The sequence below is a fragment of the Dromiciops gliroides genome, chromosome 6 (genome assembly GCF_019393635.1).
Source record: "Dromiciops gliroides isolate mDroGli1 chromosome 6, mDroGli1.pri, whole genome shotgun sequence".
Taxonomy (NCBI): Eukaryota; Metazoa; Chordata; class Mammalia; order Microbiotheria; family Microbiotheriidae; genus Dromiciops; species Dromiciops gliroides.
In genome coordinates, this window is record NC_057866.1 from 11,246,450 (window position 1) to 11,387,127 (window position 140,678).

General features: G+C 50.8%; 4 protein-coding genes and 1 pseudogene across 9 annotated transcripts; 3 read left to right on the forward strand and 2 right to left on the reverse strand.

The window, feature by feature from the left end:
* Positions 1-23,969: 23,969 nt before the first annotated feature.
* RCOR2 (REST corepressor 2) lies at positions 23,970-29,274 on the forward strand. Of its 2 annotated transcripts, none has more exons than XM_043970561.1 (12): positions 23,970-24,309; positions 25,185-25,241; positions 25,437-25,517; positions 26,102-26,154; positions 26,272-26,433; positions 26,624-26,748; positions 26,911-26,980; positions 27,101-27,316; positions 27,777-27,854; positions 27,943-28,000; positions 28,147-28,376; positions 28,753-29,274. In XM_043970561.1, the coding sequence occupies exons 1-12, from the start codon at positions 24,183-24,185 to the stop codon at positions 29,053-29,055; spliced, it is 1,560 nt and encodes a 519-aa protein (XP_043826496.1). In that variant the 5' UTR covers positions 23,970-24,182; the 3' UTR covers positions 29,056-29,274. The 2 variants fall into 2 exon arrangements, with proteins under 2 accessions (XP_043826496.1, XP_043826497.1); XM_043970562.1 differs by lacking the exon at positions 23,970-24,309 and adding an exon at positions 24,574-24,704.
* A 589-nt stretch (positions 29,275-29,863) lies between these two features.
* MARK2 (microtubule affinity regulating kinase 2) lies at positions 29,864-88,193 on the reverse strand. 5 transcript variants are annotated; one of them, XM_043970555.1, is made up of 18 exons: positions 88,051-88,193; positions 43,237-43,416; positions 43,024-43,077; positions 40,418-40,466; positions 39,766-39,831; positions 39,607-39,677; positions 39,445-39,501; positions 38,265-38,501; positions 37,857-37,976; positions 37,664-37,763; positions 37,457-37,569; positions 37,025-37,157; positions 36,643-36,919; positions 35,989-36,150; positions 35,511-35,768; positions 34,785-34,811; positions 32,797-32,841; positions 29,864-32,138 (listed from the first exon to the last, which is right to left on the reverse strand). In XM_043970555.1, exons 1-18 carry the CDS (start codon positions 88,105-88,107, stop codon positions 31,778-31,780), a joined length of 2,367 nt encoding a protein of 788 aa, XP_043826490.1. In that variant the 5' UTR covers positions 88,108-88,193; the 3' UTR covers positions 29,864-31,777. The 5 variants fall into 5 exon arrangements, with proteins under 5 accessions (XP_043826490.1, XP_043826492.1, XP_043826494.1 ...); XM_043970557.1 differs by lacking the exon at positions 88,051-88,193 and adding an exon at positions 50,886-51,177; XM_043970559.1 differs by lacking the exon at positions 35,989-36,150.
* Positions 58,582-58,970, forward strand: LOC122730934 (annotated as a pseudogene).
* Positions 88,194-111,216: 23,023 nt separating the features above from the next.
* Positions 111,217-121,557, reverse strand: SPINDOC (spindlin interactor and repressor of chromatin binding; the record flags this gene model as incomplete). The annotated part of the gene is made up of 6 exons (XM_043972069.1): positions 111,217-111,969; positions 113,282-113,485; positions 115,109-115,258; positions 115,477-115,587; positions 115,676-115,999; positions 121,461-121,557. Coding segments are annotated over 6 exons (1,101 nt in total), but the record flags the coding sequence as incomplete, so codon positions are not given.
* Positions 121,558-137,295: 15,738 nt separating this feature from the next.
* Positions 137,296-138,675, forward strand: LOC122731795 (probable E3 ubiquitin-protein ligase TRIML1). The gene has a single exon (XM_043972070.1). The coding sequence runs from the start codon at positions 137,296-137,298 to the stop codon at positions 138,673-138,675; it is 1,380 nt and encodes a 459-aa protein (XP_043828005.1).
* Positions 138,676-140,678: the final 2,003 nt, after the last annotated feature.

The window sequence follows — 140,678 nt, forward strand, 5'->3', positions numbered from 1 at the left end:
ACAAAACAAAACAAAAAAGAATGAATGCTTAATCATTTCACTTTATTCAATAAATCATGTGACTATGCAATATGTTGAGTACCTATGTCATGTGAATTTAGGGGTCTCTATTTCTGTGTATGTGTGTGATTATGTTGGGGGAGGCAGTGTTTGGATGCCTGTTTCCTCATTTGTAAAATGGGAGAGGTAACACATCCCAGGGATGTTGGGAGGAGAAAATGTGACAATATTTGTAAAGTGCTTTGCAAACTTTAAAAAGTGCTATATAGGGCAGCTAGGTAGTGCAGTGGATAAAGTACCGGCCCTGGATTCAGGAGTTCCTGAGTTCAAATCCAGCCTCAGACACTTGACACTTATTAGCTGTGTGACCCTGGGCAAGTCATTTAACCCTCATTGCCCCACAAAAAAAAAAAAAAAAGAAAAGAAAAAAGAAATAAGGAGAAAGGCATGTTGGCACCAGATTGTATGGGCTTCAAATGCCAGGCAGAATCATTCGTATTTTACTCATTTGGTGATACTGCCAATTTCTTTTGCATGACTTGTCCATCAGCATGTAACCCTTGTGTTACAGACACTATTGCCTGATGCCAAGGGACCAAATAGACTTAGGGGAATGTTGTCACGTTGTTGGCTCATAACCCTCACTCAGGAAAAGAAGGGAAATGGTCTGCCTGTGTCTCCCACTTCCCAGCACAGAGGTGGGCAAGCAGAGGGGCAGAATGAGGTAGGCACAGTCAGACAGGGCTGGTGTGTTACTGTGTTTGACTTACCCAGACTTCCTTGTTGCAATGGGAATCCTGATCTTTGTTCTATTGAGGAAAGTAACAACAACCCGGGGTGGTTTGTTTCTCAAAGAAAATCGACCAGGAAATAATTTTTTGGAAAAATGTAAACATGATGCTCCCCACCCCTGTAATACTGCTACAGCTTCCACACTCTTAAGCACCTTAAGCATGAAGTTCACAATATATACGGCATTTTGTTAAAAGGAAGCAAACATAATCATACATGTATAACCCATATCTGATTGCTAACTGCCTCAGAGAGGGAAGGAGGGATAAAAATTGGAACTCAGAGCTATAAATAAAAATGTTTAATACTAAAAAGAATGAACGCTAAAATTGTATTGACATACAATTGGGGAAATTTTAAAATATGTTTTAAAATTTTTTTTCATACTTTAATTTTTTAATTTTTAAAAATGTAATAAACATTTTTATTTATAGTTTTGGGTTCCAATTTTCATCCCTCCTTCCCTCCCTCCCCTCCCCCTTCTCTGAGGCAGCAAGCAATCAGATAGGGGTTATACATGTATAATTATGTAAAACATTACCATATTTGTCATTTTGTACAAGAAAACTTGATTAAAAGAAAACAAATGAAAGAAAGTGAAAAATAGCCTGCTTCAGCCTATTCCATCAATATCAGTTCTTTCTTTGGAGGTGGATAGTATGTTTAATCAATAGTCTTTGGGATTGTCTTGGATCATTGTGTTGTTGAGAATAGTCAAGTCAGAGGGCAGCTAGGTGGTACAGTGGAGGACCTCAGTTCAAATCTGACCTCAGACACTTGACACTTACTAGCTGTGTGACCCTGGGCAAGTCACTTAACCCTCATTGCCCCCCCCCCCAAAAGAAGGGCATGGAGAATAATCAAGTCATTCAGTTTTTCATCAAACAATATTGCTGTCTTTTTGTACAATGTTCTCTTGGTTCTGCTTGCTTCACTATACATCAGTTCAGGCCTTTCTGAAGTCATCTGGCTTGTCATTTCTTATAACACAATAATATGCCATCACCATCATATACCACAGCTTGTTCAGCTATTCCCCAATTGATGGGCAGTCCTTTGATTTCTAATTCTTAGCCACCACAAAAAGAGCTGCGATAAGTATTTTTGTACAAATAGGTCTTTTTCTCTTTTTGGGGATGTCTTTGGGCTGTAAACCTAGCAGTGGTATTGCTGGATCCAAGGGTAGGCACAGTTCTATAGCCCTTTGGGCAGAGTTCCAAATTGCTCTCCAGAATGAGTGGGTCTTTTTTACAACTGCACCAACAGTGAATCAGCATCCCAGTTTTCCCACATCCCCTCCAACATCCAATATTTTCTGTTTTTGTTATATTTGCCACTTGGATAGGTGTGAGGTGATACCTCAGAGTTGTTTTAATTTGCATTTCTCTGATCAATAGTGATCTAGAGTAGAAAATACTATTAAAAAAAAAAGGAGGTAAAGGAAACATAGACCCTTAAGGAAATGACCACAATAGAGAAGTGATCGCTATTATTATTGTTAATAAAGTAATATTGATACTAAATGATAATACAACCTGACTCCACTTTCCCTTTCCAGCCCTTTTACACATTTCTCTCCACAAGTTCTACAGACCAGTTAATCTTATTATTTCTTTCCATGTTTGTCTCTTGGTACTCCATCTCCAGCCTCCATGTCTTTGCACTGTCTGGCCCTCATTCCTGAGATGCACTTCCTCTCTATCTCTACCTTTTAGAATCTCTAGTCTCTGTCTACATTTTCCAGCCATCTCCGCAGCCTTCTTCAGTTCGACTCTTTTACACCTCTTCCAGCTGCTTTTGACCATTTTTAGTGGTGTGACCCTGAGCTGTTTCCATAACTGGAAATTAGGTATAATAAGAGCAGCTACCTCAAATGAGATAGCAATTGTAAAGCTCTAGCACATAGTAGGTGCCTAATAAATGTTCCCTTACATTCCCTTAGAATGATAATTCCTTAAGGTCAGCGATTGTCTTATATGCTAATGTTTTATGTTCACAGTACAGTGCCTGGTATGTAAATGCCGTCTCTGTCCATTATTTATCTATTTGCTGATACATTTATCTACATAAGGCCTTCCCTAATCCTCCCAGATGTTAGTGCCCTTTCCTCCTCCCCCCAGTACTCTTAAAGGTATCTTGTATATCTATTTTTCATGTCAGGCTATGTGATACAGTATATAGATAGTCAACCTTGGGGCCAGGAAGTACCGGGTTCAAGTTTTAGCTCTGACTCATGCTGCCTGTCATGGGGAGAGTCCTTTAACATCTGAATGCTGCAGGTAGCAGAGTCTTAGGACTCTAAGTTGAAGAGGTGGATACCTGCACTGGTAGAGGGAGTGTCTTTACCTGGGACTTCCTTATACCAATGACATCACAAGGACAGTCCCTGTTCTTATATTTTGGATACACTTATCTAGGTCTAAGATGGAATTCAGATTCTCCTTGAGGGCAGGGACTGGTTTGCTTTTTTCCTCTTTGTAGCTGCAGTGCCCGGAATGATGCCTGGTATATAGTAGGCACTTAATGAATGCTTGCTTGATTATTGTAGCCAGCTACCCTTCTCATCTCCCAAATAGAGATTGTAGTGGCTATCCCTTGGTTTCCATGAGACTCTCTCTCTCTGCCTTCTCTGTTTTGTCAATTCCTTTTCTGAGCTCAGGTCAGACACCAGAGTTCAGGAGACTGAATATTCCCCGTTGAGACTTCCTGCAGAAGCACATGGCAGAGAGAGAGAGAGAGAGAGAGAGAGAGAGAGAGAGAGAGAGAGAGAGAGAGAGAGAGGCATGTGCTTGCCGCCTGGGAGGAGAGATGCTGAGAATAGACTTCCCCTTGGCAGTTACCTCTGAGGCAGCCCTGAGTTAGAGCCTTTCAACACTGGACTTTCTAAAGGAGGTTTTTTGGAGATTAGGTCTCCCGATCTTTCCTAGACTAGAAGGGAAGCAGCTACTCACAGGCCAGGCCCCACTGATGACCCCACACAAAAGCTTTGACCTGCTCCATCCACACGCATTTGCCTCTCCTTAGGCAGCCTGGTGCATCCCCTTCTTTCCCCCCAGGGACCTACCATGATGGTGGCAGACTTACTGCAGACACTCTGGGTGAAAACTCCGGACCACAAGAGATCCATTAGCCTCAGCCTCCCAGTAACAGGGATACCAGGTGGGGACCGCCAGACCTGGCTTGAGAGTTTCTTAATCTAGGCTCTATGAATTTGGGATTGGATTTTTTTTTTGAAATTTCCTTTGCAAATATTTTATTTTATGTATAACAAGACATTACTCTGAGAAGTAACTACTCAATGGGTCCACTATACAAAAACGAGTAAGAGTCTTTGATCTAGGGGAACCACCGCCATCTTGTCCTGCCTTAACCTCTCTGTGAAAGATGGCAAGATGTCGACTTCTCTGCCTCTGTCTGCCTGTTTCTGTCTTTTCCTTTCTCCTTCTCTTCCCCTTCTCTCTCTTAGCTTCAGAAGTACTCAAGGGAAAACTCCAGCCTGTCTTCTGGTTCTCCTGCTGGATCTGCCCACTGAGTTATCTCAGTTGCTCTCATGGTGCTGGGGAAGGTGGGTGGAGACCAAACCTTGGAGACCTTGGCTAGACCATCAGCTTGGGGCAGAAGGCAGCTCGCCCACTGATGATGCCTCTTTGCTGCTGTTTTGTCCCTTTGGGTAGCCCGGCTCTTTGGGTGTCATGCATCAGGGCCAAAGCCGCTTTCCTGGGCACTTGGAAGGGCTAGATTAAAGGGTATCCAATGCAACTCACACCTGAGCCCAGCCTGCACCACCCTCCCACCTCAACTCCAGCTCCTGGCCTCCCTGGCTTCTTTCAAGTCCCAGGTAAAAATCCCACCTTTTAGATGAGAAGCCTTTCTAGATTCCCCCTTACCCCTAGCACCTTCCCTCGGGAAATCACCTCTAATTTCGGATCTGATTCTATTCTAAACTCCCTTAGGGCAGGGACTATTTTGACCTTTCTTTGCAGAGTGCCTGACACATAGTAGGCACTTTATAAATGTGTGTTGCCCACCCTCCCCCACCAATGGTCACCCAGCTTCATTTGAACAGCTCCGGTTAGGAGGGGGGTGGGGCACACCATCACCTGAAGCAGCCCCTGTAAGTAGGTAGAGAGCCCTATTTTTGGACAGCTCCAGCTATATTGGGTAGTGTTTCCTCACTTCCAGCCTAACTCTTGTTCTGCCCCCCCCCCTCCACCTCCCTTTCTGGTTTGAAGCTCCTCCTGGTCCAAGCAGAGCAAGGCCAACCCCCATTACCCATGAGAGTCCTTCGAGGACTGTTATTAAGGGTCACAGAATGTCACATCTGCAAAAGACCTTACAGACCAAGAAGTCCCACCTCTCCTTGTGCCGAGGTGAAGGGCCCCCTGCTCCCCAGTCTCCTTCCTCCATCCTTCCTATTCAATCTAGTTGCCAAATAGCTGAGCCTCTGCAGAAGGGAGGTGAGGTGGGAGGATGCTGTCAGGGAACCAGAACAATTGTTCTATATTAATGAGTCACGTTAGCAATCCCATCTGTCCCCATGGCACCCAAGAGCAAATAGATAGAGCACACAGGGAACTAACTACCTGCCTCTGTGTTCTCAGGATGGAAATTCAGGAAGCCTGGGTGCTAATCCCATGGCCCCTGGGAAGCCTTCCTGCCTCATCCCCACCCATAGTGATCTCTCCCTTCTTAGAAACCCAGAGCTGCTGCTTTTAACATTTTGGGGTATCAGTCTGGGGAGGCCTAAGGACCTTTCTCAGGAGAACACTTTTCTTTTCTTTCTTTTCTTTTTTTCCCCCCAGCAACAAACATTTATTTTATTTTCCAGTTACATGAAAGGGTAGTTTTCAACATACATTTTCATAAGATTTAGAGTTCCAAATTTTTCTCCCTCCCACCCTCCCTTTCCTCCCCCCTCCACAAGATCCCAATCAGGTTATATATGTACAATCCACAAGTGTTCTTTTTATCAGTTCTTTCTATGGGGTGCATAGTGAGCTTCCTCATTAGTTCCTTGGGATTGTCTTGGATCATTGCATTGCTGAGAGTAGTTAAGTCATTCACAATTGCTCGTTGAACAATACTGCTGTCACTACGCACAATGTCCTCCCAGCTATGCTCACTTCACTATACATTGATGTTCACTAGTCTTTCCAGGTTTTCCTGGGATCATCCTGTTTGTCATTTCCTGTAGCACAAGACCATTCCACTACAATCACATACCACAGCTTCTTCCATCATTCCTCAATGGATGGACATTCCCTTGATTCTCAATTCTTAGCCTCCACCAAGAGTTGCTATAAATATTTTTTGTACAATTTTCCCCCCTTTTCTCTTTTTCATGATTACTATTGTTAACTGCTTCCCTTCCATCCTATTCCTTTCCCCATGATACTTATTCTATTATCCATCTTCTTTCATCCTATCACTCTTCAAAAGGGATTTGCTTCTGTCTGTCCCCTCCCCTACTCTGCCCTTCCTTCTTTTGCCCCTCTCTCTTTATCCACTTCCCCTCCTATTTTCCTGCAGGGTTAGAGAGATTACTCCACCCAATTGAGTGTATACATTATTCCCTCCTTGAGCCAATTCTAATGAGATTGAGGTCTTTGAGCCAATTCTGATGAGTGTTAGGCTCATTTACTGCCCAGATTAAACAGATTACTACACCCAGTTAAGTGTGTCTGTTAGTCCCTCCTTGAGGCAGCTCTGATGAGTTTAAGGTCTTTGAGCCTTTTCTGATGAGTGTAAAATTCATTTTCTGCCCTGCTCCTCTCCCATCTCTTCCCCAACTACATAAGCCTTTTCCTGTTACTTTCATGTAGGATTTCACTTCTGCCCTTCCCCCTCCCCCAGTGAATTCCCTTCACCCCTCAGTTTAACCCTAAAGATGTCATCACCTAGCTAAGTGACACAGTGGACAAAGCATCACCCCTGCACCAAGGGGGATCCCAGCCAAAACCTGGCCTCAGACACAAGACAGTCACCCACTGTATGATCCCAGGTATGTCCCCCAGCTCCAAATTTTTTTATGGTTCTCTAGGGTCTTGTATTTGAAAGTCAAATTTGCCATTCAGTTTAGGTCTTTTCATCACAAATATCTGAAAGTTTTCTTTTTTCATTAAAGTTCCATTTTTTCTGCTGAAAGATTATGCTGAGTTTTGCTGGGTAGGTGATTCTTGGTTGTAATCCCATTTCCTTTGCCTTTTGGAATATCATATTCCATGCCTTCTGGTCCTTTAATGTAGAAGCTGCTAGATCTTGTGCTATCCTGACTGGGGCTCCACAGTACTTGAATTCTTTCTTTTGGGCAGCTTGCAATATTTTCTCCTTGACCTGAGAGCTCTGGAATTTGGCTATAATATTCCCAGGAGTTTTCTTTTGGGGATCTCTTTCTGGAGGTGATCAGTGGATTCTTTCAATTTCTATTTTAGCTTCTTCTTCTAGAATTTCAGGGCAATTTTCCCTGAGAATATCTTGGAAGATGGTGTCTAAGCTCTTTCCTTGATCATGGTTTTCAGGTAGACCAATAATTTTCAAATTATCTCTCCTGGACCTATTTTCCAGGTCAGCAGTTTTTCCCAGAAGATATTTCACATTGCCCTCTATTTTTTTATTCATTTGGATTTGCTTTATTGTGTCTTGGTTTCTCCTAAAGTCACTGGCTTCCATTTGTTCAATCTTAATTCTTAGGCAATTATTTTCATCAGAGAGCTTTTGTACCTCCTTTTCCATTTGACTTTTCAAGCTGTTGACTTTTTTCTCGTGTCTTTCCTGCATCCCCCTCATTTCTCTTTCCATGTTTTCCTCTACCTCTCTAATTTTATCTTCAAAGTCCTTTTTGAGCACCTCTATGGCCTGAGACCAATTTGTATTTTTCTTGGAAGCTTTAGATATAGGGGCCCTGACGTTGACATCTTCCTCTGAGGGTGTCCCTTGGTCTTCCTTGTTACTGAAGAAACTTTCCATGGTCCTCACCTTTCTCTGTTGGCTCATCTTGCCTTTCTTTTACTAGACTTTTATCTCCTTAAAGTGGGGCACTGTTTCCAGGCTGCAGTATCCCAAGCTTAAGAAGTCCCAGGTGGTATGATTTAAGGAGAATCAGGTTCTTCATTCACCTGGCCTGTTCCCTGGTCCTTAGATGACCCCAGACCAACTTGCTAATCAACCAGCTTTGTGTGTTGTGGTTGTCAGCTCCTCCCCCAGCTGGGCCACTGCTACTCAAGCCTACCTCCGGGTTCTCAGCAGGGGTATAAAGTCCAAGTTCTGCCTTAGCACCATCATAGATCCCTGTTGTCTCCTCCCTGCCCAGGGCTCAGCCCACTCACCAGACTGTGAGCTTAGTTCCAGATGACACTGGTGCTTCAGCTGATTCAGAGGCTCTGGGGGTCTCCTTCTCTGGTGAGGCCTTCCTGGGACTGGATCTGTGTCAGGGTGACTGTGGGGTTGGGTCCGACTCCTGTATCAGCACAGCAGCTCCCTCCTTCTGACTTTCCAAGACGTTCTTGGTTAGAAGATGATTTCAGCACATTCTTCTGTGAGTTTTGCTGCTCTGGGCATTTTCCTATGGCATCATTTGGATGTTTTTTGGAGTGATTGTGTCATGAGTTCCAGAGCTCACTCAGGAGAACACTTTTAAAGGCAGAAAATGAAATGCATAGGTTACAAAGGAAACCAATTCTATTGTCATGTGGTCATCAAAATATTTTTGTTAGGTTGTTTTTTGTTTTTTTTTTTGTGGGGCAATGAGGGTTAAGTGACTTGCCCAGGGTCAATCAGCTAGTAAGTGTCAAGTGTCTGAGGTCAAATTTGAACCCAGGTCCTCCGGAATCCAGGGCCAGTGCTTTATCCCCTGTGCCACCTAACTGCCCCCTCATCAAAATATTTTTAAAGAAATGGGTTCAAGGACTCCAGGTTAAGAATCTCTGCCCTAGGGGGCAGGTAGGTGGCATTTGGGGGGGGGGGCAGGGCAATGAGGGTTAAGTAACTTGCCCAGAGTCACACAGCTAGTGTCAAGTGTCTGAGGTCAGATTTGAACTCAGGTCCTCCTGAATCCAGGGCCGGTGCTTTATCCACTGCACCACCTCACTGCCCCAGCTTTGATCCTCATTAATGTGAGCTCATTGTTTTTTGCATTTTCTTAGTGAGGCAATTGGGGTTAAGTGACTTGCCCAGGGTCACACAGCTAGTAAGTGTTAAGTGTCTGAGGCCGGATTTGAACTCAGGTACTCCTGACTCCAGGGCTGGTGCTCTATCCATTGCCACCTAGCTGCCCCTGTTTTTTGCATTTTCTTTTGCTTAAATAAAGGCTGTCTGTTACTGAAAGAGGGAGAGGGAACCAACTCTGCCCTAGAGCATTTTATGGTGCTTACCTCTCACTCTTCACTTAGGACACTCAGGCTGATCATCACAGAATCACAGCATCACGGGGTATGAGGGGACCTCGAAAACCATTGAGTCCAACCATAGCTCACCAGTTTTCCTTAGAAGATCCTCTGGTCTCCTCTTGGGTCCTCCTAGAAGGGAGAGCTGCTGGCTCTCCAGCCCATCCCCCAACCAGGCAGCCTCCTTCCCCCATCCCCCAACCAGGCAGCCTCCCCCCCCCCCCATCCCCCAACCAGGCAGCCTCCCTCCCCCATCTCCCATGGCTCTCCAGGTTAGGAATCTTTGTCCAGCCGTCCAACCTAACTGTGCCTCTCTGTACCCGTCATCCATTGCCCCTAATTCTGACCTTTGGGGCCAAGCAGAGCACAATCAGATCCCTTTATGGTCCTTCCCATACTGGCAGGAAGCTCTCAGGCCTATCCCCCCCCCCTGCCCCCACCTTACAGCCTCAGTCCCTTCAACCAACCTGGACACCTTTATTCAAGGTCTTTACTCCCCTGGTCAATTCAATTCAAGCAATTATATTTACGATTTAAAACTTTGCATTGAAATACTGTTTTTCTATCATATTCCATTTTCCAATATGGACTTCCCTCTCCCCTTCTACCTAATAAGCTGCACCTGCAAGAAAGAAATTGGAAAAGCAGTTTGACAAAACCAACCAATACACAATTGAAGTCAGAAGGTCTAAACAACATTCCTCACCCATAGTCCCCCACCTCTGCAGAGAGAGGTGGGGCGTTTTCTCAGCCTTTCTCCAGGGAGCATTTTTGAAGTGCATTCTCCTCAACTGGGGCTGGAAACTCCGAGACAGGATAGGACTCTACTGTTAGGGCACAAATGCAGAATGAAAAAGTATATACTCGAATTCCAAATCATTTGGGATGTGGGACGGGGGGTGGGGGGGGTGGAGGGGGAGTAGAAAGTGAGGAAAGGCCTTTCGTGGGGGATGGCCTTCCTATTTGAGTTAGGGATTCCAAGCAGCAGCCCTGAGGACAGAGAGCAATCCCACTGTGAAGGTCTGTGGGGAATAGGAGCTGTATTATTACTAGTTATCATTTCCTATGTCTATGAGCAGCAGGCCAGATGATAGAAAGAGGCTCTGGCCAGTATTGGGAATTCTGCCTCTGCTGCTTGCTAGCTGTGTGGTTCTGGGCAAGCACCTTAACTCCCCTAAACCTGTCTCCTTATTTGTGAAGAGAGGCCATTAAAACTTGCAATCTTTGAATGTCTTTTACTGTTGTTCAGTCATATCTGATTCTTCCTGACCCCACTGGGGGTCCTCGGTAAAGATACTGGGGTGTTTTGCCATTTCCTTCTCCAGTTCATTTTACACATGAGGAAACTGAGGCAAACAGGATGGAGTGACTTGCCCCAGGGCACACAGCTAGGAAGTTTCTGAGAGCAGATTTGAACTCACGTCTTCCTGACCTAAAACAGCTAATCTATTAATCAGCAATTGTCTTGTCTCCTATTTGGCTGTTTGACAGTCAATTCAATTTCTCAAACACTTATTTAGTGCCTTCTGTGTGTCCCGGCTTCTTGGAGCTGATTCAGCTGTGTGTGACTCTGTGTACATCACTTAACCTCGGCCAGCCTCAATGGTCTCATTTGTAAATGGGGATAATCCCTCTGTTTCCTCCTTCCTTTGGGGTGTACTGGGGTTTAAATGAGCTAAAGGTAGGGTTTCAAAACCTTAAAGTGGGACACAAAGGACGGCTATTATTATTTCAAGTGCTGTCAGGTGGGAGAGGGGTTAAATGTCATCCTTTTAACCTCAGGGGGCAGAAGCAGGAACAGGGGAGGGGGAGGGGGAGCTCAGAAGAGCTGGCTGCTTATCAGAGGAGAGATTCCTCATGTATATAGGAAGGGTGGTATGACTGCTGAGGCACCTTCATGTCTGAGATGCTGTGGTTCTGTGGTAGTTACCTTGTATCTATTTGTATCGCTACTACTCGCCACATAGTAAGCACTACTAAATACCTTTTCATTCTTTGTATCCAGTGCCTTGCACGTAGATAGTCTCCTGTCTCCAGAACCTTTTGAATGGCATTGAATCCTACCAAGACCAAGTTCTGTCCTTTCACCCTTGTAATGACTACATAACTTTTTTTTTTTTTTTTTAGTGAGGCAATTGGGGTTAAGTGACTTGCCCAGGGTCACACAGCTAGTAAGTGTTAAGTGTCTGAGGCTGGATTTGAACTCAGGTACTCCTGACTTCAGGGATGGTGCTCTGTCCACTGAGCCACCTAGCTGCCCTTCACCCTTGTAATGAACAGGATGATTTAAGCAGTTGTGGTAAAGAGCTAAGTTGATTTCTGCTGGCAGCAAAGAGCCATTGGGGATGGAACAGGTGGGGAGGTGGGAGCATTAGCTTGACAATGGTGTGTGAAAGAATTGGAAGGGAGAGACCTGGAGGCCAAAGACCAAAGTAACTGAGGCCTGAGCCTGTCCTTGGATGATAGGGTGGGCTGGGAGAAGAAAGGAATCAGAGGGTCCTGGAGAAGGCAGTGACTGATTCCCAGTTGACTGGATGGCTGAGGAGAGGAGGGGAGAGAGGAGAGAAAGATGGCTCCTTCTTTGGTAACTCGGGGTCCTCATCTTTTCCTCACCTCCTCAAGTTGCCATGAGGGTGGAGGTGATGTTAACCAGGATACCCTTCACTCATCTTTGCTGCCCAGGGTCATGAAACAGCGATAATCCGCTTGCCTGAGGTGTGACTTTTACAGATGAGATCACACTACAAGTCAGCTAGGGAGGCAGCCCAGCCGGTAGAGAGAGTGCCAGATCTCAGCTCAGAGGCCAGGGGGCACAACCACTTGTTTTTCTGCCATGAGCCGGTTGGGACGGCTGGCTTCTGAGGTCCTTTCCAGCTTGAAATCTAGGATCCTCGGGAGCAAAGCAGGATTGAAGCCCAGCTGAACTCCTCTGACCACCTCTGGGATGGGAAGGACTGTGGGCTGACAAAGTGATCCCCTGATTGGTCCCATTGTCCCTCCCTCACCCGTGTCTCCATGATGGGGGTTCTCTGTCTGAGAAGCTTGGCCACTGAGGTGGGAAAAGGGACCACCTGGGCCTCTGTCTCTCTTTCTCTTCCCCTCCGACCATCATGTGGGACCTCTGAAACACTCTTAGACTAGAAGAGATTCCTCTTTTCTCTGCTCCCCAGGGATGGAGGTTATTTGCATGTGGCAGCCAGAGCATGCGCTATCCCCAGCTGCCTCTTTAGCTTGGGTTTCTTTCCAAGGGAGCCCTGGGCCAGGCCAATACAGGTCCCAGCCTCAGGCCTCTGGCCTCTGACTCCTCCCCTGCCCCCCCCCAACCCCCAGCTTCTCCTGGTGCTTTTCAGAGCCGGCTCGACCCAGGACTCCCAGACTACTCATTCATCCTACTGCTGGCTCATCTGCTCCCTTCTGGGTCCCACTTATAAAGAGTCTTCCCCCTTGAGAATGTAAGCCTCTTGAGGTCAGAGATCATTCTTTTTGTTTATATTCCCAGGGGCAGCTAGGTGGCACAGTGGATAGAGCACCGGCCCTGGAGTCAGGAGGACCTGAGTTCAAATCTGGCCTCAGACACTTAACACTTATTAGCTGTGTGACCTTGGGCAAGTCACTTAACCCCAATTGCCTCACCAAAACAACAACAACAACAAACACCCAACAAAACAAGATCTAAGCCAGGACTGGGAGTTTCTGAGGACTGCAGGGCTGGGGTGAAGGTGGTACAGTCTGTGAAATATTACACACTGGGATGCTTTCAATCCTTCCCTGCAAAGAGAGGTCAGAATTACCCTTTCAGGGCTTCGGCTTTTGTCAGTCTGCTTATAATATGCTCTGGTAGCTGCCCATGGCTTCCAGGAGCAAATACAAAGTGCTCTGCTTGGCATTCAAAGCCTTTCATCACCTGGCCCCTCCTGCCTCTCCAGTCCTCTTACTTCTCAACACAGTCTCTGATGTAGGGATGCTGGCTTCCTGGCCATCTCTCAGCTCTGGGCATTTTCTCTAACTATCCTCCATACCTCCCTCTTCATCTTTGCCCACTGACCTCCCTGGCTTCCTTTAAGTCCCAACTAAAATCCCACCTTCTACAGGAAGCCTTCCCCAACCCTTCTTAATTCTAGTGCCTTCCCTCTGTTAGTCATTTCCTACTTATCCTGTCTAGAGCTTGCCTGGAAAATGTTTGTTTACATATGGTCTCCCTCCATTAGATTGTAAGCTCCTTGGGCCCAGGGACTGTCTTTTGCCTCTTTTTGTATCCCTAGAGCTTAGCACAGAGCCTGGCACACAGTAGGTGCTTACTGAATGTTTATTGATTGGTTGGTTATGAGTCTTTTGTATCTAAAATATTTTTTTGTATGGAGGAAATAAATAGCTGTCTTATATCTGATCGACAGTGTACACTGAATAGCTTTCTGATCTCTTTGGGAAAGATACTAGATTTGAATCAAACGATATCTTTCTTTAAATGATTTTCCCTGGGTCCCAGATGGGATTATACAGAGCTACAGAAAGAGAGGGAAAAAAAAGCCTGAGCCTTCTCTTGAGAGTCTGGCAGTCCCCGGATTGAATCCAGCTTGCTTTAGCCCAAAGCTGGGCCCCCTGGGTGGGAGAGGACACTCCAGAGCCCTGGACTTAGCAGCAGCTCTGCTTCCCTATTTTTAAGGCCAAGTATAGATCAGAAAGGAAACAAGTTTCATGAAAGGCTCATGACCAGCCTGTCCAACTTTGTAGAACTGGTCAAGTTTGGGCAGAACTTTACCTGCCCAGAGCCCCGCCTCTGCTTAGCACCCCTTACAACTCATTATTCTGGCAGCTTCCATAGAGCTGTCCTCGGTGCTGCATCCCAGCAAAGAGATGATCTTGGGTGCTCGAAGGCCGAGATGACTAGAGCCCCAATCTTGCTGAGGATCCTGCTTTCCAAGGACCTGCCTAGCTAAGAATCTGGGGGCTCATCCCCACCTTGTCTGGTCACTAGGCGGTGGATTCTTTGGCCAGGGCAACCTATGAAACAAAGAAAATGGTGAGGATCAAAGAGCAATTTGATAAATGAATTAAGTAAATTAAATTAAGCCCAGATCAGGAATAAGAGGTAACATCAGCACTTGGCTCTAGGCTTCCTGGCTCCCCACCCCATGCGGCTTTTGAAATTTCTTCCATGGCAATTAAGTTGATCAATTAATCAGTTACCAAGAAGTTATCAAAGATCCATTTTAGAACTAAGCTTGCTGCGTGCAGTGATTCTTTGTTCCTTTATTTTGTCTCTGCATTCTCAGCACCTAGCACGGGGTGCCTGGCTCCTCAATATTGTCTGATAGATTCATTAATTCATCTCTCATCCAACTGCTCTCTCTGAAGGGATTCCTCATCTCTTAATTATGAAACCCACTGGCCGCTCATCTGTCCTCATCCTTCTCTTCCTCTGTGCAGCCTTTGACACTGTCCATCACCCTCTTTTCTCTCTAGACTGTCCTCTACCTTACCTACTACTTCTCTATCTCCGTTGCTGGATTTTCATCTGCATCAGTAGGTCAATCAGCAAATATCATTTCAGCACTTACTATGTACCAGCTAGTGTTCTAAGTGCTGGGAATAAAAATCTGAGCAGTGAGCAAGAGAGCTCGTCCCTTCCCCTAAGGACCTTACATCCTAATGAGGGTGGACAGCATAAAAGGCAGCTGACAGGGGTGGCATGAAGGAACTCAACTCTGTCTTGGGCCCTCTTCTCCCACCTCAATGGCTTTACTTGGTGGTTGCAAGTGAATTCACTTCTCATCTCTGTGCAGACGACTCTCAGATCTGCTGCTCTCTAATCTCTCGGCTGACCTCCATCTGGACCTCCCATCTTTAACTGACCATTAGATGCACTGAACTAAATGTCACGCCGGTATCTTCAACTGAATATCTCCAGATCTAACCTCCTCAGCTTTGCTCAGAGACCTCCCCACTTCCTCCCTTTTCTGTTACAGTCCGGGGCACCAACCTCCTATTGAGCTGATGACTTCCTTGACTCTTCACTCTCACCCCCTCCCCATGGCCAATCAATCATCAATCAATCAATTTATCAGTTCTACTTTTATCCCATCCCTCATGTATTCCCCCTTCTCTTCTTTGACACAGCCGCCACCTTGCTGCAGTTCCTCATTACCTAATGCCTGGAATATATTCCCTTTTGCAAACCTCTTCTGACTCTGATCCATTCTCCATTCCTCTGTCAAACTGATGTTCCTGGGGGCAGCTGGGTGGCACAGTGGATAAAGCACCAGTCTCGGAGTCAGGAGGACCTGAGTTCAAATTTGACCTCAGACACTTGACACTTTTTAGCTGTGTGACCCTGGGCAAGTTACTGAACCCTCATTGCCCTGCAAAAAACCCCCAAAAAACAAAAACAAAAAACAAAACCAACAAACTGATGCTCCTACAATACAGGTCTGACTACATCACCCCCTCTCAGGAAGCTTCAGTGGCTCACTATTACCTCCAGGATCAAATGCAAACCTTTTTGTTTGGCTTTCAAAGACTTTCACAGCCTTCCTCCTTCCTGCCCTTCCAGTCTTCTTCTTTTTTTTTTAATTAATAAAGTATTTTATTTTTTTCCCCATTACATGTAAAGATAGTTCTCCACTTTTGTTTATACAAGCTTTCCAATTTCAGATTTTTCTCCCCTCCTCCCCTCCCTCCCCCCTCCCCTAGACAGCAGGTAATCTGATATAGGTTACATATACATACATATATATATATATATATACACATATATACATAATAACATTAAACATTTCTGCATTAGTCATGTTATAAGAGAAAAATCAGAGCAATGATGAAAAACCTCAAAATAGATAAACATCAGCACCGAAAACAAAAGAAATAGTATGGTTCATTCAGCATCTACTCCACAGTTCTTTTTTTTTCTCCTGGATTTGGAGATCCTCTTCCATCATGAGTCCCCTGGAACTCTTCTGTACCATTGCACTGGTGAGAAGAATATAGTCCATCACAGTAGATCAACACACAATGTTGATGTTACTGTGTACAATGTTCTTCTGGTTCTGCTCATCTCACTCATCATCAGCCCACGTAAGACCCTCTAGGTTTCTCTGAACTCCTCCTTCTCATCATTTCTTACAGCACAATAGTATTCCATTGTATTCATATACCACAATTTGTCCAGCCATTCCCCAATGGATGGGCATCCCCTCAACTTCCAATTCCTTGCTACCAAGTAAAGAGCAGCTATAAATATTTTTGTACATGTGGGTCCCTCTCCCCTTTCCATGATCTCTTTGGGAAAAAGACCCAAAAGTGGTATTGCTGGGCCATAGGGTATGCATAGCTTTATAGCCCTTTGGGCATAATTCCAAATTGCTCTCCAGAATGGTTGGATCAGTTCACAGCTCCACCAACGATGCATTAGTGTTCCAATTTTCCCACAGCTTCTCCAACATTTATTATTTTCCTTTTTTGTCATTTTAGCCAATCTGATAGGTGTCAGGTGGTACCTCAGAATTGTTTTAATTTGCATCTCTCTAATCATTAGAGTTTTAGAGCATTTTTTCATTTGGGAATAGATAGCTTTGGTTTCTTCATCAGAAAACTGCCTGTTCATATCCTTTGACCATTTCTCAATTGGCCTTCCAGTCTTCTTAACACCTCCCTTCCCACCATATACCTTGCAGTCTAGTGCCACTGACCTCACACCAAGTCCTCCACCTTAGGCGCTCTGGGCATTTCCACCAGCTCACCCTCATGCCTGGAATGCTTTCCCCTCTTGTCTCCACCTCCTGACCTTCTCGTTTTCAAATCCTACTCTCTCTCCCTCTCTCCCATATTCACCTTTGCAGCATCATTCCTCCAACACTGCCCCCATGCTGGTTCAGGTTCTGGTCACCTCACACCTGGACTATTGCAATAGCTTCCAGGGGGTGGGGGTGGTGGGGTCTGCCTGCCTCAAATATTCTCTGGCTCCAATCCATTCTCCATTCAGCCACTACAGTGATTTTCCTAAAATGCAGGTCTGGTGGCAGCTAGGTGGTGCAGTGGATAGAGCACTGGCCCTGGAGTCAAGAGGACCTGAGTTCAAATCCGGTCTCAGACACTTGACACTTACTAGCTGTGTGACCCTGGGCAAGTCACTTAACCCCAATTGCCTCACCAAAAAACAAAACAAAACAACACAACAACAACAAACTAAAATGCAGGTCTGATCAGGTCACTCTATCCTCTCTCCCTAAACTCCAGTAGCTCCCTATCACCTCCAGGTACAAATACAAAATGCTCTCTGGGTCATTCAAAGCCCTTCATAACCGAGTGTCCTACCTTTCCAGCCTTCTTACACCTTAGTCCCCTCATGTATTCTATCAGGTGACACTGGCTTCTCCATGGTTCCATAAACAATGTCCTCCATCTCTCAGCTCTGGACATTTTTTCCTGACTGTTCTCCATGTCTGGAATGTTCTCACTCCTCTGCTCCAACTACTGACCTCTGTGCCTTCCTTTAAATCCCAACTGAAGTCCCATACTCAGCAGGAAATCTTCCCTCACCCCTCTCAACCCCAGTACTTTCCCTCTGTTAGTTATCTCCTCCTTGTCCTGTATATAGCTAGCTTGGCACAGATTTGTTTGCGTGCTGTCTCCTCCATTAGATTATAAGCTCCTCGTGGGCAGGGACCCTTTTGCCTCATTTGTATCCCCAGAGCTTGGCACACAGCAAGTGCCAAATAAATGTATATTGTACGGAGTCCTTAAGCTTAGTGCTTTTCCTCTGCGACTCCTTTCAGTTCCTCCTGTACAGCCCTGTACAGGACTTGTCCATAGTTATTGGCATTTTGAGTTCTTACTATATCAATGAAATCACAGATAGAGTAAGAAATATCATTTCTTATCATTGCTATCTCTATCTTCATTCAAAACGCTGCTGATGTGGGCATGTTCCTGGCCACACTGGGTAAAGGCCACCAGAGGGCGCTAGGCCCATGGTCGAAAGAGCCCAGCCCAGCCAAGACAAATCCTGGAAAGGGTGCTCAGGGCTATGGGGCTCTCTTGCCCCTTCCCTAAGAGGCAGGCGGGACTCGGGCTCTGGGTGCAGCTCTGCCCAGCAGGGGCTGGGGGGGCAGTGCCTCCCCCTGGCCCTGGAATCCTGTCATCTCTGGCTTGTTTCCTCCTAGCCCTTTCACCCCTGCTTCCTTCTGACTCAGGGAGTCAAATTTCCTAGACTTGGAAACCTGGTCTCTAATTTCCGACCCCTCGCCCTCCCCCTTCTCCTGCTTGAGGTGCCGGGGCTGGTTCTGCCTGATCCTTGCCCCCAGCCGGACCCCTTGTAGAGAGCTGGAGCCTTTGCCCCATCCCGTGGCCCAGGATGGGGGTGGCAGGATACTCGGGAGCGTGGCTGAGGATGGGCGTAGCACAGGCCGCACTAACCCAAGGTTGGGGGGAGGGCAGCAAAGGGCTCTTTCATCCTAAGGAAAGGCCTGGGAATCCAGGCACCTGGGCCCTGGCTGGAAGGGGATGCCTAGGTCTGGGGGGAGGGGGCGGTGAGCCACTCCCCAGAGGCCTCCCTCCGGAAGGCCCTGGCTGGGGCCCCTTGGCTCCCTGGGAGATGCTTCCAGGGGGCAGGGGTCTGGGCTGACTCTTCCTCCCAAGCCCACCTTTCGCAAAGGTTCCAGGGCCTCCCCACCCCCTGAGGCTCTGCCCTTTGCTCCTGGGCCCCCCCCCTTCCCCTTCTAGCCCCAACATGGCTCCAAGCCTGGCTTCCAAACTCCATCCCTTGTCCCCTAGTTAGGCACCCCTCCCCCTCTCCCTGCCTAGCCACACGACTCCCTGGAGCTCTGGCCTCCCCTGGACCACCTCCCATCCCCCCCTCCTTCAGTTCACACCCCTACCCCCTCCCTGACTCCCCTCTGCATCAATTACCCTAAATGTCCTTCTGTCTGGGCTCACCACCTCCCCTCCCCCAGTCTCCCAGCAGGCAGTCCTGCCTGCCTGCCTCCCTCCCTCCCCCCTCCTCTCAAAGCCCTTAGTCTCCCCAGTGGTCCCACCTCCAGTCCCCTTGGTTATCCATCTCCTCCGTCAGGCCCCCCCCCCCCCCATTCTCTCCACCTAATCACTTCTTATTTCTTCAGTTCCTCTACCCGCTCAGGCTCCTTCCCTCCCTCTCCATTCTTCCAGTCCTCCTGGGGGCCCCTCCTGAGCCCCCCCCCCCAGCCGGCTGACCACACTGCTCCTGAGGCCTGGCTCTCCTTCAGCTCCCAGCCCCCTCCGCCCCCCCCTCCCCCCAGGAGCCCGGCCTCCATGACATTGTCTACCTTTGGAGAGCGGGTGTGGGATGGCGAAAGCCTGACCTCCCAGCCACACTCAGATCTGGTAGCTTTTTGGACCCAGACAGATCCTTCACCCCATGAACCTCAGTTTCCCCCTCTGTAAAACAAGCCTCACATGGCAAACTTGAAGCTTGCAATCCACATTTCAGTTTAGGAAAAGGATCTGGGAGTGTCTCATCAAGCACCACAGTGCCTGGCACACAGTAGGTGCCTACTAAATGCTGGCTGGCTGGGGTCATTGAGAGAAGTCATATTCGACATGGCAGTTCAGAGTGGGAGGGGCATTGGAAATCCCTTTCTGACAGGGGAGGGAGGGGCCAGGGCCAAGCTTCCTTGCCCCTACAGTTCTCTTGATCTTGGGGTTCCCAAAGAGCCTTTCTCTTGGGGAGCCCGGAGGCAGGCAGCCTGATGGCTCTTGCTCACCCCAGCTCTGTCCCTCTTCTCTACTCTTTGCAACGCTGTGCATGGTGGTGGTGGTGGGGGGCTCTCTTTCTGCTCCGAGTGGAGAGGGAGGTGATAGTGAATTAGGGACAGGGTGGGAGGGAAGCGGTGCTTCAGGCAGGGTGGGGGCAAGAGATGGGAGGAAGGGGCTAACTCTCAATCATCTCCTTCCTACCTTCCCCGATCCCCAGTGGGGTGGTTGGTAGGTGAGGAGGGGGTGCTGTCCCTTTAAGAGCCTCAGGGCTGCAGGGAGCAGATGGCCTGTGCCTGGGGCCCCTTGTCCTTTGTGTGGCTCGGCACAAAGGAGGGGGCCAGCTGGGGGGGGCGCTGCAGCAGGTGGGAAGGGGTGGAGTCTGCCTGCTTTCCTCCTCATCCTCCTCTTTCTCCTCCTCCTCATCTTCCTCCAGGCACCCCACCCCCCAGAAACCTAGAGAGTTCTGTCAGGGGACCTCAGGGTGCTGTCAATGCTTTCCCTCCCCGAGCCCAGCCCGTCTTCCTACTAGCCTCATGCTCAGCCTCAGCCCCAATTCTCAGGGGAAGAATTTCCATCATTACTGAGGCCCAGGGGACCAGAAAAAGGCCAAGGTGTCCTCGCTTGCTAGGGAGGACAAAGGGAGCGGGAAGGGGGGGGATGATGGAGGCCAAGAAGGAGGCAGGATCATCCAGTGCCCCTGGGGGAGGGGAGGGTGTTGGGACTCCTGGAGGGGAAAGTGGCCTCTGGCCTGACCTGAGATGGGGGGAGGGGAGGAATTGAGGGGGGCTGTGGCTGCCAGTGGGGAGAACAGAGTCCCAGAAGGCCCTGGAAGGGAGAGAGAGACTGGGTCAGACTTCCAGCTTCTAGCCAGAGGACACATACACACACACACACACACACACACACACACACGCATGCACGCACAAGAGCATCTAAGCCACCCAGACTGGGGAGGGAGGAGGGGGGTGGGGGTGGGGCAGAGCCAGTTGTTCTTTTTCGTGGAGGAAGAAGCAGCTGCACTTTGCTCAGAGCCTTCCATCTGCCCCCTCCCCATTCCCCCTCGTCCATCTTTTTCTCCCCCGACCATAACTCCCCTAATTCTTGCCTCCTCCCTTCTCTCTCTAACTCCTTCTTTGGACCCCTAGGCTTGGAGTATTCTCTGTGCCTTTAAAAGATCCAGAAAAGACCTGGGTATTCTCTGAATCCATCTCTGGGCTGTGTGTGTGTGTGTGTGTGTGTGTGTGTGTGTGTGTGTGTGTGTGTGTGTGTGCCCACGTGGTGGTGCGGATGTGGGATGACTGTGAGTCTGCCTGGTGACCGGACATCAGGCTGGGCTGGGCTCTGCTCTGCGTGCTGGGGAGTGGGAGGAGAGGAGAGGGTCCTCCTACCTTCCTCCACCTCTGACCCATCTCCTCCCCCTCCCCCCATCTCCACTATATGTCTGGGCATCTCTCTGGGCACACGCCCCTGGACCTCACTTACACTGGTCCTGTGTCTGTAGCTCCCCTCCCTTTCTGCACACCCTGCTGGGCAGCTCCAAGAAGCCTGGCTATGGTAAGCAGAGGTCCCCAGGCTCCTGGGGTGGGGCCACCCTGGGAAATCCAGAGACCACAGAACCAGGCCACAGGACCTAGGGTGGGGCGGGGGGGGGGGGGGAGCCAGGGAAGGCCAGGGGCCAGTGCTTCTAAATTTAGGAAGCTGATGATAGTGTGGTCAGGGCCAAGGGAAGGAGCAGAGTGGGCAGCCACCAAGTCTAGTTGCAGGGGGTGTGCCTGGAATTAGGTGTGTGTGTCCATCTGTACTGGGGGGACCAGGGACAGGGAAGAGGGAGGGTTGTGACCCTGAAGCCTGATTGCCCGGCACGTGGGGTCCAGGGCTCCTCTGGGGCCCCATGCATGTCCCCTTGCCTGGGTTTCTTTGTGACCACCTCTTCTGCATCTCTTGGGGAGGGGGGACAGGACAGGGCGGTACTAAGAATGGGGGGTCCTATTGCCCCCTTCCCTGGCTCCAGCTCCAAGGAGAGCAAGGAGAGGAGGAGGTGGTGGCAGACACAAATGCCTCTCCCTCCCAGCTGGCCTCCCCCTCCCCCAGGATCCCAGGATTCTGAGCTGCCAGGAATCTTCCCCAACAGGCAGTGCAGATGGATTGGACAAAAGCTTATGAAGTTCCTACAATGAGTCAGGCTCAGGGTTTTCCTCCAGGGAGACAAGAGATTATATGTTTGGAACTAGATGAGGAAGAGACCTTGGAAGTCATTTAGGCCAGGCCCCTTCCCCCCATTTTGCAGATGAAAAAACTGAGGTCCTGAGAAGGCCCAAGTTCACAAAGGAAGGGAATGGAAGGGTTGGGGCTCCCCAAATGGTGATCCCTTCAAATCAATCCATCGACAGGCATTTATTAATCCCTGACTAGGCATCAGCCACTGTCATTAGGTACCTTGACACAAAGACAAATATGAAATGGTATCTCCCCTTAAAGAGCTTCCATTCTGCAGGGGACAGAACACGGACACTATCGGTGAGGAAATCCAAGCCTGGTCCCATGTCCTCAGGTCACCCCTTTGTTTTTGCTGAAGGGGAAACTGAGGTTCAGAGGGGACAGGACTTTGCCCAGTCAAACAGATTGGTCAGCTGAGATGGGGGGCTGAGCCTTCTGACTTCATTGCCCACTGGGGAGCACCCACCTCAGTTCCTCAGCCCAAGAGGGTGAGGGTAATCCCCATCTCCCCCATGGCTCCCTAGGGCCATCTGCACCCACAAATTTGCCAAAGAGACCATGGCCCCAGGGTGCTGGAAGTCCCACCTGAGTCAAAAAGGTTCCTTTCTCCAAAGTGGAAGGGACGGGGAGATCCTTGGCAGGAAAGGGGCAAGGAAGGCAAGCTCTCACGGCCTCCCCTGTCTCCAGCGTGGGTTCTGGGCTGCAGTGACACATGTGCTCGAAGCTTTGCGGGTGTCTGTGGGTGGGTGCGAGCCTGCCGGGGGTGGGTGGTGGTGTGACCTCTTGGCTACTCCCTGCTCCCTCTTCTGTGCACCCCCCATCTCCCTATCTTACAGAGAAGGGATTGCCTTTTCCTCCCTCCCCCAAGACTTCCAGAGGTGGGGGGCCCTTCCCTCCCTCAAGCAAAGTCAAGGTACCTCAAGAGAGGAAAGGGGAAGAGAGGGAAAAGGGGAAAAGAAATGAATCGAGGCATTCCTCTCCCCTGGTCCTGACCCCACCTCCAGAGGAAGGTTTAGCCCTGGCCCCCAGGCCCCGCCCCCTCCCCCCAAGCCCTGCCTCCCACCCCAGGGCCAGATGTTCAGCTGGCGGAGGCATCGGCTGGGGGAGGGGTGCTGAGGCCACAGCCGGCACTACTTCCCTGCCAGCAGCTTCATTGTGTGAGCGAGGGAGCGAGGGAGCCAGGGAGGGATGGAAGGAGGCGGCGGCGGCGGCGGCGGCAGCGGCGGCAGCGGCAGGAGCAGCGGCCGCGGTAGCAGCAGCAGCAGCGACGGCGGTAGCGGCAGTGGCGGCAGCAGCAGCAGCAGCGACAGCAGCCGCCCCAGCGGCCGCCTTCTTCCCGACTCCCCGCAACTTTGCCCCCAGCTCTGAGCGCCGGCCCCAGGGAGAGTCGCGTCCATCCAGGTTCCCGCCTGCTGCCGCGCTGCCCCTGCCCTGCCCTGCCCGGGGAAAGGGAATAATCTAGGAGGTTGGGGACCTGCTCTATTGAGCGAAGGGAGAGAGGCAGCAGGCAGGCAGGCAGGCGCAAGTCCAGCCCTCGGAGGAAAGGACTGGAGCTAGGAGAGGGACGAAGACGAGGAACTGCCTTTTGCTTCTGTCCCCAATTTACCTGGCTTCCACCCCAAGGTGGCGAGCACTGGGCTCCCCTCAGCCAGAGAGGGCAAAGAGCGGGAGGTTCACTCTTTGACTTTTCAGGGCATCCTGGCCCCTCGCTCCAGGGGGAAAGGGAACCCGAGGAACGCCCGCTTGGGACCCAGGTAGTCTGGTTCCCCGCTCCCTCTGGAGTCCTCCGGAAACTTTTTGCTGCCCTCCCCAGCGGGGGCACAGCGCCTGGAGGGAAGGCTGCCTCGTCTGCTTCCTTCGCTCGCTCGCTCTCTCACTGGCTCGCTTGCTGTGTCCTCAGAACCTCAGTGGCGACCCCAGCAGGCTGGGTCAGGGAGGGCCTGGGGAGCCACTTTGCCCACTACTCCGTGTCCTCTTGGGGGCTTTTTCCTTCCTTCCTTCCTTCCTCCCCTCGCTGCCTCCCCTTCCCCCTAAGCCCGGGCCCAGGGCAGGCGGGAAAAAGCAAGGATGCCATCAGTGATGGAGAAGTCCAGCTCAGGTTCTGGGATCCTGTCTCGGAGCCGGGCCAAGACGGCACCCAACGGAGGCCAACCCCACTCAGAGGAGGACAGTAGCGAGGAGGAGCACTCCCACGGTGAGAGCCTGGGACTACGGGGGGGGGGGAGTAAGGGAGGGGGGTGAGGCTGCTACTGCTGCTGCCGCCGTCCTGAGGGCGGAGAAAGAGGAAAGATCTGGGAACCTTCAGAGCTGGCCTCCTTTGCGGGGGGGAGGGGGAGGGGGAGGGGGAGGAGGGAAGGGGGAGGGGGGTGGTCTCTCAAGAGGGAGCTGAGGAGAGACACGTGGGCATCCGCCATCCCCACCCCCCGACATACAGAGAGCGCTCCCACCTCCAGCCTCCAGTTCCCTCCCAGGACCCAGACATTCTGCCTCCCAGCTTTCCCTCATCCAGAATAGAGGGGACAAAGCTGGAGAGCGCTGGGAAGCTTAGCTTCCCTCCCAGCCCGACCCCGAGTCTCCTGGGAATCTGAGGTATGGCCGGCCTAGATGCCTCTCCCTCCAGGTCACATCGGAAGCCACCCCTTTGGCTCCCAGAGCTAGAACAAAGGACTTGGGGGGGGGACCAGAGAACACCCAACAATACTCTCCCCCTTCCACAATAACAACTTAGATTTCTTTAATTGAATTTCAATTAAATTTCATTTCACTTTAAGCTTTACAAACTGCTTTTCTCACTAGCACCCTGTGGAGGGTGGTGGGAGGATCATTACCCCCATTTTGCAGATGAGAAAACTGAGGCTGAGGGTGACCTAGACAAGCAGCCAGGCAGTGACTGGAGAGGCAAGCCTCACCTCATTAGCCCAGGCTCCCTCTCCTGATCCTCTCTGAGCAGGGCACCCTGCAAGCCCCTGAACAACTGGGGGGGGTGCCCCCCACATGTCCCTCCAGCTCTGCTCTCTTGATTTCCTTTCTACCTGGAGGCTCACTCTACTTCTGTCCTTGGTTCCACAGACAGCATGATTCGAGTGGGGACTAATTATCAAGCCGTGATTCCTGAGTGCAAGCCTGGTAAGGAGGCAGGGGGGCCCCACGTGGCTGTGTTGGGATCAGGGGCCAGGACTTGTGGGAGAGGGAAGCCTTGTGGTTGGTTGAAAGTCTCCGATTTCCTTTCTGGTTCCCTACCCTTCCCATGCTCACCCAGCTCCCTTGCCCTAAACCCCTGCCAGTCTTCATCATGCATGTGTCCCTTCCCTCCTCACACAGAGAGTCCAGCCCGATACAGCAACAAGGAGTTGAAGGGGATGCTGGTGTGGTCCCCTAATCACTGCGTGTCGGACGCCAAGTGTGAGCTGGGGACTGGGGCCCCTGGCTTTGGCCCTGTGGGGGAGAGGGGGATGCTTGCATTGAGCCTGATTTCTGGGAATAGGGTTACAGGCTGGGATGCCTCAGTTCAGACCTATCTCTGGTAGGGGGCTCCATGTTTGGGAGTTGGGGCTGGAGCCCAGGGCTCCTAGGTTCAGTCTCATCCCTGGGAGGGGGGCTGCAGGGTGGGGGTGCCTACATTTGTTCCCTATATCCAATAGGGAGTCTAGGGGTTAGGATACTTTAGTTTTGATCCATCTCTGCAAAGAGGACTAAAGGCTGGAGGGTCTTGCTTTGTTCTCTGTGTGTGTGTGTGTGTGTGGGGGGGGTGTCATTGACTAGATTCAGACACATCTCTGGGAGGAGAGCCTGGGAGGGTTAGGATTTACTTTCTCACATTTGGGAGTTGGGATGCCTGAGTTTGGACCCATGTCTAGGAAAAGGATTTCAGACCGGGATGCCCAGATTGGCCCCCATCTCTGAAAAGGGGCTAGGTTGGGAGCTCTGGTTTCACCTTACTGATGGGTCGCTTCTTCCCCCCCTTCCCCCGCCCCCATCTCCCACAGTGGACAAGTACATTGCAATGGCTAAGGAGAAGCATGGTTATAACATTGAGCAGGTCAGTCTGGCCCCAGCCAGGGATAAAGGTGGGGGAGGCTGTGAAGAGCTCCACTGCAGGGAGGATGCCAATAAGGGGTGAGGTGGCTAAGGCCCACTCTCCCCTGTTTGGGATTAGGCCCTGGGCATGCTGCTGTGGCACAAGCATGACGTGGAGAAGTCTCTGGCAGACCTGGCCAACTTCACCCCTTTTCCGGATGAGTGGACTGTGGAAGACAAGGTGCTGTTTGAACAGGCCTTTGGCTTCCACGGGAAGTGCTTCCAGCGCATCCAGCAGATGGTATGGGTCTCTGCCCTGTCCTAGCCCCCATCTTCTCCCAAAGTGGAAGGCTTTGGACACTCCCCCCTCCCCGCCGTGAAGCAAGACTGCCCCACAAGCCAGGCAAAGACCATTCCTAGACCTCCAGAGCCTTCCTGGGTCCCCTCCCCTCCACCCAGCTTCCGGCCAACCAGTAGCCCTCTCTTCACAGTTGCCAGACAAACTCATCCCCAGCCTGGTTAAATACTACTATTCTTGGAAGAAGACTCGGAGCCGCACAAGCGTCATGGACCGCCAGGCCCGGAGGCTGGGTGGCCGAAAGGACAAGGACGATAGGTGGGGTCGGAAGGACAGGGATGATAGATGGGGGGACTGGGGGTGGTGGTGAGGGCTTCCCCAGGGAGGGGGAGCTGAGGGCTCGGGGCTGGGGGCTGATGCGTGCCTTTGGGGAGGACTTTGACTAGCATCTCATCTGCTCCCTGGACCCTCTGCCAGCAGTGATGAGTTGGAAGAGGGAAGAGGAGCCACTAGTGAGGGAGAGCCAGATGCTGGGGACCCCAAGAGAGAGGTGAGGTCCAGCTGGGCTAGACCCTGTGCCCCTTAGCCCCCCTACTCACAGCTCCATTCCCTGTCCCATATTCCTTGGCTGTGTCTTCCTTCACCAGAGCCACTCTCAATTTCTCCACAGCTGCCCCCAACTCGACCCCTGAACGCCCGGCCCGGTCCAGGGAAGAAGGAGGCCCAGCTGTCTCAGTACCGACACCACCCTCTTCGGACCCGGCGCCGCCCACCCAAGGGCATGTACCTGAGCCCTGAGGGCATCACAGCTGTCTCGGGCAGCCCTGACCTTGCCAGTCTTACCCTTCGGGGCCTGGACTCCCAGCTGGTGTCCCTCAAACGCCAGGTCAGTTGCCAAGAAAGGACCCTATCTGGAGGGTTCAGCGGAGAGGAGAATCAGATGGAGGAAAGAGGGAGGGAGCCCAGAGTGTGGGGGACAGGAAACAGACGGGGTGCTCCCCCCGTCAGGTTCACGTCCTGGAGACGAGCCCTGACTTTGGAATTCATTTCTCAATTTCTGCAGCTGCAAAATTCTCCTAGGATCCCGAGGTTAGGGTTTTCTTCTCTCCCCGCTCCAGCAGCAGGCAGCTAGGTGGCACAGTGGGTGGAGGGCCAGGCCTGGAGTCAGGAAGACCTGAGTTCAAATTCAGCCCCAGACACTTAGTAGCTGTGTGACCCTGGGCAAGTCCCTTAACTACAGTCTGTCTCAACTGTAAAATGGGGGTCACGAGGTCCTGGGTGTAAAGTGCTTGCTGGCATAGGACCAGAAACAGGCACTTACAAAATGCTCCTTCCTTCCCTTCCAGGTACAGAGCATGAAACAGACAAACAGCAGCCTGCGCCAAGCCCTGGAGGGGGGCATCGACCCACTGCGCCCTCCTGAGGTGAGGCTCCTGAGCCCCTGGGGGAGGAGACGGCTTTGCCTGCTCTGGTTTAAAGGTTTCAAAGTGGCTTCTTCCTTCCTCTCTCCAGGGGAATATCAAGTACAACTCCCGATGGACGACAGACGAGCAGCTTCTGGCTGTACAAGGTAGGGGGGGTGGGGTGGGCAAAGATGGGCAAGTCGTTGGCTGGCTTCAGTTTCCTTTTATGTCTCCTGGTTCTGACCCTGCTTCTGGATGAGAGATGAGGGGGCCGCCAGAGGCGCTCCCCTTTGACCGCCCTCTCTCCCCCAAGCCATCCGAAGATATGGGAAGGACTTCGGTGCCATTGCAGAGGTGATTGGGAACAAGACGCTAACCCAGGTGAAGACCTTCTTTGTGAGCTATCGCCGGCGCTTCAACCTGGAGGAGGTGCTGCAGGAGTGGGAAGCTGAGCAGGATGGGGCTGCTGGGGCCCCGGCACCCCCCGAGGAGGCCCGCAAGGGGCTGCCAGCCCCTGCTGCTGCCACTGAAGAAGAGGAGGAGGTAAGGAGGGGGAGCAGCCGGGGTTGGGAGCCCAGCATTGCTTCTCACTAGGTGGGTGCCCTTGGACAAGTGCCCCGATCTAGAATGAGGGGCTGGACTAGCTGGTAGCAAAGCTCATGTTCCTTCTTGTAAACTGTAGAACCATGAGTTCCTGCCCATAAAAGGAAAAAGTTCTTCAGATGAGAAAGCTTCAGTATTAAGGGCAGGCCCTGGGTTCAAATCCTCACCCATGCCCCTTGCTACCTGAGATCTGGGACAAGTCACTTAAGCCCAACTATCTCCTCTGTGAGAGTGCAGGGGGGTCAGGACCTCAGAGTGGGGATGGGCTCTACACCTCCAGCCCTAGGACCCACCCCTTGGTTCTCTCTCCCTGCAGGTCCAGATCACCTCAGTGTCTAGGTCTGTGCCTCCGGTGCAGCCAGCTCCCCCTCCTCCCACCTCGCTGTCTCAGCCCCCACCACTGCTTCGCCCCCCATTGCCTACGGCCCCAACCCTTCTCCGCCAGCCCCCTCCACTACAGCAGGGTCGATTCCTCCAGCCAAGACTGGCTCCCAATCAACCACCCCCCCCTCTCATCCGCCCTGCCCTTGCAGCCTCCCGACACAGTGCTAGGGGTGGACCCCAGCCACCACCTGCTTTACTAGGGGGCCCCTCCGAGCCCCCACCCCCTTCACTATGAGTCCTTGTCCCCTCTCTCCACCCTGGGCACCACCTGCTTCAGTGAGGACAGATGGAGCGGGCACCTCAGCTCCCCGGCCTGCAGCAGATGATCAGGGGGCTGTGATGGGCACAACCTAAGACATGGGGGCTCCTGGCAGACGAGAAGTGAGGCCAGCATCTGAACACTGGCATTTGGGGGCGGGGGGTTGGCCAGCTGCTCCCCCCAGCCCAAGGACCAGGAGCAGGATCTCTGGCCAAGTCTGTGCCCGCTTCCCGGAGCTGCCCAAGCTCCGAACTGGAATGTCCCCTCGGACTGAACTGTTTCTCTGGGATTTTCCTCCCTCCTTCTCCTCCCAGCACCGTCTCTCCCTGGTAGTGGGTGTTAGTGACCGTAGCGTAGAGCTAAATTAGGGCTCAGGAGAGAGGGCTGCTCCCTGCCTTCCACTCTGGAGGCCTGGGAGCCAGTGGCGGGAAGGCGAGGGTGTTCTGGCAATAAGTCTGGGGGTGGGGTGGGGGGGTGGGAAGATCGATGTCAGGAAAGGGGGGAGGGGGGCGGGCACCAATGGGATGGGGTCTGTCCTCCTTGGGGTGTTGAGGGGAGAGGACCCCCTTCCACCTACTGGGAGCAAGTGCAGTGTCCTTAGCTCGGGCCAGGGCAGCCACCAGGATGTCCGCCTGGGGTTCAGGCCTGTTCCTTTCTCTGCCCATTGCTAGTGGGGCTGTGTGCGTGTGCGTGTGTGCGCGTGTGCGTGTGTATGCGTGTGTGTATGTGCGTGTGCACTCGCGCGAGGGGGGGGGGGACACACACAACTTCAGGCTGGGAAAAGGAAAGCCACCTGAATTTATTTTTTGTCAGTTTTTAAAATAAAACTTTTTCCAAGCTCCCTGGGTGCGGCCCTCCCTTCCCCAGCCTCTGCACACCTTTCCGGGGGGGGGGGGGGGGGGGAGGAGCCAGCTGGGACCCCTCCATGGCAACAGTACCTGCCGGCTGCTCCAGGTCTAGCCCAGGCCAGTGAGAAGAAAGGAGAGGCAGCAGCCATGGCCCAAGGCTCAGATTCCAAACATTCTCTTTATTACGTGTGTCTGATCCAGAGGAGAAACTAAGTATGGGAAGTGGGGAGGGGGCTGAGAGGGAACTGTGGGGGGAGGCAGGGGGGGCGTAGACCTGACCTTCTGGTCCTTGGGCCCCCCCACCTTCCCCTCAGAAAGCCGAGCTGTTCCCCTCCTGCGCCCCACTGCTCACCCTGGGTGGGCTACAAGGGGGGAGGGGCGGGGCTGGGGGAGGCCGAGCCCTCTTTTGGGGTGGTCGGGAGTTTATCGAGACTCCCTTCCTGGAACCCACAAGCTCTGCTCATGGCTGAGCCTTGGGCTGGGAGGGGGTAAGGGATGTAGAAAGGGAAGTCATCATGAATCAAAAAAACAAACAAAAAAAAAAACCAAAAAATAAAATAATAATAATAAAAAATAAAACCCATCACAAAAAATGTACAACTCAGATGCGGGTTGGAGCAGCCTCTGTGCAGTCCCCTCCCTCCCCCACCTCATTTCTCAAGAACAGAAACAGCAGAGAAATAAATTAAGGGATGCAATGGCTGCCACCAGCTGACCCCCCCCCCCAGCTGGCCGCCCCGGACCCCTCCAGGCCTCTGGCTGGGGGAGGGCACAGGAGCATGTCAGCTCAGAGTCTCAGGCACCCCACTTCTCCCAAGAAGATGGAGCCCAAGGGGGCAACAGTGGCATGAAGCAAAGAAAAGAGCTGGAGAGAAGCTCAAGGAACCAGGAGATAGAAGAGGCAGGAAGAGAAATCCCACTGCTCCAAACCTAGCTGGTGCCCAAATTAATGCCAATGGAGAGAGTGGGGGGGTGGGAGGATGTGCTTGCAGACGAAGGCCTCTCCCAGAAAGGAGAATACCCTGTCCTTCCCAGCCCTAGGGATGGAGGGGGGGCAGCAGTAGGCCCAAGAGCCCATGGCTCCTCACTGGCATCTCCCTCCCAGCTTGGCAGCCCCCAGACCCACGTTCCCTAGACATTTGGCAGGGGGAAGGGGAAGCCCCAGGAATCGACCCTGTCTTCAGCCTCTCGGGGGAGGAGAGGACGAGGGAGAAAGGCTGCCCCCCCTCCCCCTAACAGCAGCTCGTGGAAAGTAAATGCCCAGCAAAAGGGGGGGGGTAACAGGGGAATGGCACCGAAAGTAGACCCCCCCCGCCCCCCCTCAGCCCAGAACACTCTCTTCCCTTGCCCACAGCACCGACACTCCCCCAACCCCCCAGTCCTAACTATGGGCACTCAATGCTAGGGGCCTGAGTCTAGAAAGGCAACCCCTGGTGGTTTATTTACGAGATGGAAGGCAGGGCAAAGCCCCAAACCGGCCCGTCTGGAGGCCGAAGGGAAGAGGGTGATCCAGCCTTGAGGAGAAGCCATCGATCCAGTCTGAGCTACCCCCGGGGGAGGGGGAGGGCGAGGAGGTGTCCGGTGCATTTTTTTTTTTTGGTAATAAAAAAATTCTTGGTTTCGGCGAAATACTCTGTGCAACCGCAGTACCTGGGGGCACCCCGCCCCCACAACCCCCTACATTCCTTGTTTGTGTTGAGGGTCATGGGGTGGGGGGGAACGACCTTCCCTCCCCCACAAATGCGGAGGAAAAAACTGCAAAGGAGGGGGGGCAGGCCCAGCTCCAGCCCCGCCCGGTCCGGGGCGCGCGCGCCCGCGCTGGTCCTGGGGGGCGGCCCCCCGGCAGCCCGTTAAAGCTTGAGCTCGTTGGCAATCTTGGAGGCGATGTTCTTAAAGGCCATGGAGGTACCCGATATCCGCTTGAAGCGCACGCCGTTGAGCGAGAGGCGGGGCAGCTTGCACACCTCCATCTCCCACTGCACGAAGGTCTCGTGGCCCGGGGTCCCGTGCATGCACAGGAGCATGAACTTCTCCTGCAGCTCGCACTGGCAGTTGTTAGCGTCCAGAACCTTCCGGATCTCCCGCATCATCTCGTTGGGCTCCATGGAGCTGGTTGTCTTCATGCTCCACGTGAAGCGCAGCGAGCGCGGCTTGGCCTCGCGGTTCTCGTCCTTGTCCTTATCACTGCCCCCGCTGCCCACCATGTGAGGTCTGCGGGGGCAAGAGGGGGGAGGGGTGAGGCCCGGGCCACGAAGGGGGGGGAGAGGGAGAGAAGAGAGGAGGGGGGGGAGGGAGAGAAGAGAGGAGGGGGGAGGAGAAGAGAAGAGGGGGGAAGGGAGAAGAGAGGGGGGGAGAGGGAGAGAAGAGAGGGGGGGGAGGAGAAGAGAGGAGGGGGGGGAGGAGAAGAGAGGAGGGGGAGAAGGGAGAAGAGAGGAGGGGGGGGGAGGCACGCGGGGCTGGGGGAGGGAGGACTGGGCAGAGAAGGAAGTGCAGGGCGGGTCCCCCCTCCCCACTCTGGGCAGGCAGAGATGCCTGAGCCCCCAGCCTGGGCTGTGCAGCCCGGCCAGGCCGAATGAGAGCCACATTTCTCTTGAGAAGGGGAGCTGTGGGGACCCCTGTCGGCCCCTCTGCACACAAAGGACCAGCTCCGGGGAGACTGGCAGGACACACAAAGGGTTCTCGGTCCCCCCCCCCCCCCCCCCCCCCCGCCTGGCTCTGGGGGCGGCAGCCGGGGCGGGGGAGGGGCAGCAGAGGCACCCCTGGGGAAGACACACAGAAGGAACCAAGTGGTGGAAGGAGAAGAGCAGGAGACGAGAGGTCTCGGGGCTCCGCCCCTGGCCAGCTGTTGGCTCACAGCTGGCTCTCTCACCTGAGGGTTTCCACTCGGTCTTTGCTTTCGGGCTCATTCGGGTTCCTCAAAAAACAGAGCGAGGGAGAGTTTAGTTCAGGGCCTCTCACTCCTTCCGCCGCTGCCAGACCCGAGGTGAGGGGAGAGAATGGGGAGGCGCCACCATTTGGTGGGACGGACACCAGCGTGCTGGGGGGGTCCCTGCCCCAAGGAGGGGGCCGGGCCCAGAGGTCTTTGCTCGACCCCCACCACAGCTGCTTTTTCACCATGAATGGGAAGAACAGTCTCTAACTCCAAGGTGCCGCTTCTCCCCACTCCCCCCAAGCTCACACTATCCCAGGAGCAGGAGGTGGGAAGAGACAGGGCCTGTCCGTGGGTCTGCACAGGCTTGTCTAAACTAAGCCACAGCCAGGGATGGAGGCTCCTGTTTGGCTGCCTCCCCCTGTCCCCCAGCTCCCAGTCTCCTGCACCTCGCAGACACCTAGGCTGGAGACAGAGACCTGTATTTATTTGGGACTGGGGGCTTCGAGTCTGAGGATCTGTCAGGGCTTCTTAGAAGACCAAGAGAAATGAGGACAGGGAGGGCAGGTGGTTTCTGCCACTGGGAATCGGGAGGGGAAACCTGGAGCTGTGAATAGGCCCCAAGCATCTGTTGGCAGTGATGGGAGGAAGGGGAAAGGACCCACACTGGCCAGGGCTCCCTGGGATCCCAATAACCCTCCCTCCCTGCCAGCCAGACTCAAAGGCCGTCTGCTGAGACATCCCGGGGGGCCCACACCCCATGGGTGCTTCTGGCCCCGCTGAGCGGCTTCTCTGGGGGGGAGAGGCACGTGGGGGAGCACAAAGACCCACAGACAGACGACAAACGGCACACAAGAACACACCAAGAGGAGAGAAGGGCAGGGAGAACGGGGGTACGGTCACCGGGGCCGTCATACACGCCAGCCCACGTGCAGGGAAGGGGGGGAGGAAGGAGGCCTCACACTGGCAACAAACCCACTTCTTTCTCTCCCCAAGCCCTGCACTAAGCAGAAGGCCCAGCTCCCCCAGCTGGGGGGCCAAGCCTCTTCTTGGCCTCTTGGGATCCCCTAACCCAACCCCTCCTTTCATGGGTGAGGGGCAAGGAGGGTTCTCTCGAAGTGTGGGCCCGTGACCTCTGTGCCCTCGGGACCATGCCATTTTAAAGTGGCAGCAGACTCGAGAAAAGACACCTAGGGCAATGGGACAGAAGGGGGAGCTTCATTGGGTGGCTAGGGCCAGCACCTACCAGAAGGGGGCGCATTTGCTCCCCGTTAGCCAGAGCCAGGGGCCGTCCCTGTGTCCTCACCACCCTTGAGAGGGGCAGGGAGGAGCACAAAGGCAGCGCCCTTTTCGGGAAACAGGAGCCGAGGGCACAAACACCAGAAGGAAAGCGGGTCAGAGATAAATGGGTGGCCAAGAGCCTCCAGCCCCGTTTCTGCATGCACACAGGGTTGGGGAGAGAAGAGGAAGCACACACCTGGGACCCAGAACCAGGGAGAGGAAGGGCAAGACAATCTTAAAGGGAAGGGCCTCTGCAAAAGCCCCTTGGGCCGGCACCCACGGGGGTCGTAAGGATCCACCGGAGCCTCTGCCGGCTCAGAAACATGGGCCTGAGCAGAGCGGCCGGGAAGCCCGGCCCGGCCTCTCAGATGTCGGGGACGCGTCCGGGCCGTGGCGGGACATCGACCGAATGGACCGTACCCCCCTGGGCCCTCACGCTGGATCGGGCCATCCTTAACTCTCTCCGAGGCCCTAGTCCCAGCCCCCGCCAGAGCCTTTCTTCATCCCTCCTCCCAAAGGTCTGCTCTGTTTGGTGCTGGGGCGGCCGGAATGAATCAGCCAGCTACCTCCCTTTAAGATGTCTGCTGGGGAGCCAGAGGCCACAGACTCCATTAGCAGATGGCAGAGGGAAGAGGAGCCGGGAGAGGGGAGTTAGTGACAGAGACAGGACACGGGGCACAGACACACACAGCGGGCTCAACGCCTACCTTCTGGCAAACCTGAAAGACAGATTTCTAAAAAAAAAACAAAACAAAACAAAACAAAAAAGACAAAATAAAAAAAGAAATAAAATAAAAAAACCAACAACAAGACGGTGTGTGGATAAGCAGGTAGGGAGGAGACCCTTCTGAACCTGGTGCTGCCCTCCTCTGGGGAAAGCCGCTCAGCGAGACGAGATGCCCGGGCTGCCGAGGGGCGGGCGCTCAGGGCCACGGCTGCCATGTGCATGTGTGTGTGGGCGTGTGCGAACACGAACCATCCCCGAAAGACCCCAGGGGAGAAAGCCCTGAGCGGGAGCCACCCCTGGCTGGCAGGAAGCTGCTTCTGAGGCTCCCCCTGACACCGGCCCAGGCCCTGGCTGTGGCCCCACCAGGCCGGGCACAGTCTCCAAACCAGCTGAGACCAGAGGCCAGAAGGCGGCAGAGTTCTCCCTTCCTGCCCCAGTGCCTCTGCCTCACGATTCTGCAGCTGCGTCACCAGGATATGAGTTTCCATGGGAACTCAGGAGAGAAGAGGGGGCTTTTATTTTAGCATCCAAGTTCACACTCCCAGGGAGGAGGCGGCACTGGCCATCTGCTTGGGGCTGGGAGGGATGAGGATGGGAAGGAGGGAAGGGGGCTGGGTGGTCAATGGGGAAGCAGGGCCTTCGGCCTAGAGCGCCCCCCAGGGCCTAATCCCGCCTGTGGCCCCCCCAGGCCGCAGCTTCCACTCACCTGCGAACAAACTTGGAGGTGAATTTGCTGAAGATGCTGCCCGAGGCCCCCCGGCGCCCTTGGCTGTGGCCAGAAGGAGAGGCAGGGGTGACTCCGTAGGGCAGGTTCTGTTGATCCCGCACCTGGCGCAGCTGCCCAGCGTGGAAGGTGCTTCTACTTGACACCCCTCGGGGGAAGTTGGTCCGCTCTGGGGCTCCACCGCTGCTGCTGATGTTGTGGGCTGATGGGGAGGCCACAGGGACCCTCTGGGGAGCAGTGCTATGGGGAGAGGGGGAGGGTCAGAGGACGGGGGCACTTTGCTGGGGGTGACAGGAGAAGGGAGGCAGCCATGGCACAGGGAGTAAGAGCGGCCGGCCAAGGGAGTCCCTTCAGCCTCTACCAGGCTCCTCAGCCCTCCTAGCCCCCAGCAGGCTGACCAGCACCAAGCAGACCCCCCACCAGGAGCAGCCTCTAGGGGGAGCAGCCCCAGCACACTTGCCTGGGCCTGGGCACCTCACAGTTACTGTCTGTTGGGGGCAGCCCCGAGGCCTTGTTGGGGTGCACGGAGGCTGACATGGACTTCTGGTGCTGGCGGGGCCGGGCCGCAGAGACAGCGGCAGAGGCAGAGGCCGTGGAGGCCCGGGAGCCCGGCATGGTTAGGCTAGGAGACAAAAAGCATGGGAGATGCGCAAGGTTGGTTAGGCGGGGTGGCGGCACTGGTAGTAGCAACGGCGGCGGCAGCAAAAGCGGCAGCAGGAGCGGGCCCGAAGCCTGGCCCAGGGCAGAGCAAGTGAGAATGAAGGGATGGCAAAGGACACGGGCGCAGCAGGCAGAAGCCTGAAGCAGAAGGCAGAGGAGGAAAGTGAAGGCCAAGGATGGCAGCCGCTGGAGGAGTGCCCTTCTGGTCCCAGCAGGGGCTCTGTGGAGGCCAGAGACGATGGGCCTCGCTGACCGAAGGAAACCAAAGGGACTCGGAGCACCCCAGGGCCCCTCCCCAAGAAGGCCAGGCCCAAGCAGCCTGGCCACAAAAGCCATGGGCCAGAGGTACCTCTGGTAATGAACAGGGTGAGAGGGCAGCCGAGATGCCCGTGTCAGGTGTGGTCTCTGAGATGAGGAGAAAGGGAGAGAAGCAGAGCCAAGGGGCCGCGCTCACCTGTCCTTGCCATTTTGGACGGAGCTCTGGCCTAAGCTGGCCCGCTCTAACAGTGGGGAGTTCCGGCTCCTGTTGGTGCTGGTGGACAGCACGCTGTTGGTAGAGGGGGTGGGGGTGGTCTTCTTCCTTTCCAGGCCTGGCAGGGGACTGGCCGGCACCTTGGCAGTGCTGCCGGCCTTTCGTCCGGACTCTCGCTCCTCCTCTGGCCTCTTGTTCTCTGCATTGTTACTCTGTGTCTTCTTCGAGTAGGAGTTGGAGGTGGGGATGGCAGGACCAGCTGGGAGCAGAGCAGAAGGTGGCGAGTGAGGGGGAATTAGCCTTGGAGGGATGGTTGGAGGCCCAAGCCCCATGCTGACCTCCCCCAGAGCCTCCAAGCACTCACCCTGATCGCTGAAGCGCCGCTGCTTGGGGTTGGCAGAGACGCTGCGCTGTACCTTGTGGGATGGGGACGGGGCACTGCTGTTGGTCAGTTCTGCCGACGGCCGCGGCTTCAGTGTGATCGGTTCCCCCTCCAGCTGCAAGCCAAGCAGAGCGCCCAGGGCAAGAGGGGACCCACAGTGAGATGGCCACCTCCTGGCATGCCTGGGAACAGGGCTGAGCAGGGAGAACTAACCACCCCGAGGCAGGCCTGAAAGGGACCTGAGATTGCTGGGAAGGGTGTGTGTGTGTGTGCGTGTGCATCTGGAGGGGACGGGCGTGAGTGGCCGGGAAGGGGAGGCCACAGAGAGCAGAGGCCAAAGGGCCTGCAGGGGCAGGAGCCTCACCAGTTCAGGTCACCGGCCTACTGCCAGGCAGACAAGCACGGCCCACTCACCTCTGAGCTCTTGTAGCCCAGGAGCAGGTAGGTGGCCATCACCTCATTGTATTTCTGGCCCACGAGTGAGTCCTGGATCTCTTCCCGTGTGTAGCCCATGGAAACCATCAGCTCTGAAGAGGAGCACAGACGCCCACAGGGCTGGTGAGGTCCCCGGCCCTCCAGTGTGGAGCTGCCCCCGGCCTGCCCCTTGCTGAGGGCCCTCACCTGTCCGCCGGGGGTCCTTGTAGTCTGGCAGCGGCTCCACATATGGCTTGAGCTCATCTTCCTCATGCCCCACGTTCATCCACCGGTCTTTCATGATTTGCTGGGGGTAAGAGTGGCAGATAAGGGTCGCAAGGCAAAGGCAGGTACTTGGAGGCTTCCTCCCGCTCCGCCCCACCGGGCAGCAGCCCCTCACCTCTAAAGTGCCCCTCTTGCTGGGATTGAGAATGAGGAACTTCTTGAGCAGGTTCTCACAGTCCGTGGACATGTAGAACGGGATCCGGTACTTCCCCCGAAGCACCCGCTCCCGAAGTTCCTGCAAGGGAAGCCGGGGCTCAGGGGGTGCACGCCTTCCCGAGCATGGGGCACAGAAGGCGGCCCCCCCGCCCTCCCCTTCAGAACCCCTCCTGAGCCCCCCGGCAGAGCTGGCGAGAGGCCACCCGCTGCAGCTCCCACGCCTTGGGAAGGAAGGGAGGAAACGGGGACGGCTCCTTGAGAAGCCACTGGCTGGCTGGGGATGGCGGGGGGGAGGGGGAGGAGCCACATCGGAGGCCACAGAGGAGGAAGGACCGCAAGGATGATTCGTGCCTGCACCTTGCCCCACCTTGAGGTTCTGGCCGTCAAAAGGCAGGGAGCCGCTGACCAGCGTGTATAGGATGACCCCGAGGCTCCAGACGTCCACCTCAGGCCCGTCATACTTCTTGCCCTGGAAGAGCTCTGGGGCCGCATAGGGGGGGCTGCCACAGAAGGTGTCGAGCTTGGTGCCAAAGGTGAACTCGTTACTGAAGCCGAAGTCAGCGATTTTAATGTTCATGTCGGCGTCCAGGAGCAAGTTTTCTGCCTGGGAGGGACAGGGAGAGGAGGGGAAAGGCCCTGGTCAGCGGAAGCCTGGGCTGTGGTGGCCAAGAGCGGCACAAGCTCTCTTGGTGGAGCAAGGGGTGAGTGGGACATTGGTGGGTAGGGGCCACCAATGGTGGCAGAAGAAAGCTGCCCAAAGTAAGGACTGGCAGAGGGGGAGAAGAGCAAAATCCAAGGGACAATCTCCACCACACAGCAAGTCCCCGAAGCCCCAATGACGGATGTCCTGGAGAAGGGACAAAGACCATGGTGTCCCCTCTCGATGGAGCAGGGAAGGGTGACCTCATTGTACCCTCAGGCACTTTTTTTTTTTTTAAGTGAGGCAGTTGGGGTTAAGTGACTTGCCCAGGGTCACACAGCTAGTAAGTGTTAAGTGTCTGAGGCCGGATTTGAACTCGGGTCCTCCTGAATCCAGGGCCGGCGCTCTATCCTCTGTGCCACCTCGCTGCACCCTCCTCAGGCACTTTTATTGAAAGTGTCCACAGGGATCATCCAGGGCCTTTCTGGAAGTGACTGTGATGGGTTTTGACATAGCCGCCTTTGGGCCCTGTAGGTGGCCTCAGCACTGCTCCCCTCTGAGGGAGCACCACTGCCTCAGGCAATGAGTGACAGAACGGGGTACACGTGGCCACTGCAGGTGTGTTTGAGGATACAGCAGGGGTGGGGGCGGAGAGCCAGGCTGCTGGTCAGGTGTTCTTGGCCACAGCCAACTCTCTGGTCAGTGCCAAGTTTGGCCAGCAGCAGGGAAACCCCGAATGCCACTTGATAGGAGCAGGCAGGGGAGACCTGGGGCTCTTGGCCTTGGGGTCTGCTCTCCACTGTTGAGGGGCTGAGTCTCCTGGCCACCTCACAAGGAGTGAGGGTCTCTGCACAAGCAGCAGGGAGACGGGGGTCTCAAAGCCCACTGGCCAGTTGAGAACTCTTACCTTCAAGTCTCTATGCACAATGAACTTCTGGTGACAGTACTGGACAGCTGACACGATCTGCGAGGGAGAGGAAGGTGAGGTCAGGAGCCAGCCCCGGCTGCAATCAGGGAAGAGGGGCAACAGCAACCTGGAGCTGCACTCCAAGGGGGCAGGTGAACCCACCTGTCGGAACTTTGCTCGGGCCTCTTTTTCCTTCATCCTCCCGTGAGCTACCAGGTAATCGAACACCTCTCCTGAAGGAAACAGGGTCAAGAAAGGTCACGGGCCTGGGAGAGCTTGGGGTGGTAAGCGGGCCCAGGGAGAGAAGGGCTCCACACTCACCTCCACTGGCGTACTCCATCACAAGGTAAAGGGTCTTCTCCGTCTCAATCACTTCAAATAATTTAACTGCAAGAAAGGGACACCCCAGGCCGTGGGTCTGTGCATCCTGCCTGGCGTGCAGGCGACACCCAGGGAAAAGGCTCCCTCCCCCACCCCAGATTCACAGCCAAAAAGTAACTCTTTAGGTTGGCCAAGACTCCTGCCACAATCCCAGGAGGCGGACAGCAAAGATACTTCCATCTCCATTCCACAAATTAAGATAATAGGGTCCCCAGCTAGCAATGGGCTGGCAGAGCGGCCCCTGACTCCGAGTCCAGCCCTCTCCCCAGCGCTCCATGGAAGCTAAGTTGCCCTGACTTGGAGGCAGAAGAGCTATCACTGCAGGGTCTTTGAGTCCCTGAGAGAGTCTCTACTTGTCCATGCCTCGGTTCCCATTTGTCCAGTGAGGGCAATGACAATGACCCCTCTTCTCTCTCTCTCTGCCTCTTTTTCTCTCTTTCTCTCTCACACCACCTCACAGGGCTGTGAGTAAAGCACTTTAAAGGTGAGTTCCACTGTCCCCGAGATCAGACCTTCCCAGGAAGATGAACTGAACATTTGGAGAAAGAGCCCTGCTGGAGGGGAAGGGGCTGTCCAGGAGCCTGGCACTCACCTATGTTGGGATGATTCAAAACCTTCATTATTCTTACTTCCCGGAACAGCTGGAAAATAAAATGCTGAGGGTCACCCTTCTTCCACCTGTGACCTTCTGCTCTGCCCCACCCCCCAAGTGGGCCTCGGCTCCTCGACAAATAAAGAAACGAAGGACAAAAGATAGCAAGTAAGTGCCCTGCTCCTTCTGGGCCTTCTCAGCTTGGTCCTCTAGGCCAGAGCTGGATGGTCAACAGCAGACTCTGGGCTGGCGGTGGAGAAAGGCAGGAGGACCCACACAAAGCCCACCTTAAGATTCTGCCAGCGAGCTAGTCCTTCTGTCTTCTTTCCATTGCCTTCCTCACCCAGAGGCCTTGTGTCCAAGGAAGGGGGCACCACCACCCTCCCCCCATGAGCCCAATCTAATAAGGACAGATAGGTGGGGGGTAGGGGGAGGAGACAGAGACAGAGACAGAGAGTCACAGAAAGGAGAGAAGAAAACAGAAGGGAAGGGAAGAGAGGAGAAGAGGGGAGGGTGGGAGGAAAAGGAGAGAAGACTGGGAAAGAGACACAGAGAAAATGAAGAGGGGGGAAGGGAAAGAGAGGAAGGAGAAAGGGAGAGGGACAGAGCACCAGGAGAAGAAGAAAGCATGAGCAGAAGGCCCCGCTGCTCACTGGAGAGCATTAGGGGGTTTACACGTGAATGGGACACGGCCTAGGCCAGGCCAGGGAATTTCCCAGGGGAAGCTCCCAAGCTCCCCCCCCCCCCGGGGGTCAGCAGGCCCTCCGTTGTTCTCTGCTCGTGCCACACCACTCTTGGCACTCTCTGGCAAGCACAGAGCCCTGGTCTGGTGAGAAGCTGCTCCTATATATAGCTGATGCCAATTTTAATTAAATCCACCTGCACACACTCACGCTCTCTTTGTGAAACAGAAATGGGAGCTCTCAAACCATCTATCTGCATGAAGAAGGATGAGGTCCAGGCTGGAGGGTGGGGGGCTCTAAGCTAAGCGGCAGGAAGGCCCCAGGACCCCAATTCAGGGAGCGGTTAACAGCTGATACTGGAAAAGAGCCCACAAAGGGATTTCTTTGGGAGGAGGAGGCCAGGGGCGGGGGCAGCCTTTTGGCGTGCTTTCAGGGGTCTGCTCCCAGCCGTTTCCCAGGATTCTCCTCGGGCCCCACTGAATGGAGCACACAGAAAAGTGAGTGGTGACGGGATCATGACTGAAATGGCCCCAAGGGTCACCTGGGGACTGCCCTTAGATCTTCCCCTCCCAGGCCCCAGCAAAGTGGGGCTCCTCTGGGAGGGGATCTAGGCTCAGGGAGGCTTCTGTGGTGGTATCCTGGTTCAGAGACCAAGGGGGCCCAGAAGTCTGTAGGACTGGCCTTGGTCAAACGATGAGCTGAAAGGCCATTTAACTGGCTCTCTCTTGCTGGCGGTGCGGCCAAGCCCTTGGCCTCTCTAGGGGCCACAAAATGGCAGCCCAAACGTTCCTGAGGGCTAAGGCCACAAACCGTGCCAGCTTCTCCTTTGGTGATGGGGGATGGGGGGGAAGCCAAATACAGGCCTTCTCTTCCTCACACCAAGAAGGCCCTTCAGAAAGAAAGCGCAGGAGGGATGCTGAGAAAACCCCGGGGAGACTTAAGCAGAAGGAAGTCCCCTTTCTTGGTTCTGGCTCTCAGTGTGTCAGGTCAGCCAGCAGCGTCACCCCCTTCCCATGAGCACTGCTGTCTCTGCCTTGACCCTGGCTCTGGCAACCTTGCAAAGGTGCTAGTCCTGTGTTCCTTCTGTGAGCTTGGGTCCCACACCCAGAACCTGAGCTCCCGCCCAGAAATGGACCTGGCAGAAGTGGCACAGAGCCAAGGGGACGCGCTTTGGTGGCCCAGGAGCGAGGCTGCTCAGAGCCGGCAAACACAGAGCCTCCCTCCCCCCTCTGCCCAGGCCCATAGGAGAGAGTTCCCACTTCTACTGTTGCTACGACAACCAGCTACTGGCAAGCTTTCCCCTTCTGCAAATAAAAAGCTGGCTCCTTCTCTCCTTCCCAGCAGCTTCTCAGTTTCTGGGGCCAAAATAACTGCAATCTGCCTTGGGGCTCTCCCCAGTGGCTAAGGACATCCTGCGGTCCCCAACTGCAAGGCAGGAGGAAACAAATGCCCCACCCCAGAAAAGACCCCAGTGATCCCTGACATGGAGGGATGGGGTACCTGGCCCGAAACTCCATCTGCCATCTCAGGGTTTGGGCCAGAGTCCAGCTTCTAAATTTGACTATCCCTGCTCAGCCCCTAGAAAGTGGTTGTCAAGGAAACACTGTCAACCATTTCTATGTGGGGGGGGCTCAAAGAACTCAGCCTGCTCCGCCCTCCCCAACACTATGAGTGCCTCTGACCCTTCTAAGTAATTGGCTTGTGCAAGGACCTGGCCACAAGCTGGAGATTAGGGGGCTCTAGAAAGGAGGCCAGGGAGGGAAACTGAGTCAGCCCATCTAAAACCTTAGGGGAAGGAGCCCGTGTGGGAGCCATGAGCCTGGGGAGGTGTTCAAGGCCAGGCAGGCCCGTGAGGCATGGGAGGGGGTCTTGTTGTCCCCTTGGCCCCCTCCTGGGCAGGGCCAGCTCGAGCTGCTCATGTACCTTCTGGAGGCTGGAAGAATTGAGCTGGGTCTTGTCAATGATCTTCACCGCCACCTGAAGGGAAGGAGACACAAAATTCTTTGGCCCAAGAGCTTAGAAGTAGCCTCTTCCCCAGGCCCACCTGGTGTTCAGACCAGAAAGCAGGAAGCAGGTCCAGAGGCGTGGCCATGACTGACAGCCCCCAGAGGGATCCCTGCCTGCGCCCTTGCTCACCTCCTTGCCCGTCAGGACGTGCCGGGCCAGCTTCACCTTAGCGAAGTTGCCCTTGCCAATGGTTTTCAGGAGCCGATAATTGCCGATGTGTGGCTGCTCGTCAGCAGAGGTGGCCGAGTTGCGGCCACGGAGCATGTTGGCCTTACTGCTGGGCTTGGTGTCCAGGTGTCCGAGGGCCGGCTGCAGAGAGGAGGCAAAGACATGGTTAGAGAGGCACAGATGGCTCTGCTCTCTGCCTCTGTAAGCCACTCAACTCCAGGGCTAGTAAGGACTCCCAAGAGAACTCTGTGGTGCATGGGAAATACCAGTGCCCTCAGCAGCTCACCACTAGCCTCCTGCAAGGTCTGTCTCCACACCATCCCGCTATCAGACTCTCTCTCTTCACCCTCTTCCTCAGAAGGCCCACAGAGGGCCCACCAAGCTCCTCTGTTTGCTACTTGAGGTCCTACCCCTAGGCAGCCTCCAAGCCTTGTTCCATACTTCCTGTCCTCTAGCCCTTTGACACACACTCTTTATTTGGGGAGCGCCTGGGCCTGCAGTTGGCTCCCTGCCCCCCTTCTTCCCCAGTTGTCCCTTATAAAGAAAGTCCAAAATGACATTAGTAAGGTACTGTTTGATAAACCCAGAGACTCCAGCTTCTGAGATAGGAATTCAGCATTTGACAAAAACTGCTGGGAAAACTGGAATATAGTATGGCAGAAATTAGGCATAGACCAATATCTTACGCCTTATACTAAAATAAGGTTAGACATAAGAGGTGATACCATAGGTAAATTAGGAGAGAAAGGAATAGTCTACCTATCAGATCTTTGGAAAGGAGAACAGTTTATGACCAAAGAAGAGATAGAGAATATTATGAAATGCAAAATGGATGATTTTGATTACATTAAATTAAAAAGGTTTTGTACAAACAGAAGCAATGCATCCAAAATTAGAAGGGAGGCAGAAAGCTGGGAAACAATTTTTATGGCCAGTACTTCTGATAAAGGCCTCATCTCTAAAATATAGGGATCTAAATCAAATTTATATGAATCCAAGTCACTCCCCAATTGAGAAATGGTCAAAGGATATGAACGGGCAGTTTTCTGATGAAGAAACCAAAACTATCTATTCCCATATGAAAAAAGGCTCTAAATCACTATTTTTTTTTTTTTTTTGCAGGGCAATGGGTGTTAAGTGACTTGCCCAGGGTCACACAGCTAGTAAGTGTCAAGTGTCTGAGGCCGGATTTGAACTCAGGAACTCCTGAATCCAGGGCCGGTGCTTTATCCACTGCGCCACCTAGCTGCCCCTCTAAATCACTATTGATTAGGGAGATGCAAATTAAAACAATTCTGAGGTACCACCTGACACCTATCAGATTGGCTAATATGACAAAAAAAGAAAATAATAAATGTTGGAGAAGCTGTGGAAACAAATTGGAACACTAATGCATTGTTGGTGGAGCTGTGAACTGATCCAACCATTCTGGAGAGCAATCTGGAATTATGCCCAAAGGGCTATAAAGCTGTGCATACCCTTTGACCCAGCAATACCACTTTTGGGTCTTTTTCCCAAAGAGATCATAAAAAAGGGAAAAGGACCCACATGTACAAAAATATTTATAGCTGCTCTTTTTGTGGTGGCAAGGAATTGGAAATTGAGGGGTTGCCCATCAATTGGGGAATGGCTGAACAAGTTGTGGTATACGAATGTAATGGAATTCTATTGTGCTGTAAGAAATGATGAGCAGGAAGAGTTCAGAGAAGCCTGAAAGGACTTGAATGAACTGATGATGACTGAGATGAGCCGAACCAGAAGAACACTGCACACAGTATCATTAACATTATGTGTTGATCAACTGTGATAGACTAGATTCTTCTCACCAATACAACGATACACGAAAGTTCCAAAGAGAAGGGGGAAAGGGGAATGGCTGGACAAGTTGTGGTATATGAATACAATGGAATACTATTGTGCTGTAAGAAATAATGAGCAGGAGGAGTTCAGAGAACCCTGGAGGGTCTTGCATGGGCTGATGATGAGTGAGATGAGCAGAACCAGAAGAACATTGTACACAGTATCATCAACATTGAGTGTTGATCTACTGTGATGGACTATATTCTCCTCACCAATGCAATGGCACAGAAGAGTTCCAGGGAACTCGTGATGGAAGAGGATCTCCAAATCCAAGAAAAAAAAAAAAAAAGAACTGCGGAGTATAGATGCTGAATGGACCATACTATTTCTTTTGTTTTTGATGCTGTTGTTTTTTTTCTATTTTGAGGTTTTCCATCATTGCTCTGATTTTTTTTCTCTTATAACATGACTAATGCAGAAATTATATGTGTGTATATATATATATATATATATATATATATATATATATATATATATAACCTATATCAGATTACCTGCTGTCTAGGGGAGGGGGGAGGGAGGGAAGGGAGGGAGAAAAATCTGAAATTGTAAAGCTTGAGAACTATCTTTACATGTAATGGAAAAAAAATAAAATACTTTATTAATTAAAAAAAAAAAAAGAAAGTTCCAAAGAACTCATGATAGAAAAGGCTCACCAAATCCAGAAGAAAAAAAAAGAACTGTGGAATATGGATGCAGATTGAATCATACTATTTCACTATTTCTTCTGTTTTTGGTGCTGTTGTTTTTCTTTTTTGAGGTTTTTCCTTTTTGCTCTGATTCTTCTCTTATAACATGACTAATGCAGATATATGTTTAATGTTTATATATATATACACACACCTATATCAGATTACCTGCTGTCTAGGGGAGGGGGGGGGAGGGAGGGAGAAAAATTGGAAATCTCACATAAACAAATGTTTCTAGTTACATGTAACTAGAAAATAATAAAATACTTTTATTTAAAAAAAAAAAAGTCCAACTCAAATGAAGCCCTCTCTAGCCTTCCCAAGCCTAGCTTCCTTCCTCAGGCCTGAGAACAACCTGGTACTTCCTCTACTGCATCAAACACCATCAACCCTGTACCATGATATGAATGGATATGTCATAAGCCCTCAGACCACAGGCTCTCAGAAAGCAGGGAAATATAGTGTTTTCCACATAGTAGGAACTTAATTAAGTACTTGTTAAATTTAACGGAATAGCTATGAACAGGTTAAAAGCAACTTAGGCAAATGAAAAGGAAAGGAAAGAGTCCTGGGTTCAAGTCCTAGCTCCCACATTCCCATCTTAGTTGGTGGTTCTTACAAAGAGAACACTGCTCTGGAGAGGATGACACCAGGGTGGGGGAGGGAATCCAGGCCTGGGCACACATTCTTGAATCCAGGTGGTCTCTCCCATCCCTGGAGAACATAAACATCTGGGGAGCCAGGCAATGGAGGGAAGGGATCGGTTCTTCTACCAGCTCACCCCCATCCCCAAACCAGCAGCTTCCCAAAGGCTTCAGACATTCAAATGGAGAGAAACCTGCCCCCTGGACCAGGTTTCCTTGGCCACTTCCAGGGTGGGAAGGGGGTCTGAGCACAAGATAGAAGGCTAAAGAGCCATTCTTGCTCAGGCACTTAATGAACTGGACTGGCTTCAAAGCTCTGAGCCCCCATTTTCTCACTTGGAAAGGAAAAGAGCTGGCTGGCCTCAAGAATGTTGCTCAGGCCCCTTCTAGCGCTAAAATCTATGATCTTGTGGCTTCTATGAATCCAAGGCCCAAACAGGTCTGATGGAGCCTAGCTTGAGGAGAGCCCCATGGGAGCCCCATTTAGCGAGAGCTGATCGTGGCACTCCTTATTGGAGACCACTCTGGAGCTCCCTTTGCATGATGAGTAACACACAAAACTGGGGGAGGGGGAGTTAAGAATGTTACAGGGTCCAGTGCCCAGTGGATTCTTTCACATTATATCCCTCCAACAACAAGCCTGGAAGCCTTAGAAAATGGACTGAGAGAGGGAAAGCCACACACACAAGGAGTGGGAAATGATTTGGGACCCAAACATACTTCAGGGCGAAAAATGCATTGTGACCTAACCTCAACATATTTAACCAAGCAAGCGCCTGTTATGGTAGGATACAACACACATCTCCTAAGTGAGGAGCAGCTAGGCCTGAAGTTAGCAAGACTCCTCTTCCTGAGTTCAAATCCCTGCTCAGACACTTCCTAGCCCTGTGACCCTGGGTGAGTCACTTCACCTCCCGTTCTCTCAGTTTTCTCATCTGTCAGATGAGCCGGAGAAGGAAATGACAAACCACTCCAGTGTCTTGTCAGGAAAACCCCAAATGAGGTCTCGGAGATTCAGACACAACTGAAATGAATGAACAGTCCCCAGTGACCTCTCTGCATTCTCTCTGACAGACCAGCCTCCATCCTGAGGTAAGCCATCTGCCTTGAGGGGAAGGACCCAAGACCCCAGCCCTGGGCAGGTGGACTCCAGATGTCATTTAATCCCTTCCCTACCTCCCAAACAAAGCAGCCGGACTATTACATTGTGTTTTTTTTTTTTTCTGCTTCCTCACTGCAGACTGGGGCCCCACCTATCTTGGGCACCTAGCAGCTGAAGCCAGTCCTGGAAGAAAGTGTCGTACTTTGCTAAACTCTTGATCACACTTCTTGTTGGGAAATTTGGTCCCATTTAACTTCTGCTGGGGCAGCTAGGTGGCACAGTGGGTAGAGTGCTGGGCCTGGAATTAGGAAGACATGAGTTTAAATCCAGCCTCAGGCCCTTAGCTATGTGACCCTGGGCGTCACGTCACCCTGTTTGCCTCAGTTTGCTCATCTGTAAAATGAGCTAGAGAAGGTAATGGCAAACCCCTCCAGAATCTCTGCCAAGAAAACCCCAAATGGGGGCACCAAGATCAGACATGACCAAACAGCAATAACCTCTTCTGCCATGTAGCCTTCTCTGGCCAGTCAATCCCAGAATTCTCTCCTTTCTCTGGACTCAACATATCCCACAGAGACTGGCTCAGTTCTATGTCCAAGAGAAAGGTTTAATAAATATTTATTTAATGAATGAATAAAACCAAAGAAGGTTGGTACCTAGCAGAGAGAATGGCACAGCAGGGGCCGGCACCCAGAGATCTGGACTTTCCAGTCGAGGCATAAGCTAAGGTCGTTCCTGCATGACCCTGGAGATCTGGGCCTTGGGGTCTCCAGAACCTTCTGACGCCGGGAGAGAAGGGTAACCTCTTTCCCAAACTTCCCCAGAGTCTAGAAAGGCATCAGGGCATCAGAGAACAGCCTGGTGGCCCAGAGTGAACTTCTACTGGGCCCTGGGGCAAGTCACCCCAGTGCCCCCCAGGCAACTCTAAGGCAGCTAGAAGTCAACTGGCAGAGGGAGCTTCCTCGCTGGGAGCTCTGAGGTAGAACAGAGAAAATCCCAGGTCCATCCTCCCCCTCACTCTCGCCTCCTCTTCAAGAATAAGGAAGGAGAACAAAGTCCTAGACTCGGAGAAAGCTGGGAAAGGGAACAGTAGGAAGCCTGTAGGCCAACAAGAGATCACAGCATTCATGAAGTGCTCCAAGTCTGGTCTCAAAAGGTCTGTCCACCCTCCTCCCTAATCAAATAACAACAAACCCCAGCCCCCCAACCAGAAGGCAGTGAGAAGCAAGGCCCGAGATGGTCAGGCTGGCCGGCACGTTTGCCTGAGCGTTTGATCTGTTAAGCCAAGGGCCCATACCCCAACCTGCACAGGGTACAGGCTCCTCCTTCTGAGCCCCAGAGGGAACCAGACCTGTGGCAGCAGGGGTATGGAAACAGCCCAGCCATGTCCTTGGCCTCATCTTCTTGGCTTGTAGGCCAGCTAACAACAGAGCTCGGCGCCACTCTCTTGGGGTCAAGAGCCAGCGTCTGGAGGAGTCCCCCACACTTCCATATGATCCACACCCCACTCCACACTTCCAGCCTTCATTCCTTTAGGTTAGAGGGAGCAGAACCTCTAGTCACCCAAAGTGACTACCAACCATATCTGCTGGCTGAGTTATCAACCAGTCAAAAACATTGCCAAGGCTCCAAGGGAAAAACTGTTAGTCCTCATCAAGAGACCCGGAGAAAGGGGCAGCTCGGTGGCGCAGTGGATAGAGCACTGGCTCTGGAGTCAGGAGGACCCGAGTTCAAATCTGACCTCAGACACTTGACACTTACTAGCTGTGTGACCCTGGGCAAGTCACTTAACCCCAACTGCCTCACCCAAAACAAAACAAACAAACAAAAGACCCAGAGAAGTAGGAGTCTTGGCTTCTCTGTGATCCCAAAGTCACCACGTGTCCATCCACAGGGACCCACCCCCGCAGTGACCTCCTTCTGCTCTAGCACTGTAGAAGGGGCCTTTGGCTGGGGGAGTTTCCTCTCTTGGGCCTGGGGCCTTCCCCATCACTAGAAGGCGAGGATAAGATTTCGTATCTGCTCTTCTAACCAGGTAACTCACACTTGGATTTAGCATTGGCTAAGCTTGGCCTGAGAGTCAGAAGTGGACTCCAATTCCAGCTTGGTCAGTGCCAGGTGATGTGGCTCTTAAGAAGTCACTGCTGGGGCAGCTAGGTGGTGCAGTGGATAGAGCACCGGCCCTGGAGTCAGGGGGACCTGAGTTCAAATCCGGCCTCAGACACTTGACACTTACTAGCTGTGTGACCCTAGGCAAGTCACTTAACCCCCAATTGCCTCATATCGCCCCCCCCCCAAAAGAGGTCATTGCTAAGAACCTCTCGGTTTGCTCATCTGTACAATGAGGGGACTGGACTAAGGCCCCTTCCACCACGGCTGAAAATTACCAACTCAGAGAACAGGAAAGCCTGACCGCTTGTTGCCCTTATTTTTTTAGAAAAGAATTGGATTTTGTTTCCCTGTCTGGGGGGTCGGGGAGAGGCCAAAAACTGGTTCTGTTCTCTCAAGCTCTCCTCTAAGCTGCGGAGAATAGTCAAGGGGCTGGGGCCTCCCTAGGAACTCTTGGGAAACCTGTCTGAAGTCGAGCCCAGGTTCCTGAATCAAAGTGGTCACTAGGAGGGAAAAGTGGGGTCCAAAGGCCAGAATCAGCGTTTGAAAGGCTTGGGAACAGGACAGAGGCTAAGAGGGAAGGAAGAAGGGCCTATCAGCCTGGGATCCCGTCCCTCCTTCCAGGCAGGGTGCCAGGCTCGCCCGGAAGCCAGCTCCGCCCTGAGAGGACAGGCCCTGACTCAGGCAGGCAGCGCCCCTTCCCTAATGGGAGAAGCTTTCACCAGCAGCTCCTTACCTGGGCTTCTCCGGGAAGGACTCACCTAAGGTACCTGGAGCTAGAAGAGGTAGGAAGGTGGCCAGGGAGGCAGCCACGAACACACAGTGGGAGCCCTCTTGAGCAGGATCAGCCAGGCTCTGAGAGAGGCATCACTGGGAAGAGTGGAAGGCCCCCTAAGGGGCCTGACTGCTGCCAGTGACCCCAACAGTAAGCCAGGGGTAGTGTCCCATCAATGCTAATCCATCCCCTTTCCCAATGTTTATAATCACGTGGCCTGCTCAGGTATCTGCTTGGTAAGCCCCCCTTCTCTCTCTGCATGGCTAGCTCACTACAGTAACTGTGACCAGAGGGGGATGGGGGGGGGGGATGATATTCTCCCAGAAAGATTTCCCAGTGGCTCTTGCCGCCCTACACTGTGCCTCAGCTCCTTGGCAACTGCTCCAAGTCTTAGTTCTATGAGGGTCCTGGGTTGGGAGGAGATAACATACCCGTTCTGAGAAAGGGGCAGGGAATGGCTTCCATTCAGCAGGGCCCTGGAGAACCCGTCAGGCAGCGAGGGCAAAGTACAGAGGTCTCCAAGAGCCAGGCCCAGGGTGGGGGAGCCGGCTCAGCCGCTCCCGGCGACACCTTCCACCACCTCCTCAGTGAAAAATGATGAAGCAGCCAGGCCCATCAGTCTCAGCCCGGGAACTTAGACCGTGTCGCAACCGAAACCACCACTGGCCCGGAGAGCCCTGGTTTAGCAGGGGGGGAGGCCAAGCAAAGGGCTTTGCTCAGAGGCCCGGCCGCCAGGAAGTGGAATCCCGGGGAACTTCACAAGGAGCCAGGTAGGAGGAAAGGGGCGGGAGGAGGGGAGAAGGGAGGGAGGCAGAGAAAGAGAGAGGGGAGGACTTAGAACAACTTCCTGCTCCCTCCCCCTCCCCCCAGGAAGTGGCTTGCCCCACCCTCCTAAGGTGAGCTGCTGGGACTCCAGATGACTGAGCCAGCCTGGGCCCATCATCAAGTCCTTATCTCCCCTTCAGCAGGTGGGTCCTGCCCCCCTTGGTCACACCCTAAAGGAGAAAGGGAAGGACAGAAGACTATAGGGTTAGAATTAGAAAGGGCCTGAGTGTCATCATTCTATAGCTAACCAAACACTGGCCCAGGGAAGTGATTGACCCAAGGGCACACACTAGCAGTAAAGGGGGGAGGGGAGAGGGGAAGAGACAGACGGACTGGAATTTGAACCCTGGTCCTCTTTCTCCCAATCAAGTGTTGCTTCTGCCGGCCGCACTGTACAATTCCACAGAGCCTCCTGTCTATGCAGATCAGGTCAGGCCAGAAGAGGGGAGAAGGGATTTCCTGGAAGCCACCAGAGGACCCCGCAGGCAACCTTGTCCAAGGCTGGGAAGGAAGCAAGGCCTAAGCAGAACCTAGCAAGCCTCCTAATGCAATGGACCGACTTTGGCAGTCTCACTCCAGGCCTCTCCAAATCCCCAGCGGCTCCTCCTGGGGAGTGGCTTCTCCTGGGGCCTCTGACCACCCACTGCTCCTCTCCCCAGGGCTCCTTAGCCTTCAAAATTAGGAAGTGGGAAGAAAAGCCCTCCAAGGTCTTTTCTCTTAATCCTATATGCTTTCCTGTTCTGGCCCCTTCTCTCGGCTGTACACCCGAGGCTGCCCAAACCCCAGTGCTTACAAATCAGTGGCATTCATACAGCCCTGAAGGAGATGATAACCCCTTCCATCAGCAGCTGAACCCCAGCTCCGCTCACTGCCTTCTCACCCAAAGCTGACTGGGAGAAGGTGAAGGGGGTCTCAGAGACGAGCCCAGGCAGAGGAAGCTGGCTGCCTCTAAAGACCTGGTCTCCAGCCCATTATCCCTAACTTATCCAGTCTAAACCTTGTGTTGACATGGCTGTTGGCACGTGGTATCCCCCATTAGACTGAGTTCATCGGGAGCAGGGACCGTTTTGTTCTGTCCCTTAGCGCAGGAGCCGATGAATAAATACTGTCGGACCTGGCCCCATCATCACCCTCAGACCTCTGTAAAGGGAACTTCCTTTGGATCTCACACTCAAACATCCCTGTTCCAATCCATGCTCCGGCCCCCCACACCCAGACTAAGCAAGGCCACTGGCCTCTACACAAAGTCTGTACTTGAAAGCCAGAAGGCTGGGAGTGGGGGGCACTCTTTCTTTCAAAGCTTTTACCATTCGAGAGGCTCCTAACTGTTGTGGTCCAATAACTCAGAGGCACAACCTGAGAAATAGGAATGTATTACAAATCAAAGATAAACTCAACACTGAAGAGGCTGGACCCTACTCATTCACACTTCAGTTCCCACTTGGAGAATCCCTGAATTTCATTAACACCCAAATACAACAATCGGATGGCTACCATTAAAAGAAAATCAAGCCCTTGCCCCTCTTTTTCTAAAGAGGAAGGAAAGGCCTCAGACAACAGAGGTCAGGGAGATGGGCAGCTGGTCCTAGTAGGAAGGCCACAGTTACCCCAGGGCATGCCCTTAGGACATGGGGGCAACTCACAGGCCCCACACTGCAAACACAGAAGTTTGGACAAAAGCCACAGAAAACCAGGGAAGGTGAGCAGGGAAGAGATGATCCAAAGAAAAAGCCAGTTCCCGCTCCCCATGGCCTGGAAGCTAAAATGTGATTAGGACCGAGTTCATCGCCAGAGGAACAGTTAACTCTCAGCTCAGACAGATGTGCCCAGCTGGGGGCGTCTAGATTCACTGCTAACCTCGGGATCCCCTGTTTGGGAGCAAAAGCAGAGCTTGTGGTGGAAACTCGCAAACCCAGGGCATAGATGGAATCAAGAAGCACCTCACAACCCCCAGGCGCCAAGGAAAGAGGAAAGGCTGAGCACTACAGGGAGGTGCTTTTGTGCTTTAATGTAGTGCATGCCCTTTTCCCTTTGCTCCATGCCCTGGTTGGGGATGAACCTCTTCTTGGCTAAAGCCCAGTCTGGCCAACCTTTGCCTGGAAGGGGCAATGGGAAGAGAGGCCCCTTTCTAGCTGCTAACAAGGGAGGTGAATACCTTCACCTCAGCAACAGGCAGCTTGGAAACTTTGGCTGAGGCCAAGCAGTGTACCTTGACCCCGCCCTCCCTGACTTCGTTCTTGAACTCCTCTTATGAAAAAGAGGCACAATAACACCAATGGGGGGGGGTGCGTGCCTGGAAGGTGCTCACGCGCTCGCACTCTCTCTTACACACACACACACACACACACACACACACACACACACACACACACACACACACACTTAGAGACAGCTCCTCACTTGCCTCCCTGCACTAGTGGGTTACTGTAACCATGGCAACACGTTCCTTCACATTACAGCATAGACTGCATGGGGGGGGGGTGGAGAAAGCATGAGTTTGGTTGGCATGCAGACTCATGGGGAAGCTAAGGTAAACCTGGGGTAGGTAGAGCTTAATGATCACCATGGGACCTTGGGCAAGTCATTTGCCCTCCTCAGCCCCCCAACTTCTCACCTGAGGTCTCTTCCACTTCTAGACTGAGGATCCTCACGTGGCATGTAAAGATTTAGCCCAGGCAGACCTGAGAAGTCATCTGATGACTAGGGGCTATAGCAGATCTCTGTGGCTGTGGGGGTGACCTGGCTTCTGTCAGACCCCACTATGCTGGAAAGGAAGCCCCCACCGTCCTGCCCTGAAACAGGATGCTCCGGGGAGCTTCTCACCTGGCTACCCAGAAAACAAAGAAAAGTGACAGACTGAGTTTCGTTCATGCTCAGACTCTCCAGGAAAAGGCAGGCATTATTTCCCTTGAGGTAAGAAAAAGAAAGGCCTTAACCTTCAATGTTCTACTCAAAATGGAATTGTAGGATTAGCAGTAAATACCTAGTGAGCCACAAAGTCCCTACAAGAACCCAGGGCTCCTGACTCTTCCCGACCTCTTTGGCTCAGCAAGCTACACTTCAGTCCCTAATCCTGTGTCCTACAAAGATCACATTTTGGTGTTAGAAAAGACCTTCAATATCATCTAGTCCAGAGTTTCTTAAACTGTGAGTCTTGAGCCCACGTGGGGTGGCGTAAGTGAATGGGGGGTTCGTGCACATGTACATTTCATACACCTCTATGCTCAGGGTCACATAAAAATTTCTCGGGTGAAAAGAGGTTGCAAGTGGAAAAAGTTTAAGAAGCCCTGATCTAGTTCAACACCATTATTTTAGAAACTAAGGTGCATGAACAGAGCGGAGCAAGCCAAGGGGTTTGACTAAACCCCCAAACCCACCGAGTGTGGAATTCAGAGAAACTTGGCAACTGACTCCCCCCATCCCCAGGGCAACTGAGGCCCAAAGGTATTGAGAGGGACCTGTCCAAGGTCACAAAATCATTGATTCTCATGGAGAGAAGACATCTCTGAAGCCACCTAGTCCGACTGGATCCTTAAGAATATCCTAACAGCCATCAAGGGGTCTCCCAAACTCTAATTAAAACCTCTCAAGACTCATAATGGAAAATGCTCTCCACATCCAGAAAAAAGAACTGTGGAATCAGGATGCAGACTGAACCAGACTCTTTCTACTTTTTTGTTTTCTTTTGTGAGGTTTTCCCCTTTTGTTCTGATTCTTCTTTCACAACATGACTAATACAGAAATACGTTTAATGTGACTGTACATATATAACCTGTATCAGATTGCTTGCTGTCTTGGGGAGAAGGAAGGAAGGGAGAAAAATTTGTAATAGAAATCTGATAAAAACAAATGTTGAAAACTATCTTTACATGTAACTGGAAAATAATAAAATACTTTTATGATTAAAAATAAAAAACCTCTTAAGGAGAAAGCCCCTACAGCCCATTGCACTTTTAGGGAGTTCTGTTAGGAAGAATTTCCTTAAAGCAAACTAAAAGCTGGCTCTCTGTGGTCTCCCTCCCATTATTCTTAATTCATAAGATGCCCCCATCTCTCCTCTGATGCCATCACCAGCTCAGAGCAGGCCCTCCTCACCTCTAACTTGAATAAGCACAAGTATCTGCTGACTGGTGTTTCTCCATTCCACTCATCCTCCACCCAGCTAGCCGCCACTAAAGCACAGATCTGACCACAGCTACCTCCCCTCCATCCAATAGGTTCTAGTGGCTCCCCATGGCCTGCAGGATCAAACACAAATGCTCTGGTATTCAGAGCCCTTTCTAGGCTTTTCAGCCTCCTTACAACCTGCTCCCTAGGAAGACTCCAGCCTCCCAGCTGTTCCTTCTATCTCCTGACTCCACACATCACTCTCACCATCATCCCCCCTCATCTTTGCCTAATGGCTTCCTTCAAGTCCCAGCTAAAAGTCCACCTTCGACAGGAAGCTTTTCTTGTGCTCCACTAACACCTTAGCTGATCCTTAGCTGATCATCCCCATTTGACTGCGTTAAGTGCTAGGGCTACAAAGTAATGAGGGAGATCACATGTAAACAACTATGTACAAACAGGACATAGACAAGATAAATGTGAAATAACCAACAGAAGGCATTAATATGGAGCCTGGAAGGAGGAGGCTGTAGGGGAAAGATGAATTTCACTCTAGACATGTTGAATTTAAGATGTCTACTGGCTACCCAGTTCCAGATGTCTGAAAGGCAAGTTGGAAGTGTGAGATGGTCGCTGACTCCACGGGCGCCGATGAGCTCACCAGGTGAAATAGTACAAAAAAGAGGAGAGAGACGGGAGAGAGCTCTGTGGGACACCCCTGGCTGGCGGGCATGACTGGGATGAAGATCTTACAAAGGAGACTGAGGACAGATCAAACAGGTTGGAGAACCAGCAGAGACCGGCATTCTATAAACCAGGGGGAAGAGGATGGTCAATAGCATCAAAGGCTATGGAGAGGTTGAAAAGGATGAGAATGGAGAAGAGACCATTGAACCTGGCAATGAAGACATCGAAGGTGATCTCCAGAATTTAGAACAGAGCCTGGAACGTACACAGAAGGTGCTTAATATACATCTGTTGACTTGTCTTGACCTGTTCTGCCCTCTATAGTCAAGCAAAGCATGTCTAGTTGCTTCTCTCCACGATGACCCTTCCAGCGCCTGAATATGACCGTCCTGTCATCTGTCTTCCAAGTTCCTCGACTGCCCCTTACAGTTTGATACCAAGGGCTTTCACCATTGTGGCGATCCCTCCTCCAGGTGCACTAGAGGCTAGCAGAGTCTTCCCTAAAATGGGGCACCTAAACAGAGAGTGGTTGGCCAGAACTGAACCAAAACACTTGAACATCCATGAAGTGATTCACACACGCGCACACACACACGCGCACACACGCACACCCTTCCAATCTGATTCTTAAAACTCTATGGGGGGCAGCTAGATGGCGCAGTGGGATAGAGCATCGGCCCTGGAGTCAGGAGTACCTGAGTTCAAATCCGGCCTCAGACACTTAATACTTAACTAGCTGTGTGACCCTGGGCAAGTCACTTAACCCCAATTGCCTCACTAAAAAACAAAACAAAACAAAACTCTATGGAGATATCTCACCCCCATTTCACAAATGAGGAATCTGAGGCAGACAGAGGTGCAGTGACTTGCCCAGAGTCACCCAAAAAGTAAGTGTCAGGGGTGACAGCTGTACCTTCATCTCTCAGCTCCTAACTCGGACACTATACCATCATGCCTCTCAAGTATAAGCCAGTAGAAAGAATGGTTCTGTGGAAAGAGCCAGGAGTTTTGGGGGAGTATAAATCCTACAAGAGACTTGCAGGTGAAGATGGCAGCCAAAAGGGTAATACTGTATGTAGTCAGTCAGTCGATAAGCATTTATTGAGTGCCTTCTGTGTGCCCCATATCATGCTAAGCACTGGGAACACAAAGAAAGGCAAAAGACAAGTCTCTGGTACATGGAATGAGCAAAGAGGCCAGTGTCACTGGGGAGTCAGGAATAAGGCCACAGGAAGGTGGGAAGGGACAAGGAGCTACAGAGATTTGATTTTGGATCCTGGAAGCCAGAGGGAGCCGCTGGAGTCAAGTGAATGTAGAACAGTGTCTGACAGCTCTGTTCTCCTCTATCCTGGTCTGACCATAGCTGAGCACTGTGTTCAGTGGGTTCTGGGGAGCCTATTTTAGGAAGAACATGTAGAAACTGGAGCTTGTCCAAGGGAGGGTGGCTGACCAGGCTAGTGAAGGGCCCTGAGTCCACACCAAGGAGAACCAGTTGAAGGAAGTGGGGATATTTAGCTTGGGCAAAACGTTGACATGTTTGAATGATCCCCAAGTGTAACGGGTGGCCTCAGAAGGGAGGGATTTTGTGGCCAAAGGCTGGAGGACCACTCACTGTGGGGGCACCTGCTTATACAGGGGCTGAGGGACCTTCCAACTCTCAGAGACTCCAGACCATGCTCTCCCACCCACCAAGTTGCTTCCTTTACTTAGGAATGTGGCCTGGAAGGCAGCTGGTTCTACAACCAAAGACCTGCTTGGGACCCAGGCCAGCATTCCCAGAAGCTCTCCAGGCTAGGGCTGGGGGGTCCTTGAACACTTCTAAAAACCTGAGAGAACCTTCCTGAAGCCACCAAGAGGGGGTCACTGGCTGTGGGCAGCAGTTGTCCCTACACATAAACACCAACCGTTTTTCATCAAAATCACAGGACCAAAAAATGACCCCTTTCCTTGGTGGGCACCAAATAGCTGCCTAACTAAGCTGATGCCCGCCTCGCTCAGACTGGTTTGGACCCAACTGTAAAACTAAAATTTGTCTAGGGTCAAGAACACCCATCCTGGTGAATTTATCCACAAAAAGGTATCCATCTATAACCTAAGTCAAGCATGCTAGATCAGTCACTGACACCCAAACGTGACTGGTCTCAAATTCAGCCGCGACCCCTTAAAGACTGGCTGGAACCATCTAAATGGTTGGGCTCTGACTCCTTCAACTGACTACAGGGCTCCTCTTTGCCTTACACTTTCTTCTATGATCTTGGGCAATCCTGCACTGGACCTAACAAAGGGGAGCCCCCCCCTTTCCCGTAAGCCTTCATTTCACCCTTGCTCTGTTGCTCCATGGGAGCACTTTATCTGTCTATCCTTCCAAGGACCCTTAAAGTCTTCATCTAGTCCCAAATCAGGAGAGGACAAAAGCTGTCTTCAGGGTGTTAAAAGAGAATGGAGTCGTTTTTCTGGTCTCCATCTTTGCTGCGGCGGAATCAGGACTAGTGTGTCCGAGTCGCCACCATGCGGCTGTTTGTCCGCGCACAGGCTCTACACACCCTCGAGGTGACTGGGCAGGAGACCGTCGCCCAGATCAAGGCCCCTGATCCCTGAGGATCAGGTCCTGCTTCTAGGTGGCTCCCCGCTCGAGGATGAAGCCATCTTGGGCCAGTGTGGGTTGGAGCCGCTGTCCACTCTGGAAGTGGCTGGTCGAATGCTAGGAGGTAAACTCCATGGCTCTCTGGCCCAAGCTGGAAAAGTGAGGGGTCAGACTCCCAAGGTGGCTAAGCAGGAGAAGAAGAAGAAGACGGGGCGGGCCAAGAGGAGGATGCAGTACAACAGACGATCTGTCAATGTGGTGCCCACCTTTGGCAAGAAGAAGGGTCCCAATGCCAACTCCTAGACCTGGGTAGTCTGTCTGTCCCCAATAAAGCCACTATGACTCTACAAAAAAAAAAAAAAAAAAAAGAATGGAGTCCATGTTACATGGACTCTGTAACAAAACATCTGGCTATATATACATGTATGGGGGTGGGGACGAGAATCAATACACTATCTTTTAAATAGGAAGGGAAAAGGACAATCTCAGAACCATTTCTGAGTAGGCTGAGGGCAGAAAGAACCGTATTTTATTTATTTGGAGAGCAAAGTGGGTAGTGGGAGTCTTTTGTCAATGAGCTCTTATGCATCTAGCAAGACAGAAGCAGGATGCTGTCTCCCGGCGGCAGCAGCCCGGAGGATGGGCAGGTGTGAGGAGTTCAAAGCTGGCTCTCAGGGATGGATGGATAAGGTGTCTATTTCAGGGCAAAGTTATTGGAGGGGAACTAGGTGCACTTCTTGGCTGTTACTTATGACAACCCACAGCAGTCATGAGCTCGTGAGGATGGCAACCAAGTTAAATTTAGAACTGGCATCTGGAGAACTGGTGGAACAGCTTGGGCACTAAAAGCAATGGCCAGGTAGGCCTCAGGTGGCTTCCCCACCCAGAGGTTCCTCTCCCACTCCCTGTCCTTCTGTCCAGTCATCTTGTCATTACTGCCATGAGACCCTGGACCCCCCTTATTATTCATAGCAATTCTGGCCTTTCTTATCACTGCTGATCTGAGAAAGCCACAGCTAGGTGTCTAAGAAACAGAGGTGACATTTATTATACACACACACACACACACACACACACACACACACCCTCTGCTTTGAGACTTCCTGTGGGAACTGATGCTCTGGGCCTAAGAACTTGTCCACACCAGGATGCCCCAGATTGCCCCCCCCCAATCCCTTAGCCTCATACCCACACTCCCACTCACCCTCACACCACATACCCCTACACTCACACCCTCAAAATCTCTCTCTCTCTCTCTCTCTCTCTCTCTCTCTCTCTCTCTCTCACACACACACACACACCCCTGCTCCTGTCCAGCTGCATAAACCATCTCTCTCCTCCCCACCCCTCCCCCCAGCAAAGAGCCTTTTCTTACCCAAAGGCAGAGGAACTAAAAACAGCAGCTGGGGAGCTCAGTTGACTCACCCAGCATGATCATCTCCTCCCAGAATCTCCAGTCTCCTCCTGGGGTTTTTGCCAACACAAAGTAAAAAAGAAACACAGGGTCTTTAAAAAAAAAAGAAAAACCCTCAGCATTTCTGAAATAGTCTCCCCACCTGGGTGCAGATGTAACACTCTGGCCAAACTTTCTCCAACTAGCCTTCAGTGTGCCGGTTGGTGCTAGCCAACGTATGAGGCTAAACAGACACTAGGATTACTGGGTTCCACTCCTAGTTCTTCCCATAACTCATTTCGTGCTCTGAAGTAAGATACTGCCCCTGTGCATCCACATCTGTAAGATGGTTAAGAATGATCTATAATGCTTCTTACTTCTCCTAATGAGGAAGGAGAAAAAGAGGCAAATATTTGGCTCTTCAGAGGCAAGGTCAAGATCAAGGCAGGGGAGTCTGCTTATCCTAGAAGATGCTCATTAAGGTCAGTCATGGCAGGATTGTCCCCCTGTGCCCACCCACACACTCTGATAGCTACTCAATTTCAGTAACAATTAAAATTTCAACTGGCTACTACTGTAATAGGCGAAATCCCACAGTGCAGCTTGTGCTGACAGGCCTGTGGTTTTCTCTCTGTCACTGAAAGCCTTACCAAGAGAGGGCACCCATGCATCGGGGGTGAGGTTGGTGAGAATCGTGAGGTCTACCAGCTTTTTGGTACTATCGACACTGTCTAAAACTCCCAAAGGCTTGCCCTGCAATGCAGCCAGTTACACCGAAATAAGCTTTGGGACCAGCCATATCAAATCCAGTAGCATTCAAAGCCTCCTTGAAGTGATCTGTACTGCTCAAAAAGACACATGTACAGGAATGGCCGAGTGGGTGAAAAATGTCTATTGCCAACACGATGACCTGCATTAGAATGGAAAACCTAGCAAGAAATTAACTGAGACAATAGCTTCTGTAAAGTAGCTGGTCACCTGACACCCCTGCAAAATCAAAAGCATTTTTGTATAGTAATAACCAAATTCAGGAAAGAATATCAAAGAGAGAAGTCCATTCAAAGTAACTCCAAAATGTATAAAATATCAGAGAGGCAATCATCTACCAAAGCACACTTAAACCTGTATAGATATAACTCCAAAAAGCTCCTTAAAGAAACAAAGAACAACTTAAAAATCAGAATAGTCAATGTGCATGGCTGGGCTGTGCCAATGTAATAAAAATAATATAGAAATTAATTGACCATTTTAGTGCCGTAGCAATCAAACTACCACAAAGGTAAACTTTACAAAGTTAGACAAAATAATAAAATTATTTTAAAGAAAAAAGAAAAAAAAGAGAAAATTGCACTTCCAGACTTCAAACTATATCTTAAAACAGTAATCATCAAAACTATTTGCTACTGGTTTAAGAAAACAGAAAAGTAAACCAGTAGAACAGATAACATAAAGAAAAGCAGAAACCATCAAGGCTCAATTACCTGGCATTCCACACCACCAACCCCAGAGAAAAATTTACCTAGGAAAAAACTTCCTATTTGGCAAGAACAGTAGGGGATAATGGAAAGCAGTCTGGCAGAAATACGGTTTAGACCAACATTCACAATAAACTCATATCCTCATGGTTTTCCTCACTATATCTCCTAAGAGCCATCGCATAATAACAAATAGTATTTTTGAAAGACAAAAAAAAAAAAAAAAAAGAAAAGAAAAAGAGGAGGAAACCCAGCATATTTGATCCATAAAATGAAAAATTACAAAAAACCATACAATGTGTAATCCCTGTGGGCCTTCACAGAGGGGTTAGTTGGGGGCATTCTCTCATTTCTTTTCATTCAAATCCTGCTAGATCTTGATCATTCTATCACATTCAACTTTATTTTTTTTGGTGAGGTTGACTTTCCGAGGGTCACACAGCTAGAAGTGTTAAGTGTCTGAGGCCAGATTTGAACTCAGGTCCTCCTGACTACAGAACTGGTGCTCCATCCACTGTGCCACCTAGCTGCCCCTCACATTCACTTTTTGTTTTTGTTTTTGCTGGGCAATGAGGGTTAAGTGACTTGCCCAGGGTCACACAGCTAGTAAGTGTCAAGTGTCTAAGGCTGGATTTGAACTCAGGTACTCCTGAATCCAGGGCTGGTGCTTTATCCACTGCACCACCTAGCTGCCCCCTACATTCACTTTTGATTCTGCTATGTCATTGTTCTTTCTGTTGTCATTGTTGTAGTTACTGTATTTACTGTTTTCTAGGTTCTGATGACATAATTCTGCATCAGTTTATACAGATCTTTCTTTTGGACTATGTGCAAGAGTATAATTCTTTCTTTCTTTCTTTCTTTTTTTTGTGGGCCAATGGGGGTTAAGTGACTTGCCCAGGGTCACACAGCTAGTAAGTGTTGAGTGTCTGAGGCTGGATTTGAACTCAGGTCCTCCTGAATCCAGGGCCGGTGCTCTATCCACTGCACCACCTAGCTTGCCCCTATAATTCTTTTTTTTTTAAATTCATTCATTCATCCATCCATCCATTCATTCATTCATTCATAATTTTTCCCCACCTTACATGTAAAAACAAATTGTAGGGGCAGCTAGTTGGTGCAGTTGGATAAAACACCGGCCTTGGATTCAGGAGGACCTGAGTTCAAATCCGGCTGCAAACATTTAACACTTCTAGCTGTGTGACCTTTGGCAAGTCACTTGACCCTCATTGCCCCGCAAAAAAAAAAAAAAAAAAAAAAAGAAATTGTAACATCGATTTTTAAGTTTATATAGATCTTTCCGAACCTTCCTGTATTCATCATTCATCATTTCTTCAAGCATAGGAATATTCCATTACATTCATGGACCACAATTTGTTTAGCTATTCCCCAATCAATGGACATCTACTTTATTTCTAAATCTTTGCTAATACTAAGAGTCTTGCTATTAAAATATTTTGGTGTTGGGGCAGCTGGGTGGCGTAGTGGATAGAGCACTGGCCCTGGAGTCAGGAGGACCTGAGTTCAAATCTGGCCTCAGACACCTGACACTTGCTAGCTGTGTGACCCTGGGCATGTCACTTAACCCCAATTGCCTCACCAAAAAAAAAAAAAAAAAAAATTGGTGTATATGAGGGCTTTCTTTTTTCATGGCTTCTAGTAAATAGAGTCTCAGAGCCAAAAAGCATGGATATTTTAAATTATTTTCCCCAAACGGTCATATCATTCCACAGTTCCCCCAACAATGTATTAAGCGTGTCTATCATTCTACAGCCCCTCCAACATTTACTTCTCTCACATCTTGTCATCTTTGCCAATTTGCAGGTGTGAGGTGAAATCACAGGATGGGGCTGCTTTGCATTTTTCTTATAATTAGTGATTTTGAGCATTTTTTCAAGTGGTTGTGAATACATTGCAGTAATTCTTTTATGAACTCTGTTCATATCAATGGGGTGAATTCTTAGTGAAGCAAAGGATAGTGGAGCTTACAAAAAACTCACAAATTTTCAGTTACATGGAATTTTAAAGTTTTTGCATGAACAAAATTACTGCAACTAGAAAAATAAAGGAAGTGGTCAAAGGTTTAAAAACAACAACTTAAATCAAATACTGGGTGTCCCAAAAGTTTTAGTGCAGATGTAATCTTTAATCATTTGAAACTGTACTAAGACTTTGTGACATTCATTATTTCTCAAGGATCTGATATGCAAGAGAGTAAATAACTAATTACATTAATAATAGCTACCATTTATATCAGTGGAGAAGTGGGAAAGAGCAGTGGATAGAGTGCCAGGCCTGGAGTCGGATAGACTTGAGTTTAAATCTGGCCTCAGACATTTCCTAGCTGTGTGACCCTGGGTGAGTCACTTAACCCTATTTGTCTCAATTTCCTTATCTGTAAAATAAGATGGAAAAGGAAACGGCAAACTATTACAGTATCTTTGCCAAGGAAACCCTCAAAAATGGGTCAGAGAGTTAGTTGGACATGACTAAAAATGACTAAACTTAAGGTTTGCAAAGTGCTTTGCCAATGGTATCTCATTGGATCCTCACAACAACCCTGAGCGGTAGATGCTATCATCCCCATTTTAAAAATGAGGAAACGGAGGCAGACTGAGGTGAAGAGATTGGCCCAGGGTCACATATTTGACCTCCAGACTTCTTAGCTCTGTGCCCTGTAGAGAAGTATGAGAAGACTCACACAAGCAATGCCAAGGGAAGGAAGCGGAATCGAGGCTTTAATCACACAAACAGAAAGAACAACAAAACCACTCAAAGTGACAGCCGCAATACTGGAGAGACCAGACTTGACCCCAAGGAAGGGAGGCCTATGGGGCCTGCACAGAACTTCAGACTTTTACTTGATCCTGCTGAGCTAGCTTCTTCCTCTTCTTTGTTATTTGTTTTCTGGGAGGAGGAGCCATGAAGGATCCTGGGAAAATTGTAGGCGTGTAAAAACAAAATACCAATAAAAAGTCTTTTTCAAAATTCCATAAAGAAATCTTCAGTGCGATTTTATTCACATGCATATCTGGTACAGATAGCCTAGTCAAAGAGCAGAGTAGATTGTCCTGGGGAAATGACCAAGTTCCTTTACCAACCCCAAGCAACACTACTACCATTTCCCCATCCTGATTCATGCACAAGTCTCCAAAGAATTTTCATTGACCACCACACAGCCAGAAATGGGAAAAAGGACACCTGGTGGGTGGGAAGAAGCTGCAACATAAAACCAATGAAGAACTCAGAAGAACAGGGGTAGAAGGTGTCACCAAGGAAGAAAAGACAGGCTGGTCATGTGGGGAGGACCAGAGATGCCAAGCGGACACACAGAGAGGCTTCCTGCATGTAGGATGGAGGGAGGGCCTGCACGCCTACAATTGCCAAGGTGATGAGATCCCAGACCTCCTTGGACTCTGTGCCTACTCTTCCACCAAAGTCGCCTTTGTCACAGCCACCCGCCTAGCTCTCTCAGAAGGAGGAGTTAAGCGGCTCACTGACGGGCTGTCCATCCGCTGCAGAGGCGCAGCTCCGCGTCACCCACCCGCCCGCCTGCACTCAGTGAACTCTGCTCTGCTTAGCATTTCATGTTCTCCCAGACCAGGTTCCCACTTCTCCCAATCTGTTCACACACGACTCCCCTCCATTCACTCTGAAATCCAACCCCTTTGACTCTGCTGGCTTTTTTCCTTCACACCCTCTAACTTCAGCGCTCAGTCAAGCGTCTGGAACACAGGAAGAACTTCATACGTGCCTGTTGATCAATTGTGGCCCAGAGTTCTCAAAGGGTCTACTAAGAAAGCATCAACTCTGGCAAAGTCTCTCCAAAGCTGGAAAAACTTTAAATAAAGGTTGGCAAAGGACTGCGGATCTGTTGGCATCCAAGATTGGCCACCGGGGGATGGCTGTCTCCACAGATGCGCCCAGTGCCGTTATCATCTGGCACCTACCATATGCTACCTCAACCACGATTGGGGTGGGGGTGGGGTGACTCTAAAGGAACTCCCAGAAGCCACAAGAGCATTGTCTCCCTCTTACAAACATTTGAAGTGTAAGTGTTATTTTCCCATGGAAACAAAGTTTATGTCCCAATTCTAAGCACAGAGTCCAAGGAGGTCAAAGAGAAAAAGAATGGCTCCCTAGACACACAAATGGTCACCAAAGCCCTTTCTGTACCAGCCCAAAACTGGAAACGAAGTCAATGCCCGTCAATTGGGGAATGGCTGCGCCAGCTGTAGACATAAATGTCATGTGATACCACTGCATTAGAAAGAAGACAACCATGAACAACTCAGGGGAGACTTTCAGGAACAGGCCCAGATCAAGAGCCACCTTCCTCCCCCTCGAAGACAAACACTTTCCCAGGGAGGTGGTCATGGCCTCTGGAACTCCGCACCTACTATGCAGCAAACAAAGTCACTGTGTCTGCAGATCTGACTTCTTTTTCTTTTCGAATCTTTGCTACAAGAGAAAGCATACTGGCTGGAAGAATGGGGACTGAGGGAGGTACACAGCCTAAACTTCATGTCATGCAGTGACAAAAGCAACCACGATACAGAAAAAAAATCATCGCTCACATTTATGGGACGTGAAGGGGGGCCAAGGGCTGCAGGACCTCAGGATCCTCACAGCCATCCTCCAAGAGGAAAACTAAGGCTCAGGCAGACTGCTCCTTCCTCGGCTACCCAGCTATGCCCACGGCAGGATTTGAACCAGAGTCTTCTTGGCTTCTATGTACAATGGTATAGTAACTATGCAGTGATGGCCTACGGGCAAGTCAAAAAAACTGTTTAACCCAGGACATCGCTGAAATGCACCAATGCCACATTTATCTGGCACTTTAAGGTTTGCAAAGCAACTTACAAACATGATCTCACAACAACCCTGGGAGGGAGGGGCTCTCATGAGCCTCATTTTATAGTTGAGAAAATCGAGGCAGAAAGAGGTTCAATGACTTGCCTAGGGTCACACAGCTAAGTGTCTGAGGCAGGATTTGAGCCTGGGTCTTCCTAAGTCCAGGCCCAGCACCTATCTCGTGTTTCCCATCTGTCTTTTTTTCAATTTTTTATGGGAAAACAGAGTTCCAAAAGGAGTCAATAGTAACAGGAGCCCTAGCAAGAGGTTCTGTCAGCTTTCAAGTCAGTGGTGGCAGCTGTCCCACCTGAAGGCAGAGGGAAACTTTTAGGAGATTGGAGGGAGGAGGCAGCTGGGTGTCCAGGTGGTGGGGGTGGTAAAAAGTGGGGAGCGACTACAGTCAGAAAAATGTGGGGTATCCTGAGGCTAACAGAGGAGGGAGGTAGGGAGAAAGTCAGCACAAGGGAGAAATTTTCCCTCCCTTTCTTTATTCTTTCTTTTTTCCTTCAAGCTGAGGGAGCAGAATGCGGACCATGGACAGCATCTGGGGCCCTCTTCTTACCTCCCTATTAATCCCCTCACCAGAAGGGGACACCAAGTCATGAACCCAAATGAGGGGGGAACCCTAGGAAAAGATGGGTGTGGGAGGGAAAGGAGCAAAGCAGCAGTCTCAAGGCAAGTCAAAAGCATTCATTAAGCATTTGCTGTGTGCCTTGCACTGAGGAGACTAAGAGAAAGAAGTCAAAAGCCCGTCTCTGACTTCCTGTAGCTTCCATTCTAAAGGGAACAACCAGTAAGAGAGCCTGCCTGAGAGGGGACTCAGACTCCTCCCACATTTCCTGAGGGTATGGTCAGAGGTTTTTCCCTCCATGAGCCTCCATTTCTCCTTGTGTAAAATGGGACAAAATCCTGGCAGTGACTCCTTCAAAGGCTACCAGGAACTCCAAAGGAGACTGTGGGTAAATGCTCTGCAAACCTTAAAGCACCAGGCAAAGGCAGACCTCCTGCCCACCTTTATGTGTGTCCACCTACAAACCCCAAAGAAACCAGGACAAACCCGAGGGGAACACCCGTGTGGTGGCATATAGCCCAGCAGGGGATCCAGTTTGTGTAATCGGGAATATTGGCTTTCCTTTTTTCCAATGGGGGAAGGGATGAATAAGAGAAAATAATTTTTTGTTCAGAACAAATTCCCAAATTCCCAAATAACCTACAATACATCCAGATTCCAAATGCTTCACTAACTCACCCTCCAGTGCAACAATTCTCTCTAGTGGGCTCTGGGGCTTTAGGGAGTGCTCACCTCTGGGGTCAGGGGCATCTAGCTTTACAATCATAAGCTTCTGAGTTAAAAGGGACCCTAGCAACCACCCACTAGCTCATTGTACAGATGAGTAAACTAAGGCCCAAAGAAATCCAATTACTTTTCCAAGGTCACAGAGTCCCCCATCCCAAATCCCTGTTCTGGTCACCTACTTTACAGGTTCACCAAGTGAACCAACAAGTCTCAAGCCCACACCCTCAGCTTCCTGATCCTTGTCTGCTAAAGTATCAACATCTGAATGCACGTGCATCCCGACCTTAGGGAGAGCCACCGAGCCACTGGAACTGCTTTCAAACAGTCTTTCATTTCACCCCTGTGGGTCCTCCCCCTCCACTGATAAGCTTGCAGTAACTACTGTGGTTGAAACACACACACTCTCTCTCACACTCACTCCACGGGGGCCATCCTCCTGAGAACACTCTTCTCCCTCTCAACTGAGCTCAGCTGTCCCTTGAACAGGTGCTGTAGGGGCCTGCACTCTACTCAACGCCAGCTGGACCTGGGCTCCACAGGCATGAAGGTGGCCTCCCCGCTGCATTCTGAGAAGGCGGATGGAGCCTTCATCAGACTGATGCCGCCCTGGCCTTGGGACATTGTGTGGCCAGAGGACTCTAGCTCCATCTATTTGAGGGCTTCCAGTACCAGCAGGACCCAATGGGAAGCAAATAAAGAACTGGACTTAGAGTCAAAGACCTGTTTGTGTTCACAACTTTCCCCTGCTCCTTCTGAGTGGTGTGACCCTGCCAGAACTTGAATCTCCAGGCCTCAGGTCCCTTATCTATACAATAGGGATAATAATACTCAGAGCAGCCACCTTAGCCATCCCCAGGTTGTGCTTTGCTGGATCAATGATTATTTCCATTACTGTTGTTTTAATTAGAACAGGCTATTGTTAGTGGGGAAATCAGGTGTTATTTTAAGGCCCCTCATTGGAGGCTCCCGTGCTGAGGCTAAGCTTGAGACCACCAGCTGGGAAGGGAGGGAGGCAGCAAGGTCAGCCCCACCCAGGGCAGGGCGGCCCAGCCAACCCTGCCCCCACCCCATCTTGGGAACAGCAAGGAGGGTCCGAGTCAGCTTGGTTTACAGAGGGGAAGGAGAAATGGGGTGCCAGATCTGAGACCACAGGGGCATCACTGACAAGGGTCATGAGAAAGGGAACGCCGCAGAAGAGCAACCCTTGTTCACCCTGAAGAAATCCAAAACGTGCCCCAATCTTTCTTCTAAGTCCAACCGAGGAAAGTTTCCTCCTGGGGTCTACAATTCTTTGGGCAGACAGCTCCACCCTGTCAAGTGACCATAGCCTCTCCAGCTTGGATGCCAATCATCCCATGAAGAGAGAACCAGCTCATGTAAGCAGGGCAAGCGCATCTGCTCCACATGTTTGCAGGCCAGAGGATTCCAACAGCCTGTGGAGGGGAGGGCAGGGGGCAAACCTGGTACACAGCACGGAGGTCTCCGGCCAAGAAGGCCCAACTAGAAAGTCGAGATCTCCTGGGATGCCAAAGTGGCTGCCAAGGCCAAATGCTGCTGAAGACTGAGTGACCTGGGGAAATCACCCACTCTTCTGCTGTTCTTATTATAACGGGGGGGGGGGGAGCACAAGCAATAACACAGCCTTCAGGGTTCCTGAGGAGACTCCCCCAATTAACTGCAAATAGCCAAAGTCCTTTAGCAGCAGGGCACAGGTGTGCAGGGGGGCCTGGGGCAGTGCCAGCTATACCGATGCCTCAAATCAAACCACAACTTCCCACAACCAATGCCCACCCTAATTACAGCCCAAGCAGAAGAGAAGCACCTTCAAGTGTCACCTCCAGATCCTGGAGCCTAAGCAGAAGACAGGCACGAGAAATCTGACTGGTGGCTTTCCGTCTCCCCAAAAGAAGGCAATGCCCAAGATGAGGTGGCTCCAGGGGGGCTGTGGCGCCTGGCAGGGAGTTTACAAGAGGAGACCTGGCCATGGAGCTTGGTCCTCACTACAAGCCAAGCCTTGAAAACCCAGGCTGGCCCTGATGCCACTTACCCGAGCTACCCCTCCCCTGGATGCTGCTCTGGGGGGCTGTGGAAAAACTCAAGGTACCAGGGAGCTGAGAAGTAAGGAATCCAGACAAGATGGGCACTGTGCCCCTCATGAGAATCAGAGCCCCCCAAAGCAGCTGTCAGAACTGCAGAAGCCTCCGCTTTGGCTCTGCACACCCCAGTGGGGCATGGGCACGGGCACAATCTTCTCTAGGAAGCCCCCCAGGGATCCACAGCCATGACCACAAGCTCGGCCCTAAGCCAGTAATAAGCTCCCAAGGGAGCTCCCTTACTCACACACCCATTAATCTTCCCCCAGATCTCTGCCGTCATGGGGAGCGGCGGCCGAGGCGAGCGAGCTCCGGTTTGCTTGGCAGGAGGGGGTGATGAGGAGGGGAAAGCATGTTCTCCAATTTCTAAGCACCCCCCCATGGGGCAGAGGGTCCCACAGTGCTTCTGGTCACTCCACACACCAGAGAACCAACCCACGGCACAGATGGGCACCATCAAACATACAGGAAGGGGCAGGAACAGGCTGGCTGCCAGGGACTCTGGTGTTGCCACCATGAGGCGCCAAGTGGAACGGGAGAGGCAAGGAGGCTTGTGGTCTCAGGGAGAAGGAAGGAGAGCCAATAGTAAGGGCTTTGCCGGGCAGCGTGGGAACAAAGCTTACTCTCTGCCACAAGAGAGGGCGGGCCAACCCTCCCCTGGTCAGGATAGAAGCTGGGCCCCTTTAGCAGCAGGACTTTCCCAGCGAGAATCTGGAGCCTGACACAACCTGGGACAGACGCTGCATTGCCCAAATCTGGGGGGCAGCTCTCCCAGCCCCCCCTTCTCTGCTCTGGCCCAGCTTCAGCCCTTCCATCACTCGCGATGGCTCCTCCTTCCCCCAGCAGTACCCAGGGCTGCCGCAGAGCGGGGCTGGTGAGCTCAATAAATGCTTGGGGACAGAACCAGGAACTAGCCGACCCACACAGACAAGGCCCCAAGACCCAGCTGGGATCCCCAGTCTCCTCATGGAGAAGTCCATCAGAAAAAACAAGGTGAAACACTCCCTGTGCTGGGCAGCTCAGTCAGCATCAGAGCAGGTCTGAGGTCCAGGAGGCCAGGCTGCCAAAGCAGGCTCTCTCCCACATCACCATCCTGGCCCCCAGACCAGGGGCTCACTGACACTGCCGAGGACACGAGGGGAGCGGGCTGGTGCCCAACACCATCCAGCTTTCCCCAAGCCCAAGGAAAACCTTGGCCTGGGTGAGGTGAGAGTTTTCTCCACCTCTGGATCCAGACCCCAACAGCCCTGAGAAGGATCCCAGGAGGGGCTGTGAGGGAGGCCTCAGAGCCAAGTCAGCAGAGGGCTTGCTCCTTCCGAGCCCCTGCCCAGGGCAGCCTCACTTTCTCTGTACGGCCACATCCACCCGGGCCACCATTAGACAGAAGGTACCCCAAGCTTTCGATACACGTAGTCCTGGGTCATTGGCAGGATTTCGGAGTAACCTCAGCTGGGTCCTTCCTGATGCCCTTTCCACAGTTCCCCTCTTCAGACCCTCAAAGGTGGCTGAGCTCCCCCCCCCCCATGCAGAGTCCCTAGACTAGGAGGTAGGAGCTCTGCACCCCCCCCTCCTTGGGCCTTCACTTCCTCCTATAGAAAGGGAAAGGCCTGGACTGGGTAACCTTCAGACTCCTTCCAGCTCAGATGCTCTCGGATCAAGGGATCCTGGGATGTTCATGTGTCACGCACCAAAACAGGCTTTCAACCCTGACGTCTCAGGAAATGAAGAGCTGCAGGTCAGACACGAAGGCCAAGAGCCAAACTATCACAAATTTCACCTAAAAACCTCACTGGCCACAGGGAAAAGGACCTTGCCAAATGGGGGGAAGATGTGGATGGCAGCCCCAGAAATACAGGAACAAGTGTCTGACCTAGAAGAGCAAGGGCTTTCCAACCCACCATCTCAGCCCCAGGGAGGCCCAGAGCCCTCCCTCCCTTGACCACAGACACCTACGACCTGTGGGACCACAGGGAAGCCACAGAGCCCCCCGGCCTCCAATTCCTCCTTTGTAAAAGAACAGGGCTGGACCATCAGGTGTGTGAGGACTCCAAGGAGGACCTTTCCACAGTGTCCAGATGAGGAAGGGGAGGCTCAGAAAGGTGAAGAGAAAGCTAAATGGGAGCCCAGTTCCTTCCACTGTCCCGTCAGGCCCCTCTCCTTAGCCAGCACTCTGCATGCAGGCCCCACCCCGAGACCTCATCAGGGTCTCCTCGCCCCCCTGGCCCTTAGGACACGCTGGCTGCAGGGAGCGGCAGCCCACAAAAGGGGCCAGGCCCGCCCCAGGCCGACCCTGCCAAGGCGGCTTTGCCAGGACCCATCCCCTATTACCATGAAGGACACACCCAGCACCTGGTCCTGGCACCTGCCCTTGCCCTTCTCCCCGCCCATGGTTCCCACAGCAGCCCGAGAGACTCCAGGGACTCTTGGGTGAGGAGCAGCCTTAGGCTGCATAATCTCAGGGAGAGACTGACTCAGCAGAGCTCAACAAGAAGGGGTTTCAGTCTCCCTCCCTATTTCAGGGAGGGAAAGCAGTGGGCAGGGGCAGACCAGTCTAACAGGCCCTCAGTTCTACCGCACCCCACCCCCCAACACACACACACACACACACACACACACACACACACACACAGAGCTGATCCAGTCCTCAGGCAAGGCTCAGAAAATAAGAGTTAAAAGCCAGGTAGAGGGGCAGCTAGGTGGCTCAGTGGATAAAGCACTGGCCCTGGATTCAGGAGGACCTGAGTTCAAATCCAGCCTCAGACACTTCACACTTACTAGCTGTGTGACCTTGGGCAAGTCACTTAACCCCCACTGCCCTGCAAAAAAATTAAAAATAATAAAAGCCAGGTAGAGCCTATCCCAGAATACCCTCCCCTCCTTGGAGTACCAAGGAAAAACAAGCCCCACAGGGATGCCCCCCATCTTCACTGTCCCCCCCACTCCTGGCATAAAGACAAGCTGGCTGCCTCTGGACCTGGAGGGGGCACATAGGCAGCTGACCCGTGGCCTGACCCTCTGCTTCTCTATAGTTCCTGCAGGGACGTGAGCCTCTCCTGGACAAATCTTCATGGAAAAGAAGAAAAGCCAGGGTTCTTCACCTTGCTTGGGTCCTGGCTCCCTTAGACAGTTCAAGAAAGCCCATGGACCCTTTCCTAGAATGTTTTTAAATGCATAAAATAAACATTACTGAAAAAGTTATCCAAATAATTTAAAAAATATACTCATGAGGGGGCAGCTAGGTGGCTCAGTGGATAGAGCACCAGCCCTGGATTCAGGAGGACCTGAGTTCAAATTCGGCCTCAGACACTTGATACTTACTAGCTGGATGACCCTGGGCAAGTCACAACCCCCAATGCCCTGCAAAAAGAAAAAAAGAAAAAGAACCCCTGTGCTATATTTTGTTTTGTGGGTCGAAGGATGCTGAGTGTGAAAGTTCCCTTTCTGGCCCTCCCCCTCACTCTGGGCAGGCTAACTGTGAGGGAAGGCCTTCCCCTTCACCTGTCTGCTCCTATCGTTTTCTCTACATCATGAGATCTTGACTCCAGAGCAAGAGTGCAAGCCTTAGTCCTTCATTGTTCTTCTAAGGGAGCCACATTCCACTAAGCATTAGCACACCTTCCCATGATGACCGTCTGAGACACAAATGAGCAAGAAGTCAGCAAGGACGAACATCTCTAGGGGAAAAAAGTCTCTATCACAATTCGGCCTAGGAGTGGAGAGTCTGTTCTCCAGAAGTACTCCCCACCGTACAGCCAGTCAAGAACAGCTGATAATCTGTGTTGGAAAAGAAAAAGTAAAAGGCACAAAACTTGCAGGCCAATAGGCTCTGGAGACTAGGCCACACCAGCTGGGCATGCGACGGCAGTTCTGAGATCGGATCACAAAATGCCAGTGAGAGTCCTTCTTGACCCGCTCCCACACCTAATCATGAAGTGCCTTCCTGGCTTGTTGGGACCTCTCTAGACTTAGCCACAATGCACATAGATAATTCACCAAGTTGGGAAAAAACTATCATCAAAACAAAATTGGGGGAAAACTGTAAACAAGAGGCAAGAGGCAATTTGAGAGAGGGGAATGAGCTTTGGGATGGGATCAAATCTCAGCTCAACTACTTTGCCAGGGCAGTCTGGGATGAATCCCCTGCACATGGCATGTGGCACACTTCTCTCTTTTCTGTAAAATGAGGGAACGGGCTGAGCACTCTAAGGGAAGGTGAGGAGAAGGCCTTTTCATTCTGTCTGGCGGGGCTCCTTTCATTGCCTCCTTCCCAAGTGTCTTGACCCAGGGAGCCCAGGATAAAGGTTTGTTATTGCTGTATTTACTGGAGACAGCTGAGCACTGACAGGGATTGAGAGCCTGGAGAATAGCCCTACTCTAAGGCTGTGTGTCCTGTGCCAGAAAACCTACTGGAGTCCATCAGTCTAGAAACAGCTCTGGGAGACTTGCTCAAGGAGCACTCACTCGGCCTCCCTTCTTCCTCATCGCCAGCCTACCACATACCTTGAGAATGGAAGTCATGCACACAGGCTCTTGAGAAAGCTGCCAGGAACAAAGTGTAAAAGAAAACGGGGGGGGGCCGCTAGGTGGCGCAGTGGATAGAGCACCGGCCCTGGAGTCAGAAGGACCTGAGTTCAAAGCCAGGCTCAGACACTTGACACTTACTAGCTGTGTGACCCTGGGCAAGTCACTTCACCCCCATTGCCCTGCCAAAAAAAGAAAACCTAGTTAGCAGCTTCCCAGGATCAGAGACTTGGAGGTGAAGAGAGCCTCTGGGGTGCCCTAATTTCATGAATGAGAAAACTGCAGCCTAGCCCCAGATCCCACCCAAAGGAGTGAGTGTCCAGGCCAGGATGCCAACCCTGGCCCCCATTTTCACTTCCTCTTTCATGCCCAGCCCAGCCTCTGTGCTAGCTTGCCATTTCAGGATCTCTCTCCCAGGTTCCCTGAGGCTGCACCTCAGCCCTGGACACACAGCAGAAGGGCACTGGGGTCTAAGGAGCTGAGTTCGAGTTCAGTCCTGCCACTCAGACCCCCTGAAGCATCTGAGGTTGGTCCCTTCTCTCACCCTCTCAATTTTCTCATCTGTCCAACAGGGTCTGTTTGGTTCTTCCTGCTCTGAGACCCCAAAGAATCCCCTGGCATTATTCCATTGAAAGCAGAAGTGGACCAGCCAAGAGAGAGCAGTTACAAAGGAATCTCTATGCTTTAGAGGGATGACTGACCAATGACCTATACCTAGACCACAACTAGCTGACTGCAAAGGCACTGAATGGTAATTAACATTCCGAGTGAAATTCTGATTTCCTTGTGAGAAGCTGCAAGAAAAAAAGTCGACAAAGGCACGGGGGAGGGTGGTCGGCCACTCCATTTTGGTGGCAGTGGCAAGAAATGAAGTCTTTCCTTTTGGGAGCCCCAGGTGCCCTAACAGCATTTCCTCCCTCCAATTTCAATTGCAAATAATAGCTAACATGTAAATAGGCCTTTAAGGGTTGCAAAGCTTTCGGTCCATATCATCTCACTGGATGCCAACCCTCTGGTGAGGCAGGGGGAGGCCCGGGGGCCCAGGCACTGGCCCAGCTCTGGTGGTGCCAATGGTGAGGCCATGGCAGAGCCCTCAGGGCTCTCTCCCTTCCGGGCTGCCCTCGAGGCCAGTGCGGGGTCCCTGGCCCTCTCCTCTCCTTTTCCATTTTTCCTCTATCAGATGGATCACACACACAAACAGGTCACACAGTCAGTCTCTCAGCCCTTCAGGAAGAACACAGAGAGGAGGTACTGCTCTTCCCTGGAGTTTCCCAAGGACTTTCCCTTCTGCCTGCTCTGCCACACCAGTGCTGCAGGTTTGCCACCTCGACCCTTCCCTGTGCCCTGGCCCCACACACCAAACAGGCATCAGCTCACAGGGCAGGGGCCTCCAAACCTGTATCCTGGCCTCAAGTCTCTCCCTCCACAAGGTCTGACCCAGTCACTGTCCTCAGACTCCAGAGCCAATATTGCCCCTAGGTTCAAATGTGCACACAGGAAGGGCTTTCAGGCCTCTAAAGCACTTTATCCATTACCTCACCTGACCCTCCCAACAACCTGCTCTTGCCTCTTTCCTCACACACGCCCCTTCCTCTTCTATTTCTGGGTCTGTACACCAGCCAATCCTCCATGCCCAGGGAGCTCTCCCTGCCTCCAAGCCATCCTGGCCTGTCTCAGCCTTGACCTCATTCTGGATGCCCTTCCCCAGGTCCGTGTTGTCTCCATCAACAAACACTTCTGAAGTACCTACTTTGTCAGAGGCACTTTCATTTTCTGGTCAGATCCCCCCCAGCCAGCACATAAGCACAGTGTGTGCCACCCAGCAGGCTCTTAATCTGGGCCTGACTGGCATGGCCAATGGGATTTTATTTTTAATTAAAAACACCCCCACTGTAGTAAGTACTATCAGCTCTCCAAGGAAGCTGGAGATTGTCTTCAGCAACTCAGAAGATCTGGTCTCCAACCATCCCTGCTCCCTGCTGCCCAAAGTCCAGCCTCCCTGGACTCGGCTAAGCTGGTTCTCAGGCCCCTCAGCAAACCAGAACTCCCCAGAGAAAGGGCCCGTCCAGAATCTGTTTGCTCACAGAGGCTTCCAGGGCCTCCTAGCACCTGACATCAGAGTAGGGTGTGGAGGCTAAAACTGCTCAAATATGTAATTCTGAAAATGTACAGAGCTAAAGCCCTTCAGCTCCATACCTGGAGATCAAAGTCACAGGAGCAACGGTGCCCAAAGTGTTTGTATGGGTAAGAGAAGAGCGCCTGTGGGAGCCGAAGCTCAGCTCCAACACCCCAAAGAGCTGGGGTGGGGTTGGGAAAAGACACCATTCACCTTCCCTCCCTAGGGGGAAAGAGGAGGAGCTGCTCTGGATTCAGGACACTCCTCCCCTCACAGAATGAGGAAACCTTTCCTGATAACAGACTGGCCACATCAAGAAATCTGGAGAGGGCAAGCATCCCAAATGTGAAAGTAGGGACTGGGCACCTAAACGGTTCATTTTTAAGACCAACCCTTTCTCCCCAAGAATCACGCAAGCTCACACCCCACGTTTGCCATTTTGTCATTAAGGGATGGCTGCTGAACAGTCTGGAGTTGGCTCACTGTTGGCAGCTCACCCTATCAGTTGTTTCCCAAGTAGTTTCTGTGGTTTCAAGAAAGGCAGGGTGTTTGATTTAAAACAATGTTTTAAAAATATATCTCAGAATAGGGTTCATCCATTCTGCAGTGGGAGGTGGGGGAGAGAAGGAAGGGAAAAAAAAAAAATCAAACCAAACCAAATAAAGGAGTCTGATGCTGGTGGGGGTGGGGGCCAAGCAAAGGAAAGCAGACCACTCCATTTAACTGCTTTTCCAACGAGGGACATAAGAAATGAGACTTAAGATGTGAAGGCTTACCCTATGCGTGGCTTTACCTTCCCACCCACCAAAATAAATTCACCCAGCCCTAATTTACCGATGAAAAAGAAATTCCCTACAGTTCAAAATCAATGTAAAGGATTGTCATCTAATCAATTAACAAGCAGCTGGATCACAGTAATGAAGGTAAAGACTCCTCTCTGGGAATTCACACCACATAGAAGAGTAGAAGCCCCAAGGACCCAAGCCATCAGTGAGAGGCCCCTCCATCCCCAGGGCTCTCCATGGAGGCCGAGGCCCAGTTTTCCCAAGGCGCACCTGGGTCTCAAACGGCTGCCTCCTTCTGCCTTGCTTCTGGGGAATCTGCCCAGAAAGGGGAAACCAAATGTCCTTCCTCAGAGGGAAAGTACACTGTACCAGAAGTCAAAGGACCCAAGTTCAAATCCCATCTCTTCTCCTTGCAGACCTGGAAGCCATACAGTCCAAACCGTTTTGTGACCATGCCTGGATCTCAGTTCCACCTTCTCTAAACTGGGGTAGGGGTAGGGAGGGCCGCATGCCTACTGGCCCTTCCAGCTCTAAAGGCCTTTCTAAGTCTTGAACTAGGCCCTGAGCTGGGCCTCAGTGGCCACAAAACGAAGAGCTAGTACTACAGTAAGAGAAAGGCCAAGCAATTGGGGGTTCCTCTGGGGGAGATGGCTGTTTAGTTCAGGTAGTTCCGCCATCTATGGAGGCCCTCAGAGCTTCTCTCATAAAGGGAAAGCAAAACTTGACCAGGACCTGCTGCCCAAACCCACAGAATCAGACTTAGGGCAGCCAGTCCTGAGGCTGTGAATTCAAGTGGCCAGCAGGCACGTAGCAGTCGTTATCAATAAGTAAGTGCAAGCCACTGAAGGAAGAGACCTTTTGGGCTCTGAGAAAGGCCCTGGGCAGTGAGCACCACTCTCAGCCCGGCCTCCAGAAGAGAGAAGTAAAACAGAAGCAAAAAAAGGCCAAATGAGTACAAACAGGAAACAGGGGTGAATTACACAAGCGCCAGGATTAAGAGAATCAGCAGGCCGGCCACAGTGCACCCCCCAGGGACAAACTGGCAAGCACCACGGGCACCCAGAGGCCTGGCACCACCAACTCCCAGCCTTCTTGGCAGCCCAAAGTACAGCACTCTGCACCTTTCTCTACTGGTGGCAGACAGCCCCACACTGAGAAGGAAATCCAAGGGGAAGCTGGCCTGTTTCTGTGGGTCTGAAGATACTGCTTGGAGCAGTACCCAATGTCCATTTGGGGAGAGGTCCTCTTGAATGGCAGAGAACCCCAACAGCCTTGCCAAGTGTCCTGTCTGTAGACCAGCCAGGCTAAGCAGACACCCCCCCACCCCCCGCTTGAGGGTGGGGCTCATTTAATAAGGCACCATGTTCAGGTCCTTGATGACACCAGATCAGTTCTCTGGGACCTGGAAGGTGGGCAAAAGCAGCAGGGCAAATCGTGCTTCAGGATTCACGACACTTCTGGAATCACTGAAGAGACAAAGGTGTCCCCAAAGAGAGCTGGAGTTATCTCTGCATTTACACCATCCCTACAGCTTGAAATGGACCGGCCAAGGACAGAAAGAAAATGGGAGGGGCAGGAGCCAGTCAACGGCAGCAGGGCCAAATTCTGAACGATCATATTCTTCCCTCAACACTGAGGCCTCGATCAAAAGATTCCTCCCTCTCTGGCTGAATGTTCTAATGCCTGGGCAAGACTAGAGAGGGCTCCAAGGGCAAATATCTACTCAGTTCTGGGGACAGGAGGCCACTAAACACCAGCTAAGTCAGGAGAATGAGAGGGAGGGGCATCCTTGATTCCCGAGGGATACAGCCCAAGACCATCAGGCAATGATTCCCAATCAGTGTCTTGGAAAGCAGAGCTGGGCCCCCAAAGGCTACACAGAGAAAAGGCCTGAGGCACTGTCTGGACTGCAGTGACTCCACCAAGAGGAGGAGCGAGGCTGCAAGAAAACAATGCTTTCTTACAGGTCCTACACAGGTGAGTGGTTGAAACCAAGGCAAACCAAGGTAGAAGTCAGAGAGAAACATGGCAGAGTGGGGGCAGACATGGAATGATGGGGAGCAGAGGTGGACTCCTGGAAGACACTGTGCAGGCACAGTAACCAGTCATCTTGTCATTTAGAGAGTGATTTAAGCAGGGGGAGGGGCTTCAGTGGAGACACCTGTCTGACCCGAAGTGAGAGAGAAGGGAAGGCCAAAGCAGTCCAGGGGCCATACTGGGAAAGGGGACGAAATGGCGAGTGCTCTAGAAACTACACCACGAACACAGGCTCAAACAAGGGGGAAGAAGTGGGTTTTTCAATTCCACATGTGTCTCCATAACTTACCTGCTTTTAGTTCTAAGTGACATGAAAACTGAGAGATGACGTTCACACCTCTGCTAGAAGCTGACCCCCAAATCTCCCTCCTAAAGGGGCATCAAAATTGGGGTGCTGGGTGAGTAATATTTTTTGGCAGGCAGGCAGGCTTCAAGACAAGACAGTGGCAAAATCAACAGAGATTAGTGAGCAAGGGGAAAGCAGAATGTCAGAGAGATAGGTCTGAAGCGCCTGGGCCATGCCAGCAGCCAGCTGCTAATGGCTCCAAGGTTCTTCAAGGAGAGAGCCAGTCTTGCAGTTTTCAAATGTAAGAGTGACCAATAAGCCAGCCAAAAAGCCCTTTAATGCTGCCCTCGGAAAAGCTAAGTGAGCCAACAGTGCCCATAGGATCTTTTTAATCTAACCAAAATACAAGCCTGATGCTAAGGATCGGCAGAATGGAAACACCCAGTGCGGCTTCAGGCCCAGAGGTCAGTGAAAAGTAACCGGCCCAGCTCGCACCAACTCAGCATAAGCTTTTCTAAAGCCCAATCGACAAACTGAGAGAAATATGAAACAAAGTTTGTAACAAAAGTCCCAATCAGATCTGAGGATGAATCCAAGGTCTTGTCTTTTTTGTTTTTGGTGAGACAATTGGGGTTAAGTGACTTGCCTAGAGTCACACAGCTAGTAAGTATCAAATGTCTGAGGCTGGATTTGAACTCAGGTCCTCCTGAATCCAGGGCCGTTGCTCTATCCACTGCACCACCTAGTTGCCCCCCAAGGTCTTTTCCATAAAACGTGGCTCTCCCAAACCAACCAGGCAGTCTCTTCCCAGGCCTCTCCCAAGGGAATGGCAGAGGAAAGAGCCCAGCAAAAGGCAAGCCTGTCCTGGGGTACTGTCCTTAACTCTCATCACTGAAGGCAATGAGTAATGAAAACAAGATATGCCCTTCCCAGCCCATAGCTTGGGGGCCAGGAGTACAAACGATGACATATGTATACAAGGCGTAGGCAGATTATAGCCTGATGGCCAAATCCAGCCCACCACCTGTTTTCATATTGTCCACAAGCTAAGAATGGTGTTTACATTTTATCATATGTATTTATGCTGGGCAATGAGGGTTAAGTGACTTACCCAGGGTCACACAGCTAGTAAGTGTCAAGTGTCTGAGTCCAAACTTGAATTCAGGTCCTCCTGAATCCAGGGCTAGTGCTTTATCCACTGAGCTATCTAGCTGCTCCTCTGTGTGTGTGTGTGTGTTTACATTTGAAATGATTATTTGATAATAATACGAAATAAAATATGAAGTAAATAAAATATGAAACAAAAACAGGCAGCGCTATGGGGCAGCTAGGTGACGAAATGGATAAAGCACCAGCCATGGATTCAGGAGGACCCGAGTTCAAATCTGACTTCAGACACTTGACACTTACTAGCTGTGTGACCCTGGGCAAGTCACTTAACCCTCACTGTCCTGCCAAAAAAACCCAAACAAACAGGAGGCCGGGAGAGGAGTTTGGCCCCCAGGTCTCTCTGCTGTCTATACTGTCAGATTGAATCACCATTTTAGATGTTTTTCACTGTTACAAGGAGAGTTTGATCGGGGGTTAAAATGATTATGATATAAAGACAAATAGTCTTAATAAAATATTTTAAATAGATTTTACTGATAATTACTTTTATATCACCTAAATTTTCTCCTGTATCCCTCTCCTCCCCACCCAGAGTCAGCTTATAACAAAATAAAATTTTCTGAAGAGGAAGAGAAACAAAGTCAGCAAAACCTATCAACATATGGAGGAGTGGAGGGAATCCCATTTATATGCAATGTTCCACACCTATGGACCCATTTCCCGGTTCTGCAATCTACATCTCTTCTTCGGAGCATTTGTTTTTTGATTTTTTTTTTTTGAAAGGGTAAAGGTGAGCAGAATAAACTCCATGGAGAAGTCCTCCTTCCAGGATATAAACCCCACAAAGTCACCAAACCAGAGAGTGGTATGTCTCCCAGGCTTCCCAAAGGCCCAGGGAAGTGATCTGAGGAAGCAAATCCTGAATTCACAGAAAGGCCGCCCAGCAAGGCCCTACGGACCCTGGAAGTGAGTATTCACTGCCAAGCTCCTCACTCACACCCTTAAATGCGGAGCACAGTACGAGGTCAAAGGGCCATGCTGTGGCCACAAGATCCTGCCTTTCTTCTTTAAATGGTACTGATCTTTTGAGAAGCTAGAACATAATAAAGGGGATTCTCATTGAGGGGCGTGCAGAAGTCTTCTGGTGTTTGATGAAAATGTGCAAGAGTAAGCTTAGGACTGTTCTAAATCACAAGCCTGAAACACTCAGAAAAATAAATGCCCTGGAGATGTGCACGAACCTCTCCAACAAGCCTTCTGTTCTCCTTCAGACAGCTGGCTGGGGCCGGGCGGCTGGGGGTGGGAGATACAAAGGCTGTTCAGATTACTCCCAGCTAAAGAAGGCAAGCCCCAGGGAGATCAGAGAGAAAGATACTGGAAATACTATGAAATACCTATGGAGTCTCGGTGGCAGAACCAAGCTGCCACAACTGTTCAGATCTCTGCCCTAAAAGCTGAACACCCCCAACTCCCTCCCAAACTGGATCCCTTACACCAGTCAACGAGGAAACTTACAGAGAAATGGCAAGGCAATCTAGGGCTGTGGAGGGCTGAGAAAACCGGGAGACCAGGGCTAGGGGTTTTCCTCCCAAGCCAGTCATTAATTCACTCGCTTTGGGATACCGGACAAAACCTAGCTAGCTTATCAACCCCAACTTTCCTTGGAGATTGGAAAACAGAAAAGGTCAAACTCATGGGATGTAAGGTAAAAAGTACCAAGACACAAGAGGCATTAACACTGTCAGCAGAGAACAAACGGACATCGGTGTCATGTAACAGAAGTGGGGAAGCAATAGAGTGGAGGGAAAGACAGCAGAACCTCCGGTCTGAAGAGGGTGGAGGAAACAGGGGCCGCCCTGCACACAGGATATCAGTTACCAAAACAAAACCCCAGTGTGAAGGTGCTCAGGGGAAGCAGTAATTAGAGAATCACTTGGAGAGCAAAGAGAGCAGCAGCCCATGCTCCAGTGCAGAGAACACAGGCAGGACTGCTTACAGACAGACCACCCTCCCAACCATGGACTACAAGCACTTCCTTAATTTCAGTCCTGCTAGGTTAGTCCTCAGCTGACAAACCCTGCCCTGTCCCATTCCCTGAAGAGCAGGTTCACAACATGCTAAGATGTAAGGAAGAAGGAAGTGTGGCAACAGTGGTAGAGGCAGCAGCCCCAGGAGGGGGCTCCTTCTCTCTCCACCTGCTCCCAGTGCAAGATGCCATCCCATGCCATGCTACTTCAATTTCCAAAAGACTTCACCTCTTTTCTCAACAAGCCTGAACTCGCTGTCCTGGCAGCCCTAACCCAAAGGTCTCAGGCCAAAGAGAATTCAGCAGTGTCCGATTACAGCAGCCAAGAGCCATGGGCTAGAAGAAGTTAGGGAACCTGGGCCTTTCATTCAGCTGAGCAGCTGGTGACCCCACCTCAGGCCAAGTCTCTTCCTTTGGCTAAGTCAAACTTTGACCCAGGGAAGAGCGGTGCTTTGAGAGCCTCAGCAAAGGTGTGTAAAAGGAGGCAGAGAGGCCCCTCAGGGAGAGAAACCCCAAACTCTGATAGAACAGCCTAGCACTGAGGGGTTATAGGTGGGTGCTGTTTGCAGAAGTCAGTGAACCTCTGAAAGCCCCAGAGGCCTGAGCCCTTTGTGTTGCCAACATCCCAGTCAGCAGAGGAAAAGAGGGCATTGCTGGAAACCAGCTTAACTGGTTCTGCAAAGGAGCCCCTGGCCAGTTCCACCTTCCTTCCCTAAGTTGAGGGCAGCAGCCCAGAGCCAGCCATTTCACTAACACAGACTCTCCCTCTGGGGCTCACCTTGCTGCCGGTATGTGTCCCCCAACGTTGTGATTACTGGGCTTTTATAAGGTAAAAATTAGTCCGCTCATAGGAGGAAATCTTTATTTCTGCCCCTGGGAAAAATTAATAATATGAAAGGGGCAGAATAAGGTGTGGGGGGGGGGCAGTAAGAGCACATATACCACCCCCTTCCCAAACCTTCCCGAAGACAGATATCTGTAGAGAGAGTTCCCAGCAGGGCCTGAGAAGCATCAAACACCCCAGACAAAAATAGACATTCAGATAAAGGGGCCCAACCTATTTATACCCCCAACAGAGGGGCTGGGCTGGTGGGCAACAAAGGGAAGAGAAGTGAGGTTTCCTGGCTCACACCCATCCTGCTTTGCTAAGATTCTCAAAGTTCTGGACTGCAGCCCCAGAGGGCTGCTTTAGTCACTTCAACTCTGCCCTGATCTTGATGCTGATTCAGTAGGAGATGAGACCATCTCTATAGATAGTCACTAAAAAAGGGAAAGTCACGGAGCCCACTAGGGAAACACTCAGAAAGCTGAGGGGGGAATGGGAGAAGTCCACTCGTGGCAAGCCAGGGGCACAGGGAGATGGGACCCTTTCCCTCGCCAAAGTCACAGGGCCCAGCCCTGTGTCCTCTTCAGAGCAGGTAGCAAAGAAATAGGTAGATGTCTTCAGTGACTCATCTAAGCTCTGTTGGGGGCTAGAAATAGGCTTGGGGGGTGGGGGAGGGCTCAAGATTCAGAAGTAAAGGCTCTAAAACCCCCCAGCTTCCTCTAAGTGAGAGAGAAGACAGAGATGACCTATCACGTTGGTGACTTTATCAGACACTCTTGTACTAACTTCAAGGGGTCACTGCCCAGACACCTGTCACCTACCAGTCTTTCATGGGTGGGAAGCCACCAGATAAGCCTCAGGAAACCTGGGCCTAGAAGCCTCCATGCTTCACAAGGAATCCAACCCTCCCTACCAGCCACCTTATTCTCTGGGCCAGGTGCTGCTTTGAGACCAGAAGAGAGATGTCTGTTCATTCAGAAAAAGCCCAACACCCAGAGCAGCTGATTCAAGGAAAGGAAGAGCAGCCCAGACCTTTGGATCTGCTAAAGGTGGCAAAGAGCCCCAGGCTGAGCAAGCAGCTCAAACTCCTTCCATGAATGGGTGCACGGGAAGCCCAAACACTGACAAGACCAGAGGGGTCCATTTCCCCAGCCCCCACCTAACCAGTCAATCATGGGCCAGAAAGCCCAAGGCTTGACTGGCCTGTAGACACACACTGGTTGACACAATACAAATGGAGCAGAGTGAGGAAAACTCCTAGGAACAGAAAAGGAATGTTGGCCAGATGGCTGAAGCCCGGTCGAGAAAGAGTTAATGAAGGCATGGGGCCTTGTCCAGAGCTGGAGTCATTCTGTTCAAAGAGGAACCAGTTCTGAACTTCCCAAGAGAACTACCTGTGCAAAGCTCTGAGGCTCACAGAAAGTCTCCTGGCCCATCCTACTTCACAACAGCACCCCCCAAAAAAAAGATTTCCAACCAATCTTTGGTCATAACCTGAAAGGGCAGCTTTAACCTGAAGCCAGTTGAATGTCAACTATAAACCAACAGACCACACCCGGGGTGGCCTCAAGTCAAGCTCTCCCCTCCAGTTTGGCTGCTTCGGGGAGTCAAGAGAAGCAGTGACTGAAGGCCTGTCTGCCCAAGGACCGCCCAAGCCTGCCTCAGCCCACCACAGCCTCTAACAAAGGCAGTGGCCAGATCTGAAGGCCCCCGGCCTGAGCTCTCAGGCCAAGCTAATGGGGGCTAGGAGACTGCAGCCACAGCCCCAACCAGCCCAGGCTCAGGCCACAGGCAAAAGAGCATCCTCCTGGCAGTCGGAGCCCACCTACTGCCCAGCTCACAGCGCCCACAACCTACCTACATGGAAGTCATTCAAATGTCAGTAGCAGCTCATTTAGCTTTAGAATTTGAAAGGCCTTTTCCTCACAATCACCAAGTGGGGCATACAGAGCTACTGTGAACCCCATTTCACAGAGAGAAAACTGATCAATCAATGCAACATTCGACCAAAATCGGACTGGAAGCACCCCCGAGATGACAGCCACTCCTGCTCCAAGACCCCCATAATCCATATCGAGTCTCGAGCCATCCTGGTCTGGTCTTTTCTCCAGGGCTTTCAAAGCCTGATGAAAAAGAACAAGCCATGCTGTGGGCTCCCTAGAGGGCTGAGAGCAATTCCAACGTGCCCACTGCTCGACCAGGGGTCTAGGGATCAGTCCCCCTTTGCCCTGACCTGCTCTCTCAGCCTTGATGGTTCAGAGGCCCAAATATAGGGCAGGTTTCAGGGTATCTGAGTCACTCACATCAGACCCTGGCCAACAGCAAGCCTCGCCTCACCACACTTTCCTCTTACTGTGGCCACTGGCTAGGAGACAAGCTGTCATTCTGTTGACTGCTTTCATGCCCGCCAAGCCTCCAATCCAGCAGTCCCATTTGAAAGAGAAACAAGCAAAAAAAACTCAGCCCCAAAGGCTGCCTGTCACAGCGTGGGACACCTCCACCACTGGTATACTGACAGGCCCCACTGGAGAAACCCCCTCCTGGACAAGTTGTGTCTGGGGCAAAGCAGATCGGACAGAAACGAATTCAGAATCAGCTGTCACCAAAAGTACCTCAAAGGCAGAGTCAGACTGACTACGAGAGGCTGATGGAGCAGGCAATCTCCCTGCAACAGAAGGTTTATTTTTGTTCTTTGGCATTTTGGGGGGGGTGTTTTCATGTTTTTTTCAGAGAGCTCTTGGAAAAAGGGCAAAGGAAAGAAAGAGGAAAAAGCCTGAAGATGCCAATTGTTTGTTTACCTATTTCTGGAAGAACCGGTTTAAGTAATTGCGATGTAAACCTAGCAATAGAGAGGGAGCCTTTCCTGGGGGTGGAGGGAGAACCTTAGGCCTGCTCTCCTTAGCAGCAGGAAGAACAAGATGGGGGTTTCTCCTTCTTGGCTCTGCTGCCTCCTTGGTCTCCAGGTCCCATGGGCTTCCTCTGGGAAAGGATCCTGTCACCCGCTCAAGAGCTGCCTCTCTGTAGGTGTCGGAATTAGGGACCTTCTATAGGATAGGAGCTGGGTTTAATTTAGTGGGAGCAGCTCTTCCACAGCACCCCAAAGAAAACCGGCTGTCAACAAGCATCGATCCACAGTAATGGGAGTAGCCCATAGGTGGGGGGCTAGCTAAGGATTCACAGTCCAGACTCAGGCTTTCAACTGGCTGCAATAAAATAAAATGGAGTAGGGAGCTTGATCCACTCCCTCTGCAAACACCAACCAAAAGCTCACTATGTGCATAGCGTGGCTTTACTGTTTGGGGAGGAAAGGACCCAAAAAAGAACCCCCCCCAACAGCAGACACAGCAAGAGGGCAGCCCTCCCTGAGCCAAACTCATCCCCACCCCTCGACCTCTCTCAAAAAGTAGACATCCAGATGTTTGAGAGTTGGCAGCCTGAAGTTCCCTTCAAGCAGGGTCTGTGAGATAGTGGGGGATGGAATTGGACCGGGCTTAGAAAAGGGGGCTTTTGGATACAGGGAGGGAAGACAGAGCGAGAAAGGAGGAGAGCTGGATCTGGAGAAGAGGCTTCCAAAGGTCAGGAGCTCTAGGTACAGTAAGGCCTCAGCCCTGAAACAGAATCCAACCAGCGCCCCTCTCTACCGTCTCACCCCCAAAGAGAACACAGACTCAATTGTCAAAGGGAAACAATTCCTTACAGAAACCCCACGGAGCTACTGACTGCTCAGTTGACATGGGGAAGAGAAGATGAAATAGAGGGAATGTCGAACACATTACGGGCGAGGCTTTCCAGAGGATGGGGAGAAGTGATGGGGGGGAGAAGATTCAGGGGTCCTCGGTGCCCCAGCACCTACCCGGGGGAGCGGGGACAGAGAGCTCTCGGGAGCTGGTGTCAGAAAAGGGTCAAGTTCAGGTGACAAATGACACTTGGACACTGGGGGGGGGGGGCGATGGGAGCAGCTTGTAAACTCTTGGACCCCGAGCTCTGCATGCACTGCTTGGACAAACGCTCTCCAAGCTGGTGTAGACGGGGCCAGAGGGGCAGGGACCCCCCGGCCAGGATCTCTGGCCGCCCCCAGCCCCGGCCCCGGCCGCGCCTCCCCACGAAGCCAGGAGAGGAAGAAGGGAGGCCGGGCTGGCTGACCCTTCTGCCCGGCCAGAGTGCGGATGGAGCCCGGGGTGGGGCACCTGCCGGGGGCTGCGGGGGAGCCACGAGGACCCCGGGCCGGGCGCGGGCTGAGCAACAGGTAGCCCGGAGAAAGTGACAGCGGGAAGGCCGGCGCGGGGGCCCGGCGGGGGTCACAATGGGCCGCCGAGGCCCCCGGGGAGGGCCGGCGCGGGGGTGGCAGGCCGGGGGGCGGGCCCCTCCCCCGGGAAGCCGGCCGGAGGGGGGGCGCGCAGGCGGCGATGACAGGGGCGGGCGGGCGAGGACGCCCCGGGAGCAGCGGCTGCGAGGGGGCGACGGGGAAGGAGAGGGAGCCCTTCCCCGAGGGGAGGGCAGGGGGGCGACGGCAGGCCGGGCCGGCACGGCGTGGGCAGGGGCAGGGGCAGCGGCCCCGGAGGGCGCGCTCCTACCTGCTGCTCCGTGTCCCTCTCGTTCAGCGTGGGCAGGGGGGTCCGGGCGCTGGACATGGTGCCGCCGGGGCCGGGGGCCCGGGGGCTGCGAGGAAGGGCCGCGGGCGCCGGGCGGCTCAGCGCGGGGGCCCCGGCCGCATGGGCCCCGGCCAGGGGTGCGGGGAGGCCGGGCCGGCCGCTCACGCCAGCCCGCGGCTGCGCCGCTCGGGCTAGGCCGCGCCGGCTCCGGGCGGCTCCGGGGCGGCCCCCGGGCCCGGGCCCGGGCTGGGCTGGGCCGCCGCTCGGCCGCGCCGCTGCCTGGCCCGCTCGCTGCCCGCGCCGCCCGCGCCGCGCCTCCGCTGCCTTCAGCGGTTCCGCTCCGCGCCCGCCTCACAGGCAGCCGCCGCCGCCGCCGCCGGCCCTGCTGCTCCCAACATGGCCGCCGCCGCCGCCGGCCTTCGGCTCTTTCCGCCGCCAGCGGCCGGAAACAGCCGAAGCGCTGGGCGCCGGGCTCCCGGCTGAGGCGGGACTCCGGAAACAGCCGAAGGCGGGAGCCGCGGGAGCGCGCGTGCCGGCCGAGGGCTCCGGAAACAGCCGAAGGGGAGCGGGGCGGGCCCGGCCAGCCTCTGGCCACGCCCCCCGGCTCCTCCGCCCATCCCTCCCCGCCCCTTGCAAACTCCGCCCGGGCTCTTTCCCGCAACCCCGGAACGGGCGCCGAGCGGCGTGCTAAGAGCTGGCCACACCCTCCGCCCCGCCCCCGCAGCCGAGGGCGGGCCCAGGCTACTTCCGGAAACACCCGGAGCCCGGGCTCTCTCCAGCCTCGCAGCATCCTGGCGACTTCCTCGCAGCATCCCTGGAGTGGTACCCATGCGTGGTCTTTCGGGGCTTTACCGCAGAGGGCCTGCGCTCTGCACCGGCACTCCGCCGGCCCAGGGCACGACCAGAGATGTTGGGAGGAGGTCCGCTGACCGCCGCACGAACTTTGCACCTTAAAGCACTTTGTAAACCTTAAAGCGCCGCAGAAGCGGGATAGCGATTACTATGACTGCGCTCTGTTGGATCGTGGAAGGGAAGAATGGGATGGAGAGGCAGGCAGGCGGGGACACAGGAAAAAGAAATGGACAGGTGCGGGACATGCTCCCAAGCAGTGGCTATATAGTGCTGAAAGAGCGGGACCGGGGTTCAGATCCCGCCCGTCCCCCACTACCTGTGTGAAGACAGGGAAATGACTTCAGCTTTCTCTGAGGCTAAATGAAGGGGAGGAATTAGAGGGCACTTGAGGTATTGAAAATAAAAAGGGGCAGCTAGATGGCGCAGTGGATAGAGCACCAGTCCTGGATTCAGGAGTACCTGAGTTCAAATCCGACCTCAGACACTTAACACTTACTAGCTGTGTGACCCTGGGCAAGTCGCTTAACCCCAATTGCCCCGCAAAAAATAAAAAAAATAATAATAGTGCGTTATTTGATCACCTTTCACTCCTCTTAGCTCCAAATAGACGCTCCTATGAATATCAGCTATAATTCCTAGAGACTCGTAGGTCTTGAACCACGAGGGACCTCAGAGGTCACCTAGTCCAAATCCTTGTTTTACCGGGGAGAAAATGGAGACCCAGAAAAGTTAAGCGACTTGTCCAGAGGCACACAGGTACTATGTACCAGAGGAAACATTTGAATTGAGTTCAGTGACTCCGGAGCTGGCGACATTCTTGACAAGTGGGCACTGGAAGCTCTCCAGCGATGGGGAACTCAGCTGCCTCTCCAGGCAAGTTCCTCACACCTGGAGACAGCTCAGATAAGAACTTTGTCCTCCGGTGGAGCTGAAATATGCTTACCCTCAAATTTCTGCCCAGGCCATGTGGGGAAAGAGCGCTGGCCTTGGGTTTGAAGAGTTGGGTGGTTCCAGGCAATCTGTTCTACCTTACTCTGCCTCAGTTTTCTCATCTGTGAAAAGGGAATTATAATCCCTGCATTACTTCCCTCTGATGAGGAAAGACCTATAAAAATGGAAGTGATTGTGATTGACCCTACTTCTGCTTTCTGGGGTCAAACTGAACAAAATAGTCAAATGAATCTAGTTCTAGGCAGCCCAGTGGAGAGGGCAGGGCCTCGGAGTCAGGAAGATTGTTGCTTCAGACCCCTAGCTGTGTGACTGGAAGCAAGTCACTTAATCTCTCAGAGTCAGTTTCCCCTTCTGTAAAATAGGAGTAAGAATGCCTGCTTCATAGAGTGCTTGTGGAGCTCACATGAGATGCTATGTATGAAGCCTTTTCTAAATGCTGCCTCCTGGCTCACCCTACTATCTGCTCCAGCTCCAAGCTTGAGGTAGACTTTCTACCACCTGCTTCCTACCCTTTCCACTTTACCCCTTAGAATATAAGCTTCCTGAAAGTAGAAACTGTCTCATTTTTTCCTTGGGTCTTCAGGGCTTAGTGGAGGGTTTAGCAGTAATTTAAGAAACTAATAAATGCTTTAATCAAATCTAATCTCTCTTGCACTTGAAAAACTTGAAAACAGCAGTTAGTAGTAGTATAATACTATGATGATTATTATTCATTCTTTTTTTTTAATGATTTTGGGGGGGGGGGCAATTGGGTTTTAAGTGACTTGCCCAGGGTCACACAGCTAGTAAGTTTCAAGTGTCTGAATCCTGAATCCAAAACTGGTGCTTTATCCACTGTGACACCTAGCTGCCCCATTATTATTCATTCTTAAAGCACTATATAAATGAGTTAATATCACTCTGTCTCTCTGTCAGTAACCCCACCTATCCCTCTGAAAGTCACCTCCATCTCACTACCTTGTTCACTGAAAATTGGATTGCTAGCTGGTGGCTGTCAGCAGACACATCAAATAATAGCTCCAAGGGGCAAAAGAAGGGAGGGCAGATTGGGGGAGAGGACAGACAAAAGCAAATCTCTCTTGTAGATGTGTTCTTGTAGGGTGAAAGAAGATAGATAATAGAGTAAATATCATGGGGAAGGGAATAGGATGGAGGGAAACAGTTAACAATAGTAATCTTGAAAAAGAGGAAAGGGGGGAAAATTGTACAAAAAATATTTATAGCAACTCTTGGTGGAGGCTAAGAATTGAGAATCAAGGGAATGTCCATCAATTGAGGAATGATGGAAAAAGCTGTGTTATATGATTGTAGTGGAATGGTCTTGTGCTACAGGAAATGACAAACAGGATGATCCCCGAAAAACCTGGAAAGACTCATATGAACTGAAGTATAGTGAAATGAACAGAACTGGGAGGACATTATGCATAGTGACAGCAGCATTGTTCGATGAGCTATTGTGAATGACTTGACTACTCTCTGCAATACAATGATCCAAGACAATCCCAAGGGATTGATGATGAAGCATACTATCCACTCCCACAGAAAGAGCACTTGTGGATTGTACATATATAACCTGGTTGCTGTCTTGTAGAGGGGGCAGGAAAGGAAAGGAGGGAGGGAGAAAAATTTGGAACTCTAAATCTTATGAAAATGAATGTTGAAAACTACCCTAACATATAACTGGAAAAAATAAAATAAATGTTTGCTGCATTGAAATAAAAAAAAAAAAACAGCCCCAAGGACCACCCCCACTCCAACCAGCTGCCTTAGGGGTGGGAGAGGAGAGGAGCAAAGGTAGCCAGCAGTAGCTCCCACACCTCAGGGAGGACACTCTAGGCAAGGCTGCTCTTCTCAGCACAACGTGAAAGGAATTGCTGCCTTGCTCGTGGCCCTAGGCTCCTACCATGTTGTTATTAACTCATATTTCCTAATTGCCCTGTTGGAATTCCCTGGATGAGGCTGTAACATGCAACTAGCAAGTGAGAAAGGAGAACAAAGATGTACCGAGCACATAGCGCCTAACACAAATGAATAATTCTGGATGCTTAGGAAAACCTCACCAGTCTAGGAGCATCTTAAGGTTTCCAAAACCCTTTGCCCTGTAGGAGAGGTAGTGTGGGCTTATTAAACCCATTTTAGAGATGAGGAAGCTGAGACTGGGGAGGGGGGTAGTGACTTGCCCAAGTTCACACGCAAGCCAGTAGTTGGACTAAAACCTAGTTCTCCTCTTCCCACTTGACTGCCTTGCCCTCCCACCATCCTCAACAAGTAAGTGAACCGTTTTCCATGGGAAAGTGAAGGAAATGTTTTATTTTGCTAATTCATTGAGTCTGTGACATTCCGAATGGGGGGCACTCTCTCACCCCAGCTGCTAGCACAGAAGAGTCCCTCCCCTTTCCTGCCTCTGTGCCTGCTCAGCCTGTTGGAGTTGGTCACAAAAAGACCCAGGGGTCTTAGTGGACTGCAAGCTCCACAGTATGAATCACCAACAGGACATGGCAAAAAGCTAATGGGATCATCTTGGGCTCCATAGAGAGAGGCCTAGATTCCAGGAACAAAGAGGTAAAAGTCCCACCTGGAGGCAGTTCGGTATCGTGCAAAATGTGCTGGAACTGGAATTTGGGGACCTGGGTTCAAATCCCAACACTGTTACTTGCCCCCTGATCCGGGGCAAGACACTTGACCTGCCTGTGCCTAGTTTCTTCATCTATAAAATGAAGGGTTTGGACGAAACAGTCTCTAATGTTCATCCAAGATCCTCTCTTCTCTATCCGAATCAGACCAGAGCTGGGCACCATGACCTGAAAAGGACATTGATAAGAGATGGCAAAGGAGGGTGATTAGAAGGGTAAAGAGCCTTGAGTTCATGCCAGATGGATCCAGGAACCAAGGGCAGGATTGCAAAGACAGACTGAGAATGGAGGTCAGGAAAACCTTCCCCACAATTAGAGCCACCCACCTGTGGGATGGGCAGCCTCGGGAGGGAGGGAGTAGGGTCCCCTTCCTTAGAGCAGACACGGGAGGACCACTGGCCAGGGATGGGGTGGTGGGCGTTTCCCAAGTTTGGCTTGGATCCCCTCCAGGCTCTCAGTCAGGATTCTTGTCCTCCCACAGAAGATATAGATAATGCCTTGGGGCATTCTTCTGATTCTAACCCTAAGAACAATTGTAACTTCTGTTATAAATATGATGCCTGGACTTTCCCTCCTGGTAGCTAGCCAGCAAGCTCACCCCGGGAAGCTCAAAGATCTGTGCGGATGAGTATTTAATATTCAAAACAGAAGTCAACACCACCCCCTCCACTGACTTTCCCTACTTTTGGTGAGGGTGCACCCCCCTACCCTTCCAGTCATCCAGATTCCCAGCTTCTCCATCACCCTCAACTCCTCACTCAACTCCACATACCCAGGAAGTTGTCAAATCATGCTTCTACCTCCGCACCGCTAGAAATAGATCCTTCCCCTTCTCATCATCATCCAATCGCCTTAGTCGAACCACATACAATCATGATGACCTCCCGATTGGCCTCCCTGCCTCACCTCTGTCCTCTGTCCACTCCCACAGCTGCCAAAATGGTTTTCCACAAGACACGGGTTCCTGGTTCTTTAGGATGCTGAATGAATTCCTCCTTTGGCCTTTTAAAAGCCCCAACAACCAGGCCAACTTCATCTTACATTACTTCTCACAGGCTGGATTTCTCTCTGTCATGCGCTCTGCCTCTTATCTCTGTCGGGTACTGGCTCCCCCGTGCCTAGAATTCATCCCCTTCTCAACTCCACCTCCAAATGTCTCACTTCCTTCAAGACTCACCTGAAACACCACCTTCTGAACAATTTTACCTGTTCCCCACCCTCCACAACTGCTGGCACTTTCCCTTCCTGAACTTCATCATATATAAATAACTACCTTGAGTTGATTTTCATTTTTTATTCTGTCTACTTTATATACATACACATGTTATCTCCCCCATAATCCCCATTTCGTTTTTTATCTTTGCCTTCCTAGCCCATAGTAATAAGTGCCTAATCAATACTTGTTTGGGTTTTTTTGTTTTTTGAGGGCAATGAGGGTTAAGTGACTTGCCTAGGGTCACACAGCTAGTAAGTGTCAAGTGTCTGAGGTCAGATTTGAACTCAGGTCCTCCTGAATCCAGGGCTTTATCCACTGTGCCACCTAGCTGCCCCCCCCAATCAATACTTGTTGATGGATTAGAAGGGGATATTGAAATTAGAATCTGAGAAACTCAAAAGAAACACTTTCAAAATGGCAGTGTGATTCTGTCAGAGATAAGCTTCTTAAAGGGAAGGAGTGTCTTTGCTTTTTTTTTTTGTATTCCCAGCACTTAGGACAGAGCCTGACACACAGTAGGTGCTTATCTACAATTTACCATCTCAGAGATTTGCCTGAGATTCAGGAAGGTTAAGCAATGACACAGCAATCAGAGGTGGGCTTTGAAGGCAGCTCTCGATGATGCCAAATTCCGAGAATCCCTCCACTATACACGCATGATGTCTCTGTAGGTCTTCAGTGAAATGTAGATCAGACCTGAAGCAGCTAGGGGCCAGACCTCTGTCTGGCAGCCCCCCAGCATCTTCTACCTACCCCTTCTCCCCTTTCTGGCTTGCTCTTCAAGACCTCGACTAGGTCACTACTACTAAGCCCTCAATAAGTCACCAGCATTTGGTTACTAAGAGAGCTGAGGCAGCATTGACCAGTGGCTTGGAAGTCAAGCAGCCCCGAGTTCCGATTGTTGCTCTGCTCAGGCTGTGGCCCTAGAGGAGTACCCCGACTTTGGTCTGGTCCCTTAGAGGCCGGTGAGGTTACCCTCGTAAGACAGCAAGACAGGACAGATTCTTCTAAGGTCCTTTCAGCCCTGGGTGTAGGATAGGCCAAAGCTCCCCTCGTTCCTTTCTCCCCTACCTATATTTCCAGTCTCTAAGCTAGTTGGTTCCCACCTCCAAGGCCCTTCACCCCTGGCATGTCAGGACTTGTTTCCTGGGGACCTGCTGTGCCTGCCAGTAAGAGAGCTTAGACAGGACAGGAGCCTGAGGCCTGGCAGGAGTTCAGACTAAAAACAGATCCTGGAGAGGGAGAGAGAGCTAGAGCCCTAAATATTTAGGGTAGATTTGCCCTCTCTCCTTCACCTCCTCCCAATCTCCAGTAGTTTTATATTTGTCATAGGACCCAGAGCTGGTAGGATTATCTTTGTGACCCCATTTGGGGTTTTCTTGGCAGAGATACCAGAGGGGTTTGCCATTTGCTTCTCCAGCTCATTTTATAGATAAGGAAACTGAGGCAGATAGGGTGCAGTGACTTGCCCAGGGTCACACGGCTAGTAAGTGAGGCCAGATTTTAACTCAGATCTTCCTAACTCTCTTCACTGTGCCACCTAGCTGTCCAATGCCCCCTCATTTTACAGGGGAGGAAACTGAGCCCTGGGGAGAGAAGTGATTTGTCCAGTTGGTCAGTAACTGAGATAATAAGATTGCAACCCAGGCCCTGTGGGTTGTTTTCGCTCTCCCTCAGCACCACGAACAACTTCCATTCAAAGCAGTGTCGCCTCTGGCGAGGTCGCCTTTTGAAAAAGGGAAAGCTGGGCGGAGGAGACTCAGACTTTCCCTTCCCCTCCCCAGCCCGGCCTGTTCCTTCCTGGAAATCAGCAACTATGATCTGCCCCCTGGTGGACACTGGTGAGCTTTCAAGCCGCTTCCTCGGCTTTCCCGCCATCCATCCAAACATCCAACCACCAGCCTCACTGCTGCTCTGAGAAGTATTCCCACTTTACAGATTGGGAAACTGAGGATACCCTTGGCTGGTCATTGAAAGAGGCCAGATTCAAAAGGAGGTGCCTGATGGCACGGGGCTCCAGCCCCTTTCTCCTCTAGAGCAGCAAGGAGCATAAGATCCGCAGGGCTCGAGTCACGGGATAGACCTCAGAGACTGCTACTGATCAAGCAGCCCCCCCCCACCTCCTCATTTTAGAAAAAAGGAAACTGAGGCCAGAGGACTTACGCAAATTGCTCAAGGTTACCCAAGCAGTTAGCAAGAGTCCAATTGTTCTGACTCCATGTCCAGAGCACTTAAATTCGGGAAGAAGGAAGCAGCTGTTTTTTCCCTTCGCCTTGACCAGGTCACCTGACAGTCAATCAGGCAGTCAACGATAAGCATTTATTAAACACCTACTATGTACCAAACACTGTACTAAGCACTGGGGACATAAAGGGAAAAGACAGTTCCTGCCTTCAGAGGAGTTCCTGTCTAATGGGGAACACACCACGAAGACAACTGTGGACCAGCGAGCTATAGACACGGGATAAATACCCAAGGATCTCCTAGGTAGTGACTGTCAGAAGATTGGAGCCATTTCATAAGTGTTCGTCCCTTCAATGAGAGCCCCCACATGCCCGAGCTGTGAAGGGGAAGGTGACTGAGGAGAGTCAGTATTAAACACCCTCATTTCCTCCATGAAGCCTCAGGGAGACCAGGTAGTAGATTTTATTTTTTTTAAGCTCACTTTTCTGTCGTGTCTCCAGTTTTACAAAGCATTTTGTGGGGTTTTAATTTTTTGTTTTGTTTTGTTTTTAGTGAGGCAATTGGGGTTAAGTGACTTTCCCAGGGTCACACAGCTAGTAAGTGTTAAGTGTCCGAGGCCAGATTTGAACTCAGGTCCTCCTGACTCCAGGGCCGGTGCTCTATCCACTGTGCCACCTAGGTTTTTCTTGATGTCATTTGATGATCTGGAAGGGTCACTTGCCCCTTAGGGGATGGACCTGGGCCTGGGCCAGATGGGGAGGACAGTATTAGAGGAGAGCAGCAGGAATGGGCTTAGAAGGAAGGACACTAAGGTTGGTCAGTTCAGTGCTACATCCGAGTCTAGTCTGGCGGCCCAACCCTGAGAACCTTCTGGGCTAGGGAGGCTGAAGGCCTGGGGAGGAGCAGGGATGAATAACCCTAATAACAACTCCCACGTTGAGATTCACAGTCCAAGTCCCTCATTTTATATATGGGGAAACTGAGGCTAAGAAAGACAAAGTAACTGATATCATGGGATCACAAAAGGTCTTGGTCTGGAAGGGACCTCACAGGCCACTGAGGCAAAGCCCTTAATTTTACTGATGAGGAAACAGGCCTGCAGAAGCTAAGAGACCTGCCCAGTCCCATAAGGAGGGATAGACAAGATCTATCTAACCCAGGGATCAGGCTGCACCTGGAGCCCCAAACAGAGTTCTGGGTTCAAATCCTACTTCTCTAATACCTCCTAGCTGTGTGACCTTGGGCCAGTCACTTAACCCCTCTCTCTAGCCTCCGATTCCTTCCTCCTCATAAACCAGGTAGAATGAAGGAATGAGACAAAGAATGTCAGAGCGAGAAGGGGAGTTGGCACGTAGAACACTGGAGGTGGAGCAGGCTGTGGAGCAGAGAACGGTGGGAGGGCCCTTCCTCCAACTTGCTCCAACAAAGGGATGTAGGGTTTCAGTGAACTGGACGTTCCCTCCCACGATGCAGAGAGCAAGCTGTCTTAGGAGGCTCCTGCCTATGCCCTCCCATTCTGCCTCAGAGGGTCATAGCTAACCTGCTGGAGGCTTCTTTTGTTTTCTCATCCCAAGGATACCAGGGCCACCCTCTGGCTGACGATCCCTCACCTTAGCCACGGGACAAGCCCCCTTTGTTTCTCTCACTGGCAACAATAATAACAATACTAGTTAACATCTGTATAGCACCATACTAAGTGCTTTGCAGTTATTATCTCATTTGAGCCTCACGACAACCCTGGGAGAGAGGTGCTACTGTTATCTCCATTTTACAGAGAGGGAAACTGAGACAGACAGAGGTTAGATGACTTGCCTGGAGTCCCCCAGCTAGGAAGTGTCTGAGGCTGGATTTGAACTCAGGCCTTCCTGACTCAGGCCCAGCATTCAGTGCACTGTGGTGCCCCCTATCGGCCTCAGACAATTCCTCCCTGGCATCTTTTATTTTGTCCCTGTCAATGGTGGGAGGGCCCTTAGGACATGGGATTGAGAATGTCGGAGCTGGCAAGGACTTTGGAACTTGGATTGAGTGACTGATCTGGGAGATAAATGTGGGATACCTCAGAGCCAGAAAGGACTGTTGCAATTACCTACTTATCATACAGATAAGGAAACTGAGTTCCAAAGAGGGGAAACACTTGGAAGAGGAGGGTGGGTGGAAGAAAGCATCCGAGGGAAGAGGAGGCTAACCGTTGCTTGCAGTCCCAATAGCTCAGGCCCAGATCATGTGTGTTGATGGATGGATGACACTGGTACCATGGGAACCAAGGAATCTAGATTTGACTTGAATAAGGGCTAAGGGTCAAGGTATAACCAGGTCAGTTCTGAGGCCTGGGACAAGTAGTCACTGTCGCTAATTGGTCTCCTCAAGTCAGGCTTTTCCCACCCCAGTGATCCTTCACACAGCTGCCGAATGGCTGTTTCCAAACCCCGAGTCTAAGGGTATCACTCTGCTGTGGCTCACTATTACCTCCATGGCATAAAATACATATTCCTCTTTTGGGCTTGTAAAGCCCTTCACAGTCAAGGTCCAGGCCAACTCTCCCTGTGTACAGAATATCCAGCCAGATTGGCCTCCTAGGCCCATATTGTATCTCCTTGTTTTTGTAGAACCTGGCTCCCTCATGCCTAGAGCTCTCTTCTTTCTTACCTCTTCTTCTCGGAATCGGTCACTTCCTTCTAAGCACCAGTGCTACCTCCTATCCTGGTCCTCTTCCTTTCTCTCCATCTCCAAAAATGATTTTAGAGTTACTTTTCATTTCATGAGCAGCTAGGTGGCACAACTGGAAAGAGTGCCAGTCCTGGAGTCAGGAGGACACGAGTTCAAATCTGTCCTCCTTTACTAGCTGTGTGACCCCGGGCAAGTCACTTAGCCCTATTTGCCTCAGTTTTCTCATCTGTAAAAATGAGCTGGAGAAGGAAGTGGGAAACTACTCCAGTATCTTTGCCAGGAAAATCTTGAATGGGGTCACAGAGAGTTAGACATGACTATAAACGATCAAACATTTTCATTAATTACCTATTTTGTTTGGGTTTTAACTGTTTCCACCCCACAGAAGGTGGGATTTTTGAGAAAGAATGTGTCTTTTTTGTCTTTGTATATCCAGTGCCTGACACATAGTGGGTGTTTAATACATGCTTCTTTGCATGCATGCATGCATGAATGAATGAGGGCAGTGTCACTGGCATATCCATGTGATACCCAGAAGGCAGTTGGAGACTTGGCAGAGATTAGGACCCGAGGCTCAGAGTTTTTGAAGGGATCTGCCCAAGATCTCCCAGCTCTTAATATCAGAGCAGGCTTTCAGACTCAGATCTCCCTAGCCTAAGTTCAACTGCCTCTCCAGAGCATCTTGCTGACGCTCAAAGGGCTGCTACCATCCTGGGTTCCCCAGCCTTGGTTTTCCCACGTCTCCTCCACACCCACCCTTCCCCATTCAACTCAATGTTTATTGAGTGTTTGTTGTGAGCACACAGCCTTGGAGAAGACGGAAACTTACATTCTAGTATCCAATTCAGTACTTAGTAAGCACCTACTGTGTACAGAGCCTTGTGCTAGATACTGAGGGAAACAGTCTGGATAAGAGGTCTCTGTCCAAAGGTTTTGGTTGGGCTTCCTGACTCAAATCTCCCCCACTCCATTCCATCCTTCACTCAACTACAGAAAGGTCTTCCCAAAGGGCATGATGAGGGTGTTGGCGGTGATGCTGGTGATGCTGGGGGTGGTGGTGATGGTGATAAAAACTGACTCCCTCTCACCTCCAGGATCAAATAGAAAACCCTCTGTCTGGTGTTCAAGGTCCTTCTGGCTTCCCTAGACCTTTCTAGTCTTCCTACACCTTATGCAACTTCCTCCCGCCCCCCATCCCCCACCCCCAGGACTCATGTCCCAGTGATGCAGGCCTCCAACAACATCCTCCATCTCCAGACTCTGGGCATCTTTGCTGGCTGTGCCCCTGCCTGGGATGCCCTCTCTCCTCTCTGCCTCTTCACTTCCTTCAAGTCCCAGCTAACAATCTCACCTTTTACAAGAAGCTGTCCCCACCCCCAATTCTAGAGCCTACTCTCTACTGATTATCTCTGTCCCTTGAGTGTTTAGCACAGGGCCTGGGCACTGTCTGAAGGCATCCAGAGTCCAATAGAGAACTTGGCAGACATTTCTTGAGCACCAGCTGTGTGGAGGGCCCTGAGCTCAGAAGTGGCCCCTACCCTCTAGTCTACTGAGGGGATGCAGCAAACACTTAACGAGGCTCTCTGGGGCAGAGCTGAGCTAAGAGGGTCTCCTTGCCTTTGTGGGCTTGTCTAATAGAGGGTTTTAGCCAACACTTATTTATTCAGCATTAATTGTACGTAGAGCACTACCAGGCAGATGCAAAATGTAGATGATAATAATGTAACTCTTGATGTCGATTATTTCAGTTGAGTCTGACTCTCTGTGACTCCATTTGGGGTTTTCTTGGCTAAGATGCTGGACAGGTTTGTCATTTCCTTTTCCAGCCCATTTTACAGATAAGGAAACTGAGGATGATAGAAAGGGGGAGGCTAGCCGCCCCCCTTGGGACAGACAGCCCAGAAGAGATGGGCTCAGAAGGCTCTTGGCCAGATAGTGCTGCCCATAAAAGAAATAACAAGGAGGCAGCTTGGTGGTGCAGTGAATAAAGCACTGGCCCTGGATTCAGGAGGACCTGAGTTCAAATCCAGCCTCAGACGCTTGACATTTACTAGCTGTGTGACCCTGGGCAAGTCACTTAACCCCAATTGCCTCACCAAAAAACCCCCCACAAAAACCCAAAACAAAACAAAAAAGAAATAATGAGGACACATATACACACCTGCACACATACACCCCCAAACCAGATGCACACCCACTCTCAGACACACACATGCATACGTGTGCACACATGCATACCCACCCACACACATACACATGCAAACCGCCCCCCTTCTCCTTGCACACAAACACAAACAGCCCTCTGTCCGGCTCTGAGCAGCTGCTGTGTGTGGCTGTCACAGACGGACAGCTGCGCGCGGGGCTCCCAGGATCTTCTAAGCCCCAGCCCTGCCCCTGCTCCCAGCTGGGGGGGGGGTACGGGGCGTATGCAGGAACTGGGGCGGGGCTGGGACCCTGAGCATGCATCCCCCAAGACACTCGAGGCCCGTGAGAACCCAGGGCAGTCTCCGGGCAAAGCCAAGCCACCGCCCACTCAGGACCCTCTTGCCCAGCTTTGCGGGGGCACGCGGCAGAAATGGGAGGTCCTTGTCAAGCCTGAACACGTGTACACATAGCATGTGGGGACAGGCGTGTAAATGCCACGTGCGGGGAGGAGCAGAATGCCCCTCCGGTTTTTGTCAATTACATTTTAAAGGTTTTTCTCCCTTTAAAAACATTTCATTCCCCTTCGTCATGATGCCCGCTTCACGCCAACCCTGGGAAATAGGGAAGCTATTATTATCCCCATTTCGCAGATGAGAAACCGAAGTTCGGTGACTCACCCAGGGTCACCCAGCTCTGTGCGCTGGAAACTGGATTTGAACTCGGGTGGGTGTTCTTGCAGCTCGCTGTCCACAGCACCACCCAGCGGCCGTTCTGAGCATTGCCTTCATTTATCGATATGTCCTTTTTCTTCTTCCTAGTGAGAGCCATCCCTTGTCATAAAGATTTTAAAGAGGGGTGGGGAGAAAGCAGTTCCACGGAGTCCGGTGGTTTATGCAGAGCTCTCCACCCACAGTCCTCCACCTCAACAAACAAAGGAGGGAGGTACATTTCTCGTCTCTTCTTTGGTACCAACCTTGGTCATTATAATTCCAGTGTTCAGTTTTCTCCCCCTGCCCCCGATCCCTGTCTCCAGTCTCTTCCCCACCCACTGAGAAGGCAAGCAGTCGGATCGATGCCCATTATACCTGTGAAATCATACAAAACACTTCTCCATTAGCTATGTGGTGGGGGGAAAGGCAAGAAAAAGTGAATAAAAACTATGCTTCGATCTGCACTCAGGGCGTATCAGTTCTCTCTCTGGAGGTAGATGACATTTTTCATCATGAGCCCTTTAGAATTGCCTTGAATCATTGATTATTGTACAATGTTGCTGTTACTGTGTACTGTGTTGCATCATCACAATGTGCCTCCAGGCATCCTGCTCATCATTTCTTATAGCACAATAGCACTTCATCGAAATCATATACCACAACTTCTTTAGCCATTCTCCAATTGTCAGGCATCCCCTCAGTTTCCAATTCTTTGCCACCACAAAAAGAGAGGCTATAAATCTTGTTTTGTTTTGTTTTTCGGTGAGGCAATTGGGGTTAAGTGACTTGCCCAGGGTCACACAGCTAGTAAGTGTCAAGTGTCTGAGGCCGAATTTGAACTCAGGTCCTCCTGACTTCAGGGCCTGTGTGGTGCTCTATCCACTGTGCCACCTAGCTGCCCAATGCTATAAATCTTTTTGTACAAATAGGTACTTTTTGTTTTTCTTTGATCTCTTTGGGATACAGACCTAGTAGTGGTATTGTTGAGTCAAAGGGTATGCAATTTTATAGCCCTTTGGGAGAAGTTCTAAATTGTTCTCCAGAATGGTTGGACCGATTCACAACTCCACCAAAAATGCACCAGTGTTCCAATTTTCCCACATCCCCACCAGTATTTGTCATTTTCCTTTTCTATCATCTTAGCCAACCTGATGGGTATAAACATTCATTGTTTTTTTCCAGTACAGTAACAGAAACTAAGAGGGAGAAAAGGACTGCCCAAAGGTCATTTATAATAGCTAATGAGCAACTGGGGGTGAGGAGAGTAGAATTAGAAGTTAGGTCATCTGACTCCCAATGCAGTACTATTCACACTGCACCCCTGAATCCTCCCCTTTTCCCCGTTTCCTCCCCCTTTCTTATTATGATTTATCATGAAGGGGAGAGAAAATGAAGCTAGATTGTGGGATTGGGTGTTTACTCTGTGGCGGTCACTTTGCCAGGGCAATGTTGGAGGATACAGAGATGAATCAAATGCAACCTCCATAGAGCACACATATAAACACACAGTGGACTGTTCTTATTGTGGATTATATTCCCTTCTGTGCTTTGCACACAGTAGGTGCTCCAAAAATATCTAAATAAATGGACTGTTTAAAAAAATCATTAGCAACAATATTGAACATCAACGGGGGCAGCTAGGTGGTGTAATGGATAAGGCACTAGCCTTGGATTCAGGAGGACCTGAGTTCAAACCCAGCCTCAGACACTTACTAGCTGTGTGACCCTGGGTAAGTCACTTAAACCCTATTGCCCTGCAAAAAAAAAAAATATATATATATATATATATTGAACATCAACACAATTCATTAACTTTGCCTTGGGACAATTCACATTTAAATGGCTGAAACTAAAACCACAAGAAGTCACTTTTCATTCACTTCGGCCCTCAAGTTGGGAGGACCCAAATTCAAATCTCATCTCAGATACTTACTAGCCATGTGACCCTGGACAACTTAACCCCAATTGCCTTAAAACATCCGGGACTGTCTCCAGTTGTCCTGATGTACATCTTGCCACTGGACCCAGATGGCTCTGGAGGAGAGAGTAAGGTTGGTGACCTTGCACAGCCCTCCCTCACTTAAATCCAATTCAGCACAAGTCACGACATCACCCCAGTGTCCTGGTCCTCTTCGAGAATGTCAGAGAAACAACAAGTTCTCTGTCACTTCCAAGAGGTCTTGCTAGATTTCTCTAGGTGCCTTGTATCTATGGGAGCACAGACTGAGAGCTGGAAGGGACCTTAGAGGCTGTTGAACCCAACTCTCAGATTATGAAAGAGGACACTGAGGAAAGGAGAGCTCAGTGGCTTGTTCACAGTAAGTGTGGTTCTCTATTAGTTTACCTGATTTTTTTTTTATCAGACCTGTGATCCAACTCACAGTGAAGAAGCTCCCCTCCATCAACAAGGATGTGGATCTACTCTTAGACGGCCCAGGAGACTGAAGGTTGGTTGACTTCCTACAGCCACAAAGTCACAATTTACAAAGGCAACCCTTGAATCCAGGTCTTCTTGACTCCGGGCTGGGCTCTGTCCACTAGCCCAGGTTGCCTTTCTTACTGTACCAACCTTTAACCATGCAGTCCCTTATGTTATGGCTGCAGGTTGAGACGGCTTTCTGGTTTTTGTCAATTACAACAAATGAAAAGTCTTCGAAAATAAAATGGTATTTTATTTTTCTAATTACACATAAAGGCAATTTTTATCATTCTTTTTTTTTTTGTGGTTTTCTTTTTTTTTTCTTTTGTGGGACAATGAGGGTTAAGTGACTTGCCCAGGGTCACACAGCTAGTAAGTGTCAAGTGTTTGAGGTCAGATTTGAACTCAGATCCTCCTGAATCCAGGGCAGGTGCTTTATCCACTGCTCCACCTAGCTGCCCCTATCATTCTTTTATTATTATTATTATTATTATTATTATTTTTTTTTTTGGTGAGGCAATTGGGGTTAAGTGACTTGCCCAGGGTCACACAACTAGTAAGTGTCAAGGGTCTGAGGCCGGATTTGAACTCAGGTCCTCCTGAATCCAGGGCCGGTGCTCTATCCACTGCACCACCTAGCTACCCCCCATCATTCTTCTTCTTCTTTTTTTTTTTAGTGAGGCAATTGGGGTTAAGTGACTTGCCCAGGGTCACACAGCTAGCAAGTGTTAAGTGTCTGAGGCCAGATTTGAACTCAGGTACTCCTGACTCCAGGGCCGGTGCTCTATCTACTGCGCCACCTAGCTGCCCTCTATCATTCTTTTTAAATAAGATTTTGAGTCCCAAATTTTCTCCCTGCCTCCCCTCCCCCTTCCCTCAGATGATGAGCAATTTAATATAGATTATACATGTGCAATCATGTAAAACATTATTTCCACATTAGTCATGCTGTGAAAGAAGAAATAGCACAAAAGGGGAAAACCATGAAAAAGATAAAAGAAAGTGTAAACAGTCTGCTCCGATCTACATTCAGACTCCATCAGTTCTTTCTCTGGATGTGGAGAGCATTTTCCATCTTGAGTCTTTTGGAATTGTCTTGGATCATTACATTGCTGAGAAGAGCTAAGTCAGTCACAGTTGATCATCATACAATATTGCTTTTCTTGGGTATGATGTTCTCCTGGTTCTGCTCACTGCACTCAGCATCAGTTTATGTAAGTCTTCCAGGTTTCTCTGAAGTCTACCTACTCATCATTCCTTATAGCATAACAGTATTCCATAACATTCATATACCACGACTTGTTCAGCCATTCTCCAATGATGAGCATTCCCTTCAATATGTGATTCTTTGTCACTACAAAAAGAGCTCCTATATTTTTGTACATGCAGGTTCTTTTCATTTTTCTTCTATCTCTTTGGGATACAGACCTAGGAGTGGTATTGCTGGATCAAATGGTACCTACAGTTTGATTGCCCTTTGGGCATAGTTCAAAATTACTCGAGTGCTCTTTTTTTTTTTTTTTTTTTTTTTGCGGGGCAAGGGGGTTAAGTGACTTGCCCAGGGTCACACAGCTAGTAAGTGTCAAGTTTCTGAGGGCAGATTTGAACTCAGGTCCTCCTGAATCCAGGGCCAGTGCTTTATCCATTGCACCACCTAGCCGCCCCTAGAGTGCTCTTTTTAAACAGATTGGGCCTAGGGGCATGATTTCTTTTTGTAACTTTTACTAGGCATCTCCCAATTCTTCTCCTAAACAAGTTGGCAATTCCACATGTGAGTGCACTTGTTTCTCTACAGACCCATTAACACTGAGTTTCCTTGCTTTTCATTTCTGCCAGTTTGATAGATGCAAGATAGTATTGTTTTAAGTTGTATCACTTGTTAATAAGTGTTATGGGGAAAATAGGTGGGGGTTTGGGGTAGGGGTTCTTAGGAATTCCTCTTTAAAGAATTATGCGGTCTTGCACACAAATCCAATTAGAATAAAATAAGTTTATTTAGGTGCTAGGAAAAGGAAACCAAGAGAGAAATCCTTGGACTTCTTCTCATGGGGAAAAGGCATGGCACAGAGGCATGGCTCTCTGAGATACCTTTCTCCTCGAGCAGGAGACAGACAGAAACTTTTATAGAGGACCAATGGTGGTGCAATGAGGCGACTGTCTGACTGTGGAAAGCTCCCCTACTGGGAGGACCATCACCACTGGTGGTGGTTGGGGGAAGTTGCTCGAAGGGTGGCTCTGGATCTCTCAAGCCCCCTCATGCCACAAAGGCAGCAGCCACACCTAATCTTATCTTCCTGAGGGGTGGGGGAGACTGGAATGAAGGGTGGTGGTCCTGGAGCTAACTCAGTCCTGATCTGGTGCCACTTATCTCTTTAGGTGTGTCTGTCCTTTGGTTTAGTTTCTCAAAGAGAAGGTTCTTTGATTTACCCCAGAAAACTTCTGAGGTACCCTAACAGAAATTGTCTATAATTCCTTTTCTTTTTCTTTCTTTTTTTTGCAGGGCAATGAGGGTTAAGTGACTTGCCCAGGGTCACACAGCTAGTAAGTGTCAAGTGTCTGAGGCTGGATTTGAACTCAGGTCCTCCTGAATCTAGGGCCAGTGCTTTATCCATTTTGCCACCTAGCTGCCCCGGAAATTGTCTATAATTCCAGCTTCCTCCTCATTTTGTCCCTAAGAAAAAAAGGGTATGCATTTATTACCTTTATTGTTCTATGGCTAAGGAAATGAAAGCCCAGAAGGGTGTAAGAGGTCAAATCAGATTAAAATTTGAGTCAACAGAGTGTGACTGAGGAGAGGTAATGGAGAAGAAAGAACCCCGGGGATCTGCACACTAGTAGTCTTCAGGTCCAGGCTTTCAGTGATTCCCATTAGCCATCTCAGAGCCATCAATTAAGCAACTGTTTGTGCTGAGTACACAAAGGCAAGAAAGAAAACAATCCCTGCCCTCAAGGGTCTTACATTCTGACTGTAGCAAGCATATACATAGTGCCGTCAAAATGAATCCAAGGCAGTTTTGAAGCTGGGCTACTGGAAGGATGGAGATGCCCTCAATAACAATACAAAAACTTGAAAGAGTGGTGGGTATAGGAGGCAGGAGAAAATGAATTCTGCTTTGGACATGATGGGCATCCGTCCAATAGACTAGGGTTAGATATATAAATTTGAGAGTCATCTGCAAAGAAATGAACATCAAACCCACAGGAGCTGAAAAGATCACCAATGAGATGGCCTAGACAGAGGGGAAAGAGAAGAGGACCCTGACAGAGCTTTGGGGAGAGTAAGGATGTTAGAAAAGACAGAAGGGAGGGGCAGCTAGGTGGCACAATGGATAGAGCACCGGCCCTGGAGTCAGGAGTACCTGAGTTCAAATCTGTGCTCAGACACTTAACACTTACTAAGCTGTGTGACCCTAGGCAAGTCACTTAACCCCAACTGCCTCACCAAAAAAAAAAAAAAAAGAAGAAAAGAAAAGAGAGAAGGGGATGGGATCAAGGATACAGGTGGAGAGGTTGGCCTTGTTGAAAAAGACTGCCTCTTCATCAGTGCCTAGAAAAGAGAGAAAATAGTAGGGTATGTCAAGGAGTTGTGAGGTGAGGAAGAAAGATTGTCCAATGAAGAGAAAAGGAGAAGGCTTCTGGGAAGTGGTTGGAGTTTTCTGGTGATGCCTGAGGGAAGAATCTCAGCTGAGAGAGTTGGGGAGGAGGTGCCACAATGAAGGAAGAGAAGGCCACTGAGAGTGAAATGAAGAATAAATTTGAAATAGAAGGATTACCTTGCTGCAGTGAGGGCCCACTTGAGAGTGGATAAAAATGTGCAGGGACTCAAAATGTTGACAAAATGTTGTGACTTCCTCTAGCTCTGTTCAGTAGCAGTAGGAGTAGTGGGAGTGAGCTCAACACGGGACCACCCTCAAGTCCAGTGAACCAATGGACTTGGGTGATGCTAGCCAATGAGTTTGAAGCAGTGTGGAAGGACTGCTTCTCCTTGGGATGCAGAGGAAGCTTCCACCAGCAGTTCCTCTCTCGAACTTGGAGGAAGGAGCAGGCCAGGCTGGAGCTCTAGGCTAGATAGGCTTTTTCTCAACTTTCTGACCCAGGTGTTCTCTTTTTACTAATACTTGGTATACTTTAATAAATGCTTAATGCCCCCAAACTGGTGCTAAAGCTTCTGATTTAATTAAATTAATTTAATTTGTTAATTCAGTAATAAATATATTAGAAACCCCAGCTAATTTTCCCTAAACTTGGGAGAGAAATAAGGTGACCACATTTTGTGTGTGTGTGTGTGTGTGTGTGTGTGTGTGAGGCAATTGGGGTTAAGTGACTTGCCCAGGGTCACACAGCTAGTAAGTGTTAAGTGTCTGAGGCCCGATTTGAACTCAGGTGCTCCTGACTCCAGGGCCAGTGCTCTATCCACTGCACCACCTTGCTGCCCCCACATTTAATTTTAAATGTCACAGGTCAATACTGGGAAGGGGGGAGGGTAGAGTTAGAGAAGAGGTAATGGGAAAATGGAGGGATTGGAGGTCCCAGTAAGGATGAATAGGTTTAAGAAGAGTGAGGCAGAGAAAGAGATGAATTAATCGAGATTGTAATTGGATAAAGGAAGTGAAGGATTTGTGGAAGGTGATAAGATCATGACCATTTTTGTTAATAGCTGATGGGGTAGAGAGATAACTTATGGGAATTAGGTAGACTAAAGAGCTGGGAGGTTAGGGTTAGGGTCAGGGTAAGATGGAAAGGCTCTGAGCCACATGATTTGGGGACCAGTAATGAAAGGCTCTCACTATCTAAATTGGGTGATAGCTGTGGATGCTATGAATCTTCAAGGAGAAAACATTGTTGAATGATAGCAGTACAGACAAGACTCTGGAAGTGGGCAATGGGGACCTTTGGGACCAATGAGTATGAAGTGACTGCAATGAGGGAGGTAGAAGATGCTACCAGCACTGAAAAGGGTGGGCAGGAATGAGATGTCATCTTAGCAAGAGCCAACAGATAGAAGTAGCATAGAAGGAAGACTTTTAAAATGAAGGGTAGTTTTCTCATTAGAGAGAGCCCCAGTGGGCACTGTCCAAGGGGCAGGCTGACATGTCACTGAACATTGGAGGGATGGCTGGCTTTGAGATGAATGAGGATGACCGGGCAGCAGGGAATTATGGTGGAGGGGGTTTGCTCTTTGGCAGTCTGGGATTCAACCTCACAGGGATGGGGAAAGCAAGGGGATGGAGAACAGACACAGGATCTGTGGAAGGGAGGGGCTTCAATGATGGGGAGAAGTCTTGCCTTGAGATCACCATTTTCTTTGTGTTGGCTGTAATGACACTGAATCAATGGAGGGGTGCCTGCATCAGAATGGAGCAGTCTAACTTCCCATATCCAATCTTGTTGGTTTCTCGTTGCCAAGTCTTGTGGATTCTGCTTTTGCTGCATCTCTTGTACTGGTGCCTCTCAACACCGCTCCAGTTTGGGGCCTCAGCTCCTCACCCATGGCCCATTACAGGAGCTTCCTAACTGTTAGATCCCTGCCTGAAGCCGTTCAGTCCCCTTCAAAATCAGATAGAAACTCCACTTAAATATCTTTACAATCTACCTCCCACCTACTTTTCCATCTATGTTCCTCCCTTTATCCACTCTTTGTTCCAGTCATCTGCTTCCTTGTCTTTGCTCAGGACATGCCCTCTGCCCCCTGGAATGCCCTCCCTCCTCATTCCCACCCCTTGGGACCCCTAGTTTCTGTCAACACTCAGCACAAGCTGCACTTTCTCCATGAAGATCATCTCCTGATGCCCCAGCAAGGCCCTTCCTCTAACAAATAACCTTACCATTACTCTGCAAATCCTTCAACTTGCACTTAGTCTCTCTCCAGTGCCTACAGTAGTAAGGGGGCCCTTAATGTCCAATCATTGATATCATGTTATCTAAGCTCATACTGTGTGTCCCTAGAACCCCAGGTTACCCCAACAGATAATTCATTCAGATTGAAAAACTAATACAAAATGTTAGCTACTGGGTATTCTTTCCTATTTGCTTGATTTAAAAAAATTGGGGTTCATGACACGATCCTCTTTCTTCCCACAGTGGCAGTGGCTCTCAGGCACTCTGGATACCAGACTTTAGGAAGATATTGTGTGTTTTTTAAAAATTATTATTATTATTTTTAGTGAGGCAATTGGGGTTAAGTGACTTGCCCGGGGTCACACAGCTAGCAAGTGTTAAGTGTCTGAGGCCGGACTTGAACTCAGGTACTCCTGACTCCAGGGCCGGTGCTCCATCCTCTGCGCCTCCTAGCTGCCCCCCCACATATTGTGTTTTTAAAAATTATCGTGGTTACTACTGAACTTTATCAATTAATATTAATAGCTATTTCACCCATTTTGGCAGGAAGCATTCATTATTAAGATCATATATACCAGTAAAGGATTGACCGCATGTCTCCCTAACTTCTATTAGTTTCAGGCCTTCATACCTACATTGTTCTTTTTTTTTTTTGGCAGGGCAATGAGGGTTAAGTGACTTGCCCAGGGTCACACAGGTAGCAAGCATCGTCTGAGGTCACATTTGAACTCAGGTCCTCCTGAATCCAGGGCCTGTGCTTTATCCACTGTGCCACCTAGCTGCCCCCTATACTTACATAGTTCTAAGAGGAAGAGCGCACCAATTGAGGGTGAGGCCAGAGAGAGGGGCAGAAGAGCACAAAAAGAGTGACCCTGGTGTGGTGTTTGACCCTCCTTAGATAGAGGCAGGTTGATCTAATAGAGGCACATTGATCTAAGTCAATTGCTTATAGTATCATTCAGTTCCATTAACTGGAGAGCATGCAAAGGGGCAGATTCCAGTGTCTGGGTGTGGCTCTTCACCTAGATAAACAGAAGAATCAATCTTCATTTCCTCGGCTTCCTAGGGCTTGTCCCAGACAAGAGCTGAACTTTCTAGAGTGGGGGTGGAGATTGGGTCCCCCAAGAGATTCCTTATTGATAATGATTTTCTCACAGTATTGTTTGTTATCTGAAGGGGTCTTACAAGGGAGGCTAGAATGAGACTAAGAACCAGACTTTGAGAGGAGAGCCAGAGCTCAAGCCTGGGGAAGTTAAGATTTTGTGGGGGGGGAGGCAAGACTGCCACCTCCTGCTCAGCCACAGAGGGCAGGACTCTGGGGAGGAGCAGATTTAGACTTGAAGTAAGGACTTGAGCTGTCCAGCAGGAATGGGGGCTGCCCGGGCCGGGGCAGGCTCCCATGCAAGCAGCCTTGGGACGGTGCAGGTACTTGGAGGTACTTCCTTGCTCATCTCCAGGTGCCTAGGCGCCTGCCCACCCATTCACAAGGATGACCTCCAAACCGCACTTCATAAAAAATAATAATTTATTGTCAACAAAGGGGTATGTACAAAGGGAAAGAACGGGAGAAGAGGGGGCTGGGGAGGCAGGGTGAAAAGCGGGCAGAGCTTGGAGTCTCCCGAGCTCCTTCTCCCCCACCCTGGAGCTCCCCCTGCTTGGCTGCAGGGGGGAGGGGAAAGAGGTGATGGACTCCCTGTCAGGAGGGCCCGGAGGAGGTGGGGGGAGAGGAGACTCCCCCGAGGTAGTAGAGGGCTCCAGTGGGTCCCCCCTTGTGACCACCTCCTATGTAAGGCACTGTGCCGGCGGGAAGCGGTGAAGCGGGAACGAGGGAGGGCAAACACAGTGGGTCAAAGGAGCTCTCGCTCTCCATCAACACTGAACCCTAGTGCAAGGACGGCAGCAGCCCAACGGCCCCGGGGGTGGCCCGGACCCCAGACCCTCAGCAGCGTCCAATGGGAGCAGAAGTGGACTCCCCCACCCTGCTCAAGTGCTTGGCTCCATGAGCTGCTTCTGCTGGGGAGGGAGGGTCTGGGTGAGGTGCAGTGAGGTCCCCCCTCCCCCGCAGCAGCCCTCACACCCCATGCCTGGCCTCTGACTGCTCCCGAGCAGCCACCCCAGACTCCGCCAGCACGGCCCGCCAGCCCGGGGGGTCATCGGCTCCTGCTGCCGCCCGGGGTCCCTGGGGTGGCTTGGACCAATCCTGAAGCAGGCTGACCGCCGGGGGTTCCTCCAGGCGCACACGGATCACCTGCAGGTCCAGCGTCCCTCGGAGCCCCGCAGAGGGAGCTGGGGAGGGATGAGGAAAGAAGTGTTAGAGCCGAGGAGCGGGAGGCAGCCTCACCAACAGCGCCACACTCAGAGTCTCTGCCACTTACTACCTGTGTGAGTGGCAAGTGCCTTCGTGTCTCTGGGCCTCGGGATCCTCGTCTGTAAAATGCAGAAGTTGGACTTGATGACCTCTGAGGCCCCCGTGAATGCCCTGGCCGTGCTCCCTCTAGACACGCCAGCCCCTCGAGGCTGGCGAAAGGCCCCTGAAGCGGACTCCAGAATTCAGTCCCACCCCTCGAAAGCTTGTGAGTAAATGTGGGCTGCGGGAGGAAAGGCTGGGATTTCCGGGACCCAACCCCAACGAGTGGCCCTTGGCCTGTTGGAGGACCGGGAGGAGGGAGAACCCACCGCCTGTGGGTGGCTGGGCCATTTCCCCTCCCTGCCAGGCCTGACCCTGCCTCGCCTCCCCTTCAGCTGGCTTCCCAACCCCCACTCTCTTCTCCAGGTTATAGCCATGCCAGAGGTCCTACAAACGGCCCTCCATGGCAAGTGGGCAGGAAGCCCCCCACTAGCCTGCTGCCCCCATCTCTGCACTTCAGTGCATCACCAGCCTTCCTAAAACATGGCTCCAGGGCTGAGCAGGACCCCAGGCCTGTGATCACGCCAGGATGCCACGTCACCCCAGACACCCTGCAGCCGTGAGAGCTCCCGGGCCCTGTCCAGAGGAGGGGCAGAAGCTGGTTATCTTTGGGGGCCCCTCCCCCATCCTGGCATCCCTCCTCTGGACTCTCCTTCCTTTCCTAAACTGGGGGGCACCGGCTGGGGTCAGACCAGGGCACAGCGGGGCTCGAGTGCTTTAGCCCAGAAGCCCCCAGCTTCCTCCCATGGGCTCTAGGGCCAGGGCTCACTTGCTTTGGAGGGTCATGATGGCCAGAACGTGTCCTCTCGGGGAGCCCACCTACTTACTTGGGGCCCAATCACAGGGAAATTCCACAGGACGAGAGGGTTGCCAAAGAGAAAGGTCTGTGACAGTCCCATCCTCTGGCACAAGGGACTAGGGAGGCTCAATAAGTATTTACTAATGAGTGCCTGCCCCGGGCCTGTGTTGGATCCGGATCCTCCAGAACCCAAAAATCTAGCTTAGCCAACTTTCCTAGCCCAGGCCGGGCCGTCAGGGCTCGGAGGCTCACGGCCTTCCTCCGCATGGCCGCCCGCTGTTGTGGGGCCAAGGAGGGGCCCTGGGGGGCCCAGGGGGAAGCAGGCCTGCTTTCCAGGGCCCTCGTCCCACCGTCCCCTTCCCAGAGTCTGAGAGGCTTGCCCGACGGCTCACCTGGGGACGGACTCTGAGGCTGCCCGGGGCCCCCTGCGGCCGGCTCGCCTTCCTTCGATGAGGCCTTGGCCTCCGAGGCTTTCGGCTGGCTGTGGGAGAAGAGCTGGAGGACGAAGCCTGGGGGGAAGCTGCCGTCTGTGAAGTGCCGGACTTCGGTGGGTGCTGAGAAGGGCTCTAAGGTGACATGTGGAAGGGGGAGGAGCACTACAGGGGGACAGAGACAAGACAGAGGCTGCTCTCCAGTCTGGACACTGCGCTGGCTGCTTTGTGTGGCCCCGGCTCTGGCCTGTACAGAGCTTCCCAAGGGGTTTCACCTTAGCCCTATAGCAACCTGGCAGCAGGTGCCGGACTTGTTCCCACTCTGCAGCTGAGCAAACTGAGGCTGACCCTGGTTGAGTGACCTGCCCAGGGTCACCCAGACAGGATTTGAAATCAGGTCTTCCTGCTCCGGCATTGCCGTAGGCCCCTTTCCTCAACGACCTGGCATTCCCCTTGGCCTTTCTGGGGTGATTTCCCGCCCGTCACGATCATCTTCCATCCTTCTGATCTGTCCTCCCGATGGACAAGTCCTTGCCCAGTGCTGGGTCCTCTCCAAGGTGGCCATTCCTCAGCACTTTCCCAGGCCACTGCACCCTTCCCCACCTTGACCCTTTGTTCTCTTCTCCTGGGTTCTGGGGATCAATTCTGGCCCTGGACCCCTCCCTCTACCCACTGCTGCTGAAGGGAGCTGGAGCCCATCACAGAGCCATCACTGCCAGGGTGTGCCAGCTTGTCTGGCCTGGGCCCTCACAGCTGCAAGGTAACCCTGCTCCTCGACTGCCCCAATCGACTCCATGCCACCCACCCTCAGTGCTGCCCCAGGGGCGGGAGCCCCGAGGGCTGGCAGCTGCCTGGCGGTTTCTGCCTGAATTTGCATTCCGAGGCCTCCAAGCGGTGCCCGGCCCACTGTGGGCCCTTAATAAGCACTTTCTGATTGGGCCAATGTCGACAAAGACAAGCCCAGAGAGGAGGACTGCGCTGGCCGTGCCATCCCCGAGGGCTTCTCTTCCAGCGACAAACCCTCTGGCTCTGGGAGCCTCTTACCCCCTCCCAAAGACCATGTCAGCAGCAGGGGAAGACGCCAGGAGGGGAGCCTGGAGGTCTGTGGGACCCCAGGCCCAGGAAAGATGGGGAAGGCTAGAAAGTGCAGGCCGGGTGGGTTCAGGGCCTCCCCAGCTGGGGTCCAGGCTACGCTTCCTTCGGGCAGCTGGGTGGTGCAGTGGATAAAGTACCAGCCCTGGATTCAGGAGGACCCGAGTTCAAATCTGGCTTCAGGCACTTGACACTAGCTCTGTGACCCTGGGCAAGTCACTTAACCCTCACTGCCCCACAAAAAAAAAAAAAAAAAAAAAAAGGAAAGTCTTCCTTGGCTTCCAGAAAATGGAAGGGGAACATTTCCCTCAAAACTCAGTACAGCATCCAGCCATACCTCAGGAAAAACTCTGGCACCCCCAGAATGGTCACCCCACCATTGAGGGGCAGCTCGGAATGTGGAGGGGGTTTCTGGAAGTCAGGCCTCTGGGTAAGCTCTCCCCCTGGTCCAGGATCTCTCCCAGGGACCCAAAGAAGCAGCTCAGACTCCTTCAAACCAGACGACAAAACCCGAGTGTGCCCGCTCCCAAGGCGTGGCCATCCCAATCCCCCTTCTTACAGGTGAGGATTTGTCAATGCCCTCCAGGACAAACGGACTCCCCGTTGCTTCCCGTGGTCTCTCCCCTTAGGTCACAACCTCTCTGGTCCCAACGAGCCGGGGCCGGCCCCCAGACCTCAGGCTCGGCTCCCCCTTACCTGGGCTGGAGACCAAGGGCCTGGCCACAGCCTTAGCCTTAGTGGAAGTTCGCCCCCTCCCCTTCTTCTTAGGAGGGGCTTCCCCTGATAGCTCCTTACATCTCTGGTTCCGCAGCTTCTTGGTCCCTACGTCGATGGTTGGGGGAGCTGCTGAGAGAGAGAGAGTAAGAGTGAGCGAGTGGAGAGAGGAAGGGAGAGAGGGAGTGGGGGAATTGGGGAGGGAGAGAGACAGAGAGAAAGGGTGAGTGAGAGAGCTAGCGGCCCAACATCGTGATGCTGCCACGGAAGCCTGCAGACACTACAGTGCTGCCTATCCCAGGATGCAGGCACCTGCTCTGCACCCCTCTTGCCCTTTCTCAGGGTCTTACCTGCAGGCTGGAGGGGCCGGAGTCCCCGTGGCCGGTTCCGAGTTGACTGTGATTTGGGCTTTTCCTCAGAGTCCAGAAGCACCACAATCTCGGCTGGTGTCTCAAGAGGCTCTGGGGCACAGACAAGAGCCCTCTGAGGACCCCTGACTGCTTCCAGCTCTGCCCCGGGCTCCCCCACCCCAGCCTCCCCCCAACCTACCTGTGCTGGGGGGCGAGGGAGGCTCCAGGGAGTCGAGCAAGGCCACGCCCTCGCTCCAGGCCTCAAGGATGTTGCTCTTCTCCCCTGGGCTCAGGCCCAGGGTGTGGGGGTGCTGGCGAAGGATGTGCCGCCGGGCACTTCGGGCTGAAGGAGTGTGGAGCTCCTGCCCACACACCATGCAAAGGGCCCGGCCGCTGCCCCCGGGGCTGTTCCCCACCAAGTACTCTTGCTCCCAGGACTGCAGCTGTTCCGGCTCCTCAGTCACGGCAGCGCTGGTCTCGGGCTGGCACTGCCCGGGGAGGGGGCTGTTCTCAGGTTGTCCCACTAGGGAAGGGCGCAGGGGCATGACAGACAAGGGAGGGGAGAGAAGGTCACTGGCTGTGAGTGGGCCCAGGACAGCGAAGCCAGCAGGAGGCCTCAGCCCAGGTGAGGAAGGCCCTCTTCACCACCACCACCAATCACCAGTCACCACCACCATCATCATCCTGCTCCTCACCCCAGCTTCCCTTTGCAGGCAGACCAGACCCCCAACAGCCCACATCTGTCTCCTGGAGCTCTGTCCCATTCCCAGGGGCTTCATCCTGGGTGTGGGTGCTGGGGTGGCACCGCCCGCTCCAAGGTGGGCAGCCATCCTTCTGGCCAAGTCGCATGGCCTTTTCTCTACCCTCACACTCCTCGACTTCCATGTAGCCTTTGGTCCCTCTCTCCTCTCAGGGTTTTAAGGACCCCCCCCAATTCCTGGTTCTCCTCCCTCTCTGGCCACCCATTCTCTGTCTCCTTTGCCCGATCCTCCTCTAGACCACATGCACTGAGCTCAGTCCAGACCCTCTTCTCACCTCCTTCCATACTAGTTCCCTTGGTGATCTCATCACCTCCCCAGGGTTCGTGCAGATGACTCTCAGAACCACCTGTCCAGCCCTGACCTCTTTCTACAGCCACAGCTGGTACCAACCACCACACGCCTTCTCCAGACCCCATCAGCATGCTCGCCATCTTCTGTACTTCCCAGCCTCACCGGCAGGAGCACCCTCAAGCCCTCACTCACAATGACTTCACAGTCAGCCAGCAGGTTCCCCCTCACAGCATCTCTCTGGTGTCATCACTAGCCCCTGGTACCACCCATAGTCTCCCTGCCTCCATGCCTCCTCCCAGCCTGACCCCACTGCCATGCTCCCCCGGCTGCCAAAGTAATCTTTCTACAGCATGGACCTGACCTCTTCTCCCCTCCTACCCCATTCCCTATTCAATAGACCCGGGGGGCTTCCTATTACCCCAGGAAGCCTTAGTTCTGGCTGTCTCTGTATCCCCAGCCCTCCTGCCTGACCAGTGCAGATCCTGCCCCTTGGCCCTCCTGACGGCAAAGTTGAGCCACCACACAAGGCCGCCTTCCTGTGAGCTGGGGATGCCCATTTTACAACCTAGGAAACAGGCTCAGGGAAGCCCTGCCCAGGGGCACACGGCTAGGGTTTGTCCCTGAGAAACAAGACTGGCACTCCACAGGGTACTTAATCAAGGGCTGGCTTTGTTCTTCCTTCTTCCGTGGGAAGGGAGTGGGTGTCCCTCGGTGGGTCAGGGGCCATGAAGGTGCTTTTGTCTGTCCCAGGAGGGTGGTACAGAGTCAGGGCACAGAGGAAGGACAGATGGGGGTGGGGGCATTCTGAGGAACCATGAGGCGCCCGCCGATGGTGAGCTCGCTCCAGCCAGCAGACAGGCCCACCCTTCTGCCCACAGTCCTTCAGGACAGCAACATCCAACCTCCCCAGAGACCTCTGCAGCAACCAGGGGGCTCCCCATGGCCTCCAAGACCCAATAGTCCCTGTGGTGTTTGGCACTTGCTGCCCCTCCATGCCTCCTGTTCTGACTACACCATCTTCTAATCTTCTACCTTTAGGTCTTGAAAGCTTTCTAAGACCCACCTCCCAGACGGCTCAGGCCCCATCACCTAGGGGAGGCCTTTCCCTCACCCCTGCAGCGAGTGCCTCCCCAACCAAATCACCGTGTGTTAATTCTGGGTGGACTTTTATCTGGGTACTTGGGTGAGAGCTCTGTTCATCCCCTCCCTTGCCTCCTACACCAAAGAAACCCACTGTTTATAACCTGCACACTTACACATAAACTGCCTCTGCCCAAGTCTTTTCTTTTCTTTTTGCAGGGCAATGACGGTTAAGTGACTTGCCCAGGGTCACACAGCTAGTGTCAAGTGTCTGAGGACGAATTTGAACTCAGGTCTTCCTGAATCCAAGGATAGTGCTTTATTCACTGCACCATCTAGCTGCCCCCTCTGCCCAAGTCTCAGAAGGGAAGGGGAGGGCTACTGGGACAGGATGGGGCATGTGCTGCTGGAAGGGGGCCTTTTCATGGGCTTTGCTTCAATTTTTATTTGTTATGAGGGAGGATCCAATGGAGGAAGGTACATTGGGAAATGCACAAGACACAAATCCACCTTTTCAAGAGCAGCACGCTCGCTCTGTCTCTCTCCTGTTCTCACTTCCCTAGGTGCCTGGCTACAGGCCACAGACAGCAGCAGTGCAGGGGGCCATGTCCCCATCAGTCCAAGGCAGAGAATTCAGAAATTTAGGTTGGTTTCAAAGCCAGGCCTGAGAATAGCCCAGGTGACTGGGAGGCTCAAAGGCTGAGCTCCAAGAGCTCCCACAAGCCCAGGGCCTAGGGGAGGTGGAAGCAGTTTTCCGAAGGTTCAAAAGGCCGCTGTCCTCACCAGACACTGACAATCCACCTCCCACCTAAATCCCGCAGGATCCTCGCAGTTCTGGGGAACAGAAGACTGTGGGTCTGCTGATCTTACAGATACAGAAACTGGAGGATCTGTCCCAGGAGCCTCCCTCTGAGCGCCTGGCACCGAGGCAGAAATGAGGACCAGGGAACAGAGGCTACCCTCAAGGAAGTCCCACTCTACAAGAAGCTCAGCATTTTGGTCTCATGCTTGGTCACTGTGGCCTCCTCCTGGCCTCCAGCAGGGCACCCTCTGTGGCCCTCTAGTCTAGGGAGCCTGGCTGGCCCACACTGCCAGGAAGAAGTGGCGGATGAATCTCCCCTCTCCCGGTTCCAGTCAGGCCCTGCCTCCCACAGATTAGGCAATTGAAGGTTCTCTCCCCAGCAAAAAAAAAGGGGTTAACAGAAAAACCTAAGGCTCGAGCTCTAATTTAGATCTGAACTCCAACAGGGGCTATAACTTACAGACCCCAGCTCCAAAAGGGATTAATGGATAATTTAAAACTTGGCAAACAAGTCAGGGCCTAGGTTCCGGTTACCCACATTAATCAGCACTCATTGTTTTTGTTTGTTTGTTTGTTTTTGTGAGGCAATTGGGGTTAAGTGACTTGCCCAGGGTCACACAGCTAGTAAGCCTCAAGTGGCTGAGGCCGGATTTGAACTCAGGTCCTCCTGACTCCAGGGCTGATACTTTATCCACTGTGCCACCTAGCTGCCCCATCAGCACTCATAACAAGAACAGAAAGAGGCAGGTCAAAGAGACCTTAATTATAACTGATACACTGACAGGGTATAGAAAATATTTTGAAACCAGGCGTGGGAATGAAAAGGTGACAAGCGCAGAAAAGGCCAAATTTGTCCCCAGATTCACCTTATGACATGTAAACCCCCAAAATACACCTCCAGGGAAAAAGGTGCCTGCCTCAGAGGTTGGCTTAAGCCCCCAGGAACTCCTAGCTGTACTACCCCAAGGCGGACATTATTATAATGAAACTGATCATCAATTTATCCCTGCTATAAATGTAATTGTCTTTTCTTTTCCTATTCAAGAGACACCTCCATGGTTCTCTCCCTGTGGTCACTCACAGTATTGCAATAAAACTTGGGAAACTGAGTCACTGGGTCTTGTAATTCTTTTGGGATGCCTTCAGATGAACTGGCCATCTCGCATCAACCTCAGTCAGGTGCAGGGAGTCCCTCTCCCCAGATTTCTATTTCATCACCAGTAACCTCAAGGCCAAAGGCAGAGCAGCTGCCCCCCCCCCCCCCCACCCAGGGCAGGTGTGTCCATATCCAGCTGCTGTGCTGGGGCTCAGCCATTGCAGAGGCACCAGGGGAAACAGAAGGGGCAGGGAGAGGAAGGGGGAGGGAGTGGCCAAACCAGATTGTAGAGACTCCCCCAGAATCAACAAGGCCTCTCCACCCCTCAGGAGGGTTTATTTTGCAAATACTCTTCACCTATTAAAATGGAAATGAGGACAGAAAATGTCTCCCACTGGTAAATGCATCTCCACCCTAGGAAGAGTGTCCCCAAGCAGTAGGTATTTCTTAAACGCTTATTTTCCTCATTCATTCATAACCAAACCCCAAGTCAGTGGGGCCAATCCAGCCCCAGGGTGACCTTGGGTAAATCATGTGGCCTCACTGGGCCTCAGTCTCCACATAAGAGGGGGCAGAAACAGGCCCAATAACCAAGCTCCAGTCACACCCCTTAAAATGAGGACCTTTGGAAAAATCACTCATCCCCTCTGGGCCTGTTCCCTCATATTACATGCGTGTATGCATATGTATGCACACACAGGCACAATATAATCATACATACACATATATACACACATCTAGTTCAATATAGGTGGAAGATTTCTTTCCATAGCTAAATATTCACCTATAGATGCCTGCATATGCACAGGTGTTTATGTACACATAACCTGAGCAGTATGCATCAAGTTGTCTATATACACACTGAGATAAAAACAAGGAGGTCCAGGCAGAGTCTCTGAGAGATCTGCCTGAGAGTGCAGGGGGATGAACCCTGCCCTTTCCTCCCAGGGGACCCTAAGACAAGTCCCTAGCCTGTCAAGGCCTCAGTTTCTGGAGGAGTTGGGGGTAGGATGGAGAGAAGAGACAGAGGACAGGGATCACATATATGTATGCACATACATACACACATCATATGAGGATAGACACTGTGCAATATGTAATACAGTACATATACAAACACACACGTGCACATGCATATGCATATGTATGCATGTATGTGTGTATTCATAGAAAATATATGTATTTATGTGTTTTATATATAGATATGGATAGAAATATATATGTGTGAAAATTATATGGGCAGCTCACTGGCACAGTGGATAGAGCCCTGGCCCTGGAGTCAGGAGGACCGGGGATCAAATCTGACTTCAGAGGCTTACTAGCTGGGTGACCCTGGGCAAGTCATTTCATCCTGTTTGCGTCAGTTTCCTCATCTGTCAAATGAGCTGCAGAAGGAAATGGCCAACCCCTCCAAGATCTCTGCCCAGAACGTCCTAAATGGGGTCCTGGCGAGGAGGAAATGACTGAACAAAAAATAAAAGTAGACACACGTGACTAGATCTAATTCCGTGCATATGCACCCCAATACACGCGTGCACATTTATATAAAAATAACACGGGAGCCACATGTGTGTGCATACAAATCGGCAGACACAGGGCCGCAGCGTGTGCCTGTATGTGTATGGAGGTGTTTGGGTCTAGCCACGCATGACGCACACACGTGTGCCCTCCTCGGCCTCCCGCGGGCTCTGGCAGGGGTCACTGCGCCCCGGGCCTCGGCTCCCATCCCCGAGGAAGGGGCAGATGATGGGGGGCGGAGCAGCCCCCACCCAGGCCCGGGAGGGCTCACCTGGCCGAGGTGAGGGAGGGCGGGGCCCCTGCCCTTCCCTGCGCTGCCTGGCAGCCCCCTCCCCTGGTCCTCCCGGGACCCCGTCCCCGCCCGGCCGTGCCCGCTCAGGCCGAGGCCGGGGCCCTCCTCGCCCGCCGCCCCCTCCCCTGCCCGCGGCGGCCTCACCTCGGAGCACGGGCTCGCGCAGCGCCGCGGGGATGGGGATGGCGGGCTCGGCCGGGGGCCCGGCGGGCGGCGGGGCGCGGCGGCGGCGCGGCGGCGGCGGGGGCCAGCGGCCCGGGGGCGTCTGGGCCCGGGGCCCCCTGTCCTCGCCCTCGTCCCCGCCGTCCTCCACTTGCACCTCCTCCACGTCCTCGCACTTGAGCGTCACCTGGATGCAGTCCAGCGGCGCGGGCTCGGCCTTCAGGGCCATGGTCCTGCCTAGCGGGGGCCGGAGAGCACGGGTCAGAGCGGCCGGGCCGCCGCCGCCGCCGCCGCCGCCGCCGCCGCCCGGCCCGACCCCCGCCCCTCCGGCCCGGCCTGCATCGCCTCGCCTCGGCCCGCCCCTTCCGCTCCCGGCCGGCCCGGGCCCACCGCGCGCCGCCCGCGTGCCACGGACCTGCAGCCGCCCAGCCCGGGTCCTCCCCGCCACCATAGAGTCTCCGGACCCCGGCGGGGGGAACGTCCTCAATCCGGGCCCCTCACCCACCGCCGCTCTCCAGTCTATGGTCGCTCATTGTCCGAACCGGGCCCGGAGCCCGCCCCAAGGCCCGCCTCCGCAGCCGCCCGCCGCCAATCGCCGGCCGCCCTGGGCCTCCCGCTCCCCGCCCCCTCGACGCCCGGCCCGGAATCGCGGGCGGGGAGCTCTCGGGCGCCCCCAGGCGGCGCAGTGGCCTCAGGGCAGCCCTATGAATGAAAGGCGGCCCTGCTGGAACAAAAATTCAAACCGGCCCAAGCGGAGTTGGGGCCTGCCCTCTTCTGCCTGCCTGGTGGGAGGGAGGGACGGAGGGAGGGAGGGAGGGAGGGACGGAGGGAGGGAGGGAGGGAGGGACGGAGGGAGGGAGGGAGGGAGGGACGGAGGGAGGGAGGGAGGGAGGGACGGAGACCTGGCTTCCGCCTTCGCACCCGCCGCGCGGATTGCAACAGCCAAGGAGCAGTGGTCAAACACCTACTGTGTGCCCAGCCAAGGAACACTGGTTAAGTGCCTACTGTGTGCCCAGCCAAGGAGCACTGGTTAAGTGCCTACTGTGTATCCAGCCAAGGAGCATTGGTTAAGTGCCTACTGTGTATCCAGCCAAGGAGCATTGGTTAAGTGCCTACTGTGTGCCCAGCCAAGGAGCACTGGTTAAGTGCCTACTGTGTATCCAGCCAAGGAGCACTGGTTAAGTGCCTACTGTGTGTCCAGCCAAGGAGCATTAGTTAAGTGCCTACTGTGTATCCAGCCAAGGAGCATTGGTTAAGTGCCTACTGTGTGCCCAGCCAAGGAGCACTGGTTAAGTGCCTACTGTGTATCCAGCCAAGGAGCACTGGTTAAGTGCCTACTGTGTATCCAGCCAAGGAGCACTGGTTAAGTGCCTACTGTGTGCCTAGCCAAGGAGCAATGGTTAAGTGACTACTGTGTGTCCAGCCAAGGAGCATTGGTTAAGTGCCTACTGTGTGTCCAGCCAAGGAGCATTAGTTAAGTGCCTACTGTGTATCCAGCCAAGGAGCATTGGTTAAGTGCCTACTGTGTGCCTAGCCAAGGAGCAATGGTTAAGTGCCTATTGTGTGTCCAGCTGTAAGGTCTTAAATTCTAGCTGTGATGTCTAAAATCTAATGAGTGGTTGCCTTAAATTAGAAGCATATAGCACCAATCTTTGGGCATTAAGTATTTATTAAAGTATATTAGGGGTTAGTAAAGAGAAACACGTGGATAAAATATGAGACCTGTCTACTCTCCCTATTCTCCCTGTCCCTGCCAACTAGCTGAAGTCTGGAAACGAAAAGACCCTTGGTTCTCCCTGGCTTCTCCCAGAAGACCCCTGTCAAACAGGAAATAGGGCCATACACACACACACACACACACACACACACACACACACACACACACACACACACACACACACACACACACACACACAGAGCTCCAAGCTAATTGGCTGGTAGAAACTGATTGACACAACTAACAGGAGGTAACTTCCCTACACCAATCCGACCTTCCAGACATTAAGTCACATGTGTTCTCTTTTCATGGCAGAGCTTCCCTACAGTATCTTTCTCATTGCCCTCTATTTTTTTATTCATTTGGATTTGCTTTATTGTGTCTTGGTTTCTCCTAAAGTCACTGGCTTCCATTTGTTCAATCCTCATTCTTAGGCAATTATTTTCATCAGAGAGCTTTTGTACCTCCTTTTTCATTTGGCCAATTTGACTTTTTAAGCTGTTGGCTTTTTTCTCATGTCTTTCCTGCATCCCCCTCATTTCTCTTTCCATTTTTTCCTCTACCTCTCTAACTTTATCTTCAAAGTCCTTTTTGAGCCCCTCTATGGCCTGAGGCCAATTCATATTTTTCTTGGAAGCTTTAGATATAGGGGCCCTGACGTTGACATCTTCCTCTGAGGATGCCCCTCGGTCTTCCTTGTTACTGAAGAAATTTTCTATGGTCTTCACCTTTCTCTGTTGGCTCATCTAGCCTTTCTTTTACTAGACTTTTAGCTCCTTAAAGTGGGGCACTGTTTCCAGGCTGCAGTATCCCAAGCTTAAGAAGTCCCAGGTGCGGGCAGCTAGGTGGCGCAGTGGATAAAGCACCGGCCCTGGATTCAGGAGTACCTGAGTTCAAATCCAGCCTCAGACACTTGACACTTACTAGCTGTGTGACCCTGGGCAAGTCACTTAACCCCCATTGCCCCGCAAAAAAAAAAAAGAAGTCCCAGGTGGTATGGTTTAAGGAGAATCAGGTTCTTCACTCACCAGGCCTGTTCCCTGGTCCTTAGATGACCCCAGACCAACTTGCTAATCAACCAGCTTTGTGTGTTGTGGTTGTCAGCTCCTCCCCCAGCTGGGCCACTGCTACTCAAGCCTACCTCCTGGTTCTCAGCAGGGGTGTAAAATCCAAGTTCTGCCTCAGCACCAGCATAGACCCCTGTAGTCTCCCCCCTGCCCAGGGCTCAGCCCCCTCACCAGACTGTGAGCTTAGTTCCAGGCAACACTGGTGCTTCAGCTGATTCAGAGGCTCTTGGGGGTCTGCTTTTCTGGCGAGGCCTTCCTGGGACTGGATCTGTGTCAGGGTGACTGTGGGGTTGGGCTTGACTCTTGTATCAGCACAGCAGCTCCCTCCTTCTGACCTTCCAAGCCGTTCTTGGTTAGAAGATGATTTCAGCACATTCTTCTGTGAGTTTTGCTGCTCCAGGCATTTTCAAACTGTCAAGATAATGGAATGTGATAGATGAGATTTGGCAGATGCTCAGGAACCCACCTGAGTGGATTACTGGATCATTTGACTGGATTAGTAGTTGACTAGATTCTAAGTACATCTGGCTGGTACTTGACAGTACTTAAGAAAGCATGGTTCTCAGAATCTAAAAAAACTTTGAACCTCTCCATTCTGGGAGCAGACAGGAAGGAGGAAAGGGGAGCCTGCTTGAAGAGTGCTGTCTTTTTGGTTCCTGACTTGGTGGTGACGGCAGGGAAAGACAGAGAGGAGCTGAGGAAAGATAGGATTGTGAGGTTGTAAGAATTCTGTTCTCAATCTTTCTCTTTCGATATTTCAATAAACCCTTAAAAATCTAAACTTGTTTTATCAGTGATTTTAGTCAGTTTCCCCCAAAACTGGGGGAACAGATTAGAACCCACATTCAGAATTTTAAATTACACACTATGGCGTTATTTGGCTGTTTTTTGGAGCGATCGTGTCATGAGTTCGGGAGCTCACTGCCTTTCTTCCGCCATCTTGGCTCTGCCCCAGAACTGCAGTATCTTTCTCAACAGGTTGGTAATGCTCTAATTCTCACACAGCCAAGGAGCATTGGTTAAGTGCCTAATGTGTGCCCAACACTGGGCTAAGCGCTGGGGAGACAGAAAAAAATGAAGTAAGAAAGCCCTTGTTTTCAGGGTGATTACACTGGGGAGAGGGGGAACCACAGCAGAATAAGAGGGTTCTGATTGTCTGAAAGTTAATGCACCTGGTCTAAAGTAGAGGCCCCCTGCTGAGCCCAGCTGTGACAATTCCCTGGCTCTAAATTAAATTATATTGTATTGAATTGCCTATTCAGCAGGAACATAGCGACTCTTCTCCCCTAGCTTTGGGGACAGGGTGGGTTTCTTTCTTTTTTTTTTTCCTTTCTTCAGTGAGGCAATTGGGGTTAAGTGACTTGCCCAGGGCCACACAGCTGGTAAGTGTTAAGTGTCTGAGGTCGGATTTGAACTCAGGTCCTCCTGACTCCAGGGCCAGTGCTCTATCCACTGTGCCACCTAGCTGCCCCCGACAGGGTGAATTTCTGAGGGTGCCCTGAAGGTCCTGGGGGGTGTCAGCTTAAGAAGATGTGACTCCTGATTGGCTAAGAGTAGATCAAACCCCTGGGCATTCAGAGAAGGAACTAAAAACCAAACCAAGCCAAACCAAACTTGTACTGCTGTCTTTTTTGTTACATAGCCAAATTTCTCCCTGTATGGTGCCCTCGTCTCCCTCCCAGAGAGTTACGGAGAAGGAATGACATGCAAAAAGTTTGAAAGACACAATTTCTGGGTAATTAATTATTTTATTAATTATGGCTAGCAAATAATTAATAAAAGGATGGTCCTTTGGCCTTCTGTCATAGACCAAAGATGACCATGGCAGCCTATGGACGCTTTTATTCTGTTGGAAGAGTGGGTGTTCCCCACAGATGGCAATCAACTCTGATTGGTTAACAATTAATGAAAAGAGTAAATATTATAATGAGAAGTAGACCCACTCTAATGAGAGGCTGGGGGACATGACTTTGATTATGTCACTCTCACTTCCAGACCCCACCCCCTCCCAAGTCTGAGTACAACACAACTGGCAAAAGTTGGATGGGGTCTGAACACCCAACCTCATTATCAGCCCTATTCTTCAGAGGCTGGTTTGACCTTGTAGAGAATGAGGAAATAGGAAGGGGATTGGTTATTAATATGAGAGAAACGACCATTGCTCTCAGTTCATACCCTTCAGGAGAATTCTTTGGGCTAAGCAGGGCTAAGAAGGGGTTTTGAATGGTGGACTGGAGCCCCAGAGTGACAGACACATAGAGGAAACTGCTACTTCCATTTGTGTCTTGACTTCCAGGGGCTGCTGAGAATAGACTCCCCCCAAGCAGTCTGGCATAGACCAAAGTTTCACACTGTACTCCAAGATAAATTCTAAGTGAGTCCATGACTTAGACATAAGGGACGTCATCATGAATAAACTAAAGAGGCAAGCAGGAAATTGTCCTTCAGATCTACATATAGAAGAATTCACAACCAAATAAAATATAGAAAGGATCGCAGAAGATAAAATGGACAGTTTTGATTCTATAAAATTGCCATTTTTTGCATGAAACCAAGGCAACTAAAATTAGAAGGGAAACAGATAAATGGGAAGGGGGAGATTACAATAAAATTTCTCCGATAAAGGTCTCAATTCCAAGACATAAAAGGAACCGATCAAATTTATAAGAATAAGAGACATTTCTCCAACTGATAGTAACCAGGCAGTTTTCCAGGAAGACATCCAAGCTATTGATTGTTATATAAAAACATGCTGCAAATCACATTGGAGAAATGCAAATTAAAGCAACCAGAGGTACCACCTCATAATACCCAGGCACATGAATGCACTGTTCATGGAGCTGTGAATTGGCCCAAGCATTTTGGAATTATGTTCCCCAGATGACTAAATTGGGCATCCTTTGACACAGCAATACTGCTACTAGGTCTTATAGCCCAAAGAGATCAAAGAGAGAAAGGGAATTCTTTTTGGAATAGTAAAGAATTCCAAACAAGGGAGTGCTCATCGGTTGGGGACTAAGCAAGTTGTGGTATGTGGGTACAATGGCATGTGATTGTGTTATAAGGAAAAATGAGAGGGCTTCAGAGAAACAGGAGAGGGCTTGTATGAACTGAAACAAAGTGAAGGGAGCAGAAGCAAGAGACATTTTTGAAACCTTTCAGAACTCTGGTCAACCAAACTTCTGCATGAAAGGTGCTGCCCACCTCCTGACTAAGAAGTGATGGATTCAGAGTGCAGACTGATACATATTTTTGGACATTGACAATGGATGAATTAGTTTTGATTGACCACGCATTTTTGTTACAAGGATTTTGTTTTTGTTTTTCTAATGAGAAAGGGAAGAAGGTTTGAGGGAGATGAAACAGATTTTTTATAGTTTAAAATTCAATTGTTGTTGGTCCTTCGAGTCATCTGGGTCCAGTGGCAAGATACATATCCGGGATGTTTGAGATAATTAGGGTTAAGTGGCTAGACCAGGGTCACAGCTAGCAGCATCAAGTATCTGAGGCTAGATTTGAACTTGGGTCCTCTGGATTTGGGGGCCAGTGCTCTATTTATTCACTACGCCACCTAGCTGTCCTCACCCCATTCTTTTCTTGCTACAAATTGCCATTAAATCCTCTCCTTGCCCCTGTTACGCTTCAGAAGAGGAGTCAAGGGGAAGTATTGGAGAGAAGAGAGAGAAAGAAAGAATGTCCTGGTTCCCTTCTGCCTTTTCTCTTGCAGGAGCCAATCAGCCTTGTTGCTCCCAGCTCACAGGTACCTCTGCCCCTCTGCCTGGAGGGCAAGCAAAGGGCAGAAGCCACCCTCCTCAGGCTTGTCCTCATCTTCTTTTTATTTCCTTGGCTCCCCCACCATGCTCCCTCCCTTATCCTCCTTTCTTTTCACGATGCTGCCCCATGCCCCCTCTTTGCAGTTTTCTTTCTTTTTTTTTTTTTTGTAAGGCAATGGGGGTTAAGTGACTTGCCCAGGGTCACAATGCAGTTTTCTTTCTTGTGTTGTTTTTCCCCACTAGATTTTAAGCTCCTTGAGGGCAGGGACTGCCTTTCCTCAGCATAGTGCCTGGAACATAGTAGGCACTTCATAAATTTTTGTTGACTATTGACTAAAAAACGCCTGAGCTCGTTCTCACTTCTCACTGTTGTAAACCACAGGGGTGGGAAGGTGGTTCTCAGTCAGTCAGTCATCGAGAGGCTGCCCCAGCAATGTAGTAGCAGAGGGAGGACCCTCTCACCCTTCTCTGAAGGAGCCCTTTAGCTGCCTCCAAATAGTGACCTGTACTCTGTAATCTCATTAGGTTGATGGAGTAACCCCTCAGACTAATTGGTGACTCCTCTGATAATCCCCTTGATGGTCTCCCAAAAATCAAATGGGAGACTTTTAGGCACATTGGTCTCTATCCCCAATCCAGGATAGCTCTCAGGAAATTGGGGGGGTGGTGTCCAGAAATTGTCCATTAGGCACAGGGATTGACTGACTCCCCCTACCCTCATCCCACTCTGTGCCATGGGTCCCACAATGTCTAAGATGCCCAATTTTTAGACATTCCCCAAATTAAGTGTAGTAAAAAGTGGTCATTTCTCATAATTGGGGGATGCCTAGAGCTTACACCCCTCTGCCCCAGTGTACAGATGGACAAATTCAAATAGTCAAAGTTCTCATAGCTTACACCTGTGTTGGTGCTTATAAGGACCTATCCCAACCTGAAAACAACTCAGAAAGGAACTTTGTTATTTAGAATTTTATTTCGTCAAATTACGTGTCAAAATAAATTTTGACACCAATTTAAAAAAAATTTTGTGTTCCAAATTCTCTTCCTCCTTCCTTCCCCCCTGCAAGAACTCAAGCAATTCAATATAAGTTATACATGATTAGTCATGCAAAACATTTCCACATTAGCCAGGTTGTGAAAGAAAACAGACAAAAACAAAACTTCAGATAAAGGAACTAACAAAAAAATCTGCTTCAATCTGTATTCAGATACCATCAGTTCTTTCTCTGTATATGGATTGCTTTTTTCATAAGTCCTTCATAGTTGCCTTAGGTCATTGCACTGCTGAAAATAACCAGGTCCTTCACAGCAGATCATCTTACAATATTGCTGTTATTTTATATACAGTACATTTCACTCTGCATCAGCTCATGTAGGTCTTTCCAGGTTTTTCTGATAGCATCCTGCTCATCATTTTAAAAAAGGTTAAACTTTGAAAAGACACCTAAGGATAACAAAAATAGATAAAAGAAAAGGGGGCAGATAGGGGAAAGCTCCCCTCCTTCCCCGATTCCCCATCTAGCCAGATGAATTTCCAAGGCATATGAAGCTCTTCCAACAGGGATTTGGGACTTTGGGTCAAGTGGGAGTCAACCTCTCTCCTTCAAGGGAGAAACCAAATTACCATGGATGGAAAATTTCTCCAATGGATACAGGCATTAATAGGGCAAACCAAATAGATCATGCCTGAAAAGTTGGAGTTGATGAGAAATCAACACTATACCCTCTGGTAAACATTTTTAAATGAATTGAGCAAGCTTCCCCTCTGAAAGAAGGGGTTCTTAGGACATCTGGACACACTCTTCCTTTGGAACTTGGGTTCACAAGGGTCCCAGACGAGCCATCCAGACCAATTTGGCAGGAGGGTGAATTGTCCAGTAAACACACAAGAACAGTCCATCACAATGAGGCAAAAGATTGTTTAGTGCTGTCTCCTCAGGCCACAAGGCCTATGGGGAAGTAAGGACCACCCTCCCCCCTTCCTCTGCTGAGGACAGCAGTTAGTAACTGGAAAACCTCACTTATTCTTCAGCCAATCAGTATAGAATGGGGACAGGACTGCAGACCACAGAATAGGGAAGTTAGCCAGAACAGCCACTGGCCCAGGACTGACCTGGGGTAGACCCTTAGCTTAAACTGCAGTTGATTAATGAGATATTGCATATTAACTCACACACCCCTAGGAGGAGATTTTATATTATAATGAGACATGTGACATATGAAGTAGGAGTATTGTATGTAGAGGGTGGATTCATGAGGTAGGATGGACACAAAGATTGTGACTCTCTAGTATGCCATCAATGAGGAACGAGGGGAGGGACTTTGCCATAGGGATTAGGGGTTAAAAGCTTGCTGCAACAAACGTCTGGCTCTGCACTTCTCTGAGGTGCCCGCCCCCTCTGCAGACCACTAGATAAAGCTTGTTTTCTTCACTACTTCTGGGTGTGGTCCCAGGGATCATTGTGGGCATTTTTCTCACAAAAAGATGGTAGATTTAGGGCTGCAGGGGACCTCAGATGTCATTGAGTATGATGCCTTTGCAGATGAGTAAATTGAGGCATAGGAGGTGCCCTTATAGCTAATCATTGTCTAAGGCAGGATTTGAATCCACTTCCTCTGAAACTAAAGACAGCATCCTTTCCACCGTCCATTGTCCCAAACTGTGCCCGTTGGGGTTGATTGGAAATCCACCAATCCCCTCCATCCCAGAAAGACCTGGTGTGGGCACAGATTAGAAGGTCTTCTTCAGATGCCTTCCAACAATGCCTCTTGCCTTTGGCTTGTTAGGCTGACTGGAAAGCTCTTGCCCAGATCATCCCCTTACCTTCAGATGAAGAAACTGAGGCTCAGAAAAAGAAGAGGTCTATCCCAAATCATGGAGGCAGTAAACCCAGAATTGGGATTTGATTCTAGGTCTTCTAGCCCTGACGCTATCCATTATACTGCACTGCCTCCTTGGGTTGTAGCCTCCAGAAACTCTTTGGGGGGGGGCAAGGACAGTCTCATTATTTTTTGTTCTTTTGCATCACCGGAGCTTCACATAAGGTGTGGCACATAGTAAGCTCTTGTTGAATTCTGACCCTGAAACCATTCCCATTTACTCCAAACACCCTGGTGAATCAGGTAAGTAACTGGTGTTTTGGCTTTGTGCCCCAACCCACTCAACAGGGATTGGGGTTCTGACACATGATGGATTCCAGACAAAACTTATATGTAGCTGACAAGTGGGGAGACTGATCAGAAGTAAAAATAATGTTAATTGGCAATAAAACTTAAAGGAGACAGTGAGAATTTGACAAGCAATAAACTTTTAAACTAACTATACTAGGGCAGGGCTGGGTACCTTCCAGACCCCATCCTCAGAATTTAATCTGACTCAAATCCATAATCATCTCATACACACTTAATAAGTGTTGATAGATTAATGCAGCAAGAAGAGAAGTCTCCTGCCCTAGTCCATGGCATCTTCCTCAGAGAGCAAAGCCAGTGATCCATCTTCTCAGGTGAAAGGGAATAATCCTTTAACAGCCTCAAAGTCCTCCTTTGGGGGTGGGAGGTGGGACACCTAGTGGATGGTTTGAGAGCTTCATGTTTCCATATTTGCTCTGGGGATCCTGGGAGTTCTTGCAGTCTTGTGCTTTTTTTTTTTTTTGAGGGGGGGGAATGAAATAAAGGTTGTTCCATACCCCAAATCTATAGTGTGCATGAAGATCCTGAGTGAGAACTGGGGACCATGTTACCCACATTTAAAGAAAAACTAGATGTGAACTCTACCTGAGCTTTATGTAAGAGATTTCCCCAAAGGAAAACTGGGTTTGGGGCCAGAGTCAAGGGGAGAAGCTGATACTAGGGGGTGATTTCCCCATCTGACCTAGTCCTTGTGAGCTAAGCATCCTGGGCCACAGGTCACACCTTCCACACTGATCCCTGTGACACTCAGTATTGCATGATAAGGACACTTGACCAAGCTGGACTGCAGGGCTGCCCACTGTTCCCTCTAAATTAAAATAATCTGTAATCCCCATACTTGTGGCTCCCTGCACTCCTTCCAGAGGCCTTGCACATTCATGAACTACCAGGACTCGGGGTCTGACAAAGGACATAGTAGGTACCTTTCCTCTCTGTGTACGTGTGTGTAGACAACCCACATATGTGTGTATACATCTACATGCATGTACACATGCTTTTGTATACACTGCGTACATACAAGTGCCACTTAGTGCAGTGTCTGCCACACAGCTTATTGACTTGACACGTGCCTTTGGTTTTTTTTTGGTAAAGCCACATTCCAGGAAGGGGCACAGCTGGGGCAAATGCTCAGAGTCTAGAGATGGAGCATGTTTGATGAACAGCCATGGTCACTAGATTACGGAGTCGTTGGGTGGATAAGGAGACTAAAAAGGTAGGAGAGGGCAGGTTATGAAGGGCTTTGAAAGCCAAAGAGGATTTTATTTTTGATCCAGGAAGTAAAAAGGAAGCCCTGCAATTTACAGGTTGGGGTTGGGGTGGGAGTGTGATATGGTCAGAACTTCATTGTAAGATCAGTTTGACATCTGAATGGATGGAGTGGAATGAGACGAAAATTGAGGCAGGGAGATCAAGCAGTCGGCTATTGTGAGAGCCTAGGTATGAAGGGTTGAGGACCGGGACCTGGGTAGGAGCAGTAAGAAAGGACATAAGTGGGGGTTCACAAAAGATGTTAATAAGATAGAAATGGGGGGCAGCCAGGTGGTGCAGTGGAAAAAGCACTAGCCTTGGATTCAGGAGGACTTGAGTTCAAATCCAGCCTCAGACAAACCAGAGTGGGCTGGTCAGGAAGAAGTAATATCTTATGGCTGTTTGCTTGATTGTCTGTCTGCTTGTTGTCTCATGCCTTTATGTCTGTCAATTGTTGTAATTATGTTGTACAATCTGTGGGGAATTTTTGGTTGTACCCCCATAGCCTTTCAGAGCAATGGCCAGGTTCTGGAGGTGGGGGAAGGGAAGTCTCTGACTTCTGGATATCTGTACAGGTGCGTGTCTACTTAAGAGTTTGAATTTGGAATTGGGATGTAACTTCTTTGCTAGGCATTCATAGCCTTAGATGAACATTGTAAAAGCTGGTTTGAAAATGCTGCTACTGGGGCAGCTAGGTGGTGCAGTGGATAGAGCACTGGCCTTGGATTCAGGAGTACCTGAGTTCAAATCCAGCCTCAGACACTTAACACTTACTAGCTGTGTGACCCTGGGCAAGTCACTTAACTCCAATTGCCTCACTAAAAAAAATTAAAAAAAAAAGAGAAAATGCTGCTACTTTGAAATCTTTTGTAGTGGAATGGTTAAAAATCAGGAACTATTTGTCATGTAAGAGTTTTAAAGAAAAATGATCTTTAGTCAAGCATAACTTGTGGTTGTGCTGCTGCTTTCTCCCCTTCCCCACCATCTGCCCATCTCAGCTGCTGGCTGGCTGCTCAGCACCGGAGTATACTGGTGGATGAGAGAGAGAAAAAAAGCTGGGGTGGTGGTGGAGTATATTTAAGGTGCACTGCCACTTTAAGTGTTCACCTGCCATTTCAAGGTTTGTGAATTCTGGAAGAAACCAAAGAGTACTGTTAAAGTTTTAAAGTTACTTTTAAATTGGTATATATGTGTTAAAAACAAAGCAATTGATGGTTTTAACAAAAACAGGTACATTAGTTGTTTCCTCTAAGACAGAGGAAAGCACTGGAAGCTGGTAAATCATTACACAGAAAAAATCCTTCTAGACTTCTTTTAATTTGCCAGAAAAGAGCTACAAGGAATTATTAATAATTAATGGTTACAAGGAATGGTTTTACTGAAGATTTATAAGGTTGCTTATTGTATAGAAGTCATTTCTAATGATTGATCTTTACACCAGGATAAAGTTTAAACCTGAGAAGAAGGAAGGAAAAACCAGGCAACTTGTGTGTGTGTGTGTGTGTGTGTGTGTGTGTGTGTCCTGGTAAATCTTTTTTGCTCGTTATAATTCCATGAGAGTAGAGGTTTGCTATTTAAGATAAAATATTTTGGGACTGTAATTAATATTGTTTTGAATTTTCTTTTCTTTTTTTTAAGTGAGGCAATCGGGGTTAAGTGACTTGCCCAGGGTCACACAGCTAGTAAGTGTTAAGTGTCGGAGGTCAGATTTGAACTCAGGTACTCCTGAATCCAGGGCCAGTGCTCTATCCACTTTGCCACCTACCTGCCCCAGTTTTGAGTTTTCAATTCAGATACAATTGTTTGAATGGTTAAGCAGGTAATGCAAGTACTAGAGAGAATGCCACAAATCAATGCCATAAGAGGGAATGTGCTGCTTACAGGTGGAGGTATCTGGGAAAAAGCCAAGAGGACAATTTCAGACTCAATAGGAGGTAGGCTCCTTCTGGCTCATTGAGTTCCTACTGAATAGTGTGATAAAATAATGGGATTTAGCAGATACTCAAAGGCCCACCTGGAGATTAATTTAAACTGATTGAATTAAGTGAGAGGGATGGACTGCTGATTAGCCCACTTCAAGTTAACTAGATTGTAATCACACCTAGTTAGCCCTTAAGAAGGTATTGTCCTCAGAATCTAGACTGTGAACTCAACTTGAGAACACCTTCAAAACCAATGGATTTGGATGACACCAACCAATCAGCTTGAAGCAGTGTGTAAGGACCGCCTCTGTTCCAGATCTATAAAAAGCTTCCACTGAGTTTGCTGGAGAGTTCGTGATTGAAGCAGGTTTGTGGCGGAGGACTTGAAGAAGAACCAGACCAGACCAGACCAGACCAGACCAGACCAGACCAGACCAGACCAGACCAGACCAGACCAGACCAGACCAGACCAGGCTGGAACTCTGGGCTAGGTAGGCTTTTTCTTAACTTTCTTTCTTTTTTCTTTTTTTTTGGTGAGGCAATTGGGGTTGTGAGATTTAAAATTGGATATTAGATCATAAATCTCCCCTCTTTAACCTTTCCCTTAATTTATCTCCCAGACTAGTAAATGGAAGAAGCTTCTGGTTTTCTAGTTAGAGCTTTTATTGTATGGTAGTTACAAGGTGATGTTGATTAGAGGGATAGGAAAGTAGAAATACAAAACAAATAGTCTTAAGTCTAAGCTTAGTCTATATTCCGTATAAAACTCACCAAAACCCAAGGCCACCTTTGGGGAGAGAGACACAGACACAGACACAGACACACACAGACACACAGACACACACAGACACACAGACAGACAGACACAGACAGACAGACAGACAGACAGACAGACAGACCTACCAACCAACCAACCAACCAACCAACCAACCAACCAACCAACCAACCAACCAAGAGACCGACTGACCGTGTCAAGTACGTGTTGCTGCTAACCTTGAGCTGAGTCGAATTCCAGTCAGCGTCTGGAGTGCAGCGCAGTCAGGAGACCAGCAGAGCAGGAAAATGCCCTTGGTCTCCTCCCGGAAAGGATGGTCCTTAAAGAAAAACTGGCATCTCCATTATCGCTAACCGACTGTTAAAACTTTTTACCACAGGGTTAAGTGACTTGCCCAGGGTCACACAGCTAGTAAGTATCAAGTGTCTGAGGCCAGATTTGAACTCAGGTCCTCCTGACTCCAGGGCTGGTGCTCTATCCACTGCGCCACCTAGCCATCCCTTTCTTAACTTTCTGAACTCCATGTGAATACCTGTATGCTTTAATAAATGTTTAATGCCCAGAGACTGGTGCTGAAGCTTCTAATTTAAGGTGATTACACAATATAGATTTTAAACATCACAATAGGAAATGTTTCCCCATCTGGCTATGCCTGAATTTGGCTATTACTGTATGACTGGTGGTCACTTGTAACTTTTGCCTGAAATCAAACAGAGCTAAGGATGTTTTATCCTGGCCCTATAGTCATGTCCCTGCTTTTTCTTTTATAGCAGATTTCCGTAATCAGTAGAAGAAATGAGCACAATGCAAGTATGTAAGACCTTATTGCTTTCAGTTTAAATGTGTGCTCACTTGACATGCCAAACAACAAGGTATATCAATATTCAGGCTTGTCATCTGCCTGCTGATGCTTACATGGTATAATGATAAGGTTAAATTAACTGGGTATCTTGTTGGTTTAGAAGAAAGTGAAATTCCTCCCCATTCAGATGAGAGGGAGGATGGTAACTAGGAAATGTAGTTATGCATTTCAGGTTTTACCATAAATCTGCCCAGTCAGATCTCTGTTATGTACAGCCAAGGGCACCAAGCTACCAACTCCATAGTACAAGGGAATCACAGGGCAGACCTTGCTGCTGGATTAGTTGCCAGGTCCATTCACCGATCCACCCTAGCTCTGGTCCCCTTGCACCCTACTGTGTCCCAAAGGTATTTCCCCTTCCTATAACAAGGAGGAGATTATAAATCTTTAGTGTTAACTACTACTTACTTAAGCCCATATGTTATCTTGGGCTATTTGGATCTCAGAGTAAGAATGCTATTGTCTCTTCTCATATTAAAGTCAGAAGAGGAATCTGGGATAATTTTCTTTGGTGGGTCTGAAAAACTGCTGCCCTTACTATTCCTTTTGTTGGGTAACTTGAACATGAAGCTATGCTTACAAATTTAACATTGGTAATTGTGAGAAAATGGGTAGTTGTCTCCTCTCAATGTGGATATAACAGTCAGTCATACTCCTCCTGACCTGTTTGTAGGACAAAGGTCTCAGATCCCCTCCTTCCCCTCAGGTTAACAAAATCACATGGTTCAAGGAGCCCTGGTTTGCTCTGGAGTTGTGTCCATATAAGGAAGTATAAGGTCCACTCCTGAGTTATGTCCCTACAAGGAAGAGGGGTGGGAATACTGTGTTAGCTAGTTTTTGCATGTAGATTTAACCCTTGAGTAATGGGACCAGTGATGAAAAAGGGGAGGGTCCAGTCACGTTAGGGACTAGGGTATAAAACAGGGCCTGCGAGCCCCCTTTCGGGGCATCCACTAGCTGTACAGTAAGGTGCCTCCTCATGAGAAGAAAATAAAGAGCCTTTGTCACATCCCTGTTGAGTTCCCGAGAATTTTTGAGAAGAGGATGGTTTTTTCCCTCACAGTAATAGAATAAGTTTCTACTTTTACTGTATTAGGGTTACAAGAATTGGAAGAGAGAAGGTATTCCGAGTTTCTGAATTCCATGTGCTGCTGCAAACCTGGAGTCGTGAAAGGCTTTTGAGATCTTCAGAGGAAGGCACCTTAGAGTCCTTGGCTCGAAATCCAGGGGATCCAGGATAAAGAAAAACCTCAAGAAAAGAAACATGGATGATGTCACACTGGTACAAAGTTTCCAGAATGAGACCACCTGCAGCATCTGTCTGACCTTCTTCTCAAAGCCTGTCACCCTCAACTGTGGACACAGCTTTTGCCAGTTTTGTCTGACCAGAAGCAAGAAAGATTGGGACACAAATTTCATTTGCCCTGAATGCAGGACAGTCTCCCAGAACATCCCTGTCTTCAATGTGTGCCTGTCAAAGCTGTCTGCTATCTGCAAGAAGCTCAACCCTCAGAACTCGCAGAACCCTGTGGGACAAAGCTCCTGTCAGAAGCACCAGCAAGTCCCTAAGCTCTTCTGTAAGGAGGACCAGACCTCCCTTTGTATAGCCTGTACTAACGGTCAGGAGCATGCAGCCCACACCTTTTCTCCCATTGAAGAGGCGGCTCAGGATCGCAGGAAGAAACTCCAGAACACTATGCCTCTTTTGAGAAAGAAGATCAAGGAATTTAAGGCACTTAAAACTTCAAAAAAGGAAAGACGAGTTAAGTGGAAAAAGTTGATCAGAGCGGAATATGAAAAAATGCACCAATTACTGTTTGAGGAAGAGAATTACTATATGAAAAAAATAATAGGTGATGAAAAGATTGAATCCCAGCTAAGGGACAACTACTATAATCAGCATGTGAAAAACATGGAAGATACTATTGGAGAGATAGACGCAACAAGAGGCATACCTGATTTGGACCTCCTTGAGGAAAGCAAAGAGCTGTTACAAATGAGTGAGTCTCTGCTTTGTGAAAAGCCCAAGTCTTTCACCTCGGAGTTAAGAAAATATCCTATCACTGGGATGAAAGAGTTGCTAAAGCACTATGCAGTGAATGTCACTATGGAACCTACAACAGCCAGTGACTATGTCATTGTATCTGAGGATTTGAAAAGTGTAAGACATAGAGACGACTGTCCAGATCAGTCTAACAGGTCTGAAAAGTTTCCTTATTTTGTCTTTGGTCAGCAGGCATTTTCTTATGGCAAATGCTACTGGGAAGTGGATGTGAGTGAGCAACCTCAGTGGGCACTGGGGATAGCTACCAGGTCCCTCAGGAAGACTAAGAGAACCCAAAACTTTGTTGTGCGTCCATACATACTTTGTTGTGAGAAGAAGGGAAATGATTTCTACCTGATCAACCGACCAGGATTAGTTCAACAGCAAATGAAAGACCCTGTGTCTGTAATTGGCATCTATCTGGATTTTTCTAGTAGAGCCCTTCTGTTCTATAATGCTATTGAAGCCTCCCTCATCTATGGAATATACACTGTGCCAGTCACAGAGCCCATCAGGCCTCTCTTCTCACCTTGTCCTCCTATGCCAGGAACAAGGATTGGTTCCATGACCATCTGTACAACAGTGGAGGAGACAGAATAGTTGTCTCTAAGTATTCTTTTGTGAAGGAACTCCGGACAAATCCAGGCTCACTGTTTATGTCACTGTAAACTGTAAAAATAATTGGGTTGGGGCAGCTAGGTGGTGCAGTGGATAGAGCACCGGCCCTGGATTCAGGAGGACCTGAGTTCAAATCCGGCCTCAGACACTTGACACTTACTAGCTGTGTGACCCTGGGCAAGTCACTTAACCCCAATTGCCTCACAAAAAAAAAAAAATGGGTGGCTGGCAGAGACAGACATGTTCAACCTTTGCTGAAGTTCAGCCCTTAGTAGGAGCCAGATTGCTGGCAAATTTAAGACTGCCTACAACAATGCTTAAGGGCATCATTCTCAAGTGGCTTATTTTCTGTTGCTCCCAATGTGTACAGTATGTTGATTTATTATTGTTGCAACAAATCAAACTTGATTAATTTCATTTAACTCACTCTCCTGGATTAGGTACTTAAGGTGCTGGTTGGTACTGAAGTTTAATAATAACTTTCAGACTATGGAAGAACCCTGTCAATTCTCCCATTTTTCCCCTTCACCCCTCTGCCCTAGAGGACTGGGTAGATTTTGATAAGGATGCAAAGAGGTACAACGTTTTGTGTGTTGTTTGCAAGTGGTGGGAGTTAATTTCTGACAAGCAGTTAGGAAAAACTTGCACGAAGGATCAACATTTGAGATGGTTATGATCAACTAGCAATTAATCATTTGGGTGAATATCTTCATTTTGGGGTGTGCTCTTTGAATGGATATTTTCAGAAGATTTATGTTTAATCTATTAACTTAAAAAAAAAAAGAATTGCAAGAGCACTCAAACTCTCTGGCAAATATGGATCTGGACTGAGGCAGAGTCTGTATGGTTCAGAACACCTCCTGAAGGTTGAACTCCTCATACAAAGGTTACCTGGATGGCTGAAACTGTTCACAACTTCTTGCTTTGTCCAGTTTTTCATGTAACTCTTAGATTTGTTCTGTATTAGGGTTCCTGTTGTCCCTTGGTCTGTTTGTAAATCATATGTGTTTTGTGTTGTGGCTCTTGCATTTCTAACTCTGGTTCCTAGATCTCCCTCAATTCATAAAACCCCTGTGGGCCCCTACTTCGCCCCCACACAGCAGGAAGCAGTAACAAGAAGATAGGATCTTCATCCTTTTTTCCCGGGGTATATAAAAAGGGGGGAATGATGTAGGAGGCAAAAAAGGAGTTAATAGAAAAACCTAAGACTCAAGCTTTAATTCAGATATTAGCTCCAAAAGGGAGTCAGGCCCCAGTTAATGGCTAAGTTATAAGTCAAGATGCTAAGTTTTCTTACCCACAGAAATCAGTACCCATAATGGGAACAGAGGGAGGTAGGCCATGAAGACCTTAAATAAAATGACAGCCTATAGAAACTCAAACTAGGAATAAATGAAAAATGATGTTTTGAAACTAGCTATGGGAACCAGAAAGAGACACGCGCAGAAAAGGCCAAATTTGTCCCCAGATTCACCTTATGATGTGTAAACCCCCAAAACACACCTCTACAGAAAAAGGTACCCACCTCAGGGGTTGGTTTAGGACCCCAGGAACTCCAAATTAGGATAAACTCTCCCCTGTACCTCCATAAAGTAGAGATTATTATACTGAGACTGATAATCTATTTATCCATACTATAAATATAACTGTCTTTTCTTTCACTATTTGAGAGATACCTTTCCACTTTTCTGGTTCTCTCCCTGTGATCACTCACAGCATTGCAATAAAACTTGGGAAACTGAGTCACTGAGTCTTGTAATTCTTTTGGGATGATTTACGATCAATTTGACCCCCAATTCTGCCCACATCACACTGGGGGAGGGGGAAGGGGAGAGGTAGAATGGGGTGAAATCCCACTTGAAAGAAACAGGAAAGGGTTTATGGAGTGAGGGGAAAGATGGGGGAGGAGCAGGACTGTGAATGAACCTCACACTCATCAGAATTGGCTCAAAGACCTTAATCTCATCAGAGTTGGCTCAAGGAGG

What these genes read in the sequence shown, in the direction of transcription:
- RCOR2 (XM_043970561.1), top strand. Translation starts at nt 24,183, where the DNA reads ATGCCATCAGTGATGGAGAAGTCCAGCTCAGGTTCTGGGATCCTGTCT. An exon ending in CGAGGAGGAGCACTCCCACG is followed by an intron (nt 24,310 to 25,184) that starts GTGAGAGCCTGG and finishes TTGGTTCCACAG; the next exon opens with ACAGCATGATTCGAGTGGGG. An exon ending in ACCCACTGCGCCCTCCTGAG is followed by an intron (nt 27,855 to 27,942) that starts GTGAGGCTCCTG and finishes TCCTCTCTCCAG; the next exon opens with GGGAATATCAAGTACAACTC.
- MARK2 (XM_043970555.1), bottom strand. Translation starts at nt 88,107, where the DNA reads ATGTCCAGCGCCCGGACCCCCCTGCCCACGCTGAACGAGAGGGACACG. An exon ending in TTGACGGCCAGAACCTCAAG is followed by an intron (nt 37,977 to 38,264) that starts GTGGGGCAAGGT and finishes CTTCCCTTGCAG; the next exon opens with GAACTTCGGGAGCGGGTGCT. An exon ending in TGGGCTACAAGAGCTCAGAG is followed by an intron (nt 37,158 to 37,456) that starts GTGAGTGGGCCG and finishes CTTGGCTTGCAG; the next exon opens with CTGGAGGGGGAACCGATCAC.
- LOC122731795 (XM_043972070.1), top strand. Translation starts at nt 137,296, where the DNA reads ATGGATGATGTCACACTGGTACAAAGTTTCCAGAATGAGACCACCTGC.